This window comes from Zalophus californianus, chromosome 11 (assembly GCF_009762305.2).
Source record: "Zalophus californianus isolate mZalCal1 chromosome 11, mZalCal1.pri.v2, whole genome shotgun sequence".
Lineage (NCBI taxonomy): Eukaryota > Metazoa > Chordata > Mammalia > Carnivora > Otariidae > Zalophus > Zalophus californianus.
This window is the reverse complement of record NC_045605.1, coordinates 15,375,134-15,508,823: the sequence shown is the minus strand read 5'-3', so window position 1 is coordinate 15,508,823 and position 133,690 is coordinate 15,375,134. Positions and strand designations below refer to the sequence as shown.

Genomic DNA, 133,690 nt, shown 5'->3' with positions numbered 1-133,690 from the left:
ACAGACTTATCCACTCACCTCTTCTCTCCTAACTTGGGTCTCTTTGCCTCGGGGCTCCAAGCCTCAACAACAAGTACACCCTGGTCCCCAAAGCCTCCGCCTCCCACCCTGCCCTCTCCCTGCCCTAAAGCCCCCACTGGAGGGTTTCTCTGGGCCACCTACCTGTAGTTGCCTCCATAGTTGGACCAGCGACCCGGCGCTCAGGGTAGGGACAAGGTTCATCAAAACCAGCTGACCCTCCCACCTAGCCCGCCACGTCCCGCCTCCTTAAAGACACTGCCTTAGAAGTCATGGGGTAATGGTTAACGGGAGGACAGTCTTATCCTCTGGGGAAGTACGCGTGTTCCTCCTGCCCCCATTCCTGGGCCCCGGAGTTCCTCCGGAGACTCCGCTGCTGTCCGGGCTTCTGCTCTGGGCAGACAAAGGCAGATCGCCCGCTGGTCCCTGTAATTCCAAGCCTGGGATAAGTATGTTGGAAAAGATGATAGGAGTCCTATGGCCCAGCATGGCCTCCGCCCACCCCTCAGGATCTTATTCATGCCCCCCCCCACCTCGGCCCTCACTGCCTCTGAACCCAGTGCCCGAGAACCACCTGCAACAGAAAGTGGTCAATAGTTTACCAGAATGACCAAAAACAGTACCCTTTCTTATTTGAAAGCACCAGGCAAGGAGGAGGCCACAGTAGGTGAAGACATAGCTTTTAATGGAAGCAGGGCAGTGCACATGGCCCTCAGAGCCACCGAGCCCAGGTACGGTGGTGAGGAAGGGGACGTGAGGGGGAGGAGAAGGCACCGAAGCGAGAGGAAAGTGGCTGCGGGCATCCTCAGTGTCCTCTGGAGAGCAGCAAGGCAGAAGGCGCAGGCCCGCGGACACAGCCGGATGGCGCACCTTTGGCAAAGGCGACTTAAGAAGTGCGCCCCCTGGTGGCACAATCAGAAGCTCCCGAGAGGAGAGAGGCCAGGTTGGTGGCGCCGCAGGGCAAGTGGCCACCAAAATGCCACCTGAAGGAGTCTTTCTCAGTCTTCCTCGCAGAACGGAGAGGAGGCCTGCTTCATGACCCTGGAAATTCCAGACTTGGGAGCCATGGATGGACATGGGACACCTGAGAACCCATTCCTTTACCTCCAGCCCCAGAGGGATCTTTCTGGAAGCAGTAGTGCAAACCAGGAGGCCACAGAGGGAAGGATCGTGGGGCCAGGGGTCACACAGCTAGGTGGCTGCTGCCCCTGCTTCAGCTTCCCGGGCCTCCCAGTTGCTCCAGGAGGGCCCTGACCTCACCCTCCACTCGCAGCAGCTGGGCCTTGCGCCAGGGGTTAAGGGTGGCCCCTCGGCTGTCTTCCAGATCACGAAGCAGAAGGTCAAGGTGGCGTCGGACGCGGCCCCGATCCCAGCTGTTGAGGTTCCGCTGGACTTCACTAAGGATCACCGACCAGTACTCGGACACCGCTGTCCCCTCCGTCAGCGACACCACAACCCGAGCACCCCCTTTAGCAGTGCCGCCCAAGTCCCGCAGGGCCTGGCGGCCCTCTGAGCTCAGCTCATTGAAGTAGAGGCTAGGAGGAGAGAGAAGAGAAGAGGCCACTCAGCAGAGCTCTGAGAGAGAGGGCAGAGGGTGCTGGCCGGAGAGGGGAATTCTCGTAACTCATCCCCCGGCTACGCAATGTGATGGGGCAAGCGTCTGCAGTGAGCCAGAGACGGAGGGTGGGGGTCAACAGGAGGCAGCGATGACACCTGAATTCAGCAGGACCAGGGACAGTAAGAACGGGGCCACCAGGACCCTAAGAGAAACACGGTAGTAGGGGACCCAGGCAGGGTAAGGGCCAATCACAGAGGGATGGGTTGATTCAGAAGCCGGTCCACGAAGATCCTCAAGAAGGCAAGGATAGAGGACAGGCCCTACGGCAGGAAAAAAAGTGGTGGAGACAGAGAGGGAGAGCCGGAGGGCTGGGAACAGCTTCTGGCCAGGATGGGACAGTGGGCCCAGGGGCCAGACTTACTGCAGCAGCTCCAGGGAAGGGTGGTCCCGGGCAGCTTGGGCCAGGGCCAGGGCCGCCGTGTCGCCAGCACCATTGTAGGCCACATTCAGCTCCTGCAGCTGTTGATTACGGTCCAGCTGGGCAGCCAGCAGCTGCAGGCCCTCGTCCCCGAGGCCCGTGTGCAGCAGGGACAGATGCGTCAGTGAGCTGTTTCCCACCAGCCCCTCCACCAGCAGGGCCACACCAGCCGCCGTCAGCGGGTTGTTGGACAGCCTACAGCCACAAACACCCCGAGGCTATGAGGGACTGTGGCAGGTGCCCCTGCAGTAGGCGTCAGGACTTGGACCCAAAGGACACACAGCCTGGGGTGAAGGCGAGCCCATAAAGAAATGCGGGCCGGGAGAAGAGGAGGAAGAAGCAGGGTGCAACCTGTGCACTGCAGGGGAGGGAGAGCAGGGTGGGAGCCGGCTTGTCCTCCTCCCTTGACTCCCCTCTCTTCATCGTTACGATTTCTCCTCTTCCTGCTTTTCTTACCTCCCCCCCCAGATGCCCCTGCCCCGGGGCCCTCCCCCCTCCTCATTCACCTCCCCTTCCTCCAACCAGGCTTCTGGGTTCCTAGTAAATCGGTCAGCACTTTGGAAGCATCTACTGAGCGCCCAGCATTAGGGTCATCCTTGCGAGGCCACAGGGAACATCCTGGGAGGGCATCCTTGGCACTGTTACCAGGCAACCGGCCTGGGTATTATCCCCCCTCCCCCACCACGCTGGTTTTAGCCACTCGAGAGGCTTTCTGAGCACCTATTCCTGGTGGCATCGTTCCTTTACGCTGCTGCTTGTATTGGACCTGGGGAGAGCGGGGCAGGCTGGGGTCTAGGCTCCCACCCCCTTTACCAGAGTATAGGTGGGCCAGCGCCAGGTGTGAGCTCACCCTTGACTTCAGCCTGCCACCAGGATGGCCAGAACCTCCCTCCAGGCCCCCCTGACCGAAACACTCACCGCAGGGTGGTCATCTGGCACTGGTCATGCAGCAGCAGGTCCCGGAGGACCCTGCAGGCTTCGGGGCCCAGGCTGTTGAGTTGCAAGCTGGAACAGCAGGTGGCCGGAGGGAAGGGGAAAAGCAAGGCAGGAGCTCAGCATGGAGCCTGTCCACCCACGGTGCCCTCCCTCCCATTGCTCATCACCTCCACACACACCAGACTTCTTCATCCCATCCCCTGCTCCCTCCTCCCCACCTTTGGTCTCCCTAGCACCTTCTCTTCCCGCCCCTTCACCCCCAACCCTTTCCAGTCTTCAGGCCCGTTGCCTGAAGACGGGTCCTCACCCCAGCTTCCGGGCACGCAGGAAGACAGGCATGAGTGTGTGCAGCCCAGCAGGGTCCAGCTGACATGAGGCCAAGTTCACCTCGTCCAGGGCATGCCTTCCGCTGCCCAGGACGGCCGCCACCACTGTGCCCTTGAGGGGCGTCATGCGCACACCCGCCAGGTTGAGCTGGCGCAGGGAGCTGAGCACCTCGGCGGAGAAGTGCTGATTCTGGAACTCGTAGTGGAAGAAGAGGTGGTCAAGGAGCTCGGACGGGGGCAGTACCTGCCGGCCCAGCTTGCCCAGCTTCTTCTTGATGGCCTGGGCGTTCTCCAGGGCATCCAGGGTCTTGATGGGGCAGCCTAGCTGAGCCAGCACGGCCCGGTTGTGCGAAGAGAGGAGTCCCCCCATGAACATGGGGAAGAGCTCAAAGACCTCATCCTCGGGAGGCTCGTCCGGGTGCCGCCGCGGGCCCTCCACGCCCAGGATACTGGCACCCATCTGGTCCAGGACGTCGTCATTGTAGTAATCCTCCTCTCGGAACATCTCCAGCACCATGGCCCGGGCCACCGCCTCGCGGCTCTTACCCACCATGCGCCCAAACACTCGCGGCACCACCTGGGAGAACGCACAGGGAAGGTGCTGCAGCCTCGCATGTGGCCGCTTAGCTTTTGAAACTCAGCCAAAGGCGCACTCTGCCTGCCCGCTCCGGCCTCGCCGTCCATCCCAAACCCGCAGCACCCTTTGATCATACTACTCCCCCCGCCACAGCACCTGCCATGGCTCCCCAGTGCGCATGTGGAATAGAAAATGTGTCATGATTTGGCCCCAATTTGACCTTTCCAGACTCACCTCTCGACACTTGTGCCATACACACGGGCCCTTAGGAAATTCTTTTTCCCAAACACCCCTTACATTTGCAAGCCCAGTGGTGGGAAGGAATTAGCATCTGCTGTGCATTTTGTTTGGTACCAGGCTAGGGGCCACGAAGACATCCCCATCCTCCACAACACGGGGGTCATCCCAGCAACGAGGACTGACGTCGCTCCTGTTCCTTCGAGGCCCTGCAGGATCTGGCCCCTGCTAGCCGTGCGGCCTCCAACTACAGACCTCTCACACTCACGCACTCTGCTTCTGTGCTTTTGCTTCATTATTAGGATTTTTTTTTTTTACAGTACCCCAGTTCTCTTCCTTCAAAGCTGTAGTCTCTTCCTGGGGTGCTGCCCCCCTTCCCCAGTTCCTCTCCTGGCTGATCCTTCAGGGATCAGATTAAATGTCCTTCCTGCAGAGAGGTTTTCCCTATTCACTCCCCCCAAACCAGCTCCCCCACTTACATACTTTCAAAGCACCTGGAACTTCGCTTTCTAGGCACTTACCACAACTTTAAATTACATGGTTATGGTGACCTGTTTGTGTTCTTACTGGAGGGCCAGAAAGGGCAGAAACCGGGGTTCTGTTCATTTGTTCTTCCTCAGAATCTAACACAGTGCCTGGCACACAGCAGGTGCTCAAATATTTGTTGGAGAAATTAATGTTTGGGTGGATTTGGGACATCGGCACCCAGCCTCGTGTTGTGGCCGAAAGGCAAGAAGGAGCCCAGACCTCTGGCAAGGAGTTACGAGGCTATTTTGTGGCAGCTTCTCTAATGACTGGTTTTGTTTTTTTCACTTTTTTATAGGTGAGGTTCCTGCCATGGAGTTTCAAGTGCTTCTCTCTCAACAGTCACCTGGTGACCAAGATGAGGAAATGTCACCCAGGGAAGCTGAGTCAACAGGCTGAAGAAACAGATGGGACTAGTCCTCTGCTAGGCAAGCTCCCTCCCAGGGGGCTCAGAGTTGTGGTGCTAACCATAGGGTGAACCCTGTCAGGAGACCACAGCCTCTCACTGTAATCCAGAGCAGGCAAGCCCATCCTCAAAGAGGTGGGCTGGCCTCAGCAATGGCCATTACCCCCCTGTCTGAGGCAATGGTGGGAGAAGGGGCAGGCTGCCTCAGCCTGTTTTTCATGTTTAACAAACATTTAAATAGAACTTACTATGTGCCAGGTCCTGAGGATGAATACGTTTAATCCTCATATTAGGCCCATGATAGAGACTGTATTATCCTCATTTAACAGATAAGGACTTGGAGGCACAGAGAGGTTAAGTAATTTGTCCAAGATCACACAGCTAGTAAGTGGCAGCACCTGGATTTGAACCCACGTAGCTGGATTACTGAATCCCTGTTCCTAACCCCTATTCTTTGCTGCCTACACGAAGGAAAACCTGTTAAAATTTTGCCAGCACTGACCGGGGCTCTGCCTCCTCAAGACGAGTTACCAAAACATTCCTAGAGAGGACCAGGGTTCCCTACCTAGCAAGGCACCGAAGCTTAAGAGAAATATTCATAATACATCAATAAAGTTTGGCAGAGAGAGCACAGTGTTCGGAATCACACAACCTGGACTCATCCCAGCTCTTCCAATATATGAGCGACCTTGGGTGAATTACTTAGCCCCTGTGAGCCTCAGTTTCTTTATCTAAAAAAGAATCATAATAATATTTCATTTACGAGGCACCTGATAGACATCACCAGAGGGTGGATCCTTCCTCCCCTCAAAAACCTAGCACATCCGCCCTGCTCATCACACAGTCCTCAGGCCTGTAATTGGAATTCTGGAGCAGGCCTGCACTATCCTAAGTCAATTACCAATGCCATTTATCCTCCTGGTATAAATGAATAAAACGGCATCTGCTTGATAAACTTGTCTCTGTTGATTTCGTTAGGATGAGTCATCATTCCCAGAGTCTAACCACCTCTGGGGGAACAGAGACAGTGGAGTTTCTGGGCCCGCAAAGCAGAGGACAGACCCTGGACTGTAGCGACTCCCGCCTCCCACCAACAAAGACAAGGAGATGCAAAACGACAATCGTCATTAGGGTCACAGGACTGTGATTAAAGGACCTGTGCCCTTCCATCCCCCTCCCAGTCTTCAAGGCTTGTGCAGCCTGTGGTTTCTCTCTCCCCCTCCCTTGTGTCTCGATCCCATGGAAAGCCAGACTGCCCAAACCTGAAACCAGAGTCAAGAAGAGGATTCATGGCTATGCGGGAAGTAGCAGTTGCCTCCCGGGAGAGGAGCAAGTGGTGAGGGGGGGGGGGTTTGTGCTGAGAGCCTAGGGTGCTGGGGCTGTTACCTTGAGCAGGTTGAAGAGCAGAGGCAGGGCTCGCAGGGGCAGAAGCTTGGCCACGATGCCCAGGACCACACTGACGTCCTCCCCGACTCGGCCCACGAGCTCGGCCACCTCCTTGCCCACCCGCTGCAGGGTCGTCTTATGCAAACCCAGCACGATGTAGAGGGCGGCCAGGTACTCCTGCATGGCAGGCACAGTGAACACAAAGGTGCCCCGGTGCCCTGGTTCCACGCACGGGGCCAGGAAAAACCGCAGGGCATCCCGGCGGAAAACATGCAGCAGCTGGAACTCTTCTTCCGTCTTGAGGCCAGCTTCCAGGCAGCCGCGGACGTCCTCTTCGGAGAAGTAGGTCTTGCGGGAGGACACCCCCTCGTAGGCCAACTTGCCCATGGTTCGGGCTGCATAGGCCATGAGGGACAACTTGGAGGGGTCGGTGCTGTCCAGCATCTCCCCACTGAAGTTGAGGCGCAGGAAGCTGGTGTAAATGCTCGTGAGGGTCTGCCCGGGTGGCGTGGGGGCATGCAGGAAGTGCAAGGTGGCACACACAAGCCAGCAGTAGGAGGGCAGGAAGCAGGCGGCGGCGATCTGGTGGTGCCCCTCCAGGTTGCGGGAGAGCATCTGCACCAGGCTGTCACGCTGAGCTGGCGTGGCTGAGATACCCGCACCCCCGGCTCCGTTCCCGCAGTCCGGCTGGTTGAGGCGAAGCTGGAAATAGAGCTTCTGCAGGTTGGTATCGGAAAAGCCACAGATCTCGCCATAGCGGCCCACGTACTTGCTGGGGATTCGGCCGACGGCAGAGGGCCGGGTAGTCACCAGAATGCTGGCCTGGGGAGCACATGGTTGAGGGTTAAGAAGGACCTTCGCGTCCTGATTGCCTCACTCCCCAGAGAGCCCCTGAAGACTGAGCGTCCGAGGATGAGCACCATAATTCTAACTATGCCCGAGCCCCGGCTGCGACCCAGGGCCCTGCGCCAGGTGCTTCCTGGGCAGGATCTCATTTGATCGGGATAGCTCTAGGAGAGAAGGAAACAGAGCTTGGGCAAAGTGAGGGACTCGCTCAAAGACACACACCCGGGACGTGGAGGGGCAGGTCTGAATAGCGGAGAGCCTGTGCTCCCACCCCAATAAACACGTGGGCTGGGGACACCAGCGTCCTTAGGGGACGAGTTAGGGGCAGCAGCGGCGGGGCGGGAGGCCGCTCACCTCGGGCAGCATGTACTTGCGCAGCAGGTTGACAATGATGGCAGCTGGTGCCTCTGGCTCCTCGGGGTCACTGCAAAGCCCTGTTCCCGCTAACCGGAAGTCGAGGTTGAGCTGCTCCAAGCCGTGGAACACAAAGAGCAGGCGGGACCCAGCAGCAGCCATCAGAGGCAGGATCTCCTTCAGGGACGTGTAGCGCTGAGCCACAAGCTGGCGCAAGGAGGCTGGGGCAGAGCCCAGGGAGGACAGGTCCTCGCAGGAGAAGGGGATGAGCAGCTCGAAGGCTGGCAACCGCCCATAACACCAGTCCAGGACCATCTTGCGCACAAGCGTGCTCTTCCCCGTGCCCACCGTCCCGTACAGCACGACTGTCTGCACCCGGCGCCCACAGGCATCTGGGTCAAAGAGCTGAGACAGGGCCAGTGGGGGGAGCCTGGCCAGGGGTTGCTGGTGCTCCAGGGCCAGCTGCGCCGATGGGCGAAGCAGCTCATCCGGGGTGCTCTCGCGGATCACAGGGTCTACGTGGACTGTGTCCAGTGCAAAAGTCGGGCCGAACTGGCGCTCTTCTCTGGGCAACCGGCTGAACCACTCGGCCAGATTCCGGCGGTGACACTGGACAGCTTCTGGATGGGAAGGCAAGGGGAATGGGTCAAGGAAAGGGGCTGCAAGATGCAGAAGCTTAGGGCTGGCCAGGGCGGTGGTAGGGTCAGGCCACAGAGCAAGATGCAGCACCAGGACACAGAGACCCAGGACCGTGCTATGTATATAGGACTCTCTCAGACAACAGATTGTCCAAAAAGTTTGGAACCCCCATGGCGGAAAGGGGCGAGCCATGAGACAAGTGCAGCCAAGACTGGGTTGAATGGCTTTGTGGGTGTCTGTGCACAATCTCCACTTGCTGTTAGAGCCGGTTTGCTGAGGGAAGGGATGATGTATCCCTCCCAGTGCTTTGTATATGGTAAGTGCGGTGAGTGTGCACAGCAAACGTGTTGCAGGAAGGGAGACATGGACAGGTGGACAATGGGCGATGGGGGTAGGGTTTGCCCACTGATGGATGATGGCGGTGGATCCTCTACACCTCCTCCTTCCTGCCTGCTTCTCCCTCCAGACCCAACTCCCCACCTCCCACTCCCCCACCACTGGGATCCCAGCCAGCCCCTGCCCCGCCAGGCCGACTGAGCAGTCAGTCCCTTTACCCGATGCAGAGATGCCCTGGAACAACTTTCCATGGCTTCTTGATGGAGGACCACTGCCCGCTGAGCTTCCACGGTGACGTACAAAGGCCCTGAGAGCAAGGATGAGCTGGGGCTTGGCTCCTGGGCTCAGCCTCTGGACAGGCTCAGAGCCCAGGCCTGTCTGAATTGCTGGACTTCTAGCTCTCTGAGATCTAGGCCTGACCCCGGACACCCAAGTCGAGAGCCTTGTCTGACTCTCACACCCTTCCCAGGGACTGAGGTCTCGCCCCCTGGAACTCAGGCTGGCCACTGCCAGGCTCCACCCACTTCCCCCACAGATCCTCCCCCTCTGGCTGCCCTCTTCACCTGTCCTGTAGATAAAGTAAACCAACTTCGTCTGAGGCCTGGTAGCTGACTCTGTACCCTCCTCACTCCCAGAAAACCAACGTCACCCGGGGGGGGGGGGGTAGGCGGTCAAGCCCTCTCCAAGTCCTGACCCTTCCCAGGTTACTCTGCTGTGCCCAGATGTGTTCTAAGGCATGACCCCGAGGCCTCACCTAGAGAGCCCAATGGGAAGCTTCCCTTTAAGGGGCCAACTCCAGTGGATCAGGAAGGGGATTCGTTCATCTACAGAGAGAAAGGTGAAGAAAGAAATAACATCCAGATCCCATCCCCATTTCCCCACCAACACACAGACTTCGTGTCTACATCAAATCCCCCAGTATTTGTTCTCATCGCATCACGTACTGCTCTTTGTGGCAGCTACTATGCACTTTTATATCTCATTGTGTGATTATTTGATTAACATTCATTTCTGCCCCACCCCCCTCCATGAGAGCAGGGATCACATCTGTTTTTGTTTATAATCACATACTTAGAACTTAGCACAAGGTCTGGTACATAGCACACAATAAATATTTGTTGAATGCAAAATGAGATCAGACGAGTGATCCTAGACTTCATGTAGCTACAGGGACCCTTGAAGATCATCTAGCTTGACTCCCTTCGTTTAGGATGGGAAAAAGGGAACCTCAGGGAGGTGAGGTGACTTGCCCAAGGCCAACAGCACATGAATCACAGAGCCAGAGCTAGAACACCTGGTGTCTGGATCCCTGCTCTCTTGGAGACACCATCTGGACTCTGAAGAGGAGAGGTAGAGACAGAAACCCCTGCTTCCAGCTCACCTGCTGACTGGAGCGCTCCTCCCAGGCCAGAGCCCCAAGAGGCCCTGGGCAAATGGCGGCCCCACCTCATGGTAGGGAAGAAGGTGAGAGCCCAGGGCACTTAGTACACCACCTTCTATCCTGTTCCCCTGCAAGAAGACCTGTGTAAAGGGACCACACACACACACACACACACACACACACACACACACACACACACCCCATCCCACCCCTACCTCCCTGTGCAGGCTACAGAAAGGCCTTCCTCCTTGGGGAGCATCAGCCCTTCCTTAATGTCAGCAGTGCCAACGCCCTGGCTGGCCTTCGGATTGACTCCTTCTCCTATATCCCGCACTCGACAGATGCCATGTTATCTCCTACCCCCTCCGCCTCTCCCCCTGAGCCTCCATGGCTGCCTTTCTCCGGGGTCCCAGCCCTAGTGCACTGCTGCTCTATTTAGGTGTCCTTTTTTTGCTTGGCTGCCAGCAAGCCCAGACAAGTCCTGTGTTCATTTTCAATGGCTTTTCTGAAAGTATATTTTCAAGGAACAATTATCCACTCTCCTCTGTTTCCCCCCCCAGCTATCAGGTCCTGTTAGCTGAGTTTTAATGATTTTATCATCTTATCTTCTCTGTGACTTTTATGTCAGCTGCCTCTGAGGTTGGCATAAATAATAAATAAGCAAAAGAATGACCTTCCTATGACATTCCCATATGGCCACCTTGCCTGTGCTTTAAGCTTCACCCATATGCTCCTTACCCCCCTCCCCTTTTAGTTACTTTACTGCCGATCCTCCCAATCACACATTTATACCAGGAGCCTGACCTCCTGGTCTTCAGATCTTCTCCCCTCCATCATACAGTTGAAACAGTCCTACTGATTCCTTCTCCCAGGGCTTTGCCAGCCTGGTCCTACCCCATGGTCCCTATGCCCCTCCTGTGCTACCTCAGACCCTCTTTGTGGGCTTCTGGCGACCCTCCTTCTCCTTTCCAGCCAATGAGTTCAGTCTCACCCCACCCCATTCCAACCCCTCATCCCAGCCACCAATCACCTCCCTAAAATCCTAGGTTACCTGTAGGGTCCAAAACCCTGGCCCGCCCACACAAGCTATTTTTTGGAGTTTGCCCCCAACCTGTACCTCATTTGCCAGGCTCCCCAAATTCATGCCCACACTCTCCTGACTTTGTTCATACACTTTCTTGGGCTCGGAATGGTCTTACTCCCCTATCAGAATGCTACACAATCTTTTAGGACCCTGCTCAAAGGCCCCCTCTTCCGGGAAGTCTCTCCTGATGCCCCTTACATGGAGCGTGCTGCTGTTTGGCACGTGGCTCCTTAAGGGGAGGACAGGCTCTGGGAAGATCGGCTGCCCTGAGCCCACGCGCCAAGCACGGTCAACCAGTGGAGGGGCTGGGGCTCGGAGCAGAGGTCCCAGGGGCTGGAGAAGGGTGAAGAGAGGGCCCTGGGAAGCTGAGGAAGCTCAGGAAAACCAGTTCAGTGGGATCAAACCGGCTCCAGGGCCACTGCCTCAAGATGGGACCCGCGGAGCCGGTGGGGTGGTGGTGAGGGTAATTTCCAAAGATCACCCCAGCTCTGCGGGCCAGAGAGGAAAGGAGGGGGCGCCGCAGGAAGGGTGCAGGGGCTGTGCTCCCACGGGTCCAGAGCTCCCCACCCCCGCCCCCGACACACACGCACGAACTGGGTCCCAAACAGCTCTCCCCGTTCCGGTTGGCTTCGGAGCCCAAGGGGGTTGGCGGCCGGCATGCCCACCGCTCAGCGCACCCGCTCGGTCCTCCGGGTCGGGGGACGAACTCCCCGCAGCACGCGCGCCCCGAACAGCGGTCCGGTCGGGGGCGAGGGGCGCCGGAGCCGGTTGGGCCTTCACCCGCGGCTGCCGGCGTCTCTCGCTTCCTCCCAGAGGCCCCGGCTCGGCGCGTCTCGCCCGCCCCGCCTGCCTGCGCGGAGCCCGGCCCCCCCCCTGGCAGCCGGCCCCGGCGGCGAGCAGCGGGGAGGACGGCCCGGGCGCTGGCGGCCCGCGGAGGAAGGGGACGGCGACCGGAGCCGGGATCCGCGGCGAGCAGGTCCGGGGCGGGGACTTCCAGGGCGGTTCCCCCCCCGCCCCCTCCCCCGAGTCGCGCCCGCCCTCGGTGGCCGCGGCCCTGCATCCTCTCCGGCCCCGCCGCGCCGAGCGCCCTCTGCAGGTGGCCGCGCGCCAGTGCCAGCCGGTCACCTCCCCTCCCGGGCGGGGCTCGCTGTTCGGCCCACTGTGCAGACCGGGCGTGGGGGGATGTGGCGCCCGGGGATGACCTCACTTGCGTGGGATGACCTAATGAGGAGGTGGCAGGGCGGGAACCAGAAGTCCGGGGACTGGGTCTTCCTACCTCGCCCCTCGGTCGCTCCTGAAGCACCTACCCGTCCCCAGGGCATTCTTCCCACTGTGCCTCTTCACCTGCTCAGCCTACCTCCTGGCAGAGATCTGAGTCAAGGCCTTGTTGGGTCCTCCCTCTGTACCTGGCGCTCTTCAGACCCCAGACCTCTGTGTGTCTTCTGGTCACTCTGACCAAGAAAGGAGCAAGAATGAGGGCTGAGAGACAGCTCCCACGCCAACCTGCTCTTCTTGTCTAGCACCCTGTCCTGGCCTAGCCCTGGGGCTTCCTGGTCCCCAAAGTCCTCATCCTCAGCCCCCTGCTTCCACACAGGGCACACCCAGGGCTCACGTCACCCATGGAACAGCCACCCACCGCCCACAGCCAGGGCACACCCCACATGCAAATGTAGGTGTGCAGTGTGCACTGAACAGAGGTGTGCAATGGGGAAGCCATAGAGAGGCACCTCGGGGCAGGGCTGGGAAGAGGGCTTTGTGATCTCTACTCTCCATCCAGACTGAAGACAGAGTTGATATTTCATTTATACTTGACTGCGTGTTCATTCACTGAGTTCGTACTGAGCAGCCAGAACAAGGCAGGCAGGGACCAGACCGTAGCTTCCCTCCAGGTAGCCCGGGTGATGGTCCTTCAGAGGCTGACGGAAGCCTTTGGAAAGGTTGGGAGAGGAAGTTACTGACTCTGGCAGAGGAGGGGACATTGAATTGGATCTTAAACAAGTCTGGCAAGGGGGCGCCTGGGTGGCTCATTCCGTTAAGTGTCTACCTTCAGCTCAGGTCACGATCCCAGTACTGGGATCGAGTCCTGCGATGGGCTCCCTGCTCCTTGGGGAATCTGCTTCTCTGCCTGCCCCTCCCCCACTCTCAATCTCTCTCTCTCTCTCTCTCTCTCTCTCTCTCTCTCTCTCTCCAATAATAAATAAAATCTTTAGGGGCACCTGGGTGGCTCAGTTGGTTAAGCGTCTGCCTTCGGCTCAGGTCATGATCCCAGGGTCTGGGATTGAGCCCCGCGTCGGGCTCCCTGCTCAGCGGGGAGTCTGCTTCTCCCTCTCCCTCTGCTGCTCCCCCTGCTTGTGCTCTCTCTCTGACAAATAAATACATAAAATATTTTTTAATTAAAGAAATAAAATCTTAAAAAAATAAGTCTGGGAAAGGAAGGGCATTTCCAGACAATAGGGAAAATGGCACATTCTCATTTTTTTTTACTTATTTTTAAGATTTTTTAAATTTATTTGACAGAGAGTCAGAGAGCACAAGCAGAGGAAATGGCAGAGGGAGAGGGAGAAGCAGCCTCTGCACTGAGCAGGGAGCCCGATGCAGGACTCGATCCCAGGACCCTGGGATCATGACCTGAGCCGAAGGCAGATGCCCAACCATCTGAGCCACCCAGGCGCCTGGCATGTTCTCATTTTAAGAGACACTCCAAAAGGGGAGTAGAATGGGGTGAGGGGAGGGGAGGTAGAACACCAGTGCGAATGGGGTCTCCAGGGGTAACATTTCAGACCTGGGGGTCTTCTAGTTTCATTCCGCTTCCCTAGCCACACGAGGCAGACAGGCGTCCGGCTGCAGTTACTGGACATGGCTCAGAGCAAGCTGTTCCCCTCCCTGCCCCCAGTGACTATGACAGCCATGGAGACTTTATTAATAACATATAATTTGGCCTCTTGCAAACAGAAGTACCATGAGTCACGCTGTGGGCATGTGCTCTGTCCTCTGACCTCAAGATGGGGTGTCTGGTCCCCTAGACCCATAGCATGGAGAATGGCCTGAAGCATCCCTGTCCTCCAGCCCCTGGCACAGGCCCTGACGCAGAAGGTGGCTGCATGGAAGGAAGCGATCTCTGAGTCCGGGAAGGGCTGGCACTCAGGGAGAGGGGGCCCATTTCAAAGCATGCCGGGCCGGGCCGAGGGCATTTGTGCCACACCTCCAAGGGCCGATGGGACCAGTGGGAGAAATCGCAGGTGGCTCACATGGCGGGAGCACAGTATCTGGAGAGCTTGCCCACGGCACTTTTCCAAGCCTTGGTTTTCTTCTCTGTGAGAGGAGGAAATGATAATACTCATCCTAGCAGCCTCATGGGGTTATTGTCAGAATCCAAAGAGCTTTCTTTGCAAATACGTGAGCCACTCTACAGATGTTCTCTGTGCCTGAATGGCCCTTGCTGGCTCCAGAATGGCCGTTTGTCTCCTTTTGCTCCCAGGGGCACTTATAGAAGTGTGAATTTATAAATGTTTTACTCTTTTAGGGGTATTCACATTTTGAAAGAGAAAGTAAAGAGGAAGAATCTTAAGAAAGACGACTTAGGGCGCCTGGGTGGCTCAGTCATGAAGCATCTGCCTTCGGCTCGGGTCATGATCCCAGGGTCCTGGAATCGAGCCCCGTATTGGACTCCCTGCTCGGCAGGAAGCTTGCTTCTCCCTCTCCCGCTCTCCTGTCGGTGTTCCCTCTCTCACTGTGTCTTTCTCTGTCAAATAAATAAAATCTTAAAAGAAAAAAAAAGACTACTTAATGGTGGGATTTTGTGTCCATGGACTTTCAGAAGCTATCTGCTGGCATCACTGCAGAGAAAGGGTGGCTCCCGGAATGCCCTCTAAAAGCTAGCTAGAGTTCCAGAAGCTACGACTCTGACTTCTTCCCACTACCACCCTGAAGCCCCCATGAGAAAGTCCATCTCCAGGCAAGCACCCCAGCAGTGATAGGTGGGACCCTCATCTAGCCTGGGGCACTTAGCGCTGCAGGCAGCACTAGTAGGGTGGATGCCGGTCCCCCCCTTCAGTCCCCAAGCTTCAGGATCAGGAAGAAAGAGGGTGAGACAATGTGCTGTTTCTTGGGTCATCTTGCCGCCAGCCTTCAAGGGCTTCCGGACAACTGCCTACTCCAAACCGCAGGCAACCAACCTATTTGCCGTCCCGGTGGCCGATGGCTCAGCCCTGCTAAGTATGACCTGGGGGCAAGAGAAGAGAGGAAGAAAAAGAAAAAGCTGGGGTAAGCTCAGTGAGGTCCCTGCCATTCTCATCCGAGAGCTTCAGCTCCAGGATCTTTCCTGCTTCTCACTGCCCTTCCTGACCACTGACTACACCTGCCACCACGGGCACAACCAGGGCGCGGTGAATTCTGAAGAGAGAGACATGTATCACACGGCAAGAACATACCCATGTGAACATTGGACAGCCACATGCGAAAGAATGAAACTGGACCATTTCCTTACACCACACACGAAAATAAACTCAAAATGGATGAAAGACCTAATTGTGAGACAGGAATCCATCAAAATCCTAGAGGAGAACACAGGCAGCAAACTCTTTGGCCTCAGCCGCAGCAACTTCTTGCTAGACACGTCTCTAAAGGCAAGGGAAACAAAAGTAAAAATGAACTAGTGGGACTTTATCAAGATAAAAAGCTTTTGCACAGCAAAGGAAACAGTTGACAAAACCAAAAGACAACTGACAGAATGGGAGAAGATATTTGCAAATGACATTACCAGATAAAGGGCTAGTATCCAAAATCTATCAAGAACTTATCAAACTCAACACCCAACGAACAAATAATCCAATCAAGAAATGGGCAGAAGACATGAACAGACATTTCTGCAAAGAAGACATCCAAATGGCCAACAGACACATGATAGAGCGCTCAACATTACTCGGCATCAGGGAAATACATATCAAAGACACAATGAGATACCGCCTCACACCCGTCAGAATGGCTAAAATGAACAAGTCAGGAAACGACAGGTGTCGGCGAGGATGCGGAGAAAGGGGAACCCTCCTACACTGTTGGTGGGAATGCAAGCTGGTGCAACCACTCTGGAAAACAGTATGGAGGTTCCTCCCTGCCACAAACGCTCTAAAGCTCACAGGTTTCTCTCAAGTGCTCTGAAGACCCATCACAGACCACGGAACCAGGAGCCACAGCCAGACACATTCACTCACTGCATACTGTATAAATATAGGTTTTATTAATAACGGGTGAAGTCCCACAAATACAACTGGCATCTCTGGACAATGGCGAGAATCCGTGGCAGGGTAAGAGAAGGAAGAGTGGTGTGTGCACAGGAATAAGCAGGGGGGAGAGCCCTGGGGGAAGGGGAAATCGGAAGTGGCGTGAGCCTGGACCTACCACAAAAGCCAGACAAGCTCTGTGTCTGTCGCTCTGGTGCCCAGAGGTATCGGCAGATGGGAAGGTGGGAAGGGTGTGGACAGACCCAGACAGGAGTTTGAATGAGCAGCAAGCGGCTGGGGAAGGGGCAGGGGAGTGAGAATGCCAACTTGACGCACAAAAGAGGGGCCCCAGGGTTGGCAGTGGCCAAGGCCAACTTAAGCCCATGCTTGTGCTCCTGTTGGCTCCTGAGCTCTGGGGAGCTAGTGCCCTGTGCCACCCCTGGCTTGGAGGGGAAAGAAGACTCGGGGGTCGACACCTGCAGATCCCGGGTCCCGGGACACCCTGGGCAGCACCAGCCTCATCCGTGCAGTCAAAGTGGCATCCCCAGAGGAGGTGGGCACTACCCTTCCCACGGCACCTACCACGCCACCATCACTCCTCCTCGGAGCCACGGGGGACAGCGTGTGTGTGCCGGGGCTGAGGTTGCCTGTTCACATGGATGTGCCTGTAACTCTGGGGAGGGGAGGGAGTGTTGCAGGACTGGGCAGGAGAAGCAAGAAAGGAGGCTTGATCTTCTCCTACTCACGCCCCAGAATAAAGTGCATTCTCCAGTTCCAGTGGCAGGTGGGAGAGAGACACAGACATTATTGCAGAGGTGCCACCAGACCCTCCCCCCACCAAAGGGGACAGGGAAGGAGCCGGGGAAGGGGACGGGGCATCCCAGGGCCCCAGGCCTCTCCAATCCCCAGGATTGGGAGGGATGACCCAGACAGAAAACCCAGCTTCTGTTCCAGCAGATTGTCCAAATCAGCCAGGTCTGGGGGTGGGGAGAAGGTGAGGAGGAGGAAGAGACTTCCAGAGCCTTCCCTGCTCCGTTCCATTGTCCAAATGGGACTTCCAGGGAACCCCACCAGGGCCCAGCCCTGGAACCTGAACCTTAGAACAGCCCAGTTTACAAACACTTGTGTGGTGGGGACCCCCAGAGGGGGCCACTTTGGTCAGTTGTAAATGGGGGCCTGGAGAACCTGGGGCTCCCAGGCAGACAACAGAGGAGGGTGCTGAGGGCAGGAAGGAGGGTGGCAGCCTCCTAGTGGTCTTTGCATGCAGATGTTGGAGAGAGTAGGGAGGAAGCTACAAACTGCAATCAACTGGGGAAGACTCCTGGGCATGGCGGGGAGGGCTGGAGCCCCTGTGGCCACAGCCACGGCCACGGCTGGGAGCGCAGTCCGGCAGCCAACCTGTGGAGGAGCTGAGAGAGGGGTGGCGGCACCAGCAACCAGTGCCAAAGTCTACAAGGTTAAAACAGTCCCAGAGGGCTGGGGCTGGGGGCTTCCGCTGCGGGGGCTGGGGCGCAGGCCAGGGCACAGCTCTATCTCTCCGACTTCACTCGGTAACGGAGTACAAGGTATGCCAGCAGCCGCAAGGCCAGGAAGAAGATGCCCAAGACAAGGAAGTCCAGGTAGAGCTTGGCATCCTCCACATCCAGCGCTCGGAGGATACTCTGCGGATTCTGGAAAGGGCAGTGTTCCTCCAAGCAGGTCAGATCTCCTCGATCCATGCCATAGATGGTCAGAATCACACCCTCAAAGCCATACCTGTGCACACGGGGACATGAGAGCGGGATACAGAGCATAGGGTCACTGTTCCCTGGGCAAACTGCCAGGGCCCAGCGGCAACTCTCTCCTCCTTGGGGCCTGCGCTCCTGCAGCGCCACTGACCTGACATAGGAGAGGTAGGAGCTCCATTGCAGGTAAGTGGGGATGGTCTTGAAGCTGACAAAGAAACCGGAGAACAAGAGCACAGGGATGGCGGTAACTGGGCCCACGAAGGTGGCCACCTGGAGGGGAGGGGAGGGGACCGGACCATCACAAGAGTGACCGGGACGGACCCGGGACCCGGGTGGCCAGCGGTTTCCCACAGATCCGTTCCACTCCTGATGTCAGCTCCTGCTTCCTCCCACCAGACCCCCTCCCCTCTCCGGATCCCCAGGGGGCCAGCCCTCCCACCTGGAGGGAATTGGAGGCAGCTCCAATCAGCAGCCCCAAAGACTGGGCCACCAAGGCCGTGGCAGTGGCCAGGGCGGAGAAGAGCAGGAAGCGGCTGGTTTCGGCTGGCTGGCCTGTCATCCAGTACATGATGCTGCAGTACACAACCGGGCACACCACCTGGGGAGCGGGCACAGGCCTGAGCAGGGGGCATCGGCCGGGACCACGGCGGCTAAGACCCTCCACGCCACCTGGGCAGGAGCCCCTAGAACAGCTCTTCCTAGAGCGTCCGTGCTGAGTCCTGCCACCCCCACGCTCGGTGTGTGCTGTCCCCCCAGGCGGACACATGTCCCCTTGCTTCCTCCAGTGTTGTCATTCCCATTGGGCCCCTTCCGACCAGTTCAGGCATGGTGACGTCTCCATATCTGGGCTCCTAAACCGGACCGGCTTAGTCTCTATATTGTTGATTAATTCACTCTACGTGTGAACACGTGTCATCCCCCTCTGAGCTATCAAGTCCTGGGGGCCGGCGTCCAAGCCTAGCGTGAACAGTCGTGTCGGCTGTTCCCTGTACCAGCTGCCCACTCAAGAGGCCACCAGGTACCGAGATCCAACTGTGCTCCTCTGCACCGTGTGTGGTGCAGCATCCGCCCTGAGGAAGAGGCAGGTTTTTCTCATTTGCACACCAGCTGCCCTACAGATTACTGGTGGCCCCGGAACTTGGAACGGGGCGCAGGGGGCGGTTAGTGCAATAAAACCAACCCAAACCGGCTAACACTTACTGGGCACTTTGGCACGTGCCAAGCACTAGCCTAAGTCCTTTATGTGTATTAACTGACTTCTCACAAACCCTCCCGAGCTGGATACTTCCATCGTCCCACTTGATAGATGGGGACGTGGAAGCAGCGAGAGACAGGCGGCCTGCCCGTGTCTCGGCGCTAACAAGCAGCAGTGAGACTTCAGTGCCCGCGCTAGCTACCCTCCACTGCGGCGGCTAAGATTCCCGGAGTCATTCGTAAATGTTTTCATCACTGTCCGTCATCGGTCGTTCCCACAAGAACATCGGTGCCACGAGGTCAGGATCACATCTGTCCTACCCCTTGCCGGATCCCCGTGCCCGGCCCAGAGCCTGGTGCACGGTAGGTACTCCCCACCGATTTGCCAAGTGAGGAGAAGGAAAAGAGCGGACGGCAGGTGACGGGGTGGAAGGGGGCTAGCAAGCAAGAATGGGAGAAGCCAGACAGGAGGGAGGAAGAGGTTTACCTGAAAGGGCACATCAGCCATGGTCTTGGCCAGGTAGTATGCTTTGAGGCTATACCAGTAGTTGAGATGCTCTCTCATGAAGACCGCCATCTCTAAGGGGACTGAGGACACACGCGGGTGAGGCACAGCTGTCTGACCCCCTCGCCCCGACCGTGTGCCCCGCCACCCCCCCAACCCCGCCCAGGGCGGCACCGCTCACAGGTGAGCACAGTTGGCATAAGGGCGGCAAACATGAGGAACAGCATGGAGAAGAAGAGGCAGCCGGTGTTGTTGAAGACCTTGCTGGCATCGTTCCCGATGTGCAGGTAAAGGAGACCAATGAGCACGCCGATGACCACGTGGGACATAAACCGCAGGTGGGTCAGGACCTGAGTGAGGAGAGGGGAAGGGCCACAGGGCCAGGGATGGGCAGGCCACACTGGGGTAGGAACTCAGAGCTGCCCTCAAGGACACATAGACCCATGGGTGCCTTGGGAGACTGCTGGCTGGCGGCGGGGGGGGGGGGGGCATTCCCGTCCCAGCTGCAGAGATCCTATGCCCCCCAAGAGCCAGGCCTGTACCAGCCTCCTCTCCCCCAACTTGATGCCTCACCGTGTCCCTGAGGATGGATAAGAAGGTCCTCTTGAAGAGGATGCAGAACTGTGTGAGGGTGCTGGTGGCAAAGGTGTGGCTTTCAATGGGATCCACTTCCTGGGGAGAGGACACTGGGTCAGGCGAGCCTACCCCACCCACCCACTGCACACCCAGCTCAGTGATGGGAAAAGCTTCCAGTCCTTCCCGAGGGCAGGGGTCCTCCAGGCCCTTCCATACTGATGGGAAACTCTCCACCACTGAGGTGTGTGCCTGGAAGCTGGCCTCAGAGTCATGCATCGGAGCGAGATCCGGAGCGAGACACAAGGAGCAAGTAAAAACTTGAGAGGGGGGGAAAGGGCAAGGAAGCCGAGGGCACTCTGGGGGCTGAGTAGACCAGTTACTCCTCTTCTCATCTTTACTCCATCAGGAAACATTTACCCGAAGGGCCCAGTACCTTTGTACCACCAGTGCCCACAATGGTATTAAACAAGGATCATGAGGGCGGCAGCAAACGCAACTAGTGGCCCTCCTGGTTTTTGAAGCTGGCATCCAGCTTGTCAGTTCAGATGAAGGAATGAACACTAGAGGTCACAACGCCCCCAGGCACGGCTCGGCCAACCAAGGGACCTGTAGGAATGCAACCCCTCTAGCTTACAAGTGGGCTCATCAGCACTACCCTAAAGACATAATCACCAGATGGACCCAGTGAAATCTCGAACATAAGGAATAAGGATATTTTTCAGGTTCCAAGTCTCTTGAGATGGAAAAGACCTCCAGGGACCAGAAGAAACAGCACCAGAGCACCTGCTCGTGTGACCTCAGATGTCTCCGGTCAACAACAACCACCTTCTCAAGAGATCCCTGCCCCAGATTTTGGCCTTAAAAGCCCTCACCTGTGAGCCGCTGGGGAGTTTGGGACTTCTGAGCCTTAGCTCCCCATTCTCCCGAGTGGCCTTGCACCAGCAACTGGCCTATGTTCCCTCACTGCGCAAGCCCACCGTCTGTTTGCACTGACTTGCTGCATGAGCTCTCCTTCAGCTCGGTGAGGTTTCCAAGGGTCACAGGATCTCATTTAGGGAAGAGAACCAGCACCGAAGGAACACCAGCAGTACCGGCTACAGTGCAAAGAGATTTATGCGATGAGCTAGTTAGTCCTCCCAACAACCCTGGAGCTCAGGGTCATCACCTCCGGGCTGGAGATGACAGCAAGACACATGGGCCACGAGGCAAGAGACACAGCACCAGGTTTGCTTACCAGGTGGCCCGTGCCGGCACTGAGGACAACACACTACAGATGCTTAGTAAGAATTTGCTGAACACATAAATGAACAGAGGTCGAGCAACGTGCCCAAGGTCACACAGCTGTTCATAGTAGGTCTAGTCCAAGTTCTTGAGTTCTTCCTAGTCCCTAATGGTTGTGATGCCTCTGGGGGACAGCTCCTTTGGCAGGACCATCGTCCAGGGTCCCTTCTGCCCTCCCCCACTTTTCCCTCTCTGCCCTCTCCAACCCTACTCACCTGAGGGCAAGGGGGGCAGGGGGTGGGGACCTCGTTCTTCTCAGGGCTGCTCTTCTTCTCGGCCATGACACAGAGCCCATTCTGCACAGCCCTGAACAGCATGGGGTTCAGGTCTCCATACTCTCCAGAGGCCACTTCGATGACTGGGAGACACGGACGGGAGTGTTTGGCTAAGATCCCTCCTCGGTTCCTGAGGGCAAGCCAGCCCCTCCATGGGTGTGCAGGGAAGGCAGGGGAGAGTGAGACCTCCCCAGGGAGGCCCAGGTGCATGACCTGATCCCCCGGATTTGGCCCAGCACCACAGCCCAGGCCCCCCCCCACTCACTGAAGTCAGCCGGGTTGTGGTAGGTGGGGCAGTGTAAGCCAAGCCCCTTCAGGTAGGGGATCAGGTTGGTGACCACGCCCTTGAAGATGCACTGACCCTGGCTCAGGATGTAGAGCTGAGGCAGAAAGGAAGGGTGAGGAGAACACAACCGTGGACTAGGCGGACCCCACTAGCACCTCTCCTGATGCCCTTCCCTCTCCCCACCGCAGGCCAGTCCCCTGGGAGGCCCAGAGCCACTCACCTTGTCAAACATCTCAAAGAGCTTGGCGCTGGGCTGGTGGATGGTGCAGATGATCGTACGGCCCCCCTGGGCCAGGGACTTCATGAGGGACACCACTTGGAAACATGAGGCGCTGTCCAGCCCACTGTCCAGAGAAAGGCCACGGGGGTGGGGTGGGGTGAGGTGGGCAGAGCCAAGAGAAGGGAGTGCTTGGGGTGGGGCAGCTGCTACGACAGGGATGGAGCTGGCATCCCCAGAAGGGAGTCCCTTTGGCCACCCCGATAGCCTGTCCTTACTAGATGATGCAGGCCTTTGGAGGGACCAAGAAGCCCAGAGCGCCATTCAGTTTAACAAGCAAATATGGAGCGAGCACCTGCTGAATGGCCGGCGCTGGGATTACCATGACAGATGACTAAGACATAGGCTCTGGTCTGGAGGGAGAGAGAGAGAGGCGCACAGATCACTGGAGGTGACGTAGAACATGCTGTAGAAACACAGGGTGACAACGAGGGGGAGGCTTCAGGTCTGCCGCACAGGGGCTGGCGGGTGGTCAGAGAAGTTTCCTGAGTGCGTGTGGAAGAAGGAGCGGAGCCAGCTGAAGGTGGAAGGGCAGGCGTGGCGGTGAAGGGCAGCCCGGACAGAAGACACAACATGTGCAAAGCTTAGAGGCATGAAACACTTGGCTGGCCCAGGGAATTATAAGCAATTCGGTGTTATTAGAGCATAAAATACAAGACAGCATGAAGCAAGATGTGAGACTGGAGAATGAAGCAAGATGTGAGACTGGAGAAGTAGGTTCAGACCGGGACCTCGCAAGTCCGCTGACTTTCTTCCGAGGGGTAACGGGAATCGCTGTGTGTTTTTCAGCGGGGGAGTGAGGATTGCCTGACTTGTGTTTTAGAGAGCTCTCCCTGGCTGCAGTTTGGAGGGAGGATTGGCTGGTAGAGACTGAAGACGAGGGGGTAGGAGCCTGTGGCAGAAATACAGGCAAGAGCTGATGAGGTCCAGAACTTAAGCACGGGATGTGGGTGGGGCGCATCTGAGAGACAGAGAAAGGAGGTAGACTCAGCAGGACTTGGGGACTGACTGGTGGTGGGGAAGAGAAGGAGAGGGAGGCATCCGTCAAGCAGGACATAGGATTTCTGCCTGCGTGAGGGGTGGGGCTGCTACAGCACCAGGATTGGCAGGAATGGATGAGAAGGAGGCCCTTATCTGGGCCCCAGGAGGTTGCTGCGCAGGGACTCTGGTCTCCAGCAGTGGAGCTGATACGGCCTCCTGCCCTGGCTCAGGGCCGAGGGGAGGGGGCATCCTGGTGGGAGAGGAGGGGGAGAACTACCTGGTGGGCTCGTCAAAGAACATGACGGGCGGGTTGTTGACCAGCTCCAGGGCGATGGCCAGGCGCTTCCTCTGCCCACCGGAGAGCAGAGCTGTCCTCGTGTGGGAGCAGGACATCAGGCCCAGTGCCGTCAGGATCTCCGTCACCTGGCCCAGCCCCCCCCCCCACCCACCCCAGGTCAGCTTCAGAATCTCCGCTCCTCCCCAGCCCCCCACACCCCGATCTAAAGACGCATTCCCCTAAGTCCACTTGGCCTCCAGCGTCCCAGCTTTGGCATCCGGTCTCCCACCCCCCAACTCAGGGCTCTAGAACTCTGAAGCACAGAAAGGGCAGCTCTCCTGTTCTTGCCCCGTTCTCTTCCCCACTCACCAGTTCCTTCTTCACCTCTTGCTTCTCACTCAGCTTCAGGTTAGCAGAGACCTGAGGCCCAGAGAGTAGGCAGGTCAGATATATGTGGGAGGAGGGCCCTGCCTTGACCCCCTAGCCACCGAGGAGGTTGGGGAGGGCAGATAGAAGTGGGGGCTGGGCGAGGGAGCGGCCAGCCAGCCCTCACCATCATGGCTTCCAACACGGTGAGGTGTGGCAGCAGCATGTCATCCTGCATGATGTAACAGGACATCTTGCGGAAGGTCCTCAGCTCCCTCGGCCTCCCGTTGACCAGGATCTGCCCCTTCATTCCGGACTCCCTGCAGGCCCATTGGTTGCGGATGGGGGTCAAGGCCACTTCAGAATACCTTCTGTGCTCCCCAGGGGATCCTTCTTCCCGGCTCCTGCCCCCATTTCACCCCAGCCTCGTCCTCACCTGTACCCTGCCAAGATGTTCATGAACGTGGACTTGCCGGCCCCGGAGGGGCCCATGATGCCAATCAGCTCCCGGCGGCAGAATTTACCTGACAGGCACTTGAGGAGGGTCTTATAACCTGCAGCGAGGGAGGGAGGAACTTGTGATCAGGGTTACAGTGAACAGAGGCGCCCGAAACTCTGAGGAGCCGCCCTGGCTATTAGTGAACGAGGCAGTTCCCTACTGAGGGGGGATTGATGAGACTGGAGAAACACCTTCCGAGGGGCAATGATATTCACACCCTCTCTGCCTGTTCCCCTAGAAGGGCCAGGTCCTCGCAGCAAAGTACCAGAGGTAAGCACACTCTCCTGTAGGCCATAAGAAGACCTCCACCCCTCATGGACGGGCAAGGAGAGGGGGTCAAGTTTATAGACGACCCTGCTCCCCCGCTATAAACACAGTAGTCACTCTCGCTCCCTCCAGGAAGACTTTGCCAACCGTCAGCCTGAGTGAGCTGGTTAAATGTCCTCTGTGTTCGCACAGCACTTTGCGTATGCTAGCATGTTTGTTGTTGGATGTGCTCGGCCCCCTCCCCTGTCCCCCAGCCTCTTAGTCTGTGAGCTGCCTGGGGGCAGAGCCCGTGTCCTGCTCATCTATGTGACCTCAGCGGACTGGCATGCACTAGGTGCTCACGACACGTTCTAGGAGCATGTGTTCTCAGAACTCTTGCCTCATTCTGAAAAGGCCTTCTTTGTGCTCGCTTGGCCCACGAGGCTCGTCTCTGTAGCCCCTACCACGGCTCGGTAAAAATCTCATGATTCATTCACTCCCTGGGAGGCAGCATATGCATTAAGAGCATTGATTTGGAGTCCGGTGGATCGAGGTTCAAATTCTGGCTCCACACTTACCAGCTGTGGGACCTCAGGCAAGTTGCTTAACCTCTCTGAGCTCCAGGTCCCTCATCTGTAAAATGAGGATGATAGGACCTATCTCATAGGGTTGTTATAAAGATGCAATGAGATAATAATATGTGTAAAGCATATGACACAGTGCTTGGCACATAGAGTACATTTAAAAAGTGACATTTTATTATTAATTCTATTTGACAAACACTTATTGATGTCTACTACATTCCAAGCTCTGTACCAGACACTGGACAAAAAAATGAAGAAGACACATTTCCTGCATTCATGAAAGTCATAGTCTAGGTTAAAAAGATGGAAAACATCTGTGGATCCGAGGAGAAATAAAATAAGGGTTATAACAGAAGCACAAATAATGTACAATGAGAATGCAGAAAATGGAACTGAGGAGGGTGGAGGGGCAAGGGAAAAATCAGGAATGGCTTCGTGGAAGAAGTGGCATTTGAGCAAAGTCTTGAAGGATGAGCCGCGTTCAAAAATGGAGAGGAAAGTCGGAGGCTCTCCAGTCCTTGGGAGGAAGAACTCTGCTACCTGAGAGCATATATACAACACAAGCCAGGAAGCAGAGGTCAGAGACTACACGGAGTCACCTGGGGAAACAAGGGGGCAGAGAGGAAGGAGGGAGCCCACGAGGCAAGACTTGCCTGCTCTGCTTACAGACCTGCCCCCCTGAGGCAGAAACACCAAGGCTCTACTGGAGATCTGGGGGGCTACCACTCTCCGCCACCCCACCCCACCCCCCCAGAGCTCAATTCCCTTTCCCCTCTACCTCCTTAGCAGAGACAGTGAGGGGATGTGACCTTTCACCCTCCCTCCACCACACCCAGCTGTCCCTCTGGACACATCCGTTCAGAAGGAGGCTCAGCTGCTGTCCACTGTGGGGTCCCCGTCGCACCAACTGCCCGGATAGTGCTTTAGAGTTTACAAACACATTACTTCCATTGCTGCTATGGCAACATGGATGAGCCACCTGGGGCCCAGGGACATCCAGCGACTCACCCAAGGTCACACAGCAAGTTCTTTCCTGGGAGAGGGGAAGCCATAGGTTCCATCCCTCGGCCTCAGGGATTATCACCATCAATCAGAAAGACATGTGGTCGTGTACTCCCCCAAACACCCTCCAGAGCCACTCACAGGAAATGATTTCTTTTGCAGGGGAGGAAACAGGCGATGATGAACCTTCCCCTCATTTAATCCGAGCCAAGCACCAGACTGAACACTGATGCCTAATACAAATATCATCTTACACTTGCCTCTCAACAAGCATTTTCACAGATAACGTCTCGGCTGAGCTTCATAACACGCCTGTGCGGGTACAATTCTTATCGTCCCTGTTTACAGATGGAGAAAGTGAGTCCAAGAGAGGATAAGCAGATGGCCCAAGGTCATCCAGCGGACAGGTGGCTTTGAACTCCTGCTGTTCCCCAGCTGCTCATCACGGGAGGGGCCGGCCAGCCCTTCCAGATAAAAACACATCAGAGTTCTGGTCCTGCCTCTGTCAGTAACTCTCTCGCAATTTTGTCAAGTCACTTAATCTTTGAGGACCTCCGTCTCCTCATCTATAAAATCAGGACAGTAATAGCTCCTCCCAAGGCATAATAGGGTTATTGTAAATATTCAGTGAGATATTGAATAGTAATTAATGGGAAAGTGTTTTGAAAAACAAGAAACATCATATATAATTAGGGGACATGGGTGGCAAGTCCTTACCTGGGCAAGGCAGACACCACCCTCCACATCCCTCGCTCTTCCTCTCTGCCTACCTCTACTGGCTTTCTGTCCTCCAGACAAAGGGAGAGGGACTCCAGTGAAAAGACAAGTCAAGAGAGGAGGACAGAGGGCAAAGAAAGGGGCAAAGGACAGAAGAGACAGCAAAATGGACAGTAGAGAGCAGGGGGCTGGCAAGGTCAAAGGAGGAAGCACCTGGTCAGGGGTGCCAGTCTGGCTGGTGGGTTGAAGCAACCGGTCCATCTAGCTACATTTCTTTCTTATCTTCATGTCTCCTTAAAACTGAGGAAAAACAGGGGCGCCTGGGTGGCTCAGTCCGTTAAGTGGCTGCCTTCGGCTCAGGTCATGATCCCAGGGTCCTGGGATCGAGCCCCACATCGGGCTCCCTGCTCAGTGGGGAGCCTGCTTCTCCCTCTCCCTCTGCCTGCCTCTCTGCCTACTTGTGCTCTCTCTCTCTCTCTCTCTCTCTCTCTCTCTGTGTGTGTGTCAAATAAATAAATAAAATCTTAAAAAAAAAAAAACTGAGGAAAAACAGGGCGATAGGAATAACGGCCACCTCCTCATTTGCCCAGAGCTGATCTCAGGGCCCAGAGGCTGCTCGGGGACAGGGCACCCAGCAGGGGACCCAGAGGCCTCAGTTTCCATTGGCTCAGGCCCTGGGACCTTTTGGTCACTCTTGAGAGCAAGGGTGGGGAATGAAGAGACCCCTCATGCTCAGCCCTGCTCGGAAGCACCCCAAACTTACTTCTTGAATCTCAGAGAACAATGTCCCAGCTCCACCCCTGACCCACACCCAGCTCTGGAAAAAAACAAAAAACAAAACAAAACAACAAACCCTCAGCCTCTCTCTCCCCAGCTCAAGCTGCCCAGGGCAGGCGGGGCAAGGACTCCAGGGGCTTCTCAGAGCCCCAGACCTGACCCACCTGTGCAGATGAGCGAAAAGACGAGGAGATGTGAATGCCAGACCAGGGAATTAAGAAGGAAAGAACAATACACAGAGAACTGGCAACCCTGACTTCTGGTCCCAGCTCTGCCACTTATTAGCTGTGTGGCACTGGTCACAGGGAAGTGACTCAACTCAACTTCCCTGGACCTCAGTGGCCTTATTAGTAACATGGGATGTCACCTATCTTGCTAAACCTTCACCCTCCCTGCCTCAGGGGACTTCAGCAAGAATGAAGTAACATTACAGGAATGAGAAAATCTTTTAAAATCAGCAGTGTTCTGGGCGCCTGGGTGGCTCAGTCGTTAAGCGTCTGCCTTCGGCTCAGGTCATGATCTCAGGGTCCTGGGATCGAGTCCCACATCGGGCTCCTTGCTCTGCAGGAAGCCTGCTTCTCCCTCTCCCACTCCCCCTGCTTGTGTTCCTGCTCTCGCTGTCTCTCTCTCTGTCAAATAAATAAATAAAATCTTTAAAAAAAAATAAAACTTAAAAAAAAAATAAAAATAAAATCAGCAGTGTTCTGTAGGTACAAGGATGTTGCTAACCACTGAGGAGGGCTGCCACACAGCCCAGAACTTTCTCATACCAGGCCTCAAAGGCAGGAATTCTACCTAAAATAAAGGCAAACTCCTCCAGGACTACCTAAGGACCAGAGGTTCTAGTGTCATCTTCGAGGAGGAAAGCTTCAATAGCCAGTTGAACCTAGTGTCCCACCAGGCTCACAGTTGCGTGGGGAGCACAGACCTGGCATGTCAGCTGTGTGCATAGTCGGTGGTGGGTTGAGATTTCAGTGCTCCCACAGAGCCCCCTGGGGCGGAACTTGGTGAACAGGGGATACCCAGACCTCCTGCTCTCTAAGAGGCAACTCCTGGGGGCTCCACAGCTCCCCAACAGGCTGCTCCCTTACCCCGTTTGCGCCAGCAGGGCCCCTCCCGCACGGAATAGGACAGCTCCACGAACTCGATGTCCACCGCTGAGCGCTTGGGTAGGTGGGAGAAGCGTTGGGCTTCGGTGATGTGGTTCTCCACCTTCTTCAGGTGCGTGGTCAGCATCGGGGGCTCCGCCCCGTCCTCCAGCGCCACGGCCATGGCCACGGCCCCGGGTCCTAGTCCACAGCCCACGGCCTCCAGCGCCTTCTCCGCCATCGCGCCACCGGCCTGCAGGAAAAGGGCCTGCTCAGTTTGGGGCAGACCCCCAAGCCCTGGCTCAAAGCTCCCTCCCTTGCTTTCTGATGCTCCCCCACCCCCACTCCCCGCCTCCTTCTCAGGGCAGATCGGCTACTGGGAGCACCCCACTTGCCACCGCCAGAGCATCTGCCCTCTCCTGCCCCCCCCCCCCCCACCACCACTCTCCGCGTAGCTACCCTCGGTCTCGACCTCTCCTCGGTCCAGGCAGCCCCAGCTCCAGCCTGGCCCCAGCCTGGCCCCAGCCCGGCCCCTGGAAGCCCTCACCCGCTCCCCCCCTCCCCGCGGCGGCTCTAATCTCCTTACCCTGCAGGCCAGCAGCCCCTGGGGACTGGAGAGTTGTGGGGGGGGCGGGGAGGAGGGCAGGGGCGGCCGGCCGCGGCTGCCCGCTAGGAGGTCAGGGTAGCCGGCTGCGCGCAGGGCGGACCGGGGGGCAGGCGGAGGAAGAGGAGGCTCTGGGCCTCCCGCTGCAACCCCCTCCTCATCCCCGGGCGCGTCCCCTGGCCGGCCCCTCCCGCCGGCGCCCCTGCGCCCGCGCGTCCAAGACTCTCCCCAAAGGCGGGCGCACCACCGGGACTCAAGACCACCGCTCCCCCACCCCGCCGCCGCCAACTAGCCCCCCCCCGTGGCGGGCTCCCCCCCTTCCCTATCTCCTGCATGCCTAGTCACCTTGACGCGCCCCCGGGCGGGTGCGGACCGAGAAGCTTAGTGCTGCCGCGCGGACTGGGGATGGAGACTCCGGGCCCTCCTTACCTGCCTCCGGCTGCGGCACCCGCGGCCCGGCTCCCGGTCCCGGCGGCGCGGGCCGGGGCGGGGCCGGGGCGGGGCGGGCGACCGGGGTGGGCCCGGGCCGCAGGTCCGCGGAGAGATGACAACGATGGGGAGGGGCGATGGGGGCGCGCCCCGACTCGGCTGCGCACAGCCGGGTCCCAGAGCCCGGTGCCGGGCGCTGTGTCCTCCCGAGCCCGCCGGGCGACTGCGCTCTCCTCCCAGCTCCTGCTCGCGGGTCCCGCTGTTCTTAAAGGGCCCGCGCCGCCCCGCAGCCGGCGGGGGGCGAGCACAGAGAAAGGGACAGCAGTGCGGGCGACGCGGGGCCAGAGCGGGCGCAGGCGTGGACCCAGGACCTGGGGGGTTGGCGGCGAAGGGCCGACTTGAAGACCGTGAGGACAGGAGAGCTGAAGTCGCTCAGAGGGGACAGGTCCCTGGATTACAGACTAGACGGTGGTGGTGTGCGTATAGGGGGTGGGGGTGGGCATTGGGGTGCAGATGCCATCCCCCTCAAGGGATTGTGAAGCTATCAGACTGTCTGCACCACTCCCCCATCAGTTTCCCTCAGTTCCTGGCCTTTGAGCTCAGGCTTCCTCCAGGGATTTCCCAAACTAGATAAAAAGGCTTTGAAAGCTGGAGTCTTGGGAGAGCCTCCTCCCCTTTCCCCACCCCATTCCCCACCTTCCCTAACTAGTTAAGAAGGGAAGGCGGGTGGACGCTTTGGGAGAGCTTGCAAGCAGCTCCGAGGTGATGGCCGTACTTAGAACTCAGCCTGCTCCGACTACGGTCCTTACTCTCCCAGGCAAATTCAGACCCCTAGGACAGGCACACGCCTGATGCTGGAGGCACAGACGTGCCAGGGCATGCACGGGGCTCACAGACTCTGCCTCGGGCATCTTCTAGTACACATGTCATTCTCTCCCTCAGCCCACAAGTCTTCAAACGCAGGTCCCCAGGACCCTCTGGGGCTTTCCCCTGCTTTGCTCCTTTCTCATGCTCCTCTCGCCCCCCCGCCCCGCCGGCCCCGGCCCCGGCCCCAGTCTTCTAGGGGTAAGTAGGTTAGCCAGTTGAGACACGTGGCCTGAGCTTTTAAGTTCCCACCTGTCACAGAGCAAAGACAGATGGGAGGGGAGGCTGCTGGTGCGGCTGCCACCTCCTTACTGCAGCAGTTGAGAGGTTACTAGCAGTCAAACCTCTCCCCTGCTCATCAGCCCCTCCTCCAGCCTCTCCACCGCCTGGAGGCTGGCGGCCCCTGCAGGACATCTCCAGGCTCCGCCCTGCAACAGGAAGGTTTAGTGGATTTAGGATCCAGCCCTCCCTACCTTCCCCTCATCCCATGCCTACACCACCACCATTCCTCAGGACCAAAGTTCTCACTCTCCAAGATGGGCCCTCTGTTCTCCAAGTTAAGCTCCAATGCTCCCATAGAGACCCCCCCCTCCCCAACGGTTGCATTTACTGAGCAATCATTATGGACCTGGCATTGCCTGATTTAATTCTCACCATGCCCTCATGAGGCAAGCATTACAACCTCTCTTTAGAAATAAAGAAACAGAGGCATAAGGAACTTGGTTAAGCAATGTGCCCAAGAGTACACGTCTAGTCTGCAGCAGAGCAGGGCTTGAACCCTGAAGTCTTTGCTTTTACCCATCCTGCTCTGGGGGCTCTCAGAGCCCTATTTCCAAATGGACTATCTCTTTCCATTTACTGGACAGGGACTTCCATTCCTCCAAGATAACCACCACATCTTAATGACACTCCTCGCCTTTCCCTGGCATTCAACTTGCCAAGTCTCGGGAAATTTTCCTCCCCTTTCTTAGGAACACCGTGTCCCCTTTTCCTCCGGACAGGCTTCCCCAGCTTCAGAGTCCAACATTTCCAAGTCTTTGATTGGCTTTCCACACCGTGGGATTCACACCCTATGCCCCAGAGCAGTGGTCCTCAGTCTTGGCTGTGATGAGCATCACTTGGGGGAGTTTCAAAAGACGCCTAGATAATATTCCAAACCAGTTAATCCTGATATCTAAGGTGGGACTCAGGTGTTAGTGTTTTTAAAAGCTCCCCAGCTGATCCCGCTGGGTAGGAAGTCAAGATCCACTACCCTACTTGAACCTTCCATTCCCTAGGGTGGAACACCTGCCATGTACCCATGAAAGTCCTCATTCTCCTTTAGAATAGGCCTTCCCATTCTCTAAGACACCCCCTCCCCATTTTGTGAGAACACCTTCCATGTTCCGAATCTGGAGTCGGAGATCTGCATTCTGACCTTGATGCTTTTACTCATTCTGTGCTCTTAAGCAAATTTCTCCACCTCTCTGAGCCTCATCCATGAAAGAGACATGATAAAAATCTTGCAGATCGGCCTTGAAAAGTTCTTAGGAGGTTCAAGGGTCCAAGAGCTTAGTGCTTATTCTCAAGAATAGATCATACATCCGTACTCTCCAGGCCAGACTTACGATGCTTCATTGTATTTCCTCTAGAAGCATCTCCCATTTCCTTGGCAAAGAAGGGGAAACTACATTTATTGAATGCCTACCATGTGCTAGGTATCTGACATAGAGATATGATCTCTGAGAAAAGAGCTAGGCCTGTATCTTTTTCCCCTGAATTCCTAGAACTTGGACCCAGAAAATACACTCAATAACTCAAAAGCTACCCGCTGACTGGATAGTCTAACCAGTCCTTATGACAACTCTGTAAGGACAATATTAGCCTCCCATGTTTCAGGTAAGGAAACTGATGCTCGGAAATGCTAGGTACAGGGACGCCTGGGTGGCTCAGTCGGTTAATCGCCTGCCTTCAGCCCGGGTCATGATCCCAGGGTCCTGGGATCAAGTCCCACATCGGGCTCCTTGCTCAGCAGGGAGCCTGCTTCTCCCTCTCTCTCCCTCTGCTTGTGCTGTCTCTGTCAAATAAATAAAATCTTAAAAAAAAAAAAAGAAAGAAATGTTAAGTACAAGTATGAGTTCACACAGCTAATGTAATGACTCCAGAGAACCAAATCCAAGACTTAGTGATTCAAAACCATGTCATTATCTACTATGTCAACCTTCCTCATTCTCTAATATTTCCCCTTCCCCTTTTCTAAAGCAGATCCATCTCTACTGCTATGAACAGACCTCTTCTCGTTCTCGGGTATAAAACGTTTCCAACCTTCTAGAGGTCCACTACGACAGACCCTCCCCATTCCCGGGGATACTCCCACCACATATCCCCCAGGTTGGACCTTTGATTCCCTAGAACACACACACCTCTAATTCCTAGAAGAGATCCCATAACTCAAGAGTGGTGGTTCTCAAACTTCAGCACAAGTCAGAATCATCTGGAGGGCTTGTTGAAACAAATTGTTAGCTCTACTCTCAGTTTCTGATTCAGTATCTGGGGTGGGGTCAGAGAATTTGCATCTCTAATAAGTCCCTAGGTGATGCTGATGCTGTTAGTCTGGGGACCACACTTTGAGAACCATTGCTCAAGAGAACCCTCATCCCTCAGTCTAGACCTCACCATCCCCAGTACCACCCCCCATATCTCCTACCATGGACTTTCTTTCCTTCAGATGGGCCCTCTCTCTTTTCCGCAAATAGTCCTCCTCAATTCCCTGAGATTGATCTTTTCCTTTCTCTAGGACCTCCTCGATTCCCACCCCAGCACACCGCCCCCCCAAAACAGAGACTCCACCCTGGGCAGGCTCCCTAGACCCAGACAGGTAAGGGTTGATGATAATTGGCTTCCAAGGAGCAAGGCAGAAGCAGAAAATTCCTGTCTCAGCTTAAGTGCCAGGACTTAATCTAGCAGACAGGCTGCTCTGGGCAGGAATTTATGGGAGAAGCAGTCGGTAAGGAGGTTTGTGGACCTATGGGAAAAGGAAGGCAGCGGTGTCCTGTGGGAGCTGGGAAGGAACTGGACTGGGCTGGAACCACCTCAGTTCTGCTTCCAACACCCCAGACCCCTCATCCACGGTCCCTCCCTTGCCCACAGCGCCAGTCTCTCATCTTTGGAAAGAATGATTTTAAAGTGTATCTGTCAACAGACCCTCTGCTGGCCACTGGGGGAAACACAGCCCAGGACTGGGAACGATGGGTCCGTAACGAGGGAGGCTACTGGAGCCCCCCCACCCCCAGCCCAAGTCCGGGCAGTGAAGGGGTACCTACTAGGCGGGGCCCCTGCTGTTGCTTTCTAAAAGATCTTTATTATTTTAAAATTATAAAAATACAACATATATAACAAAACCAAGCAACATTGAAGTACGTTTTTAAAATGTAATATGTACCTCTCTATGTAGTGCCATTTCCTTCTGCTCTGAAGAAAATGAGGGGAACTGCAAAGCTGCAAAATGCCAAGGTTCTCTACCCAAGAGTCTCTGTCTCTTTTTCCTTCAGATCCCTCACACTTACCCCCTCCCAGTCTCAGCTGGGCGTCTTCCTTCCTCTAGAACTTGAACTGCCCCCACGCCCCTTGGCTGTGTCCTTTGCGTGGAACCAGCCTCAGAGCAGGTGTGTGCCCAGTGTTTCTCTGGGGCCCGTTCCCCTCGTGCGAGCTGGCCCACTCCACTGCGGCGGGGGCAGAAAGGCCTCTGCGGGTAGATGTTTCCCTTAGACTCTTCCACAACAGTGACTTGTCTTCATGCCGCAGCCGACTTCTTTTTGACATACTATGGACTCTGAATAGCTCTATTTAAAATGTCCCCTTTCTGGGACTCCTGGGTGGCTCAGTCAGTCAGGTGACACACTCTTGATTTCAGCTCAGGTCGTGATCTCAGGGTCGTGGGATTAAGCCTGGTGTTGGGTTCCAGGCTGAGCGAGGAGCCTGCTTGGGATTCTCCCTCTTCCTCTCCCTCAAAAAAATGTCCTCTTTCTGACCACAAGCTTTCCCTTCTGCTTTTTTTTTTTTAAGATTTTATTTATTTATTTGAGAGAGAGAGAGCACAAGCAGGGGGAGCGGCAGGCAGAGGGAGACGCAGACTCCCCGCCGAGCAGGGAGCCCGATGCGGGACTCCATCCCAGGACTCCAGGATCATGACCTGAGCCGAAGGCAGTAGCTCAACCAACTGAGCCACCCAGGCACCCCATCCCTTCAGCTTTCTAATCTTCAAAAGCCTTATTGGAATTCCAGTGCTTTGTTTTTTGGGGGGGCTTTTTTGTTTTGTTTTTAAGTAAGCTCTGTGTCTACCGTGGGGCTTGAACTCATGACCCCAGCTCCAACTGAGCCAGCCAGACGCCCTGGAACCTCCAGTGCTTTGATTCTAACCACCACTTTCTAGTCTCCCAGGGCCTCCCTGTCCAATCTTCTCTAGCTGCTTTAATTACCCTGCTCCTTGCCCGATGCAATCCACGTCCTGGCTGGGGGTCAACCCCGAGGTCTGTCTTCTGTGTTTGCTCCGGGCCGCCAGTGTCTGCTACAAAAAATTGTCTGGTTGTAGTGAAGTTGCCGCTGTCTGATCTTGGCCTTCACCCTCAGCTGTGTCATCAGGTGATCTATCCCACTCCTATATCGATTAATGGCAATTCTAAAATTTGACAATTCTTATAAATCTCAAAACCGTAATTCCTACTTTCTCAAGGAAATAGAGACAACCAGACGCGAAGGCCCTCTCACCCTTCCCATCCATCCCTCCTTCCCTCTACTCAAAAGGAAGGGGTGTCTTCCATTCCGTTCCCCAGTGCCATCTACTTGTCCTCTATATTCCTTGCCCACTCAAGACTTTCAAGCTATTTAGCATAGAATGAAAAGTTTTCCCCACCAACCTTCCCTCTCAGCCTCAGCTCCTGCTGTTGAACGTGAAATGGGTATGCTCCTTATTCCCAAAGTGCACTGTGGGATTCCTGGTCTTCAGCAAAACTCATTCATCTACCATTCATTAGGTCATAATCTTACAGAAGTGACCTGATTGCCCATGACCATTCCTCCCTCTCCTCATCTCGGGGAATCATTTCTCTTCTATACGCACTCAGGTCTTCTGTACTCTTGACTCAGAGGGTGGACTTGCCCCAGTTAAGAGAAAAGCAGCATTAGCTTCCACCCTCCCGGGCCACCTGCCTTCTCTCCTGACCTACCCCACCCCCACCCCCAGCCCCGCTCCTTAAGAGTAAGAGAGGTTGTCACCTTAATCTTCAGGCGCCATGTCTGACTCATGGGCTGACTCTGGATGAAACCCTAAGGCGATCAAATTAGTATTGTCACCCTCCTCCCTCCAAAGTTCTGCTCTCACCCACCCCTGTCCCTGATTACCCTTCCACAGGCTTCTGGCTGCTTTGACCCAATAAGCCCTGCTGTTGGGTCCAGTGCTTTCCAGGCCAGGCCTGCTGAGCCCAGAATCCCCTCCTCCTGGAGAACTGGACTCACACGGTAGCAGGCCAGAATCTCTTCTGCTGTCCCCATGATCCAGAGCATGGTGTGGGCATGGCTAAGACTAGTAGGGGAGAGGGCGTCGGCTTGATCCTTAAGGCACTGCTCGGTGGAGGAAAGGACAGCGTAGGCAATGCTGGGTTACACGAGGGGCAGCCCGAGCCACTGCTTAGAACACATGCAAAACAACGGCACCAAAAAAAAAGGGGGGGGGAGAAAAACATTGAGACCAGAATTTGATCATTAATATATATACAGCTGACCCTTGAACAACACGAGTTTGAACTGTGTGGGTCCAACTATAAGTGGATTTTTTTTCAATAAATACAGAACTGTAAATATATTTTTCCTTATGATTTTTTTTAAGATTTTATTTATTTATTTGAGAGAGAGAGAACGAGAGATAGAGAGCATGAGAGGGAAGAGGGTCAGAGGGAGAAGCAGACTCCCTGCTGAGCAGGGAGCCCGATGTGGGACTCGATCCCGGGACTCCAGGATCATGACCCGAGCCGAAGGCAGTCGCTTAACCAACTGAGCCACCCAGGTGCCCCTCCTTATGATTTTCTTAAAACATTTTTTAAATATATTATTTAGAGAGAAAGAAACAAAGAGTGCACAAGCAGGGGGAGGGACAGAGGGAGAGGGAGAAGCAGACTCCCCGCTGAACGGGGACCCCGATGTGGGGCTCAATCCCAGGACCTGGAGATCATGACCTGAGCTGAAGGCAGACGCTTAACCATCTGAGCCACTCAGGCGTCCCAAAACATTTTTTTTGCTAGCTTATTTTATTGTAGAAATATACGGTATATAATACATATGACATACAAAACATGTGTTGATCAACCGCTTCTGTTCTCGGTGAGGCTTCCGGTCATCTGGTCTTGGTTAGGAGAAAGTTCTCTAGTGACTTGCTTTTGGGGTCTGTCTTTGGCCCTGTTCTATTCAACTTTTTAACCCACCTCTTGGGGATGGGTGTCAATCAAGTCTAACAAGAAAAACTTAGTAAGGACAAATATGAGGACCTGCTGTTAAGTCCAAGGTAACAGTTTCGTATGTCTGAAGTGAAGGGATGTGGTTTGGGCAATAACAAAATATGTAAAGACAGGGGTTCTAGAGGGCAGTGGCTTCACAATAAATTGAGAGCAGGGTGTAACCACCAAAACACACGCCCAGAGGAGGCTGGGGGGAGAAGACCCCAAATTACATGACACAAGGAGTTACAGAAGAAACTGAAGGTCCTTAGCTCAAAGAAGCCCCAGTTGTCTTCAACTAGCGGAAGGCGTGCTGGGGGAAGCGGATTACACTTGTTTAGTGGAGGACAGGGTGTGGGCAGCAAAATCAGTACAGGATCCTGCAGAAGGGAGACTAGAAACCCAGTAGCTTTGCCGGTGCTGATTTTTCATCCACGTTTCCGCTCTCCTCCACACTGCCATTCCTTGAAGGTGCTCCTCGTAGAGGCAATGGGAACATCCACACAGACATATAGCCTTAAAGCCCTCAGTATTCGGGCTCCCTGCTCGGCAGGGAGTCTGCTTCTCCCTCTGACCCTCCCCCCTCTCATGTGCTCTCTCTATCTCATTCTCTCAAATAAACAAAATCTTTAAAAAAAAAAAAAGCCCTCATTATTTCCTGCCTGAATTCTTGCAGCAGCCCCCTAACTTCTCTGCTTGCCGTCTCTCACTCTTCCAAATATATATCCCCCATCGCTAGCAGAATCACCATCCCAAAACCTGACACGGTCCTGGGCGGCCTGGCCTGCCTTCCTGGTGTCGTCTCTCCCCACAGCCCTCTGTGCTGCAGACCACAAAGTACTCCTTCAGCTTCACACCCCTTGTTTCCTCTACGTGGAGTAACTTGTCCACACCTTTGTACATGGTAGCTCTAATCACTTCCTCAATGACGCCTTTCCTGATCCCTCGCCCAACTAGTACTGCCTCCTAGTTAACGAAACCTGCTTGACTTCAATCACTCCACTTCTTTAGATCTTTCCTTGCCTCTGTACCACATGTCTCTTCAGGGCAAGTCCTGGGTTTTATTCTTTTTTGTATCTTTATTTATTTATTTTTAAGATTTTATTTATTTGACAGAGAGAGAGAGACAGCGAGAAAGGGAACACAAGCAGAGGGAATGGGAGAGGGAGAAGCAGGCTTCCTGCTGAGCAGGGAGCCTGATGTGGGGCTTGATCGCAGGACCCTGGGATCATGAGCTGAGCTGAAGGCAGACGCTTAACCATCTGAGCCACCCAGGCGCTGCCACAATGCCTGGACTATATAGGAGGAACTCAGTAAATGGCTGATGGAATTAACGAGATTTTTCTTTCCTAAATTCTTCCTGCAATGGGCATAGAGTTTTTGTGAAGAGAATTAAATTTGTGGGCAGCTTTCTGTCCAGCTAGGGCCCCTGAGAGTATTTCCTTGACCTCTCTGGAGTGGAAGCAACCCTAAGAATGGACACAGGGTGTAGAGAAGTGGCTAGATAGCCCAAAAACTGGTTCTTATTTCGGAGGGTTTCAACCTCGTTGAGAATCTAGTGAAAAACAGACCCTTTCCCCAGGAAAATGTATATTCAGACACACAATTTTCTAACTTGGTTCCTAAACCTAGAGTACCTGCCATTCCCCAGGCCTCCACCTCTACCGCCCCGCCCCCCGCCGAGGCTTCCTTCCTGGTCCCACAGGTAAAGAATCCCTCCGCCAGAGGAACTGGGTATCTAACCAGGACTCAGAGCGGATGGCTATAGTGGCCAGGTGCTCTCCCTTCCTGAGAGGCCCATGTGTGCATTCTAGAGCGCTACTTCTGCCCACTCACAGGACCTCCATGGAGACAGTAGATGCTCTGAGAAGAAATGAAGAAGTTTCACCAAGGAGGTGGGGGGAGGGGAACAAGAGGAAAGTTAAAAACAAAAACGAACCTCAGTCACTAGAAGGAGAAGCCTAGCTATTCAGCTCCTCTTCTGGGCAGCTGCATCTCCTATCTAGTTAACAGCCACCAGACATAAGGAAGAAGAAATGAGTAACAGCCCAAGTGTTTCTTTTATTACCAAAACAACTGTTCCACACTCAGTGCCTCCACTCCCATCCCTGAGGATAACCAGGAAAGTCCTTGGGGTTGTAGGAGCCCTTCGGAGGGAAAGAACTGCCTGGTTCACGCTGCCTTGGCTGGTTGTGAGGAAAAGGCCCTCGTAGGGACCAGTTACACGGCATCCTTGGACCTAAGGACCCCTAAAGATGGGAATGGGTGCGAGCTGACAGAGGATTTTAGTCACCGTTTCAGCGTGACTAGAGGGTTATGGGTAAGGCTGATACTAGCCCCTCTACAAGAACATACACAACCAGGGCATCCCCCTCAAGGAATCCAAACTCCTCAGGATCCCCACCAAACGTAGTATGGCAGAAAAGGGAAGGCTTCAGAGCCTGCTGCATGATGCAAGCCGGGTCCAGAGTGTACCGCATTGCTCTTGGCACCACTCTTAAAGGCCTCCATTGGCAGGGGCTGCCCACGAGGGGCACAGCCACCAGCCTGGCTCAAACCCGGGGGCCTGGGGTTGAAATGGTCAGGCTCCGCAGCCTTCACACCATCCGGACTTCGGGCTCCTCGGCTATTCCCTGAAGCTTTTCCATGATGTCCCCTGAGGGGGGCTCAGCGGCTGGCGGGGGCTCTCCTGGGGCTTCGGACAACACATAGTAGACGATCTCTTGCTCGCCTTGGGCGTTGGTCTGATTCACCACATGGATGACAGGGCTGGGAGTGTCCTGAGAGGCTGAGAGGCCTGTCCCCTCGCTGCTCCCACCCTCCTCTTCCTCTTCAGCCTCCTGCTGGGGTCCTGGCTCCCCTGGCACTGCTTCGAGAAGGATGCCCTGCAGGCTGCTCTCACTCAGTGCTGCTCCCAGGCCCGATCCCTCCTGTGGCTGCCGTAGCAGCTGCTGCGTGAGCTCCACGCTCTCGTAGCGAACCAGCTGCAGCCGCATGTAGCCATCTTCGTGCTCCTTGTACCTGGGGAGGCGGGGGCGCATAGGGCAGAAACCACACGCGGGGCGGGGGGGGGGGGGGGGCGCGTCCTGGACAGCGGCAAGGTGAGGGGCAGACGCGAGGGCCCTGGGATGTTAAGTGATAGGAGCTGGAGACCAAAAAGGGCTTCATGAGAATATGTAGAAGACAAGAGGGAAGGAGCATTACTCAAGATGGAAAATCGTATGTAGAAACTTGAGAGGGAGGGAGGGAGAGGGGGTGGGAAAAGAAATGATCTGTGTTGGAAGGTGGGAGTGTCACAGGATTTATGAGATGGTCAGAACCCTTAGGCTCCAGTTCTGGTTCTCGCTGCAGGGCTTTGGCACCACATTCAAAAATTTAAAAAATCATCTCTGCTCCACCACTTTGTTCCTCGAGCCTGAATGGAGATGGTGGATGATCATCAAATTCAAAAAAAATTTTTTTAAGATTTTATTTTTTATTTGAGAGAGAGAGCGAGTGAGCGTGCACATGCACAAGTGGGAAGAAGGGCAAAGGGAGAGAAGGGGCAGAGGGGCAGAGGGAGAAGCAGACTCCCTGCTGAGCAGGGAGCCCGATGCGGGGCTCGATCCCAGGACCCTAGGATTATAACCTGAGCTGAAGGCAGACGCTTAATGACTGAGCCACCCAGGCACCCCAAATTCGAGGTTTTTAACTTGTTGAAAAGATATGCGGGGGGAAGGTCTGTGAATCTAGAGGGCAGGGTTGAGAGACATACCGAAAACGGGGGTGCCCTGAGGGCCACTTGAACTGGTGCTTCTCACGAAGATGCACAGTGAGGTTGTTGCCCCTCGTGAAGCATTTGTCGCACACGTGACACTTGTACCTTGGCTCTGAGTCTCCCTGATGGGGAGGGGAGGGAGAGTGAGGCCAGCGCTTCATCCTGGGCTCCCCACACCTCTGCCAGCCCTCTCCCACCGACGGCCCCACTCACTTCATGCACTTTTCGGTAATGGGACTTGATGGAGCAGAGGGATCGCGCACTGAAGCTGCAGTTCTCAAAATCACACCTGTAGGCTGGCTCCTTGCTGTGGGTATCCAGGTGCTTCCGCAGGTCAATCAGATTCTTGCAGCTGCAGGGAGAGGTCAGGAGAGGCTGGAGGGCATGGGGGACACGGGACTGTGAGTTCTCGGCCTTCCAGCCCCTGGCTCCCCCTACCTGTAGTCACAACAGTCACATTTGAAGGGCCGGTCCTCACTGTGGCGAAAGCGCATGTGGTTGCGAAGGGAAGATGGCAGCGGGCAGGTCATATCACACAGAGGACACTTATAGTGGTTCACTGAGAGGAGCAGAGGGGGGGGGCTGTGATCTGAAGCCGGGCGGAAACCCGGAGGGAGGGCCAGGAGCTTGGGGGCTCTGGCTACTCACCGTGGTTACGCATATGGTCCCGCAGGAGCCGCTCCGTGGCAAATCTCTTGGAACAGTGAGAGCACTGGAAGCGCTGCTCTGGGGTGGGGCAGGCAGAAGACAGGGTGGGCTGCGGGGGGCGGGGCAGGGAGGCACAGAGAGGAGAGCAAGCCCAGGAGAGGGGAACCACCAAGAAAGGGGGAGTTTAAGAACTAGGGATGGACACAGTACCACTGAATGAGCCTGGGACTTGGGAGTCAAGAACCTGAATTAGAATCCCTGCTTGACCCCAAACTAGCTGTGCACCTCACTAGTGATTTAACCTGAGACTCAGCTTCGTCATCTGCAAAAAGGGGGACAAGAAGCACACCTCATGGGGCTGTGAGGATTCACTGGACAAAGAGACAGGACACACAATAAGCACTGAATAACAACATCTGATGATTCTCAGGCAGCCAAGGCTGTGGCAGGTGACTGAGCCCTAAGGACAGATGTAGCCAAGTTGCAGAGGCCTTCACTGTCCCCCTCTCCCAGGAACATGCCCCTAACCCCCACCGCCCCACGCAGGACAGCCTGCACCCACTCCCCTTCCTCTCTGATTGCTTACGATCCAACGAGGTCTGGCGACGGATGTGATCTAAGAACTTGGTGTTGTTGGCAAACATGCCCCCACAGGTGGGGCAGGCCACCACCTTCTCCTGAGTGTGGCTGCGGAGGTGCTCTCGAAGTTTCCGGCAGTCCTTGAAGGTGCAGGTACAGCCTGGGAAGGAAGGCCCAGTCACGCTCCAGCCACGGACCCCCAGAGCAGGCTCTGGTGCCAAGTCTCCAGCTGGCAGCCACCCTTACACCATGGGACTGGGCCCATACCTAGCTGCCTTAGGCCCTCAGCAACCCCAGGCGTTCTTTAAAGGCCAGATGTTAAGGAGCAGCCCTACCTTTCCAGCCACACAGCACGACATGGTTGTCCTTGCCGACTGCCTGGTATTCACAGCACAGGCTGTGCGCTTCCACGTGCCGATAGAACCACTCGGGATTGTCGAAGGAACTCTGTGCCAGGAGCAACTTGCGGTAAGGACTGAGGATGGGTAGAGGGCCTTTGACCCCTACGTGTCCAAGGGGGCTCCTTGGCTGTCTCCCAAATTAAGTTGGCGGGGACATAAAAGTTTGAGCAAGGGAGCTACCCAAAAATGAGATGCTAGTAGGAACCTGGCATACATAGGGCATCCCTGAAAGGGTCAAGGCATCGTGAGCTAAGATCCCCAACTTCCTTCCGCCCCTATTCCCAGCACTGCCCGCTGACCTCACAGTGCTCCCACAGACACAGGAAGTGATCGGGGATGTCAGGGATGATGTTGCGACTCTGGAAGTCCAGGATGCAGGGGCTGAGGTTGGCCTGGCTCTGCAGAGCCTGCAGCCCCCACTGCTTCAGCTTGGTGTGGTAGCAGTGGAAGTAGACATGGCGGATGAGGTCAGCCGAACTGTCCATAGAACAAAAGCCACACTCCTGCCACAAGCAGGAGAATTCTTCCTCTGCATAAAGGGGTTTAGAGGTAAGAGTCTGACACTTTGCAAAGCTCAGCTCTCCTACCTACAGCACTTAGCAGCGGGAGAGGAGGCTGGACTCTGACCCAATTAGCAGCAGTTCATTTGGCAAATACCAGCAATTTAACCACCACCAATCGTGCCAGGCACTGGGGATATAACAAGTAAAAAGAGTCGCAGTCCTTACCCTCACAGCAGCTTTCAGTCATGGAGAAAAAACATTAATCAAATAACCACACGTATAAATATAAAACTGCAGCCAGTCACAAGGTCCATGGGGGGGGGGGGGCAGGGGTCTGGGATACTATAACATCGTCAGAGAGAGGTCATTTGATGTGGACAGGGATGACTTGGAAATGTCCCCATGTTGAGATGTGATGGGCGAATATCTGTAAACTAGAGGGAGAAGTGTGGTCGAGGCAGCAGGAAGGGTGTGTGCGAGGCCCAGTGCAAAATCTCCCAGAAGGCAAGTGTAGCTGGCAGGCGCTAGTCGCTCCGGGTTTCTGCCGCTGCCTCCCACTCCTTCCTTCAGACCAGTCCTTTCTTTCCCCATATCCTGCCCAAGACCTGTCCACTCTGGGAAAGCCACTGACTGCTGCAGTCCACTGCCTAGCTCTCGAGCAGCTCTCTCCAAGCACATTTTCAATTCTTTATAGGGGTTTACTTGTTTTAGAAAGTACGTACTTTAAAACATATAAGGAGTGGGCACCTGAGTGGCTCAGCTGGTTGAGTACCCAACTCTTGATCTTGGCTCAAGTCTTGATCTCACAGCCGTGAGTTCAAGCACCATGCTGGGCAAGGAGCCTATTTTAAAACACACACACAGGGCGCCTGGGTGGCTCAGTCGGTTAAGAGACTGCCTTTGGCTCAGGTCATTATCCTGGAGTCCAGGGATCAAGTCCCACATCGGGCTCCCTGCTCAGCGGGGAGTCTGCTTCTCCCTCTGACCCTCTTCCCTCTCGTGCTCTCTGTCTCTCATTCTCTTTCTCAAATAAATAAATAAAATCTTTAAAATAATAAAATAAAAAAAAACACACACACACCCTAATTTCTCTTTCATACATATATTATTTGACTTCTGAAACTACTACTTATAGTTCATAGTCACTAGACTTAAAACAGAATTTGAGGTAGGGGAAAGAGAGCTGCCTCTGTATTTTCTATAGAACAGAATTCTTTAAACTGTGTTGTGACCTATTAGTAACTGGAGAAATCAATTTAGAGGACTGCAAACCAATTTATTTTTTTTTTAAGATTTTATTTATTTATTTGACAGAGAGAGAGAGAGCGCACAAGTACGCAGAGTTACAGGCAGAGGGGGAGGGAGAAGCAGGCTCCCCACTGAGCAGGGAGCCCGATGTGGGGGCTCGATCCCAGGACCCTGGGATCACGACCTGAGCCGAAGGTAGACGCTTAACCAACTGAGCCACCCAGGCGCCCCACAAACCAATTTTTTTTTAAAGGAGGCTCCATGCCTAATGTGGGGCTTGAACTCATGACTCAGATCAAGAGTCACTCCACCGACCCAGCCAGCCAGGCGTCCCTCCCCATTTTTTTTTTAAATAAAAAAGAACAAGATAGAACACTTCAGAGAGCATTTAATAAAGGCAAGGATTATTTCAAGTATTTTTTAACTTTTGTGTATGGGGTTGGGATATGAAATGTATTCCTAACTGGTAGTTGCAGTAAAGAAAACATCAAGAAGCATTACCAGAGAATCAGAAAAGCAGGCTGTGGACAGCTTGTACAATATGATCCTTTAAAAAAAAAATAAAACCATCCTTATGTATGTATATATGCAGAAAGACATCAAAAGAATGTTCACTAAAGTACTGTCAGTAATTGCCTTTTGATGGCAGATTCGTTCCGCTTACCCTGTTGAATCCGTTTTCTATAAGGCGTCCGTCTACCATGTTTTTATAAGCAAAAACGGCCTAAGCAGGAAAGTCCGGGTTTCCGCCTTCCTTGAGCTCTTTCCCCTTCACGCCCTGCCCCCTTACCAAGCGGGTCCTCCTCCTCCTCCTCTTCCTCCCCGGAACCATGCAGGTGCTGCTGCAGGTGCTGAGTGACGTGCTCGCAGAACTCCTCCATGGCCGAGCACACAAAGGAGCAGGACCCCCACTCACACTGAAGCCCCAGGTTCTCCTTTCGGGGAACTTTCCCCGGGGGCGGCATGGCCTTCACCCTAGAGGAGAAAGAAATCCACAGCTGCAAGGATTCTACCAAGTGCCACTGGGGGTGAACGACTGCCCAGCCTGCCAAGCACCAGGAGGCCTTTCTCCCATGACCCGTGAGAAACAGCTACTCCAGCTCAGGTCCTCAAACCCCTGGAAGCTGTCTGGTCTTCCTGCGAAGGGAAAACACACACTAACATTACTGAGTGTGTGCCCGGCACTGAGCTAAGAACTTGAACAGCCGATTTCTCACGAAGCTTCAGAGCAACAAGCCGAGAAGGAATTAATTATTCTGATAGAATGCAGAACAGTGTGCACAGGTTCAAAGAGATGGCTCTGGACAAGGAACAGACTTCAGATCCAGACTCCTGTGTCTACCACCTACTTTAGCTATGTGACCGTAGCCAGGGAACTTCACCCTTCTAATCCTGAACATCCTCAGCTTCGAAACGGGCATAACAAAACATTGTTTTTAATTTCACACTTACTGTAGGTCAAGCACCATATTAAGCACATTACATGATGTCACTGAATTACCAACACCACCCAATGAGGGAAGTACTATTTTTAACTTCATTTACAGATAAGAACTTCAGGTTCGGAGAGGTCAACTGGTTTGCTCAAGGCCAGACTAGTGGTGTGGCAGGGTTAGGTCAGGCTGACTCCAAAGTCCGTATTCTTTCTAACCCACACGGCTTGCGGATGAGCCCAGAAGCAACTTACCTCTTACTGCATCCCATCCTAAGTCCCCGCCAGAATTTTAAACCACCATACAATCTGCCTTTGTCCAACCTACCCAGTGGTTACTCACGACTCCCCTAACATCCTCTGGACTAAAATGTCCAGGTGACCTTGAACAACAGACATTTGAAGTGGGCAGATCCATTCATATGCAGAGTTTTGCAATACTTTTGAATACATTGGAAAACTTCTTGGAGGTTTGCAACAATTTGAAAAAATTTGCAGACAAGCTGTGCAGTCTAGACATATCTAAAGAATTAAGAAAAAGTCAGGTATGTCACGAATACATAAATACTAGTCTATTTTAGAATACTAGTCTATTTTATTATTTACTATTTGTTATCTATTATTTATTATTTACTATCATAAAAAATATACACAAATCTATCATAAAAAGGTATAATTTATCGGGGCACCTGGCTGGCTTGTGGCGCATGTAACTCTTGATCTCGGGGTCATGAGTTCGAGCCCCACACTGGGTGCAGTACTTAAAAAACAATAAATAAGAAGAAGTTAAAATTTATCATTACACACACTTACAGACTGTATATTATCTTTTCATTTTCGATGCCTAGTGTTAGTAATACGTGTAACATCTGCAGTGTTTTGTTTCATATAAGACAATATTGGTGTAGGTACTGACAGATGATTCACCTTATAAAGAGCTCACATAAACTTACAGCATCGATAAATACAGTCCAGTACTATAAGTGTATTTTCTCTTCCTTATGATTTCCTTAATAACATTTTCTTTCCTCTAGCTCACTTTATTGTAAGAATATAGTACACAGTACATATAACATACAAAACATGTTGATCAACTGTTTATGTTAATGGTAAGGCTTCCGGTCAACAGTAGGGCTATTAAGAGTTAAGTTTTCAGGGAGTCAAAAGTTACACTTTGGAGCCTCCTGGCTGGTTCAGTTGGTGGAGCATGCAATCTTTTTTTTTTTTGAAGATTTTATTTATTTATTTGCCAGAGAGAGAGAGAGAGAGAGAGAGAGAGAGAGGGAAAGTACAAGCAGGGGGAGTGGCAGGCAGAGGGAGAAGGAGGCCCCTTGCTAAGCAAGGAGCCCAATGTGGGACTCGATCCCAGGATCCTGAGATCATGACCTGAGCTGAAGGCAGATGCTTAACCATCTGAGCCACCCAGGCGCCCCTGGAGCATGCAATCTTGATCTCAGGGTTGTAGGTTCTAGCCCCCATGTTGGGTGTAGAGATTACTTAAAAATAAAATCTTTTAAAAAGCAAGCAAACAAAAAAACAAAAACAGGGGCACTTGGGTGACTCAGTTCAGCTCAGGTCATGATCCCAGGGTCCTGGGATGGAGCCCCACGTTGGGCTATCTGCTCAGCAGGGAGCCTGCTTCTCCCTCTGCCTGCCGCTCCCCCTGCTTGTGCACTCTCACTCTCTGTCAAATATGTAAAATCTTTAAAACAAAACAAAAACAAAAAAAAAAAAGTTACACGTGGATTTTTGACTGCACGAGGGTTGGCACCCCCACCCCCCGTGTTGTTCCAGGGTCAAATACAGATTCCATTTAAACATAAGAAGCCGTATCTACCCAGTTGATATTGTACCTTGGGTACTTACAGTTCTAAGCATGCTTAGGCCTATAATAAATATCTGTTGAAGAAAGCTGAGTAAGAAACTGCAGGTTCTCCACCTTTAATATGCATACAAACGCAAAGTTCTCCAGCCCCTTCTCTAGAGTTTCTGATTCAGGACGCCCAGGGTTAAGCCTAGAAATCTGTCCTTTTATCTCAGCACCCCAGTTCTGACACAGGCAGTTCCAAGAGCAGAGTTTGTAGAACAATCAAAGAACAGTTTCCCTCATTAAATTAGAGTGACAGAGGACAACACTGAAAGCAAAAGTTCGGGGACAAGAGAGAACACTAACAGGGGCCTTGACTCTGCCCCTTGAGTGTCCTGGATGATGCCCCCCAGTTGCTGATGCCCCTACCGTGGTAGGCCCTGGGAGGGAGCAGGGCACTGGTCTACCTGAAAGAGGTGGGAGCTCTGAAAAATACCACATACCAAGAGGGGGGAAAAAAACAGAGAAAATACAAAATACATGAAACCCTTCATGCCCATAAGTACAAGAACCTACCGTACCTGCTTATCAGAGAAACCCTTTTTTAATCCACAGATTCTGCCTCCCCTCTGAGAAGAAGCCAGTGACCTCTGACACTCTGAGGTGCACATGGGGCTGCTGGGCTGCTCTAGACTCACAGTGAACCCTATTAGGAAAAAAATGTTGACTATTTTTATGATGTTGGGGTAGGAAAAGTAGGGAAAGCCTTCCTAAGTCAGACATAACATCCGAAACCTCCTCTCTCGCCTGCCTACAGGATCAGGTCCACTTGGAACTGCACGCAAGGCTCTTCTCCAACCGGCCTCAACGTACTTCTCCAGAAACGGAGTAAGGAAACTACCACGACTGAGGCCCTACCATGAGTCCGCCCTGTGGCGAGCCCTCTCCCAGACTTCATTTCATCTGATGTAAGAGCATCCTGACTCTAAGCCAAAGACCATGCTCTTCCTTGTCCACACCGTGCTGCCGCTCTGGCTTCCTCTCCCTTCCGTTCATTCCTCTTCCTCTCTGACTCAGTCATCTTGGTCCCTATACACATTACATTCTCCTGAAACTCTCTGCCTGAGAAACTTCTACCTACCCTCAAGCCCAGTGTCCCTTCCTTGGTGAGTCCTTTCCCAATTCATCCAGGTACAGCTGGAGACTCCACCTGCTGTCCCCGGAGCACTGTGTACAGCTTTGTTAGTGCTGTTACGACGGAATGGAACGTCTGTCTCCCTCAGACTAGAAGCTTCTGAGGGCAGACCATCGCCCCTGCCCTTCCCATTCCCAGCATTAGCACAGAGCTCTGTACGCTTCAGACAATCAATGTCAGGATCTGATCACATTCCAGGAAGCCTTCCTACATTACCTGCCCCTCAGATTACTCTGGCCTCTCGGTTCTATGGCTGGCCTAGCTAATACCAGAAAATCTCAACCCTATTTGTATGTTGCCCACGGTCATTTGATGTGTTCTATTCTCATTCACCCAACTGGACAATATTAGCTGCTTCTGAGCAGGAACCATACCACGCCCATCTGTGTCCATATACTGTGTACAGCACAGTGCTGAGCACAAATACTCTAAACATATACCTGTTGTTGGACTGGATAAGGCCCAGGAGGTGGGCTATCTAGGTATCTAGATATCTAGAATGACTTGAAACTTAGGTAAAGCTCCCTGAATCCCTCTTTCGCTGTCCCCCAGAGTTCTTTACTTTCTCTCCCTGCGCCCTGCTTGTCTCTACCCTGGGGAGCTGTGGGACAGTGACTATCTGGTCACCACTCCTCTTTCTGCAGGCAAGGAATACAGTGAGGCACCTTGTATACTAGAGAGGGCATTGGACCAGCTGTCAGAAAACCTGGGTTCAAGTTTCCTGTCTCAATTATTTTACTCTGCCTAGAATAATATAACATTCATTAAGTATCTACAGTAGGCAAAACACTGTTCTAAGTGTCCTCTATGTATAAAAAACTCATTAATACAACAACCCACCTACTGAGGTGTTATTATCCCACTTCACAAATGAGGTAATGGGCCCTGATAGGTTAAGTAATTTACCTAAGGCCACAGAGCTAGGGAGTGATGGAGACAGAATACAAAGCCAGGGAGTTTGGCTCCGTTTTCCTCCTACACCTGCCATCTTCTCTCTCCTTGTCTGATTCCTTCCTCCCTATAGGCCTCCTATCTGTATACACAATACCCCAAACATGTTTCAGTAAGTAGTTATTCTGTCAGCTTCCTCCAATAAACTGTGAGCTCCTACAAGCCTGGCCTGTGTCCTGTTCAGTTCTAAATTCAGGACCAGCACATCCTCATACGGTCTCTTTTAAAATGTTTAAGTGAACCTGTAACTTATTACTTTACTCTTCGAATAAATAACCTCGCTTCTCTGAACCTGTTTTTTTGAATGTAAAATGGGATATTAATATCACAACTAGTGATGGATTCAACAAACCTGGTTAGAAAGCGCCCCCATTTACTAGCTGTGTGCCCTCCCACAAGTTACTTCCGCCTCAGTTTCCCATGAAGCAGGGGAATCATTAAGCCTGTCTCACTGAATTGACTTATGGACTAAACTAAATAATGGATATTGAAACGCTTACCGTTAACACCCTGCCAGAACTCAACAAGTGTTAGCTATCTGGATCCTTGCTTCTGAGGGTGAGACGCTCTAAGCATAATTCTACAAGACGTTCAACAAAGGGACAACCAGAGGAATTCCTAATACTTCTTTTCATCTGGAATCACAGTAAGAATCAATCAGCAAATACTTAAGAGTATATATTTTAACGCAAGGCACCAAATTAACCAGAACGCTATTCAAGAAAAGGAAGAACCTATGTCCTGAACCTCCTAAGGACTCACAATTTGACCGAAGAGATGACAATGACGTGTGACGACAACCGCCAAAACAAAGCGCCAATGAGGGAAGTCAGGACCGAAAGAAATCCCAGTGCATAGGCGAAGCGGGGAAGACTTGCCCTACGTGGCGGGGCCCGGGCCCCTGAAACACCGGTAGAATTCGAAGAGAAGGAGACCGTCCCGGCAGGTAAAACCTCTCCCTCGCAGCCCCGCAGGCTTCCCGGAGTCCTTCTCCCACTAAGGCATGGCGGTGACCATGTCTCAGCAGCAGCGAAGCCCCAGACGAGAAAGCAAGGAGGTTCGAGTCGGGGTTAGGGGCCGGGGGCACTGCAGGCGCCAGGCAAACCGACGTGGCCGAGCTGCCAGAGGAAGCCTCGCCGAGGTGACTAAAGAAGAGCCTGGCCCCGGCAGCCTGCTCAGAGCGCACCCCGACGCTCCCCCTACCAAGCCCGGAGCACAGCTTACCGTCCCTCGGCTGCCGGCTCTCTGCAACTCTTCCCACCTCGGACCATCTCCGGAAGGGCGCTTGAGCGACGGCCAGCGAGAGCCAATTGCCGCTCTCGGATCCCTCTAACAGCCAATGGCCGCTGCGACTGACGGAGGCCGTGCGCGACCAAAATACGGAAGGGGCGGGAGTGAGGACCGGCGGGCTGGGGGGAAGGTAGCGTCGCTGGCGCCGCGGGGTTCCAGGCGAGGCGCGGACTGGGATCCCAAGGCCCCGAGTTCCCTCAACTGCGCAGGCTCCGCGCTCGGCACCTACTGGGCCTGCGCGGGGCTCGAGCTCAGCGCCTAGTGGGGTCTCTCCTTCCGCGCGCGGCTTACTGCGTTAGCTGCCGGCGAGCTCAGGGAGGAGGAGCGGGAGGCGGTGGCAGCTGCGCTCAAGGATGCGTGCGCGGAGCTGTCAGCCCCTCCCGACCCGAACTCGATCCTACCTCTATCCGTCACCCTCTTACTCTGATTTCTTAAATATCGGTATTCCTGTGCCATCTTCTCTTTCCCCCCACCACCTCTCCTCTGCCGAGGCTCAGTGAACAGCCATGTTATCCATCCCCTCCTTTAAAGTCGGAAAGCCGGTAGTCCTTCCTGATTCCTCCCTCATCCGTTACCTACGATCCTCCGCCAAGCCCTGTGAATTTTACCTCCTTAAACACCGGAGCTCTCAAATTCACCCCCCATCCTTCGCCGCCTCCTCGCTAGTCTATTAACGACGCCCAGCCCGATGTCTACACTATCTGGTTCCCTTGTATGCACTCTTGCTTCCCTCCAAGACATTGCTCACGGAGATCTGATTAAACCACCACCCCGGTTTCAACGCGTCAACGCCTTCTGTTGCCTCGAGGCAAAAACCTCAAACCATACTGAGGCTTTCTAGACCCTTCAACATCTGAGTCCTGTATATTTCAACCGTGTCTTTAGTCCTTCCTGCCCTCATTTTCTGCTCTCCAGCACAGAGTTTCTTGCAGTTTCTCCACCACACCTAGCCACCTTTTAACCTTTCCTGCCTTGTACTTGCTGTTTCCTCTGCCTGGTGCCATCTTCCCCCTTCTCCCCCTCTGACATGTATTTGATTGACTCCTACTCGTTCTTCTGGTCTCAGTGAAGATGCTTCTTTTCCCAATAAGTCTTCCAGTAAGGCAGGGCAGGGATTGTATGTGCTCTTCACCTTCATGACTCCATCACTTAGCCTAGCAGCTGAAACATTAAGGGTTCAAGAGGTATTTGTTAAATAATGTACCTTAGTAAAGTTCACTGGGCTTGAGATTTATTTTGTTACATTTTTCTGTATTTTCTAACCTAAAATAAGTCTATATGATTCATATAATCAGAAAACACATTAAATGTTCAATATAAATAAAAGACACTTAAAAATAACAAAGTCAGAGTAAAATCGGAAATTTGTGCATAAAAAAATTTGTGCATGAAGTTTGTTACTAACAGTGGATTATAGCATTGTCCCTATTTTAAAATAGAGTTTTTAAAATATAATTCAGAAGTAACAAAAATATACTTTATCAACTTCATTCCTTCAAAAGCACAGATAGTAATACACAAAATGCCAGCCTTCTTTTAATTCAGACTTACACCGCTGAAGATGGTTCTTAGCTTTAATTTAGCAATTTCATGAGGAAAAATTTCATTCACAGAGCTATGTAGACTCAAAACAATTTTTACAGGGCAAAAGTTTCAGGATAGCTCTGGGATCCACACATCTCCAAAACTTGAGACCACATCTTGCTGTCTAGCTTATCTACTTCCATCTCAGTCTGCTTCTCTTGAAAACAAGCTACAATTTTGGTTGGATAATTCAGACACACCCTGAGATTTGTTCTTTGAAAGCTGCCACAAAGACTTAAAGCATAATTCATACTCATGAAAAGCTGTGGCTCTCCTCTGAAAGTGTAAAATGGATAAAGTTGATCAAATAATCTTTTGTATTTCTTATACATTCATTAAAAAAAAAAAAACCACCACCTGTATTTGAAATGTGATCCAGTTTTTTACCATAAACTATGTGATTCCATTGAGCTCTGGGCAGCTCAGCACTAGAAGCTGAGTACAACTTCCAGTTACCATCCACTCAATCCACAGATCCAGTGGGAATCTGAACACTTGCCCTCCCATCAACAAAAGTTTATTGTAAAATTTCGAGATCAGCGTGTTTGGCTATCTTGGCCTCTTGGTAAATAAGCTGCTCCTCTGTGAGCTATTAAGAGTTGCCCTTCGTAGATCAAGGGAAACAGCCTGGTAAATCTCTTGAGTTTTCATGACCTAGAGTTGAGCATATCACTATACAAATTAACCAAATATCCATACTCTGCCACGTACTAAATATCCTATATTCGGGGGCACCTGGGTGGCTCAGTTGGTTAAGTGTCTGCCTTCGGCTCAGGGCAAGTCCCAGGATTGAGCCCCACATTGGGCTCCCTGCTCAGCGGGGAGTCTGCTTCTCCCTCTGCCCCTCACCCTACTGGTGCGCTCTCTCTCAAATAAATAAATAAAAATAAAAATCCTATATTCTGTGACTAGTATGGACAGGACATGCTAAACATCGACAGTTCCATGCTGCCTACCCAAAGGCATGTGCCCCAAACCCCCTGTGATGTAAGTTAGTCAGAATGGCGAGGCTGGACGTGACCTGAATGATTATCTAAGCCACTCTCCATTTTAGGGATGAGGAAGTAGAGATCCAGAAAAGAGAAGTGGTGTGCCCCAAGGTCACTTGGTGTGTCTGTGGCACACTCAGGCTTTCTGTCCCTGGTCCAGGGCTGACATCCTGCTGCAACTTACCTGGTTCAAATCCTGGGTCAGGTCCCACAGAACATGAACCAGGGTGTAGATTTTGCTAGTATCCGTAACTCCCTGAAACTTGCCCACACTTAGGAATGAAAGACTTTTCAGTATGTTGAAACCCTTTTAAAACTTCCCCCTCCCAATCTGTCTCAGAATTCTGAGGCAACAGTTAGCACTTATTCAGCACTGACCATATGCCAGCAGAATTGTAAGCACTCTATGCATTTACTTCTCAGCCACAACCAAGGGACAGCTACTATCACAGTTCCCATTTTACAGATGAAAAAACTGAGACACTCTGTGGTAACGTAACTTGCCCAGGGTCACACAGGTAATTAGAGGAGCTGAGACTCAAATCTAGGCCATCTAGATCCAGAATCCATGCTTAGGATTCTATTATATCCTGGAAGGAGCAGCTTATTCAAGAAAGGGGAATGAAGATGGCTTTTTTCTCTGATTGACGTTTTTTGCTATGACTTCACCCTTCAAAGTCTCGTTCTCCCATTCTCTCTCTACTTGTCCCTTCTTCCCTGCAGGAACTTCTCAGCAGACCCCATATGTGTGTCGTTTACCCTACCTCACTATCTGGTCCCCTGTCTCTGACCACCCCCCAATGCCCCAGCCTTGCTGCTCACTCACCTTTCAAAGGATAACCATTTGTCCAGTTTGTAAACTCCAATTTGACTTTAATTTAATAAATTAAATTCCAAGCCATCACACAGCAATGGACATCATCATCTCCCAACACACAGAGGTATAGCCCTGCTCTTGCTCCATCATCATCACAGTCTTTAATAAAGCCCCTGAAAGCCATTTCTCTGGGGAAGGCTTCCATCCAGCTCCTGACTCCCTCCTTCTGACAGAGCCACTGCTCACGGAGAAGGCATCAAGTACAAAAACAGTAATAAAGGGGAGGGAGGGATGAGGAGCAGGAGGGGAGGCAGGGAGGTGGGGAGTACCTGCCCCCCATCCAGGGCACCGGCTCGGGCTTTCTGTGAGCTGCCAATGTCCCCAGAGGCAGACACTGGTGCTGGTTGGAGTGGGGACCTGAGGGAGACATGGGAGTCCTGTCCCAAAGGGAATTAATTGCCTACCCTCCTGGGACAGGAAAGAAGGGTCACCTGGGAGAGATGCCCTCTCTCATCTGTTCACTGAGGGTCCTGGACCACACATATAAATAGAAAAGAGAATAAATAGGGGAGGAAGGACCAGCTGAGGAGCTGAGCACCCTGGGACTCCTCTGAGGGGCCAATGTCAACAGCAGGCAACCGGTTCTGAGAAATGCCCACACGTGCCAGGACAGAGCCCTCCTCTACTCCCAGCCACCCACTCCCTCTTCTGTGTCCTCAGCAACGGGTGCCCGCCCCTCTCATGCTTCCCGTTGCAAGTAGCCTTCCAACCGGCCCCACAGCCCAGGGTGGACAGGGCTTCCTGGAACCCAGAGGGCTTCCCTGGCCCAGGCTGTTGGGAATCCAGGAAGGGGAACGGAAGAGGATGTGGGGGGTGGGCTGAGAGGACTCCTGCCCTCTCCTAGCTCAGGAGGTGGGAAGGGCCCTCAGAGCTGGGGGCTGGGATTGCCATTGGCCTTGGGTTTGGATTTGAAGGAAAAGCGCTTGATAAGGCGGCGAGAAAAGCTGCCAGCCTTCTTTCGGACACTGGGTGTGGCCGCCGTGTTGGAGAGGTCATCGTGTGATTGGCTCAGACCAGCTTCCTTCTGTCGAGGCCTCCGGCGGAAGATAAGCTTCGTGCCACTGCGCAGGAAACTCACTGTGGGGGGAGAGGGGAGGCTGAGGCAGAGAGAGGGGCAGGGCAGACATGGGGTGAGGTGGGGAGCAGAGAAAGGACCAAGCGAGGAGGGGTCAAAGATACAGAACAGAACCAGTTCCTTTGTCTAAAAGCCAGGCTTCCTTAGAAAAGAAAGTAGAGAAAAAACATGCCTTTTATCTTTCCTGAGGAAAAACTGGCGGTGCTCATGGGATTGTGTGCACCCCCTGACTGCCGCTGAGCAGCAACGTCACGGGGTTGCTGCTCTGCGAGGCCAGACTGACAACTGGGCCTCTTTACTACAGAAAGACAAAGGCTGAGTAGAGGGGATTCCTAAGAGCCCCTAAAATCATGGAACGACAAGGTGGGTGGGCACTGACTCGTCGACCAAATTCCAGGATGTGAGCCGGAAGCAGGGCAGCTAGAAAACCTCAAGGAGGTAAATTCAGGACCAACATAATGAGAAAAGTGCTTACACAGCAGGCTTTGGACTTAGGAATCTCATTATACCAAGAAGTGATGCAGACTTAAGTCACAGTTAAATACATTTGTGGTTGATAGACTCATTGGCAGAGGGATAAAGATGTGTGGGGGTGAGCCCCTCATCTTTAAAAGTTAGAAAAGCACCACGACTATCCATGGGCCAGCCATGTCACTGCTAGAAGGACACTCCGAGAGTTGACCCAGGGTAGGATTTCTTATACTCATAAGGAAGAGAGTACAGAATGGAAGGGGGATAAAGAAAAAAAAAAAACAACACAACAATAGGAAAGAAGATATATGCTTAGACCCAGGAAGGAAGAAAAGTGGAAGTTAAGGGAAATACTCTGGCATTCCTCCCTGTCACTGGCATCTGTCAGATCCAGGCCAGGACCCTAGGCAGTAAGTTCCCCTTCTCCACTCTGTCTTGGCTGAAACAGGCTGGGAACTCTGGGGATCCCTCAGCGGAGGAAGGGGAAGGCAAACTGGGTTGAGAATCCCATTCCCTTAAGTGTCCAGTAAGACCCAGGTCCTGATACTGGGCATAAAAGAAGGGGAGGGGGTGCTGCCAATATCTCCCCACCTTTGTGATCCTTGAGGCTGCGGGTCTCCAGCGCACCAGTAGACCCTGTTTCCGACTCAACATCATCCACAGATGGCCTCTCAGAAATGTCCGAACGTGTTGTCTCATCTGCTTCCTGGGCGCTGGTGGGGCTGGAGAGGGCATCGAGGGGTCCTGGGGACATGGCTGGTGGGTCTGAGGGTGGTGAGGAGGGACCTCCACTGGTTCCTGCATCATCCTGCATTGAGGCATCCAGGGATGCCGCATAGCCCAGAGATAGTGCCAACTCGTCCTGAGCAATGGGCACCTGGTAGGAGGAACACATTTTAATGGGCAGGAGTGACCCATCAGGGCTTTCTCCCTATCCCAGCTCCTCTCCTCAGAGCCACGTTACCTTGGAAACGCCAGAGATGATAAGAGTGCTACGCTTGGTGGGTGTCTTTTTGGCTGCCCGCCCGCTGGGCTCAGTGAGCTGACGAATCGCTGTCTCTGCTACAGGGTCCAAGCCGTTGGAAAGGTGGCTCTCCCCTGCTGGGGGGTACAGACGATGGATAACCTGACTCTTCCCCGGCTCCTGGGTCCCACGCAAAATGGTTTTTTGACTCTGGGGTCCCCGTGCCCACCGACACTCACACTTCCCGGTCCCCCACTCACGGCTGCTGCTGTGGGAAGCACTGCTGGGGCCACTGCTCTCACTCAGCACAGTTGTCGTCTTCTCGGTCACCTCCACCTTGGACGGGGAGCGGGAGGGGGAGTCTGGTGGGTGGGGGAGGGTCAGTGAGCTGGGAGGTGCCTTAAAGTGGCCCCCACCCCCTACTGTCTTTACTGAGAGGCAGGCTTTGGCTGACTCAGAGGGCAGGGGTGACTAAGGGACAGTCAATCACACGGGTGATTAATAAGATGCCAGGGGGGCAAAAAGACACCACAGGACACCAATGCGAGTGCGGGGAAGTGCCAGGGGGCCCACCCAGGGCGTGGGGAGAAGCCCTGAAGATGCTGAGAGTGCCCAGAGATGGCACAAGGGTCCCCTGGGGGCAGAGAGAACCCCGTGGGACCCCCCCCAGAGATGGGAGGAATGTCATGGAGGGCCCCCAGGAGTGAGAGAAGTATCACAGAGGTCACTGGGTTTGTTGGTGGATCCCAAAGGTGCTAGAAGGTTGAGGGTAGAGGGAGGGACAAGTAGGCAGTTGGGGCCGCAGAAAGGGCCAGCAGGAGACCTGTGAAAAGTCAGTGGGGAACGCGGGAGGTGGAAGGGCGAGAAGCCAGCAGGAGGGCCCAGAAGACCCAGGATCCCCAGGATCCCAGCGGGAGAGGAACGGTGGGGAAGAGGAGGGATGTAAGGGGAAGCCTGAGAGAGATGATTAGCTAGTTGTGGCTGGAAAACAGGAGGAGCTAGAATTAGGGCTTCCCTTGCCCTTCCCTTGCCCTTCCCTGTCCCACACGGGTCTGCAGGCAGGGGCCCCTGGCTCGGACTGGGCTCCCTTCTCTTTACCTAGTTTCCCTTCTACACGGGGCCGGGACTGGACGGTGGTGACTGTGGTCACAATGGTGCCATCAGGCATGATGGTCCGGTCTAGCTCGATCTTCTTGGTGGGTGTGATGCTGGGGCGTGGAGTGGAGGGAGTGGGAGTGCCCAGGTTCCGGGGGGAGCCCTCCTCATACTGAAGCTGCCGAGGGGGAGGAAGAGCAAAGAGGCGGGGCCTCAAAGACTGCCCTTCCCCAGCGTCCTCCCATCTTCCCCCTAGGCTCGGCTTCTCACCTCTACTGCCATGGTGGCCGCCGGTCCCAGGGCTTTCCCCGGCCCAGGGGCGAGTGGGCATAGCTGTCTTCGGGAGAGAGGTCTGGAAGGGGGCCCCACAGACAGTGTGATCTGGCCCAAGAGTTCAGCTGGGGAAAGGGACAGCATTGTGAGCTGGGCCCACGACCAGGCCCCACTTAGCACCCACCCAGAGGTGCTCCTTCCTGCCCGATACTCACCGTCTCCACAGCTGTTGCTCCTCAGTACTTTGAGGCTCAGCTCCCGGCTCTGGGGGCCCAGATCCCTGTGGCCAGGAGGAGGTGGGGCAGGGAGGGGGAAGATTAGCAAACCGCACCCACCCTCAAACTGACCACAGTCCAGAGGCAAAGAGAGATGTCCATAAATAAAATGGAACGAGGGCTCCGATCAGATTAACTCCTGCCGCCCAAATACTCTCTTTTCCTGGGGCACCTGGCCGGCTCAGCTGGAAGAGCAGGTGACTCCTGACGTCAGGGTCATGAGTTGGAGCCCCACGGTGGGTGTAGAGATTATTTAAATAAATAAGACTTTAAAAAATTAAACAAACAAACAAACACTGTCTCTTCCCAAGAGAATGGGATAGGGCTCCGCTCGGGATGCTGGGCATGGATCCTCCTCAGTCTTGCCCTCCCTGTCTCTCTCTCTCTCTGTCAAACAACCCCTTTTCCTTTGCTCAAGCTGTTTCCTCTGCCAAAAACATTTTTCTGTCACAGTCTGTTGAAATCCTATTCTTGCTGTAAGGGGTGGTTTAAACACCACCTCCTCCATGAAGCCTACTCCGATCTTTATTTCCCCATGGGAATTAATCTCCCCCACCTAAGCATGCCCACGGCACCTTGTGTAAATCTTGACTGGAGCCCTTATCCCATCTTCTTTATGTACCTCTGTCTCTGCCTGGAGCCTGCAATCAACTCAGGAGTGGGGGTGTATCTTGGTCATGTTTGTATCCCCAGGACCTAGGCCAGGGCCTGGCATACAATCAGGGCTCACATAAGCGTTTACTAAGAGTAGAACTGATTCATGCCAGGGCTATGCTGGAAGGGTTTGATCCTCAGTCTGCCCATGAGAGCAGGGGTGGGGATGGAGGAGTCACTCCTTACAGGGCCAGGTCCTCAGTCCACTCCACGTCGGGACCAGCGCTCATGGGCTTGGTCCACTTCTGTTGCACCGGGTTGTCGAGCTCAGCTACACAGCACAGTTCCCCAGTGCCTGGGAGGAACCAGAAATTAGACGATGCTCAGATCAAAGATGGGAAGCCACTGAGGAATAATGAAGCCACACCCTTAGCAGAGGGCAGGGAGCGCCTGCACCCATAGCCTTGGCAGTCCCCCAGCTGCTTCTGGCTCTCACCTTCCAACTCACTTCCCAGGTGAGACGCTCGAAGCTGCCGGAGGAATAACCGGGTAGGTCTGGAGATGGCTGGCTGTGCCTGGGGCACCACGGGTGGCTTCTCACTGGGTACCTAAGAGCAGAAGGAGGTAAAAAGAACAGGAATCCCAACGTAGCACACTGGGGACGCTCCGCTTACAAACTATTTGCTTTGAGGGCCTACTTACCGGGCCTCCAGGCGCAGAGCAAGCCCTGAGGTTGACCATCATGGCCGGCTGGGTGCTGACAATGGTGTCCTCAATCAATTCTTCAATGGTGGAGAGCTCCACTTGCTCCTCGCCTCTCTGCACAGCAGAGGAGAACAAAGAGGTGGGGCCCTCAGCTCTGCATTGCCTCCCTGCTCTGCCTCTTCCTCCCCGCCCTGCCCCCTTACCTCCCTGGCCTGCAGCTTGGGAAGCACCGTCAGGCTGAGGTCTGGGCGATCAGTAAAGGCCCAGGACACGAGCAGGCCCTCGCCAGGGATCTCCTCCAGGCTGACTTCCAACTGCGGGGGATGGACAGAGGGACTAGGTGGACTTGCCTCATGCCTCCAACGACTCCCTATTCCCCAGGACCCTCCCTTCCCCAATTCTGTCCCAGATAGGAAGCCAACTGCAAGGCTGAGGCCTTGAACTGCCCCCTGCCCACCTCGGTTCCCCACATCCCCCTCCACCTGTGTTGGTGGCAGTGTCAGAGTGACGTGGTAGGTCTCCATGGAGACGGCAGCGGGGGACTGCTGGGTCACAGAGACTGGGAACATCACCTCCTCAGCAGAGAGCTGGCAACGCAGCACCTGAGACCGGCGAGGCACAGAGGCAAGGAGGGTCAGGCGCGGAGGACGGGGGCTCAGCGCTGCTTTGCTCTGCCATAGGAAGACCCCTCCCCACTCTCTTTTCCTTGAGACTTCACGTCTTTGGGGTCACAAGCCCACAGAAGAATTAAATAAAAGCCAAAGACTCCTCTCTCCAGAAAAATGCAGATATACACACGTGTGCTACATTTGACATGTCACTTGAATGCGACTCTCAGCCCTCCTGAAGCCAGTCCTTGGACCCTGAAGGCATTCAGAGACTCCAGGTCAAGAGCCCTCAGACTAAAAGGAACTCTTGGGATCAGCCCGCCTCAGGCCCTGTGGAAGGCAGCGCCCATCAAACCCTTACCATGGTGCGGTCCGATTGGTCTACGCAGGTCACATGACCAATGCTGGCTCTGGGTGGGACTTGGGGCACCTCCTCAAAGGTGATTTGGATGGAACTCTGAGGGAGTAATGTGGACACAGGATCAGGTCTCTGGAGCTGCCCCCCACAGGGCTGGCCTGCTCAGTTGCTGGCTGGGCCCTGGCACTGCAGAGGCCTCAGCTGCAGGCTGGCTTCTGGCCCCTCCTTGGCTCAGGGCTTTAGGACAGGAAGTGTTCCCCTAGAACCACACCCCTCTGGGTGAGCAGCGAGCGCCACACGCCCAGATGCCCAGGGCCTGCAGTTGCTAGATCACCTCAAAGATCAGATCACCTTGAGCGGAAGACCCTAGATTTCTCCTGGAATTACCAGGAGCCTCCCTCTTCTCCCCTCACCTTCCTCTTCATCCCCCAACTTACCCCCGAAGAAAGGCGTGAATAGAAAAAAAATAATAAAGGTGTTGGTTGGTACATACATATAACTGGGGAGAGAGCGACATGGCTGAGCTAAGGGTAAAAGCAGCAGGGCCACTTATTCAAGACAAGAGCTGAAGAAATGAGGCTAAGGCTTCTTCCAGATAAATAGGATGCGAGAATCAAGGGTATGACCCTATTCATATTGTTGGGGTTGAAGACTAGCTCAGCATGGCCTTGGGGAACTTTCCCAGAGGGACTGGGAAGAAAAGCAAGCTCAGAGGGCTCAAGGGTCCAGGGGCCTAGCTAATTCCTCAAGGCAGATAGCAGGGTGGTATTAGGCAGCAGAAAGCTGCTTAGCTTAGGTCTTGAAAGAGCTTCCTAATTCTTACACAGCAGTGAAAACACCCTACTGAAGCCCCATTCAGAGAGCAGGATGGGAAGAAGAATTGGGGAGGGAGCACAAATTGAGCTGGCAGCCCTTCCTTGGGTCTTGGGATGAGAGGAAATAAATTCACAGGGCTCGTGTGCCTGGCAAACCAGGGAATACCAACTTCTCTGCTCCTGTCATTGGCTTGTTTGAAGGCCAGGCCCAGGGAGATAGGGAGATGGGGAGATGGATGCTTGGAACCCCAATCTCCCCACCCCTTGCAAGGGAGGCCAATGTCCAGCTGAGTCAGCTGTCCCAAGGAGTTGCTCCTGACCTAGGGACAAGGTACAGGAAGAACTGGGTGGAGGGATGAGTTCAAGGTGTAGACTAACAGATGTCATCTGGCTTTCGGCTGGCTAGCTGGACAGAGGAGACTGAGCAACTTCTTGTGTGGACACTTCCGCTTCCAGGCATCTGGGGAGCGAGTAAAGTCCTAGTGGGAGCTAGAGCTGGAGAACCCTCTGGGCAGGGAGCTGATAGGCAGTGAGGGCGAAGAGAGATCGCTGGGCCAGGATGGTAGAGGGCCCCATGACAAGGAGGCCTCTACCTCCCACCCCACCTCAGTCTTATGACCATGCTTCCTGCCCTACTTCCTGGGAGACCAGATGCCCATGGTGCAATGGGAGGAAGTAGGCTGGGCTGGTTTGTGACTGACCCTCAAGGGGCAGCTCCAGGCTCATCTACTGAGAAGGGCATGGACTATTAATCTGCTCTCCACCTTAACAACTTTTCCACAATATATATGCTGCAGGTCAGCAAAAAGAAGGATGTGTTAGTCTGTATCAGTGAAATTACTAAGGGCTTGGGGGTGGTGGTGGTAATTCAGGCTCCTTGGGGATCTATCTGCCTGGTCAAACCAGGGATATGGGGCATGAAATGTTAACTGGGTGAGGTGGCATGAGGACCAGGCAAATTCCTTCTGCAGGTGCACCTGTTTCCCTTCTATCCCCGTTCCTCCAACACAACCTGCACCCAGGCTACATGTTAGTGCCCTCAGGCCCAGGGATTAGCGTTGCTATGAGAACAGCAACTTGTGCTTGGGTTTGGAGCCAGAGAATACCTCCACCACAGAATAGAGAATTTGGGACACAGCTAGATTTCTACAACCTCCAGCCCCACCTGCATCCTTTTCTCTAATCCCGGAGGAGAAGAGAAGCCATAGCCATAGGGTTCTCCAGTTGATCCCCACCCCCATCCGGCCCTCCAGGCATAAGGAAAGGTTGAGTGAGGGGACCACTTAGGTGCTCCTGTCCAACTCACCCCGTCCCTGCAGGCCTGCTCGTTCAGCGCTCGCACCCAAGCCCGTTGCCAGTTCTCTCGGAAAGACTTGAAGGCGAAGAGCGACGCCAGGAGGCCCCGGACGCCTGGCTCCTCGGGGACGCCGGCCCGGGTCGGCCGCAGCCGCAGCAGCGAGCGCCACACGCCCAGCTCCCGCGGGAAGCCCGCGGGCTCGGCAGCTAAGGCGGGTCCCGGCCCCCGGCCCCCGCGGGCCCGCGCCTGCCACAAGCCCCGGGCATACTGTAGCAGCCAGCCAAACACCGTGAGCAGCGAGGCGGCGAAGAGGATCAGCAGGGCCGCCCAGCCCACGTCCTGCTGCCCCCAGCCCGGATCCATGCTCCGCGCGGGCTCCGGTCCGGGACCCGGCTCGGGTTCAGCCGCTGCCCCGGGGGAGCATGGCCCGGGCGGGCCGCGGGGCGGGGGCGGGCTCCCCCGGGGCTGGGCGCGCGGGCTCGGGGGCTCTGCGGGGCTGGGTGTCCGGAACTAGCGGGTGCCACAGATCGACAAGAGGAGTCCTCGGGGGTCGCGACGCCGGGGTCGCTCTCTGCGCGGTCCGGTTCCCTCCTTGGTTAGTCCGGCAGTCCGACCTGGGTTAGTCTCCGGCCAGCGTCCGACTCCTCCCACGGCGCGGGCCCTGCCGGACCCGGGCGGGGACTCGTCTGCAGAGACGTGCGGGCTCGCGGACCGGCACCGGCTCCGGAAGGGCTGCGTGCGCAAAGCTGACACTGACAACACGGCCGGCGCCCCGCCCCCACCCGCCCTTAAAGGAGCCGCACCCGCGCTGGGCGGAGCTTGGCGAGCCCGGGGCTCGAGGAGCTTAGAAGAGGGAGGGAGGACGACACAGAGGGGAGGAGGTTCCGGGGTTGAAAATAGGCGGGATCTTTGACCACCCCGCCCCATACTGAAATTGGGATACACCCCTTCCCCTGAGCTCACAGCAAGAGTAACTTCAATCGCTCGAGATACCGCCTCTGATTTCCCCTGCGCAGCTTAGATTTCTATAGTTTGGACGCATGTGGGGTGAAGAAGGACCCGAACCCCGTGGATAGCATCGCCCCCTTCTCCCAACACCCCCAGGCTCAGCACCTTCTTTGGTTCCCATTTCTTGGCCTAAGCTAGGCCCTGGGTGAGTAGGTGCAGAGCATCCGTCCTAGATAGAAGTGCCTGACAGAGGTCCTGGAGACACCGATCAGAAAGAACCTGAACCTGGTAGAGTCTGAGAATAAAACATGGAATATTAAGCCCTGTCCACCACCACCACCTCCCTTCCACTAGGAGCTAGGATTCAGGAACACCCTATTAACCTCCTTGCTCCTGTGGGTTTGTTCTGGAGATATTTCCCAAGCCTGGGGCTGCTTCTGTTTTTAAAAATAATATATTTCCATAGTAACAGCTCCTGCCTGTGGAGCACGTGTAGAAGAGGCGGTAATGAGAAGGGAGCTGGCGGTGTAGCAGTGGGCTATCAATAGATTCAGCCAAATTATGTGATGCCATCCAAATATGTGATATCCCAACAAGCACACACAAAATGATGCTATAGATACACTCTGGCCTCAGGATCCATCCCTTTTCCTCGATTTGAGGGAGTAGATTCCATCTCTATAGGACAGGGGCTTGTCATTTTCTTCTGAAGGGAGGGGGAGGGAACTCTTGCATCAGGATTCAAAGGAACCCCCATTCCCCAAGAGACACTTCTTCTCCAGCTACATATGGCAAAGTGTTCAGCACCCAGATAGGTAACAGGGAAGGTATTAATCTCTCTCCCAATCCAGTCAGTAGTCCAAGGAATGAGTACCTGGGAATAAACAATGTCTTCTAAAGTGTGGGGCTGCAGAGCTAGGCAGGATCTGGCAGGTCAGCAACAGAGTGCCTGAACCAGAGGAGGTGGTGGGGTAGCCTGGGATGCTAGGAATTCACTGTAAGGAATGATGGGGAGATCGTTGGTGATGGACTAGCCTTGGTATAGCCCTGCCAAGCATCATCACTGGACGCCAAAAATCATGAAAGATTCCTAGCATTTATTTTTTAGTTTATTAATTTTTTTTTTTTTAGTAATCTGTACACTCAACAAGCACGAGCAGGGGGTGGAGAAGGGGGAGGGGGACAGGGAGCGAGCCCGCTGAGTAGGGAGCCCAACATGGGGCTTGATCCTAGGACCCCAAGATCATGACCTGAGCGGAAGTCAGACGTTTAACTGACCGAGCCACCCAGGCGCCCTGATAGGGTTCCCACTCTTAAGCAGCTTCCTGGTGAGTGGAAAAGCCAACATAAACAGCCAGCTAGACTGTAAGATAGAATGACATAAGTGCTAGAGATCTAAGTAACAAGTGGAAGGAAGAGCAATAGGACTAACACGGGAGACTTGTGTGAGAATGAACTGTGAAGCTCAAACTCATAACCCCGGGATCAAGAGTTGTATGCTCTTCTGACTGAGCCAGCCAGGCGCCCCTAGAATGTGGGTTTTTAATCATAAGGGGAGGAAAAGACATGCAATGAAGGGATGAAAGAACTCAGGGCCAGACCCCAGGAGGAAACTGTCACTGGGCAAAGCGGCTCGAGCTACAGAAGCAGATTATGTAAGAAGTTGTCTGGGTGCAAAGTTACACTATGCAGACTCTCCTCCCCAGGAACCCTTCTTCAGGAACCCTCCAACCTCCCAGGGATCTCAGCTCTCTGAGTTCTCGGACTTACTTCCTCAACTCCTCCGCGAAGCACTCGGTCCTGGGCAGCCAGACACTGCTTCACAGTTCAGTCTCACACGAGTCTCCCATGTTAGTCCTGCTACTCTTCCTTCCACTTGTTACTTAGCTCTGTAGCACTTATGTCATTCTGTCTTACAGTCTAGCTGGCTGTTTATGTTGGCTTTTCCCACTCACCAGGAAGCTGCTTAAGAGCGGGAACCCTAACAGGGCGCCTGGGTGGCTCGGTCAGTTAAACGTCTGACTTCCGCTCAGGTCATGATCTTGGGGTCCTAGGATCAAGCCCCATGTTGGGCTCCCTACTCAGCGGGCTCGCTCCCTGTCCCCCTCCCCCTTCTCCACCCCCTGCTCATGCTCTCTCTCTCTCTCTCTTTCTCTCTCTCGGGCACCTGGGTGGCTCAGTTTGTTGGGTGTCTGCCTTCGGCTCAGGTCATGGTCCCAGGACCCTGGGATCTAGCCCGCATTAGGCTCCCTGCTCAGCGGGGAGCCTGCTTCTCCCTCTCCCTCTGCCTGTCACTCCCCCTGCTTGTGCTCACGTGTGCGCTCTCTCTCAAATAAATAAATAAAATCTTTTAAAAATATATATAAAATCTTTAAAAAAAAAAGAGTGGGAACCCTCTCGGGGGCACCTGGGTGGCTCAGTCTAAGTCTTGGTTTTGGCTCAGGTAATGATCTCAGGGTTGGGGGATTGAACCCCCTGTCAGGCTCTATGCTCAGTGTGGAGTCTGCTTGGGATTCTCTCCCTCTCCGTCTGCCCCTCCCCCCAGAATAAAATAAATAAATAAAATATTTTAATAAAAGAGCGGGGACCCTGTCACACTCATCTATTTCCTCATATTCAACCAAGGTGCTTTAATATGCTAAAGCAGACGCTCTGAGGGGAAAAAGTGCATTTATATCACTTTGTCCCCACAGTACTTAAGAATTTCCCACGAACATAGTAGGGATTAGTAAATTCTTGTAATTTTAAGAAGTCTAACAAGATATTCCACTATGCATGCCAACACTAGGAATTTCTATATTGTTTGCATCTTTTGAAAGCTCATGTTATCTCAGTGGAATGGGAGATCTTGGGGCATGCTTTCAGCTAAGAACTTTTTTTTTTTTAAGATTTTACTTATTTATTTGGGGCACCTGGGTGGCTCAGTCAGTGAAGGGTCTGCCTTTGACTCAGGTCGTGATCCCAGGGTCCTTGGATGGAGCCTCGTGGCGGGCAAGCCAGGCTCCCTGCTCAGCAGGGAGCTTGCTTCTCCCTCTCCCTCTGTCCCTTCCCCTGCTTGTGCTCTCTCTCTCTCAAATAAATAAATAGAATCTTAAAAAAAAAGATTTTATTTATTTGACAGAGAGAGAGGGAACACAAGCGGGAGGGGGTGGGGGGAGGGAGAAGCAGGCCCCCCCCTGCTGAGCAGGGAGCCTGATGTGGGGCTTGATCCCAGGACCCTGGGACCATGACCCCAGCCAAAGGCAGACTCTTAATGACTGAGCCCCCCATGTACCCCTCAGCTAACAACTTTTGATACACTGATAGGGGAGAGGCAGAAAGAAAAGGAAAAAGTAACTTAACTGCCTGGAAAGAGACACAGATAGGGTCCTGCAAGTTTCGTTGCCCCAGACTATCCAAAGCTGTCTCATGGACTTCTTAGGCACTGTAAAACATTTTGGGGACAGGCTTTGACAGGCAATCCAACTTAACAATAGATTGGCTTTGCTCACTGGGAGGCACTCAGGGCCTCCTAGTAGGAGACACGCATCTCAGATATTGTCTACCCAGCCCAAGAAACCAGCAGAAGCCACTGACAACTCACCGGATCTGTGAGTTCTAGAACCAGCTTTAGCATTCAGGCAAATGTTTTGAATTTTTACCAGGAAAGGCACAAAATTTCAAGCGTGGCCAAGTCCTGTGTTTGTTTCTCCTAATTAGTCTGATCATCACCTGGGCATTTACCATCATGGGAACAAAAATATTGTAATGCCAGTACCCCAGTAATCATGTTCTGATGGTAACATGCATATTGGATGAGGAATCCCTAGTGTCTTGTCTTTGAACAAGTCCCCTCCCAACCCTGTTCCAGTGGGGGTTGTACGGGGGGTGGGGGGTGGCTAATGATCTGTGGAGAAGAGTCAGAGGTTCCCAATGACAGGTTGGGAAGGATAATAAAGAAGGAAATAGATACACTGTCCCTCCAACCTCCAGGGAGTCTCAGCCTGCTCCTGATCAACAAGATAACTGAATGCTGCCTCCTCTGAGGCTCCCACAAGCTCCTCCTTTCCACCTGCTCCTGGAGTCTCACTTCCCCTACTTGGGAGGCCCTTCCACTCTTGCCACCTACTGAAATCTTTGGAGATGCTACTCACCTCCCCTGATCACAACTAATTGCTCTTTCCATGTGCTCCTATTGCCATTTGTCCCTCTTTAAGACCCAGACTTACTGTGTGGGATGATACCTTGTATACAGATATCTCTGTGTCAGCCCCATGGGAATACCCTGTGGAGTAGAAAACACTTGCTTCTAGAGAGTTTCCAAGTCTGAGGCACAAATGCATGTACGCATGCGCGCGCGCACCCACCCCCCCCCCCTCCCCCGGGCAAAAACGATACCAGTGGGATAATAAGTACTGAAAATCTGGTGGAATACTATCAAGTATGTTACTGGGATTACTTTATGTATATTAAGTATATTTCATACATATTTGGGTTTTGTTGCTAATTAGAGCTGCTTTCAAGTAGAAGGGACATTTCACACCTGGTTTTGAGAGACAGGAGAGACCATCTTTGGCCTGAAAAGAGTCAACCTGACCCTGACTCCTGGAACATGCCATTTTCGAGAGTGGACAAAGTGAGGAGATACTTGAGTTGTCTCTGTAGTCCCTGGTGGTGGTTTCCTCTCTGTGGAACGTAAATCATTTTCTACTGAGAGCCGGCTGGTGAATGAAAGGGAATGAAGCTGGTGAACTGTTATTTGCAAGGACACAGGTGCCAAGCCAAAGGCACTATAACCAGAGGAAGAAGCCTGACTGCGAGTTTCTCAGGCCCACAGAAGCCACGTGCGGGGCTGAGTCTTCTGCTTCCTTAGCTCTTTCCAGCGGTTTGGGAGCTTGGCACAATGGAGGACCAAGGAAAGTCAAGTCCCACGTTAAATCCAAGACGGGAGGGCACTCCCTGCGCCTTCAGCGGTGAAGTGCCCCGCTGGGTTGCCCGGCAACTACTGCTACTGCGGGGGCAGAAGGCGGTGCGATGATGAAGGCAAAGTACCTGAATCAAGGACAAGAAAACATGGAGTGGGAGGAGTGGGAGGGACTTTTCAAGTGCCTAGGCTTTAGAATTTACAGCAGCTTCCGAACTGTAGCTGCGTTCCCGGGAACTAAGCTGCGTTTATCTCGACTTCCGACTAGGTTGGCAACAGGTTTTCTTCCCGCAGCGGGGGAGCGGCTCCTCATCCTCATCCCTCCTGCCCTCCCCGTTGCCTCCAGGAACCATCTTCCCGGCTCCAGGGGCTCCCCAGAGGAAACGCGGGGTACTGGCCCTTTAAACGAGACCGGCTGCGGCCCGCGGACCTAAAACTGACGTGGAACCAAGAGTGAGCGGCGTCAGACACGTGGGACAAGGAGGTGTTCATCTTGGAACCGGGCAAGGCGTTTTTCCGCTTTGGGCTTTACATCTTTAATACGGCGTTAGGAAAGTATCCGCTTTTGTTTGTCTGTCTTTAATTGTTTTGCCACTACCCTCGTGGTGAAAACTCTCAAATAAAGGACGCAGTTTAAAGGAACATTTGTGTCCCCCGCTCTACGTGCCTGTATTAAAAATGGCCGCCGCCGCCTTCCACGACGCTGGTTGCTCTGCGAACAAGATCCGGGAGGAAACCAGTGGGTATGCAAGTGCAGTGGGGGCAGCGCCGAGGTTGCGCTGTTAGAGGCTCGCGGGAGTCCGGAGGACGGCTCAAGTCAGAGTTGTTGGGTTTCGCTCAGGCTGTTGTGGGAAGACCCAGCCTGTGGGGAGCGGCAACTCCTCCCTGCTGGGGGCCCAGGGCTTCTGCCCATTTTGTCCATTAGCTGAGGAGGTGGCCGAGCGGGGCCCCTGGCTGGTCATCATGTGGGCCTTCCCGGAGTTGCCAATGCCGCTGCTGGTGAACTTGATCGGCTCGCTGCTGGGATTTGTGGCCACGGTCACCCTCATCCCCGCCTTCCGTGGCCACTTCATCGCCGCGCACCTCTGTGGCCAGGACCTCAACAAAACCGGCCGGCAGCAAATGTGAGCGGTGGCACCCGGGTCCCGGGTGGGACGCAAGGGCAGAGGAAGGGGCCGGCAGGACAAGGGCGGGAACTGGGGTGCCTGACCCGGCGGAGAAGGAGCCCTAACTCCGCAGACAGCTCCGGGCTCTGGGAGATGAAGGGCAGCACTGGCTAACATTGGGAAGGGATGTTGTGGTTGAGGGGACCCTCAGGTGCATCGGGGACTCCAGCACTGGGGCCCTTCCCCACCCCACCCCCTTTCCCCATTAGATGGCTGTAGTGCCTGCTCTAGTGAGTGACCACGCCCCCTTTCCTCTCCCTCCGCCCCCTCCCTTTGCTGCTGGGCCACAGCCCAGAGTCCCAGGGAGTGATCAGCGGTGCTGTTTTCCTTATCATCCTCTTCTGCTTCATCCCTTTCCCTTTCCTGAACTGCTTTATGGAGGAACGGTGTAAAGCCTTCCCGCACCATGAAGTAAGTGGGTGAGTGGGGGAGGTTGCTTGTGGCCGGGGTCTGGGAGCTACCTGAGAGAGTTCGGGTTATTTGGGTTTGGGTGGAGGGGCTGAGAATCCAGCGAAAAGACAGGTATTTTTGAAAGGTGAGGTGGACGTAGGCTTGAGCTGTGACCTGCCCGAGCCTCCCCCAGTTTGTGGCCCTGATAGGTGCGCTCCTTGCCATCTGCTGCATGATTTTCCTGGGCTTTGCGGACGATGTACTGAATCTGCGCTGGCGCCATAAGCTGCTGCTGCCTACAGCTGCCTCACTACCTCTTCTCATGGTCTATTTCACCAACTTTGGCAACACGACCATTGTGGTGCCCAAGCCTTTCCGGCCGATTCTTGGCCTGCATCTGGACTTGGGTGAGTAGCCCTGCCACCACGGTCCCTGTGGCCCCTACTTCAGGGCACCCTTACCCTGGGAGATATCTAGCAGAGCATCATTCCTGGTGCTCCAGATTCTCCTCCAAGTGTCCCTGACTTGTCCCTGTGTCTTCTCAGATTCTTTCTGTTGGTCCTTCGTCTGATCCTCTGTCCCCACCACTTTTCTCAACAGAATATCCTTGAGTCCTCATTTCAATGGTACACACTTTTTACTGTCTTCTTCCCCCAGGGATCCTGTACTATGTCTACATGGGGCTGCTGGCAGTGTTCTGTACCAATGCCATCAATATCCTAGCAGGAATTAATGGCCTAGAGGCTGGCCAGTCACTGGTCATTGCTGCTTCCATCATCGTCTTTAATCTGGTGGAGCTGGAAGGTAGGTGGGATTAAGAGGAGGGAGAGAAGAGAAGTCTGAGTGTTAAGGAAGTTGCCTGATACCTGGCTTTGGGGAGTTTGGGGGGGAAAAAAAGCGATATATTAAGATTTATTAAATGTAAGAAAGAAAAATAGCAAGCCCTGTCATTTTTAGCTGGATTGGCACTAATAGGTAGGCCATGGTCTTCTATGGAACAGAAACAATTTCACAGAACTTCCAAGTCAGACAGGGTCACTCTATGACCACTATAGAGTAAAACCAATCCGGGTAGAACCGCATTTTGTGCATCCCTCAAAAATGACTAAGGTCTCCCTCTTCTGGCTGACGTGAGCAATTGCTGCTTCCTTCTGATAACTCAGTTCCTCCTACTTTTTAGATGAAACTAAGATGCTCAGTCACAGAATTACTTCGACTGACTGCACCCAGTCTAGGGCAAAACTCCACCTCCTTGCTTTCTCCCCAGAACTACTTAAAACGAATCCTATAACACATCCTCCTAATATTCCCTTACTAAGGCATCTCATGGTTGCCTATGATGTGTGGTCTCCAGTGTCTCCCTTGTTACAAGTCAGTAAACCCAGCTTTGACTGCTTGTGTGTTTCTGGTGGTCTTTGGCTGATAAGCATTGATATCAGTGTTTATTAAAACTAACCACTTTAGTGAGCATTATCTCATTTAAACTTTGTAACGTGGCAGGGGTTCTCGTGAACTGTATTTTATAGTTGAGGAAACTGAGGGCTAGAGAATTTAAATGTGTCATGATTGAGGTCACACAGGAAGTAAATCTGGTATTTAAACCTAGGTCTGACTGATCTAAACCAAATTGAAGACAGTAACTCATTTAGGAAGGGTTCGTGAATGAGGTGGAATATTAGGAATTGCCTGGGTGACACAAAAAGGGTGGTGAGTTCTTGAATGTGACTTGGAAGAGGTGGGGAGTACAGCTTGGGACAGAACTTAGAGACAAAAATAGGACCCAGGTATGCAAGGGAAGCACCTATCAACTTTTCCTTTTTTCTTTTTCCCTTGCTTCCAAAGGTGATTATCGGGATGATCATGTCTTTTCCCTCTACTTCATGATACCCTTTTTTTTCACCACCTTGGGATTGCTCTACCATAACTGGTAAGTGGGCCTGTGGCTAGGGGGATAACTATGTGATCGTAGAATGAGTATGGTCCTGGTCATGACCCAACTCCTGGAGAGGCTTAAACCTGTGCACACCTATGTTGAGTGTTTTCTGGGTCTCCAGTTGGTAATATTCTTCAATTGCTTTCTGCCCAGTCGCAGTTAGGGACGAGTGCTGTGGAGCCCCCAGGAAGAGATGAATGCAGGGCCTTGGGTCCTAGACAGTTGCTAGAAGAGCCAGAGTCTCCTCTGGGCCAGAACTAGAGTCAGGGCTAGCCTAGGGCCCAGGAAGTGTAATGTAAGAGAAAAGATGGATAGTGCCTCCTGCCACTGGCTCAGATCCTCTCCCCCACACAGGTACCCGTCACGGGTGTTTGTGGGAGATACCTTCTGTTACTTTGCTGGCATGACCTTTGCCGTGGTGGGCATCTTGGGACACTTCAGCAAGACCATGCTACTCTTCTTCATGCCCCAGGTGTTCAACTTCCTCTACTCACTGCCTCAGCTCCTGCATATCATACCCTGCCCTCGCCACCGTATTCCCAGGTAGCCACTTTTGGGGCTTGAAAGGGACATCGCAGCTTTTTCACTTGGGATGCGTAAAGCCAGCCTTATACATCTGCTGTGCAAAGGGTGTGGGCCCAAAGAAGGGCTCTTTCCACATGGTTAGCCCTTACAAATTTCAGAGCACATTCACCTACATAATCTAATCAGCTCTGATCACACAGTAGTAAGCAGAGCCAGAAATAGATCTTAGGTTGTTTGATGCCATGTTCAGTGCTCTTTCTATTAATTGACCGCAGTGAAGAGAGTTCTTGGAGTAGTGGCCCCGTCACATAAAGCTCTCTTCCCCCTGCAGACTCAATACCAAGACAGGCAAACTGGAGATGAGCTATTCCAAGTTCAAGACCAAGAACCTCTCTTTCTTGGGCACATTTATTCTAAAGGTAACAGGGTAACAAGGAGGTAAGGCTCTAGGCCATCACTGGGAATTCAGGGACCGGGGATCCTGGGCCTGCATCAGATCCAAGGGGAGTTTGGAAGCATGAAGCAGATCCCCATTGCTGCAGCAGATTTGAAGTTCTCTCCACCTCTGGCCCCTCCAGGTAGCAGAGAGTCTCCAGCTAGTGACGGTGCGCCAGAGTGAGCATGAGGATGGTACCTTCACGGAGTGTAACAACATGACCCTCATCAACTTGCTCCTTAAGGTCGTCGGGCCCATGCATGAGAGAAACCTGACTCTGCTCCTGCTGCTGCTCCAGGTGTGGTCGGGGAAGGGCTCTACATACAGCTCCCTGTCTGCCTTTCTCCATGATTCTGACTCTAGTGTGTTTCTCCTCACAGATCCTTGGCAGTGCTGTCACCTTCTCCATTCGGTACCAGCTTGTCCGGCTCTTCTACGATGTCTGAGTCCCCTGGTCCTTGCCCTTTACTGCACAGTCTGCAGGGTTCCTGACTCAGGCCGACCTCTTTCCTGACTGGGAATGCCTCCTGGCCCAGGCCTCTCCCACCTCTTATTCTCCCCCAGATTTTGTACTTAGTGATTCCATTCCGCTGTGATTATTGACACCCTGGGCCTGTCTTGCCCTCTACTGACTGTTGATTGGACTTTGCCTGTGGCTTCCTTCAACTTGCCACTCTCCCTCTCCGTCCCGTCTCGTCTTTGCAGCCTCCTGAGGTGGGATACTGCTGCTTTTATGCAGTTATCCATGACTCGGACTCTCGAGGAATATGTTGGGCCTGGGGATAGAGCCCTTGCTGGGGATAGGGACACAGGCTCGAAAATCACTTGATATTTGACTATAAATTAAGTATTCTAATTAGTAAGAGCAGACTGGGGGGCCAGGTGCTCCCGGTGGTGACAATAAAGTGTTGTCTTTTTCTTATTGTTGTTCCTGTAGGTATATCTCCTATATGGGCATCTTAGGGTAGATTGGGAGGGTTGGTGGAGGCACCTCCTCCAAGAGGATGCCTATGCCTCTGCCCCCTCCTTTTTCTTTCAGTACAGCAGGCTCCTTGTAGCAAGAAGTGAACAGAAAGAACTGCGACCAGACAGAACATGTTGAATAAATACTGAAATCCTCATACTTCGGTGGCAGGGAGGGTCATAAGATTGGAGATACCTTTGTCGTGTGGGACAGAATTTGGGGGGGGGAATCCCATTTCTTCCCCTTTTCACTTTCCCTTTGCAGGATGGGAGGAGGGAGAAAGGCGAAGAGAGTGACCATACCTGGAAAGGGAGGCAGTGGCGCTGACCCCTTTCCTTTAAAAATCCTAAGCCCTCGCAGATTTCCCAGAGGCTCTAGACGTGGCTCAGACTCCACCCCCTTTGTCTTCCGGTTCTGGTCTCCCCCTGTAGCGTTTAAATCTGGCGCCCTTCACATGGATTGGCTACCTCGGGGAGTGGGTGGCTGGCTGCGTGCTACCGCTCCTCCTCGCCTTTTTCCCCGGGCAAAAGGTTTTCAAATTGGACCAATCGGCGGGCGCGCTCCCTCGGCCGTGGCGCGTCACGGAAGGGTTAACTGCAACCAACCGGAGGCGGGTATTCGAGAAAAGAGCCAATCAGGAGGGCGCGGAGGTGTGCCCTGGGGGCTTATAAGGGCGGCCCCTGGGCGCGCGCGGCAGCAGTTGGACTGCGGCGGGCAGCTCTCTTTTACCCCCCTTCGAGGCGTCCCTCTTCACTGCTCTTCTACCTCGCGCAGTATGTCGGGCCGCGGCAAGACCGGCGGCAAGGCCCGCGCCAAGGCCAAATCGCGCTCGTCGCGCGCCGGCCTCCAGTTCCCAGTGGGCCGCGTGCACCGGCTGCTGCGGAAAGGCCACTACGCCGAGCGGGTGGGCGCCGGCGCGCCGGTGTACCTGGCGGCGGTGCTCGAGTACCTCACCGCGGAGATCCTGGAGCTGGCGGGCAACGCGGCCCGCGACAACAAGAAGACGCGGATCATCCCCCGCCACCTGCAGCTGGCCATCCGCAACGACGAAGAGCTCAACAAGCTGCTGGGCGGCGTGACGATCGCCCAGGGAGGCGTCCTGCCCAACATCCAGGCCGTGTTACTGCCCAAGAAGACCAGCGCCACCGTGGGGCCGAAGGCGCCCGCGGGCGGCAAGAAGGCCACCCAGGCCTCTCAGGAGTACTGAGGGGCGCCCGCGCCGCAGCCGGCCCCCCATGCCATCACAAAGGCCCTTTTAAGGGCCACCACCGCCCTCACGGAAAGAGCTGAGCCACGTCGGGCTCGGGGCGGGCGGCCGCGGCGCTCGGCTCCCCCCCTCCCGCGTCGCCGCCGCCGCCGCCGCCCCTCCCCCGCGCGGGCTCGCCGGCCCTCGCTCCCGCTGCCGCCCGGCCGGGGGCCGGCCCCGCTCGCCTGGCGCAGAGGCCCGGGCGCCGCGGCGCCCGTGACTCAGCCGCCCGGGCCCCGGAACCGCGGATGGGCGGCGGGGAGGCCGCGGCGCCTCCTGGAAGAGCTGCTCGCCGCTCTGACGCAGGGCTGAGGTGCGCGCCGGGGCCGGGGTTCCGGCTTGGTGCTCGGGCCGAGACTCTCCAGACGCGGTGCGGGAAGAACGGATCACCGTTCGCCCCGGCGCCGCCCCCCCCCCCCCACTTCCCGCGGGTCCCGCCGTCTGCACCCGCGGGCCGGACGCTTCTGCGGGGACCGCCGCCCGGGCCGCGGCGGGGGAGGGGCCGGGCCCCGGCCTTGCGGGCCGTGGGGACCGCAGGAGGTGTGCGCGCTCCCGCGGTGACCGCAGCCGGGCCCTCGGGCCCCGCCGCTCGCCCCACTTCCTTCCGGCGACTACTCCGCGGGCCACGCACCTCCCTCCGTACCAGCACCGGCCCGTTCGTCCCTGTCTGCACTGAGCCTCCGATTGCTTCGGAACTGGAATTTTGCAGCTACAACCCATCCAAGACTAGTACCTTACGTATTGGGGAGTTTCAGATGGACTAATTTTGTTTATTAAAGGATTGTTTTTTTTAAAAAAACGCAGTGTCTGTTGTCATTCTATAACAGTTGTAGCACTGACTTTGTAGACTCCTATCCTGAGGTGGGGGGGGTCGGCGGGGGGGGCGGGGGAACTCTGATACATGGCCCACCTATCGAATACCCATACGGGTTAGCTGGAGAGGGATTAAGTCCTAGGTTTCTCCGATCACCGCTCTTCGCTGGGAGACCGTTTGTTGTTTGAAATGAGAACTGCTGTGGCAGGAACAAAGAACATTCCAGGAGAACTTTGCACAGAGGTCCCAGCCTCTGAAGTAAAGAGTACAGGCTTTGTGTCTGTCCTTATCTTTCCTGCAACCTCACCAAAAACAAAGTCACCTTCAGAGCTGGTTTATTAGTTGAGTTGGTTACATTCAAAGGCCGTGGCTTGAACTTTTTCTCTAAAGAGATGAAACCCCCACCTACTGCAGAGGCAAGGCACTCCCCACAGCCCCAAAGTGAGGTAAGTAAGTCTCTGACCTTGCAGTTCAATCCCTGGGGTAATCACTCACCAGGTAGCAGTGAGGATAGGGCACTGAGGGCTGGGAGGTAGGCACTGGACAATAGGACCCAGGCACCTGCGCCCCACAGACCAGTTAGTGGGCATCGTTAAGCTGCCGTGCAACATCCAGTATGTTCTTGGCTCCTTTGTTCAGCAACAAACTGGCCAAGCTGATGCCCAGGTTCTCAGCAGCCAGCTGGGCTTCTCGTGGAATGTTCCGGGCAGTGATCCCCACCAGCTGTGGATCATCCTCAGGGCCATCTTCATGCTAGGTGAGGGAAGGAGGTGGGATCTGGTGAGCACGAAAGAGGAGGTAACAGGCAGGTTTGTTTCTCACCCTCTCCCTCACTCTCCAGCTTTGGCACCTGGGCAGTGACACGGATGGTGGCCTGCATGGTCTCTTGCATGCTATCTGAGCCGTCTAGACTCCAGACTCCTCCAGTCAGGTACAGCTGGCAAAGAAAACGGGTTACCTCAGCATATTCTGAGAGCACTGCTTGGAAACCCGGGCTCTTTTTGCGGGCAACTCAAGATGCACAGGAACATGTCACGGTGCTCCCTTACCTGCCTTCCCACCCAACCTCCCCTGCTTACTTGCCCATCCTTCATGGCTGTATGCACTGCCACGGGCACACTGCAGCCTCCTTCCTGCAATGAGAAGTTCTCCCTGTGAACTACGGACTCAACACCACCGTGTGGCCAGAGCCCTCAGAGATACAGACACCTCTGAAGACAACGGAAACAGGCAGGGGCCCAGACCTGGGTCCTGTCCAAACATTTAAGAATGAGTTACCTCTCAATAAGAGCCTTAATATGAGAAATCTCCTGTCAACTATTCCCAACTCCTCAAGTCCCCACCCCTCCACAGGTGGAACATGGACCCTACCAGGTGCCTCAGGAAGGCTCGCTCGGCAATGCAGCGAAGCAGAGTCTCCGGATCATGCAACACACCCACCAGATCCAGCATGTCCTGGTCGTTGGCTCGGACTTCCACGCCCAGGGCCCCCTGATGGAAAAACAGCCTAAGACATCAGGCCTAATCTTTCCGCAACCACTGGAGGTGAGGACGGGAACCAGCCCACCTCCTCCTGCTCCCCAGGAAGGATCCCTTTTAGCCCAGAAGCCTCCCAAGGCCTGCCCTTCCTTAGAAATGTTTATGCCGGAAGAAGTAGATGCAGAAGGTTATGAGACCGGCTTTTTGGTTGAGAACAAAAGAAAGGGCACATCAACACATGGCTTCCCTGGTCAAACATACCTGACCCACAGCATACATGCATTCCTCTGGGTGTAGGATCTGCAGGGGCAGAACAGACAGTCAGAAGGGTGAAGATGAGGGTGCCCAAAAGCAGACAGTAGTGAGAGGGGGCTTCCCTATCACACAGAAAGCCTAGGTAGGCAAAAGTGGGAGTCTGGCCTTTGATCCCCTATCTTCTCAGCCTGGGACCCATGTCCAGCTTATACCGTTAGAGGCAGGATGTTCGGAAAGAGAATACAGGCAGGAGAAGGAGGAAGGTTAACTGGGGACAAACAGGGACAGCCCCTACCTGCCCCACCCGGTGCTGCCAACCCATGCGCTGCAGGCCAGCGGCGGCCAGGATGATGGCGCTGAACTCCTGCAGTTCATCCAGCTTCCGCAGCCGCGTGTTGAGGTTTCCCCGCTGTGCAGGGTTGCTAAGGACCACAAGCACTGGGCAGTCTGGAACCTCACACTGCTCCCCCTGCCTGAGTCTTTCCGTATCTAACAGCTCCCCTCTGGTCTTCTGCTTACTGATTACAGCTAACATTAACTTAATTACTCACACTTGATGGCTATACACCAGACACTGATTGAAAGTGCTTTACAGGGACGCCCAGGTGGCTCAGGCGACTAAGCGTCTGCCTTCGGCTCAGGTGATGATCCCAGGGCCCTGGGATGGAGCCCCGCATCGGGATCCCTGCTCGGTGGGAAGCCTGCTTCTCTCTCTGCCTGCCGCTCCCCCTGCCGTGCTCTCTCTTTCTTTCTCTCTCTCTGGCAAATAAATAAAATCCTTAAAAATATAAAATAAAATAAAAATAAAGAAAAATAAAGTGCTTTACATACTCCTATTTAATTTTCACAACCCAGTGAGGTAGGTCTTCTAATTATTTCCATTTTACAGATGAGGAAGATGATACAGAGAAGTTAACTAACTTGCCCAAGGTTACCACACCTCTGAGAAGCATTCCCTGACCCCCCAAGTCTGTGCTTCTAGATGTTCTAGCTAGAAGCTTCCAGAGAATTCCCTACTTTGTGCACGGGAGTGCTAACACATACTATTTTGGAAAATTAGCTTTACAAAACATTTGATATGTTTAGAGTATCAAAATAGAATATGAAATAAAAATGGAAGCACCCTCCACCTCCCCCCCTTCCCAAGTAATCACTGTTTAGTATCACTCTGTATTATCAATGCTCATTTGTTTCCAGAACAAAAATGTAAAACTCTATAAGCAAGGACAACGTTGGTCTTGCTCACCATTATCCCTAGTGCCAGGCACTGGCCTGGGGCTAAGAAAATATGAAAGGATTATGAATGGTTGGATGGATGGGTGGATGGATGAATAGGGCAGACACTGGAGGACAGACATTCCATTGGCCTGTGTCCACTTCCTCTGGAAGCTCGTTTTGCTCTCGTGACTCCCTGGACCCTCTGGACCCCGCCTTCCTCCTTGGCCACTGCCCCCTCCCTCCTCGGAAAGGATACAATGCTCTTGAACTCCAGGTGTGGGAACTTTCTCTGCAGCTGGGCTGCTCTCCGCAGGGAGCTGGTTCCCACCACACTGCTCAGAGAGAGGGTTTAAAATGAGATTTAGGGGCGCCTGGGTGGCTCAGTTGGTTAAGCAACTGCCTTCGGCTCAGGTCATGATCCTGGAGTCCCAGGATCGAGTCCCACATCTGCTTCTCCCTCTGACCCTCTTCCCTCTCGTGCTCTCTGCCTCTCATTCTCTCTCTCTCTCTCAAATAAATAAATAAATAAATCTTTAAAAAAAAAATTAAAAAAAAAAATGAGATTTAACCCGAGATTTCCTCCTCTCCCTCTCAGCCCTCCACCTTCTGTGCATGTCCCACCAGGATGCCTATCCAGGCCCCACTCACCTCTTCTCTGGCAAGGTTTCTAGGGTTTTCCCAACAAATTTTGGGTGAAAGACAACAGCATCATAGGGGTTCTCCCGCCTGGAAACAGAGGGAAAGTTAAAGAATGAGGAAGAGATCTCAGTGCAGGTCACTTCCAGGCTCTCTCCATAACCAACAAACTGGCATGTTCTCAGTTCCCTAGAGGCAGAGGGCAGAGTCCCAAAGGGAAAAGCAGAGGTTAACAGGATGCCTCCGCCTGCCCATGCCCAACTTGCACGGTTCTTACTTGCAGATGGCTCCAATGGTGAAGCCAGGAGGAAGCACAGTGGGCAGGTCCTTCAGGGAGTGAACAACCAGGTCCACTCTAGAGAGACAGAAGAGGGAGGCAAGGAGAAGGAATCCCAGCAGCAGGCCCCCACCCCTCCTCCACCTATGCCTGCCTCTACTTCAGTGGTCTGCTAGGAAGCGGGCCTGTCCAGGACCTCAGGACCCTGAGCCCTGCACCCTCCCTTCCCCCAGCCAATCCCGCCTTCCAGGCAGCCAGATCGCTCAGAACCAGGACACTCTCCTTTTCTGAGGCCTGAGAAACCCACATATGAGCCTCCCTCTAGCCTACCCAAAGGTTGAAGCCCCACAGTCTAGCTGATATCCAGGTCTGATGTGCACAGGGGTCCTAGCAAGAGATGAGTAAGAACTGTCTTTCACTTACTCATTCTTCTCCAGGGCATGTTCCAGCTCCTTGGTAAACAGGCTCTTCTCTCCAATCTGCCAGTCAAGAAAGAGCCTCAGAAGGATGCCTGGGTGGCTCAGTCAGTTAAGCAGCTGCCTTCGGCTCAGGTAATGATCCTAGGGTCCTGGGATCGAGCCCCATGTTGGGCTCTCTGCTCAGGGAATCTGCTTCTCCCTCTCCCTCTGCCGCTCCCACCCACCATGCTCCCTCCCTCCCCCCTGCTTCAAATAAATAAATAAAATCTTTAAAAATAAAGAATAAGGGGCGCTTGGGTGGCTCAGTTGGTTAAGTGTCTGCCTTCCGCTCAGGCCATGATCCTCGGGTCCTGGGATCGAGCCCTGGGATCGAGCCCTGCATTGGGCTCTGTGCTGAGCGGGGAACCTGCTTCTCCCTCTGCCTTTCCTGTGTGTGCTCTCTCTCTCTTGCACTCTCTGTCTCTGTCTCTCAAATAAATAAATTCTTTAAAAATAACAATAAAAAAATAAAAATAAAAAAGAGCCCCAGAGTGAATCTCTTGGGGGGAGGAGAGAGGAGGGAGGGAAAAGGATGGGGGGGGAATATGTTACCTTAGAGAGCGCAGTATCAAGAATCTTGTCCCCTGTGGTGGACATAGCAACTGAGGAGAGAATCAATCAGGTGCTCATCGAGCAGCATTTCCTGAGCCCCTCCTGAGCCCAGCACTGTGCTAAGACTTCTGGTGGATACAGAGGCACATATACCCCAATCCCTGCCCTCTGGGAATGTAATGAGCTAGCAGGAAGACTAGACACACCAATAAAAAGACCCAAAGCAGAAGATGTTAAATGCCAGGCTGGCCCAGCGAGTCAGAGCTGTTAGTATTCAGAGGAGGAAATGGCCCTCCAAACTGGGGACAGCCAAGAATTCTCAGAGGCGGGGCGCCTGCATGGCTCAGTGCATTAAGGTCTGCCTTCAGCTCAGGTCATGATCCTGGGGTCATGATCCCCTGCTCTGCGGGTGGGCCTGCTTCTCCCTCTCCCTCTGCCTGCCGCTCCCCCTGCTTGTGCTCTCTGTCTCACGTCAAATAAATAAATAAAATCTTAAAAAAAAAAAAAAAATTCTCAGAGGCAATGGGATGAAGCTTGGAGCCTAGGGAAAGCCAGAAATGCTGTGTTTGCCCCTCCGGGTGGGGAAGAGCTTCTTCCCATTAGCTTCCTTTCCTGTCCAGAAAACTCACCAATTTCGAATTGCAGACCTGGGTAGAAGGCTTTCAGCACTGCCACCACACTGTCTGTCTGTATGCGAGCCAGCTGGGGGCAAACATTCCGATTAGTGCTATCCTTCCCTGGCACTGCCCTGAGCTCACACCCTCGGAGGGTTAGGGACCTACTGAAGGAACTGGAATTCAGAGAGGGGTTTGAATGCCCACCTAGGAAGGAGAGGGGTCTGGTCTGGGAGCCCTCTCCACCCCAACAGCTTGCCCAGACTCTCTCTCCACAGAATGCAATATGCCATTCTTCATGGGATTTAACACCCAGCCATCCCATTTACCTTCCATTTCTGAGGTCCTGGGAACTAACCCTCTGGGCCCCCCAACTTGTGATACCGTGAGCACAGAACTCTTCCCACAAACTTCCTCTGCCCGGTAACTGTACTCACCTGGCTCTTTCGGGTACCCACACGAATCACTCTCATATTTGGGCCGTTTTCTTCCTGCAGAAAAGAAATCCCCAAGTCACAGTCCCCTCTGTTCCTCGTGTTCCTCAACACCTTGTCCAAGAACCAGAATCAGTGGCTTGGAAGAAAAGAACCTCAGCCCCTGGCCTGCGGCCTGCTGAGCCTTGATGTGGGGAAATCCTCCAAGACTGGTCCCTTTACCTTCCTCAATACGTTCTGCCCTCCTCACAGATCCAGAGAAACAGAGACCTGAGGGAAGCGCTCGCAGGACCCGTGTTGCTCTTGCTTTAATAACTGGATGCTGAGCCCTGAGGCCCATCCTGGCTAAGGCTGGGGGAGTGCTGCACAGAGCCGGGTGGGTAAAGAGATAAGGCCCATCAGCCTGGCTACAGGGAGGGTGGGTCCCGCAGCAGACAGGGGCAGGGCAGCTGGGGCCATAAGAGAACAGGCGCTGAGTCACCAAGGACAAGTTCAGGATCCACAATACAGCAGGCACTGGTGTGTTGTCACCTGGCTGCCAACGCTACCCCATAGATACCACACCATGGATCCCTAACCCGGCGGGAATATATATAAAGGACCGCGGTCAACAGATCCTACATAGAGTCCTGCCCAGCCTCTTGGCAAGCTGACCTTTAGCACAGCATCTCATCAGTATCTGTTCATCTATAAAATGAAGAGGTTGGGACTCCAGTATTTTCTGCCTCAGATGTTCTCCGAGACTTAAAAGGCTAAGCTGCCTAACATCCATTCCCCTAGAGTGCCGCCTCTGGTCTCACCAACCAGAAATATCGGAACGTCGTTGACCAAGCTAGGAACTCAAAGGGACAAACCTCTTCCTCCTGCCAGGGCACGCTGGACAAAAGTGTTCAGTGCCACGCAGGGAGAAATGCGTTCCTCAGTCTGAGGTCCTATCTCTTTCTAGATCAGAGAGTAGCCACCGTACATTATGTCAACTTTCCCCATTCTGAGATCTTCATCCCATGGAGTTGTTTTGCAGGCAAGCCTCTGGGTCCTCTGTTGTTGGAGGATGTGACAGCTGGCTGCTCCTGGACCCTAGTCTACTGCATTGCTATCAGTTCTCCCATAAATAAACCCTAGGGACCCTGAGCAAATTAGGCCAGGCCTAAAATGCTAAACATGGCCACTAAAATTCTGGGCACTGGGAGCCCACAGAAAGGAATCTAAGGTCCCAGAAACTGCTAGGTTCACACAATCCCTTAATTGCATCGATTCTGCACAGCATATTTTATTCCATTAAAAAATATTTACTGAACATGTACATGCTGGAACTATTGCTTTTAATCTTCATGAAAACCCTATCAGGTAGACGGGGCAGGTATCTCCGGGACCATGTTACAGAAGCGACTAAGAAGTGAAATGACTTGCCCAGAATCACACAGCTAATAATGGGAAAAGAGCTGGAGCCAGAATCCAGATTTTCCTACTCCTAGTCCAGTGCTCAAGAATGTCTGTAATGGCAAAAAATCCCTCTCCTCCCCAGCAGGCTGAACTTCGGAGATCAGCAGCTGCCCCATCTCTTTCTTATCTCGCGCTGGCAGTGGCCTCCACTGGCTGTAATTTGCATCTACACAAGCCCAGAGCTCGGGCGGCCAGCTAGGGACCAGACTCAAGGGTGGCGCCCCACCCACCATAGTAATCCAAAGGTGTGTCTCAGTTGGGGACCTTGAGAGTAGGCTGGGGCTCGGTGACCGCTAAAAGGGAAAAAGGGGAGAAGGCGCACTTTCAAGATGTTTGTGTGCAGTTGGAGGATTTGGGGGTTCGCTCTCTCAGGATCCAAAGTGGGACATATTCCCAAGGTGGCCGAATCCCGCCTCGGCCCTGTCTCGTGTGAAAGGATCCCGGCAATAGCACCTTGTCTGGTGGAGACGAACTTTCCTGGGCTGGGTCATTAAATCTAGGGCCGTGGGTGCCAAGGCACGGCGGACCCCCACCCAGATCCCCGCAGGGATGGGGGTTCCGTTCCAGACAATCCCTCCACTCTTAAGCCCGCCCCCATCACTCACACAGTTCCCCTGTCCTTCCTAAGGGCAACCGAGCTACTGCCGCTTTGAAAACTGTTTTGACCAAAAAAAAAAAAAAAAAAAAACGACGGATAGTCGCTCCGACCAATAGACGACGGAGGGTGGCAACCTGGAGCCAATCGTTGAGCCGCCACTCCGGAACGCCGAAGTTGCGAGAGTCCCCGGCTCAGTACTCACCGCCGTCGCGGCCCCGTTGCCGTTGCCAGACATGGCTGTGCTCGGGAGATAGGTCCGGGGGCTGCCGCCGAGGTCCCCCGGGGAGCCGGGGGAGCCGGAGGGCCCGGCCAGCGGGTGCACGCGGGTCCGAGCTCCTCCTGCAGCCGCAGACTCAGGGCTCTGCGTCACTTCCGGCACCCGCCCTCGGGGAGGACCACCCTCGGGGCGGGAATTGGAACGTTGCGACAGAGACCTTACCCTTCTGTTCCCGCCCCTATTCCCCCGGGCTGGTGGGGACGCTGGGTTCCCGTCCTCCCCAGTCTTCCTGGCTTGAGACCCGGGGCTTACTGTTCATTTATTTTACATACACCTCGTTTTGAAGCAAGAATAATGATGGTGAGTGACTAAGATTTGCTCCCCAGATTCACCCACAGAGCAAACTCTGCAGTCCCCCGACCACCACCCAAAAGGCTAGTCAAGCCAGTTAGCCCTGCCCAAGCGGAAAAGAGTATCAACCCTAAAATGCTGCGTTGGAAGTAAAGCGTCCTTGAGCCACGTCCACGCTCCTTCGGCTGGATTCCACACCTCCACATAAGATGATACTCCAGAAAGTTGGCAACCCAGACTTGTACAGCTTTTTCCCCTTAGCTGTGGCACAATTAGTGCAACTTAGGTGGAGCTTCCCTGGCTCCGTTAAAACAGCTCCGCTACAACCCTGAAGTAGGCAACATTCCTACTTTTTAATCGACGAAACTGGTTCAGAGATCAAAGGTCATGCCTAAAGACAAATAACTGAAGTGTGAGTCCCAACAATTATGTTAGTGGAAACAAGTGTGTCAGGAAAAGTGCTTTATCCACTAACAGTATTAATAACCATGTATTGAGCACCCACGTGCTAACCACTATCAAAAGAACTAGACACCCGGGGCGCCTGGGTGGCTCAGTCGTTAAGCATCTGCCTTCGTCTCAGGTCATGATCCCAGGGTCCTGGGATGGAGCCCCGCATCAGGCTCCCTGCTGGGCGGGAAGCCTGCTTCTCCCTCTCCCTCTCCCTCTCCCACTCCCACTGCTTGTGTTCCCTCTCTCGCATCAGGCTCCCCGCTGGGCGGGAAGCCTGCTTCTCCCTCTCCCTCTCCCGCTCCCACTGCTTGTGTTCCCTCTCTCGCTGTGTCTGTCAAATAAATAAAATCTTAAAAAAAAAACAAAAACCTAGATACCTGTTTGCTCCTTCAGCCTTCGTACAACAGCTGTACAAGGAAGGTGTTCTCATTCCTGACGTACAGATGAAGAAACAGGCTCAGAGGAGGTAAGAGATCCCCTAATCAAACTAGGATTCAAACTCGGGTCACCTGACCCAAAGTCTGTATTTTTAGCCATGATAAATATAGTGGACTCTGCCTTTCCTAAATACTACCTAAGCACAATGTCCAAGTTACTTTCTTGGGCTAAGCAACCCCATAGGAGCAATTTTCCTTTTTAAAAAATTTTTTAAGTAGGCTCCATGCTGGGCTTGGAGCACAATGCAGGGTTTGGCCTCATAACCCTGAGATCGAGATCTGAGCTGAAACCAAGAGTCGGATGCTTAACCAACTGAGCCACTCAGGTGCCCCAGAGCAATTTTCTGACAGGCAGTGTAACCCAAATAATAGGCAGACACCTGGCAACACAAACTTCAGCTTGCAACTCTGAAGAGGTAAACATAATGTTTCAGTGAAGGCCCCTTTATCCTGTTTATCATCCGATACTAAATCCAGCAAGACACCAATCTACCATTGTGCAGGCCTAAACCCTAGGATCCCCACCAGTCTGCCTTCTGCTTGAATATGCTGTTCCAACAAGAGCCATAGAGACCAGCCAGACTGCAGAGCAGACGCTGTTTTGGGGGCCTTGATCCAGGCTGCTCTTGGAGCAGAAAAGCATTAGGCCTTTCGCAGAGGTTCTTTGGTAAATCAAAATCTACTAGGTGCCACAGGCCCCATTACTGGAATGAGGTCCTGTCAACATGGTCTTCAAGGAACTGTGTAGGAAAGGAAGTGGAGTTCTTCCAGGGCAGAGGAAAAGTACATTTTGCACAGCTAAGAATCACCATGAAGTCCCCAGAATAAACCCTTCAACTCCCAAACTATTATATCCTTTTATTTATAGACTCTGGGAGCAAGGACCCAAGCACGGCCTGGTGCTCTTGGATAGAGAATAAAGCAGCTATTGTTCATACTCAGAGGTTGCTGAGGTGCCCTCCCCCGCTGGTCTGGAATGATCCACACTGCTCAAAAAGTGAAGAGGAGGAATGGCGGCCTGGCCAAAGGAGGAGGGAGAAAAAGAAAGTCCCCTTTACTCCTGAGGGCTATGGCATCAGATCAGGGTGGAGTCCTGGGCACTGTGTGTCTGCCCTGCCTGCGTCCCCTGGGTCTCCACTGCCGCACCGCCCTCCCCACAAGCTGCTTAAGTGCCCCTCCTGGAGTGCATGAGCAGGTCCCGCTGCAGCCCGGCCTCCAGGCTTGTAGTTAGCCGGGCTGCGGGAGGGTCGGTCAGCAGAGTCAATTTGTTGAAAACACCTCGGCCAAAGTAGTCCGCAATCACAGAGAAGCTATCGCTGGAGCACTTGAGCTGCAGGGAAAGAGGAGAGAAGAATCAGAACTGCAGGTCTCCTATCCTCAGTGAGGAGGGAAGAAAACCAGCTAATGGTCCCGTGAGGCTCGGTGAGTGGGACGGTTATCCACGCACTCATGCCCACCTGGTGCTGGAACTGATCGTGCAGATCGCGTTTCTGTTCCTGGGCCCGGATCATATCCATGACCTTCCGGTTTTCAGGGAGGCAGGTGGGGCAGTCGGCATCACTTTCTGAGTAACTCTCAAAACAGTGTTGGTGGAAGGAGTGGCCGCAGAGGAAGTGGACTGAGGGCAACTCCAAGGCACTGTTACAGATGCTGCACTTGGTCTTCTGGAAGATCTTGGGACTGCAGGCAAGGGAGACCAGAAAGGAGTGGCAAAGAGTGTGGGCAGAGCCGAGAGCCGGGTGCAGAGTGAAGGCGGCTGGAGTCGAGGAGGAGAGAGAGGTCCCTGGAAGGGACTGCAAGGCCCTGCCCTTGTCACCAACAGGGAGTCAAACGAGGACACCCGCCTTGGGCCTGCAGTCTCAGCACACACTCCCTGCCAAGGCCAACTAACGCTTCCAGTTTTCACAACTACCACTAAACTGTCCTTCATATCTCCTTTTTTTTTTACTTGAAGTACAGCTGACATGGGTCATGTTAGTTTCAGGTGTACAACCCCCGACTGACGAGTCCGTGTCCTGGTGTGCCGAGTGTGGCTACCGCCTGTCATCAGAGTGCTGTTACCAACCACTGACCGTGCTCCCTGTGCTGTGCCTTCCATCCCCGAGACTCAGTCATCCCAGAACTGGGAGCTTATGCTGGTCTTTCAGGTCTTTACTCAGATGTGACCTTTCCAGTGAGGCCTTTCCTGGCCGCCTTATACGTGAGAACATAACACACGCTCTGCACCCTACTCCCCTTCCTGAACTCATTTTCTCCTTAGACCCTATCACCATCTAACATAATATTTTGCTTATTCAATGTGTTTCTAACTCTGCGTTGTAAGTTCCACACAGCAGGACTTTTTGTCTGTGTTGTTAAGAACAGTGCTTGAGACACAAAAGAGGCTCAGTAAATATTTGTGGGATGAAGAAACTGTTCTTCTCTAATAAATATTTTATAGAGTTAAGGGCAGATTAAAACTTAAAAGTAGATTAATATATAGTATAAATACTTCTAAATTATCCACTTCCTGTATCTTCTAAAGCGGTTTTTTACTTCTGAATGGCTTCCAACCACAACTTAGATGTGTGTTTAGGAAAAGTAAAAGATAAGATTCCTACAGAAAGAAAAGTACCTGCCACAAGATAACACTCTCCAAAGCCCAATAAATCATGATCTACGGAATATACCGTTCTCTGATCTTTAAGAATGAAATATCTGAACACGCTCCACCTAACCCTCTACGAAAAGTATTTAGTGACACCCGGTGAAGAACAAGGTCATCCCCTGGAGCTCTGTACGTATCCAGTTGCCACGTACCTCGCCTTGAGCTCCTGGATCTCCTGGCGGATGCGGGTGGTCTCCTCTCGGTACCTCCGCACCTGGAGCTCGTCCTGTGCGATCTGCTGGCTCTGTTTCTGCAGTTTTTGGACCAGGTAATCCCGGATGACAGACAGGGTGGCTGTGGAGTTGTGGGCCAGCGTCTGCACCACTGATTGGGTCGAGAAGGAAACGAGACAATGAAGCAAGGGACACCCCCTGGAGGGAATGGCAGAGCCCCTGCCCCAGAGCTGCCGGCCGCCCGCACACCCCCCACCCCCGCTACCCCACCCTCTCAAGTACCCAGGAGGGGCGGCATGAGGTTCTTGTTCTCAATGTGCTTGAGCACAGCTGCCACGTACTCCTTGCAGTCCTCCTCCTTCCGGGCGAAGTAGCTGAGCGCCTGCTCCCACAGGGACGGCTCCTGCTCCCCGTGGCGCTCGCACACAGCCACCACCTGCCGGTACTGTTCGTGCTGCATGTGGTAGTGCATGATCTGCTGGAACCTGGGGCCGGGGCACGGCACACCTCAGCGGCCGCCCCCGGAAAGCCAGGTCCTTCCCCCTTCCCAGAAGACCCCCCCCATCTTACAGCTTCCCCTGTTCGTAGAGGTAAAGGACCCCATCCTGGAAGTCGTGCATCTGGCAGAGGACCAGGGCCTTGTCAAAGACGTCGCAAAAGCGGCCGCTCTTCAGTAGGGAGATGGCCTCTGCGTGAAGCTTCTCTTTGACCTAGGGAAGGAGGAAAGAGCTGCTGGCCAGAAGAGCAAAATCACAGGGTCTCCGGGACAAGGCAAATCAACTGCCTCTTCAACCGCCTCTTCACAGGGGACCACTTAGCTCCCAGGGGTGAGGTGTTACCGACCTAAAGAAGGTGGCAAAAAAAGCAACCACAGAAGGTGAAAGAATGATCTTTTCCCCAGCATCTCCCCCAGCTTTGCCAGGCCTCACCTGTGGATCCTTCTCGTGGGCCCAGTTCTGCAGCCGCAGCTCCAGGAGTGTGTCATAGATGCCCTGTGGTGAGTCTGGCTGGACTTCACTCATGTGTTCCAGGAAAGCTTTCAACTCTCGAGGGTTGTTGGCAAAGATGGGGATGAACTCCTCCGAGTTGGCCTGGGATGGTGAGGGAGGAGGGAGGAGGAATGGGCGTGGTACCCTTGAGGCCCCTGAGGTGATCCCCACTGTCCAAAAGCCATTCTCCCTGAGGTCTCACCCTGCAGCCCGGAGTCTCCCGATCGCCTCGGCCTTCGAGGCTAGGCCGATAGTCTGTACAGAGTCCCTTCAGCAACTGGGTCGTCTGCTCTGGTATATGGTGCATGAGGATCTTGCCATAGCGTTTCATGTTGCTCTCTGCCTGCTCGAAAGGCAGCTTGCCGATATACCGTAGGGCTTCCTGATAATTCTGTGGAGAAGTAAAGGGCAGAGGAAGCGTGTGCTCCAGCCTCACCCACCAGGAGGCACTCTCATCATTCCGAGAATGTCCTAGAAAAAGAAGAGGTCTCTCACTTACCTTGATGTCCTCTAGCTGGATCTTTAAGTACCACTCGTGATGTGCATGGTTCTCAGCCAAGTAGAGGGCATGGGAGTAGTAGCCAGCCTGCCGGAGGACCTTGATGGCCGTCTCCACATCGAAGTGGACTTCACTCTCACTCTTTGTCTGCCAGGGAGACATTAAACAAAATCATTCACAGAAATAGGGTTGGGGAAGGGAGAGGAAACATGCATCTGATTCTAAGACCAGATTCTTCTTGTTTTTTGGTTTTTAAAGTAAGCTCTAGGCCTAATGTGGGGCTTGAGCTCCCAACCCGGAGATCAAGAGTCACACGCCCTACTGACTGAGCCACCCAGGTGCCCCACCCCCAGATTTTTTTTTTTTTAAATGTTCTTAATTCTTTTTTTTTTTTTTAAGATTTTATTTATTTATTTGACAGATAGAGAGGCACAGTGAGAGAGGGAACACAAGCAGGGGGAGTGGGAGAGGGAGAAGCAGAGTTCCCGCTGAGCAGGGAGCCCAATGCGGGGCTCGACTCCAGGACCCTGGGACCATGACCTGAGCCGAAGGCAGACGCCCAACGACTGAGCCACCCAGGTGCCCCCCCACCCACAGATTCTTAAGATAACAATAAAGCCGATGCCAGGATGGTGGAGACCAAAAATAAATAAATAAATAAAATAAAGTAAATAAACTTCATGGTTTTAGAACATGACGTCCTGCTGCTTCTCAGAAAGTCTCTAAGAGCTAAAGTCTTCCTCTGCCCCTACTATTTCAGGGACTCCTTGGGGACCCAGGGCCCTCCCAATGTTAATTCCCTGAGCTTAGACACTATGGGAAGTTCAAGCATCATAAAACAAGAGAGGAGATGGGAGAGAACTAGGAGGAAAGGCTGTTCCTCTTCCCAGTTTATAGACCAGAGGGTCCTGGTCCCCAAATAAGATCAGCTCCTTCCCCTCCCTGCATCTGCTGAGGGGCAAGCCCTGATGGAGCCACCTCATGCTTGGTGGGACCCTTGCAGAATCTCCCACTAACACCACCCTGCACCTTGATGAACTCCTCTAGCTTCGAGCTGTCCTTGAGCTTGGTATAGCAGTTGAGCAGCAGGGTGGTGTGGTCAGCATTGGCCAGGGACTGCCGGTGCAGGGTCTGCAGGTAGGCGGTCAGGTTGTGGATGCGCTGGGCATCAAGAAACTTGCGGATCACATAGGATGGCTCCAACTTTCCAATGGTTCTGGAGAGACACGTGCATCAAATAGTATGTGGGTCAGTGTACTTCTCAAACTTTTACGTGCATAGAAATCACTTGCAGATCTTCTTAAAATGTAAATTCTGTGTCAGTAGGCCTGTATTTCTAATAAAGACCCAGACGATATCAATGCTATTGAACTGCAGACCTTGTGAGAAGCAAGGCTCCAGAGCACTGATCCTTTTTTTTTAAAGATTTTTTATTTATTTATTTGACAGAGAGAGACACAGTGAAAGAGGGAACACAAACAGGGGTAGTGGGGGAGGGAGAAGCAGGCTTCCCGTTGAGCAGGAAGCCCGATGTGGGGCTCAATCCCAGGACCCCGGGATCATGACCTGAGCAGAAGGCAGATGCTTAACAACTAAGCCACCCAGGTGCCCCGAGAGCACTGATTCTTAAACTTGGCTGAAAACAGGAATTCTAGGGAGGTAGGGAAAGGAGCTAGACAGGTTCCCACAACTCCTTACTAGGGCAGGAAATTCCAAGAATTAGTACCAAGGAAAGAAACTGTGGAAGCCAAGAGATGAATACCCTTTTCTTTTAAAAGAATCAGATCAAAACGAATTTTTTTTTTTTAAACTAAGCTATATGCCCAACATGGGGCTTGAACTCACGACCCTGAGATCAAGAGTCAAATGCTGTACCAACTGAGCCAGCTGGCTGCCCCCAAAATGAATATTAACAAAGGCCAGGCTGAAATTTAAAACAAAAGGTACTCATCGGCTCAACTGTATCTTGGTCATGTAATATTTAACCCTTTGCAATTAAGTATACTGTCTTCTCACTCAGGCCATTACAGCTCCTGCAGAAAGAAAGGGTGGTTCCTGGTGGAGTCTGCTCCCCTCACCGAAGCCCAGGTGTTAGCCTATCTGGCTGCATGCAGAGCTATATCTGAAAGCGCCCCAAGACTGACCGGATATACTGCTGAACAGCCCCATCGTGGTTGCCCTTGCTGTAGAGATGGTCCCCATACTGCATGAAGATCTGGGCCAACCCATCACTGTCCAGGTGCTGGCTCTTGGCCAGGTTAATGGCCATCTCAAATAGGTTCTTCTTAAACAGCATCTGGAAGAGGAAAAATTAGAAAATTGGTAGAAGCCATTCAGAGAAGACACCTTCCCAGAATGCACCTACGACACACAAGCCACACAGTCCTGGAATTCTGATCTGCCTAGATCCCAGACTGGGTAAGACCTCTCAGATACCCCCAAGACCAACATCGCCTTACCTCACAAGGCTCTTGGCAGACAGAGCGGACCCTGAGAGTGGACTCAGGCTCCTAGCCATTATCTTCCTCTAAGACCTCATCCCAGACCATTTACCTTGTAATTCTACCCTAAGGGATCTGGGTAAGGCTGTGCCCCAAAGGGAAGGAAACACCCTGGCCAAAGTGACTTGGGGAGCCTATTCCTACAGCTGTGTCTGGGTGCCTATGGCCAGCTCTGGGAACCTGGTGGCCTTGCCTCCAGTTTGGTCTGTGTGTCCTTCTCCTGCAGTGCGTGGACCCGCCCATCCCGCGTCAGCACGTACAGGGAGCCCCACTCAGCAAGCACATCCACTACATCCTCAAAGATGGCGCTATAGGCTATGAACTTGTTGCACAGGTCATAGATGTTGAGAATCTGCTTGTCGGAGCTCTGGGAGTCCCTACTGGTAAACTCTGACCTGTGTGGAAAAGAAAAAGCACCAGATATTTGTACCACCTCTGTCTCAGCAACCCCTTATATCACAACTTTGGTGTGCACACTCCGCCCCGAACAAACCACCCTTTGGCCCCTCTAGCAGCATATTCCGTAAGTGTGACATTGCACTGGCAGTTAAAGGAAGAGATCTTACCCTTCAGGATCCTATGATTAACGTAAGCGATAGATTAAAAAATTAAGAACGTCCAAACGCTCATTCGTTTAACGTAATTAGCACCTGGTAAAAATAAGACGCTGCGCTTAGTGCTGAGCTAAAACGAACTAACACTGACAGGGATCACTTCCCTCACGCAGAAGACCCTGCCGCCCCTTTTAGGTGGCTCAGAATAAAGGTACTGTGTCCTGCCCTCTCAGCCCTTTCCAACTTCTCTACTACTCATTTCCTTTTTCCTCCACCCAATTTATTTTGACAGAAGAATAAAAAAACCAAAAAGCAGTCCCCAAAAGCGGTGCACCAGGTCTGCTTAGCGAACGTCTGTAGCAAAAATACATTTTTCAGTAAAAACGTTACAAGTGAATCTAGGTGTGAGCATAATCTACATAAAACCGCAGTAGGAGATTGACATGATCCAGGTATTAGGATTTTAAAATCATGTGAATTCTGGGGAACAAGGACAGCCCTACTCCCTTTCCCTTCTCCCTGGAGTCCTTACTTGGGAGAAACCTTCCGGTCACGGGACACAATGACAAGGTAGCCTCTAAACCAGTGAGCGATGAGTTTATGGCCCTCAAAGGCAAAGCAGGGCCCACGTTCATCAGGCTGGTACAAATAGACACATTCATCTCCGGCCACTATGAACTGCAGGTCCTGTGAAGGGTCGCTTAGGGCTGAGCAGTGCAGGCCACAGCCATGGGTGTCCAACTCCACACGAGGGTAGTCCTTTCCAGAAACGATATAGGACTGCGAGAAGAAAGGGGTTAACAGACTCCCTTTCAGGAGAGGGCATCTAAGCCTTCCCAAAGGTATTCCCATCTCCATACTGGCTCTCTTGCTTTTTAACTTATAGCACCCTAAAACTTTCCCTGGCTGCTTGCTTTGTCCATTAACCATCACCCATCTATTAAATATATAAACTAGGCAGTGTGGCCCCAGGGTGGCTCAGTCAGTTGAGCATCTGCCTTCGGCTCAGGTCATGATCCTGGGGTCCTGGGATCGAGCCCCATGTTGGGCTTCCTGCTCTGTGGAGACCCTGCTTCTCCCTCTCCCTCAGCCCCTTCCACCCCACTCATGCTCCATGCGTACACACATGCACTCTCCCTCTCTCAAATAAATAAATAAAATCTTTAAAAATACATACACATATATATAAGCAGAGACCACATTTTCTTCCTCTGTGTGTCCTATCACTACCTACTAACGGAATCCTGCCACCATGAGAAATAAAATAAGCTTGAACTATTTTACCAAAAGACTATTCCTGAGAGAAGGCTGTTAGAAATAACAAGAGCACCAGGAACCAGCAAAGTAAAGCAACTTGTCCAATGTCACTTAACAAGCTAGGAAAAAAATTCAGGTCTTTAACTATAAGCCCTAGTTCTTTTCCTAATTCTGACTCTTCCTCATCTCTTAAGTGAAGAAATAAAATATTTCAGGGCAAATGACTCAAGGCTACATGATGAAAAACTTAAGAATCCTACCTCTCTTGTCAGTTCCTTACCCTAGGCCCCTGAGCAATGGAGAACCCTTTCCTGCCTGCCCTTAACTCGTACCTGAACGTTCTCAGTTGTCACAACAAACAAATGAGTGGTCTTTCCCGCCTGGCGAAAGGCCAGGCCAGTTACAGGGTAGTTTCCCTTGTGCAGAATCTGGGTCTTGCTATGCCGGTCCCGGGTGATGTCTCCTTTGTTCAATGTAACACTACCATCTGTGAAACCTGTAGGAGAGCAGGAAACAGCACTTCATTGAGGCTGAAAAGATCAAGAAGCGCAGAAGGGGAAAAAGACCATGTGAGGTACTTGTTGGAAGTGACAAGCTTTCTTCTCATACCCAACTTTTCCAAGGCTTAACATAAAAATCAGTACTCACGGACTTTTTCAAAGAATGAAACTCAATGCTTTCCCACTCCAAACTTTAATATCTCAAATGCCTGATTTCAGTACAAAGTGATCTCATTAAAACAATAAAGATAAGCTGCAGAAGCAACTCTGAAAAAAAAATCTATAAAGAATCATGGAGTGTTAGCTTTGCCTTCTGCTTACCGATGGCCATAAAGTTGAGATTTTCGTGGACAGTCAAACAAGACACAACAGTCGGCTCTGTTCCTGGGATGGCAGGGAAGATTCGGGTGCAGAGTGGATTGCCACCATCTCTCTTCTCCAGGTTCCAGATCTTTACCTGTGAACAGACCTCAGATGTGTGAGGGGCGCCTGGGTGGCTCAGTCGTTAAGCATCTGCCTTCGGTTCAGGTCATGATCCCAGGGTCCTGGAATCGAGCCCCGCATCGCGCTCCCTGCTCCGTGGGGAGCCTGCTTCTCTCTCTCCCATTGCCCCTGCTTGTGTTCCCTCTCTTGCTGTGTCTCTGTCAAATAAATAAATAAAATCTTAAGAAAAAAAAAAAAGACGTGTGAATGCTAGTCCCCTCCAACAACTGTTCCTAGTCTTCTGGTCCTTTCCCACTTCCTTTCCAGGACTCACCAGGGGGTTGATGCCTTCTTCATCTTCACCAACAGATGCCAAAATATTGTGCTGCTTCAGTTGGTACAGGTGTGTCACCCGCAGTTTGTAGGCTTGGAAGCCTGTCAGCTGTAGGGAGCGAGGCAAGAACCAGATTTGGCCTTCCATATGTGCAGAATAGTCAAGGAGCCTCCTTTGCAAGGAGAGATACTTATATTTAGATCAGAACCCAGATAACTACTAACATACATTTAGCTCTTTAAAACTTTCGAGGATTTTTCCCACATATCATCTCCGGAAAATCCCCATCTTTAAAAGAGTGAAAAAGAAGGCCAGAGTTTAGTAGCAACACTATGAAGAACAAAGCAGCAAACTCCTGGTCTATCTCCTTGCCCACAATTTGGGCAGGGGAGATAATGACACCTTACACATTCATCTTGTAAAGCCTACTTGCATCCATTGTTTTGATTGATCTTAAAAATAACCTTGCCAAGTTGATATTTCATACCCCTTTCACAGATAAGTAAATTGAAGACCAGAGAGGTTAAATGACTTGCCCAGGATTGCTGAGTTGGCAACAAGTTAGAGAATGGACTTCCTTCTTTCTTCCCTCAAGCCACAGAAGGAGCACGGGGCGCCCATCTAAAGTAAAGTGGCACGCAACACGAACCCCTCTGCCCGACAGATGCCATCCCAGCTGGATCTCTTCAGGGATCCGGGGAGGGAACAGACAGCTCCAGAGGAAGGATATCTCCAAAGACTAAGCTCCCTCGGCCCGAGTCGCAGACAGTGATGCCGGGAGGGAGGCAAAGGAACTTGGAAACAGCGGGTCCTGAGGCAGGTGCAGCCGTGGGAGCAGCCCCATCATTGCCTAGCGGCTCCTTCACCAGCTCCTTGTCGAAGAAAACGAAGCGCCGCCACTGCAGGTAGGCCGCCATTTTGGCCGAAGGTCTCCGCCTCTGGGAGAGAGGTCATGTGAAAGGAGCGCACGGATCACGTGACAGGACAGCTTCCTGGAGCCTGACTGCACATGCGCCCTGAAGTCCGGGTGACAGCTTCCTCAGGGCGTTGGGCGTGGCCTCGTGAGGTAGGATTCCCAGCCCATCAACTCGGGTTGCCAATTTGCTGGCTCTGTACGTGAACTGCCTGAAATGCTCCTGAGTGCTGGACCCTTCACCTCTTTGAGCATCAGTTTCCTTCCTTATTAAATGCATGGGCAATGAGGGATCAAGATGAGGAATATCAGGGCGCCTGGGTGGCTCAGTGGGTTAAGCATCCGACTGTTGATTTCTGCCCAGATCTTGATCTCAGGGTCGTGGAACAGAGCCCCACCTGGGGCTCTGGGCTCAGCGCAGTCTGCTTGAGATTCTCTCTCCCTCTTCTGCCCCTCCCCCTGCATGCTCTTTCAAATAAATAAAATCTAACAACAACAACAAAAAAGATGAGGAATGTCCTGCGCCTTCTGAATTGTACCCCACTGTGCTTAAGAATATTACGTCCTGAGCGCCCAGGGCTGTTTTGAGGCATAAATGAATGAAGGTGTATGAAACTGGCTTTTCAGCTGTAGGAGCGGAGAAATAAAATTATAAGTTTGTGTTTGCCACGGGATACAGATTGCGAACCACAGTCAGTGTCTTAATTCGTTTTTTGTGTCCCTCTTCAGAGTGTGTGGCATGAAGTAGACACATAGAATATGTTTCTTAAGGAAGCTAGGAAATAACTCTTGGTGCGGGAACTCTCAAGAACGTGGGCTTTCTTTCCCTTTCTATAGTGGGAGGCTATGGGACATAAGCCGAACACAGGGAGAATGCATGGAAGGAGCAGCTCTGAGAGCTAAGTGATTTAACAAGTGGCAAGTGTCTAAGATATTCCATGGCCACCCACCATTTCCATCTCTGGCTAAACCAACTGTTCACATGGAAAACTGTAGGTGTACAGTTTGGTGTCACAAGGAGCTGTGTACAGGAGTGACAATCAATTTGAGAGAATATGGACATGTGAAAAAGTGACCATGTGGTTCGCATTTGTGGGGTTTGTTTTGCACCCCTCTCCCCCACAGCTTTTTATTTCCAGGATATTTTACTCTTTTTTCCCATCAGCTGGAGTTCCCAGAGAGCGGGAGCTGTGCTTTGTTGACCAGGAACCAGGCCTAACAGAGTTGGTAGATATTCCATGTTTGGTTGAAGGAATGAATGTGGATGATTTTCCTCTTACCCCCTCCTCTCCTCAATACGGTTGACAGAAAAGATAGTGCCCATTTGCTAAAGAGATAAGTGAGAGGAAGAAACTGTCTAGTCACCACCAGGCACATAGATTTTCTGACTTCCAGCTAAGGTTCTCTTTCCTGTCACAGTTTCAGGATCTGAACCATGGACAGAAGCACAAACGGGGAGTAGATTGGACCCTCTTTCATCTGCTGAGTATATTTTGTACCATTCGTTAAAATTTTTGGATAGTGTGTGTATATCATTTGTTAATACTATGAATAAAATACATTAAAAGAAGCAATGTGGGGGGTGCCTGGCTGGCTCAGTCGGTAGAGCATGTGACTCTTTTTTTTTTAAGATTGTATTTATTTATTTGAGAGAGAGAATGAGATAGAGCATGAGAGGGGGGAGGGTCAGACAGAGAAGCAGACTCCCTGCTGAGCAGGGAGCCCGATGTGGGACTCCATCCCGGCACTCCAGGATCATGATCTGAGCGGAAGGCAGTCGCTTAACCAACTGAGCCACCCAGGCACCCGAGCATGTGACTCTTGATCTTGGGGTCATCAGTTCAAGCCCGACGTTGGGCACAGAGCTTACATTAAAAAAAAAAAAAAAAAAAAGGCAGCAATATGAGGAGAGGGGGTGAAGGATGGGTGAAACAGGTAAAAGGGATTGTCTTTTTTTTTTTAGGATTTTATTTTTATTTAGAGAGAGCATGCAAGCAGGGGGAGGAGCAGAGGGAGAGGGAGAGAGAAAGAGTCCCAAGAAGACTCCGGGCTGAGCGCGGATCCCCAGGTGGGGCTCCATCCCGAGATCGTAACCTGAGCCAAAATTAAGAGCCGGACACTCAACGGACTGAGCCACCCAAGTGCCCCAGGTAAAGGGGATTAAAAGGTATTTATACAATAAATAAGACAGGGATGTAATGTACAACATAGGGAATATAGTCAATAGTATTGTAAAAACTTTGTATGGCAACAGATGTTTACCTAGATTTACATGGTGACCATTTTGTAATGTATATAAATATCAAAGTGATAGGTTGTACACTTGAAACTAACACAATGTTGTATATCATTTCTCAGTAAAATAAGGAAGTAAGGTGAAAGCAGAGATGTGAACAGCAGAGTGGCATCTTTGTTGTTGACTTGGTTGCTCCCCCTACTGTCCAATGGCAGAGGCCCAGAGTGTTCCTATGATATCTGAACCTGGTAAGGCCTGTGTCCATTTGGTCTTCTTATTGATGAGGGTACAAAGGCAGGGATTAGCGACCCACTGTACCTCTTCAGACTTACTGCCTTCCTTCCTTTCCTCCTTTTGACAAACATGTATGGAGTACTCACTATTCCTGCAATTGTACTAAATATGAACAAGACATGATTCTTGCCCTTTAGGGAGCTCAACCACCACCATGGGGGACAGACATAGAAAGGATTGACAGGGGCGCCTGCGTGGCTCAGTCGGTTAAGCGTCTGCCTTCGGCTCAGGTCGTGATCCTGGGGTCCTGGGATCGAGCCCTGAGTTGAGTCAGCCTCCCTGCTTGGCGGGGAGCCTGCTTCCCCCTCTCCCTCCACCTGCTGCTCCTTCTGCTTGTGCTCGCTCACACGCTCTCTGTCAAATAAATAAAATTTATTTATTTTATTCTCAGAGGGAGAAGCAGACTCCCCGCTGAGCAGGGAGCCCGATGCGGGACTCGATCCTGGGACTCCAGAATCATGACCTGAGCCGAAGGCAGTCGCTTAACCAACTGAGCTACCCAGGCGCCCAAATAAAATCTAAAAAAAAAAAAAGTACTGTCAGCAACTAGTCCTTAATTTTATATAACGAATTATACCTAAAAGAGTGCTTTCACTTTTTATGGACTTTTCATAGCAACCGTTTGCGGAAGTATCATTATCTCTGGTGAGAAATGGAGTCTCCAAGAGGTTCAAGTGACTCTCCCTGGGCAAGCACATCAAAGTTCTTCAGTTCCCTAATCTTTAATTAGATGCTTTTCTGAAGTGTGAAGCTGGGCTATAATTGTCAGAACATACACCAGGATTTGTCTTTTTGTTATACTTGTCTGAATCCAGGAACTTCAGTATAGTGAGGAAGATAAGCAGGCAAACTGCAGAGAAAATGATGTACTAATTTAGTTATGGTTCTGCATATGGAGAACTGGAGTTCTGAAGGGCCTAAAGATAAAGAAGCAATTCAAGTTCTTTAGCTTGGAATTAAAGAGATCACAATTCAGAATCAAGGATTGCCTAGCCATGGCCTCTTTTCCCTTTCAGCAAACTGCTGTCCATGACGTACAGAACAGTCATATCCACTGGAGCAAAACAGGAACACTTCTTATTCTGGCTGCAAGCTTTTATTTTCTATCAGTTTGTTCTGTTTTTTTTTCTCATCTGGCTCTTGGGGTAGAAGCCAATTTCCAGACTACTGAAAGGTCTGGGTTTTTTCTCTTAGCCCCTAAAAGGGCTAGCAGAAGTTTCCACTTTAGCAACAGGAAGGTCAATCTAAAATAAACTCAGGACACCTGGGTGGCTCAGTTGGTTGGCCGTCTGCCTTCGGCTTGGGTCATGATCCTGGGGTCCTGGGATCGAGTCCCACATGGGGCTCTCCGCTCTTTGAGGAGTCTGCTTCTCCCTCTGCCTGCCACTCCCCCTGCTTGTGCTCTTTCTCCCGCCCCCTTTCTAACAAATGAATAAAGAAAATAAGCTCAGAGGTCTCCCCTACAGGAGAGCCCAACTTCCAAAGCTACGGCGAAACAGGAGGAAGCAATTAGCTGATTATTGATTGTGAAAATCTGGCCCACAAACGAGAAAGGAAATTCCCCATGAACTTGGCAAAGCACTTAACCAAGGTTTTAACACTGCAGTAGTGCCCATTTTTAGGTTGTATTTCTCCCCACTAAGAACAAAAACAAGTAGTTAACTAATGTGTATTTGGCGTATTAGGACGTCCCAAGCATTGTGCTAAACACTTACCCTCCTCTACATTAACCCTATAAGGCATGTACCAGCATGTCGCTTTTAATGCTGTAGAAATGGAGGCTCAGGAAAGCTAAACAACTTGCCTAGTGTCACACAGGTAGGAATTGGTGTTTATAGGCAAATCCAGGTCTGTCCAACTCTAAAGCCCCATATTCTGGGTGCTCGATTTAATTTTTTTTTAGAAGTCAATTCCATAAATTTCATAATTCTGAGTGACATTCTATGCGGTCATGAAATCACAGAATTCAAGAACACTAAATGGCTTGCTTTCTCTTGACACATGATCATCCCCATCTCAGTGCAAACTGTGAAATGTTCCCAATCCTTTGCCTCCTCATCCTCCCCCTCATCCTATTCAAATTCATAATGCCAGGACTGTAGAAACGCATCAGTATTCTTATTAGTGTCTAAAGATACAGAGGCTGTCACTCACTGCTGTTGGGAGCACATATGATAAATCTTTCTGGAGGGCAACTTGGCAGAATGTATCAAATGCCTAAAGAGAAATTTAAGCCTGCATAACCACTTCTGGGAATTTATCTTAAATAGATTATAAGGGGTCGATCTGCATAAAGATTTGTCAATAAAAGTGTCTATTGCAATTTTATAATAGCAGAAAAAAAGGAACAACCTAATTGTCAAATAGTAATCTTGGTAAATACATTCTTGTAGTTCTTCATGCTGCAATTCTATAAAGATAGCCACTGAAAATTCTGTAGGGAAAAAATGACATAGGAAAATGTTCTCAATAAATGAAAAAGTCACAGGGCGCCTGGGTGGCTCAGTTGGTTAAGCGACTGCCTTTGGCTCAGGTCATGATCCTGGAGTCCCGGGATCGAGTCCCACATCGGGCTCCCTGCTGAGCAGGGAGTCTGCTTCTCCCTCTGACCCTCTTCCCTCTCGTGCTCTCTATTTCTCATTCTCTCTCTCTCTCTCAAATAAATAAATAAAATCTTTAAAAAAAATGAAAAAGCCACAAAATATTATCCCCATTAAAGTTTATAGTGTGTGTGGATATACAACATAATGCTAAAAGTGTTTAATTTAGAAAATTCAATCATGGGTGGTTTTTATTTTATTCTTTGTATGTCCTATGTTCTTCCAGTTCTCTTCAGTAACCATATTTTTGTAATTCTAAAACCACTGGTGAAGAAGTAGAAAAAAACTCACCTGGTGCAGCTTCTCCTGCTAAAAGTGAGTTTTCCCCTGCTTAAGTTTTCCAGCAAAATCAAACCCTCTAGTCTTTTTTTCTTCTTTTTTGAGAGAGAGAGAGAAAGAGAGAGCACCAGTGCGCAGGGTAGGGGGTGGTAGGGGTAGGGGTAGGAGAGGGGCACAGAGGGAGAGAGAGAATCTTAAACAGGCTCCATGCTCAGTGTGGAACCTGATGCAGGGCTTGATCTCACGACCCTGAGGTCATGACCTGAACCGAAATTAAGAATCGGACGCTTAACCAACTGTGCCACCCAGGCACCCCAAATCCTCTAGTCTTTTGCGCACACATACAAAATATTTTTAAAATTTTTACTGAAGTATAACATATATATGGAAAAGCGTACATACTGCAGCCTATTAAATTCTCACAAAGCCATTGCAACCAGCATTGCAGAGAACGGCCAGCACCCCAAGAAACCTGTTATGCCCTCTTCTCAACACTACCACCCCACAAACTAAGCACCATCTCTACTTCTATCACCATAGCTTAGTTTTGCCTGGTTTTAAACTTTGTATCTAAAGTGAAATCATAATGTACTCTTCGGCTTCTGACTTCTTTCACTCAATATTATCTTTGTGGGATTCATTTAAGCTGCAGAATGTAATAGACCATTTCTTTTCATTGCCGTATGGAATTATATTCAGTGAATCCACCACAATTTATTCACTCATCCAACTATTGATGGGTATTTGGGTGATAGTCAGTTTGGGGCCGTTATGAATGAAGCTGCTACAAACAGTCTCTTGGTGAATATATGTGATACATTTGTTACTTGTAAACCTAAGATGGGGGTTGCTGGGTGACAACAAATTTTTAAAATTCTCCTGAACCAGGATATTTGCCCTGATCCACATTGCCCTCAGCACATGACATACTTGCATGGTTTATAACGTATGCATATGCCTTCGCTAATGTGTTCGTTTTACTCTTCTGTCAGTTTGGCACATGTCCTGCAAGATGGCAACTTGTGGGTTTCTGCTCAGTGGCGGGGAAGGGATGTAGTCCTTAAATGTTACTAACAAGTTATTCTGAACAAGAACTAGTGAATTCAGCTGCCTTGGTCAATCTAAAACAGGTGATTTACCTTAAAATGTTCCCATTGTTTTACAACATGTTCTTGTGAAACACTATTCTCCTCTCTGGTCAGAGAACAAAACAGGTGACTCCCCAGAGCACTTGCACCTGCTGCACCTCCCAAGGGCACAGATACTGCTCCCACCAAGGATATCCTGGGGATGGGAGCTCAGGAGCAGGGCACACTGACCTTCTTCCTGTCCCAATTTGCAGCCACTCAACAGGTTTTTAGTAAGTGCTTTGAAATCATAAATGTATTTGTTTGCCAATAAACTGTGACTTTTCCAAAAGCAAAGACACACCTAGTGCAGTGCTTATATATGACAGAGGCCCAATAAATGTTAAAGATGCATAATCTGAAATGGATGGAAAGAGGGGCACCTGGGTGGCTCAGTTCGTTAAGCGTCTGCCTTCAGCTCAGGTCATGATCCCGGAGTCCCAAGATCAAGTCCCATATTGGGCTCTGCTTCTCCCTCTGCCCTTCACCCTGCTTGTGCTCGCTCTCACTCTCTCAAATAAATAAAATCTTTAAAAATAAATAAAATTTTTAAAAAGAAAGAAATGGATGGAAATAATCTAACTTTCCAGATAACTACCCAAAAGTAGAGTCAGTCATACAGAAACAAAATCTCTCTCAGTGGAAGTGAAATGACAACGTATATGTCCATCACTGCAGCTAACCAACCCCCATGCTATGGAATGTTCTATAGCAGTAAACACTGAGGTGAATCTTTACACACCGATATGGAAAATGCTCCATCATTTGTTCTTCGTTACAAAAAAAGAAAAAAGCAAGTTGCAATCTAATTATATAACATTTATCATTTACAAAAAAGCAAAAGTTACATATTTCAAGATACATATATAAGTAAATGCACAGGAAGGGGCCTGGAAGGTTACACACCACACTGATAACAGCAGATAGCTCCAGAGATGAGGTTGAGGATGGTATCAAAGGGATTTATTTCTCCTTGTTTCTACCAAGGTCTCCCTATGAAGACTGAACAATCCACAAATTGAAGAAAAATCAACTTCTCCCTGCTACTGCCAGTAGGTTTCTCTTCTAAACATAGACACCTGACTACTCTGTCTCCCTAAGCATCATGAAAAATGTAGGTAAAGTACAGATAAGAGTTCCTTAAACAAGCTCTGGCAGTTACCGCCGGGGCCTTCAAGGGAGACTTCTGTGAAGGGTGGCCTGTAGATGATTTCGGGAGTGAGGAAACAGGAGACCCATTTCCCATATTTAAGAAATGTGAACTCATGTCAATAAAACGGGGGGGGGGGCACTTTCCAAGGACTGCGCACACTTTACGGGGCTGTAAAAATACAAAAAGGGAGGGAGGAGCGCCAAATACCCGTCGGAGATACTTTAATTCGGATAGAAGCAGGAAAAGATAAGGGAAGATACATAAGAGTTGATGGAATGAAAACACGAGGTGGTGCATTTATGCTCAATTACAGCCTCACAAATAAAATTAATCTTTTGTGTACAGCGCTTTGCATTTTGGAATATTCCGTCTCATAAAAATGGAGCTTAGAGTAAGGAGTCCAGGCCAAATTCTGCCACTGAAACAAGTGTTATCTCCGTCCCATTAGCGAACATCTCTTTTGGTGGCTTTAGTGTCATCGGTGAAACGGGGCGGGGTGGACTAAGCCTGGAACGCAGCCATTCTGATTTCTATCCAAAGCCTAGGGCAGTTCAGTACCAACCAGCAAGCGAGCGCCTCTTCCGCGTGGCTGCGGAGGGGATGCGGATCATTCCCACTCCTCGGCCGGGGCTCCCCAGGTGACCGGAGAAAGGGGGCCAAGTGCGGGACTGTCCGTGCGCCCACTCGCACCGGCCTCGAGTCACTTCCGACCCCGACCGTCGGGCATCCAGCGCCGAGGCCGGAAAGGTCCGGGACTGCACCGGGGCGGGCGCCGGGCCCGGTGACGTGGTCCAATCCCCGGCCGGAGACGGCCGTTTTCCCCCAACTGGCAGACTGGCCCCTCGCCTGCCTCGGGAGCCGGAGCCGGCGACGGAGGAGGGGGCGGGCCTAGGACGTGGCCCAATGGGAGCGCGCGCCGGGGCGGCGGGGGCGGGGCCGGGCGCGCGGCGCAGGGCCGGGCGGCGGAGGCTCCAATGAGCGCGCGCCGCGTCCGGGGCCGGCTGGTGCGCGAGACGCCGACGAGAGATTGGTGGCTAATGTAACAGTTTGCAAACCGAGGGGAGTTGTGAAGGGCGCGGGCTTGGGGGCGCGCTGCCGTCCTCGTGGGTACGTCCGCCGCCGCGTTTGTCCCAGAGCTGGGGCCCGCAGGAGCGCAGGCAAGCGGTGGCGGGGGGGTGGGGATGGCGATGGGAGCCGGCCACCCCTCCTCGAGGAGGCAACGTGCTAGCTCCGGGGGCGGGTCGGGAGCGGGAGTGAGGGCCGCACGGACGCCGGTGAGCTTGGCCCCGCAGCTCAGTCCCTGGGGCGCCCCCGCGTCTTAGGGGTGGGCCGGGCCGCGTTTCCGGGAGTGGGAGCAGCCGCCTTCGCCAGGTGAGGCTTAGGTGAACTCGGCGGGGGGGGGGGGGGGGGACTCGGTGCCCGCCCGGCGAAGAATCTTAGCGTTCCTGGCACGGCGTCTGTGTAGGCAGCGGGGCGGGCCGGGGGTTGGGATGGAGAACGGAGGGCGGGCGGGACACCCCGAAGGGATACAGAGGAGGAGACGGGCCCTTCTAACATCCCAGCCTCGTCCAACGTCACCGCCTCTCAGTTCCCGTCCAGGCCCGGCCTGGCTTTCCCCCGCCAGCGGAGGAGCTCCAGGTGTAGGGAGGTAGTTGAGCCCTGGGCGGGGATTCCTGGCTTCAGCCCAGCTGTCTGACAGCAGGGGCAGTGCTAGGGTGCGCCGGTTATAGCCTATGCAGTAGACGGAAGGCTCTGGTCTTCTTTCTCCTGTCCTGGTACCTTCCCTGTTTAGGGACGTGTTGGATGGAGCCCAGGACCCTTTGTGTGATTAGAGTGCCGGGTACTTAATCAGGAGGGAGAGCTGGAGATGTAGGCTCCTCTGCCCTCGGTGACAGTGGAGTATAAATCTTAAAGCTTCTCCGTTCTGGGATGAGGTTCTGTCTTCTTCACTCAGGGCATCCGGTTACAAGTGTTGTTTTTCTCCTCCCTCAGAGGCACAATGGCAGCCACCATCAGGAGGCAGAGGCCAAGGAGGCTAGCCTGTTGGGTCGTGATGGCTGTGCTCTTGGCAGACCTGTTGGCACTGAGTGGTGTGTACCCCAGAAGCAGGCTCAGCAGAAGAATAAATGAGTGAATGATGAATGATTCATGGTGGGAGGGGAGGCTTTTGGCTGGAAGCCTCTGGACTGGAGTTGCTGAACCCAGGCCTTTATCTTTTCACTTTCTTACCTTCTCTGTGGGGAGTGCTGTGCTTTGGTTAGAGGGGACTCAAGAATGTGGGGGAAGAGGGGCTAATTGACAAATGTATTTCCTTTTCAGACACACTGGCTGTGATGTCTGTGGACCTGGGCAGCGAGTCCATGAAGGTGGCCATTGTCAAACCTGGAGTGCCCATGGAAATTGTCTTGAACAAGTGAGGGTGACCCCAGTGTCAGGGGTGGGGAAAGAGGGGAGTCTGTGCTCCAAGCCAGTGTGGATTCTTCCTAGGGCCCACAACAGTCCGGTGTCTGAGGGATTGTATTTGGGGTGTTGAGGCTCCTGAGTCCACACCCTGCTATAGGCACCTGGGCCCTACGTCTCTTCTCTTCAGGGAATCGCGGAGGAAAACCCCAGTGACTGTGACCCTGAAAGAAAATGAGAGGTTCTTTGGAGACAGTGCAGCAAGCATGGTGAGCTAGTAGCCCACCCCCTTCTTAGAGTGGTGGGCAGAGGGGAGGAGATGACAGACCCCAGAGCCTGAACTTCTGATGTGAGAGGTAGGTGATGGTGGACTTGAGAACTTAACACCCTACTCCTTATTTATCTCCTCTCAGGCCATCAAGAACCCGAAGGCGACGCTGCGTTATTTCCAGCACCTCCTGGGGAAGCAGGAGGGAAACCCCCACGTGGCCCTTTACAGAGCTCGTTTTCCAGAGCATGAGCTAGGCTTCGACCCACAGAGGCAGACTGTGCACTTCCAGATCAGCCCGTGAGTGCTGTGCTGGGGACGGCGGGCTCAGCAAGCCCGATGGGCTCCTGTAGTGCTCACAGCTGTCCTTGCCTCTCACTACCCCCCATCCTCCAGGCAGCTACAGTTCTCACCTGAGGAGGTACTTGGCATGGTTCTCAATTACTCCCGTTCCCTGGCTGAGGATTTTGCAGGTGAGTAGCTAAGGTGGGGTCAGTGGTGGCCAGGTTCCTTAGGGTCTCATGGGGGGGGGGGGCAGTTTTTGCCTCCCAGGGAACCTTTGGCAATATTTGAAGATATCTTTGCTTTGGTTATGTGGGGAGCTGCTCCTGACATCTGGGCCGGGGATGCTGCCGAACATCCTACAATGGGCAGGACAGCCCCACACGGCAAAGGGTTATTTGGCCCAAAATGTCAATAGTGCCAAGACTAGGAAAGTGTCATCTGAGGCACGGAGCTGGTGGGAGCCCCGTTCTGTTGTCCTCTGTAGAGCAGCCCATCAAGGACGCAGTGATCACGGTGCCAGCCTTCTTCAATCAGGCTGAGCGCCGAGCTGTGCTGCAGGCCGCTCGCATGGCTGGCCTCAAAGTGCTACAGCTCATCAACGACAACACCGCCACGGCCCTCAGCTATGGTGTCTTCCGCCGGAAGGATATCAACAGCACTGCCCAGGTGAGCCAGGGAGGAACTTCTGAGCAGACTGGCAGGGTGGCTTGTTGGGCATCTTGTTTGCATGGCTAGCCCTCGACAAAATGCAGCAAGAGAATGCCCCTCTCAGCCGCTGTTGGAGCTTTTCAGCCTTAAGTGGAGAGTTGGTACAGCACCTGGAGTTAGAGGAGGTTCCTGTGACCGTTGTCTTGGTGTCTCTACAGAACGTCATGTTCTACGACATGGGCTCTGGCAGCACTGTGTGCACCATCGTGACCTACCAGACAGTGAAGACCAAGGAGGCGGGGATGCAGCCGCAGCTGCAGATCCGGGGCGTGGGGTAAGTCAGTGCTGGAAGGAGGGCTGCTTGCTGAGACACCCTCGGGTCAGGGCTTTCTTCTCCGAGGGGCAGCTGCCTCATTTTTCTGCACGAATGCTCTTCTGAAGCATCGGTCATCGTGGGGTACCTGTTGCAAGACTCAGGGGAAGATGGAGAGGGAGGATGACAGTTTGGGAAGATTGAAAGGGAACTTCCTGAGCTGCTTCTAAGGAAACCCGTGAGGCTGTAGACCACGTGCAGTCATTTCGTTGTTCTTGTCGTTTTCCGCATGCTTATCGATGACGTGGTCTTCTCAAACCTGTTCATTTCTGGCCTGCTCTCCCACCAGCACTTGAGTCCAGGCTACCATCATCTCTGACCTGCAGGGTTACAAAAGAAGGTCTCCCTGCCTCCAGTGTGGCCTCCCTCGGTTCTTTCTCCACATTGCAGCTAGAGGGTTCTTTTCAGAATGCTAACCTGATTATCTGTTTCTTTAAAAACCCTCAGTGGGGGGCGCCTGGGTGGCTCAGTTGGTTAAAGCGACTGCCTTCGGCTCAGGTCATGATCCTGGAGTCCCGGGATCGAGTCCCACATTGGGCTCCCTGCTCAGCAGGGAGTCTGCTTTTTCCTCTGACCCTTTTCCCTCTCGTGCTATCTCTCATTCTCTCTCTCAAATAAATAAAATCTTAAAAAAAAATTAAAAAAAAGTAAAAACCCTCAGTGGTTCCAAACCTTTTATATTAGCCTGTGAAAGCCCTGACCCCTCCCACTTGTCTCTACCCAGAGTCCCTTGCTCTTTGCGCTCCAGCCACACCTGCCCTCCTTGGGAACTTACTCTGCCGGCTCCCACCTCGGGTGCTTACGTATACTGTTTCCCCTCTCTAGATTTGTTTTCCCTGCTCTTCGCCTCGTTACCTCCACTCATCCTTCAGATTGCAGCTCAATTATCACGTCTCCACAGAACCTTCCCTGACCGTCGAGAAATAGGCGACCCTTCCCTTTTATGTCTCCTGATGCTGTTGCTTGTCCGTCCCTCATAACTCACAGGGTGGTACATGTTTCATGTCCATGTGTTGGTTCGATGCTAGATTCTAAACTCCTTGATAGCAGGGACCCCATCTTTTTTCTCTTAATTGCATCCCGAGATAAGCACGAAGTTGACGCCCAGTAGATACAGTGGATCGGAGGGGTAGGTAAACTGTCACTGAGGTGTCAGCCACGTACGTGGGACAAGAGTCAAGTTCCTGGGTCAATGAAGGGACCCTGTGTGTTCCTCACACTTTTCTTTGTCACCTTTTCCTGAAAAGATTTGACCGCACCCTGGGGGGCCTGGAGATGGAGCTCCGGCTGCGTGAGCACCTGGCAAAGCTTTTCAATGAACAGCGTAAGGGCCAGAGAGCAAAGGATGTGCGGGAGAACCCCCGTGCCATGGCCAAACTGCTGCGGGAGGCGAATCGACTCAAGACCGTCCTGAGTGCCAACGCTGATCACATGGCACAGGTGCCCGCTCGTGGCTGCTTGAGGGAAAATATTCCCCATCCGGAGGGGAGAGGACCCCAGCCTCCCGAGCTAGGCCACGGGTGTGCGGTGTGGCCCATCCCTTCCTTGGTCTCTTGCCCTTCTCCCAAAGTCCTGGTCCCTCGGTTTCTGGCCTGCCCGGCCAGAGGAGGATCTGGGTGGGAACTCTGACGTGCCTCGTCCTCCCCCAGATCGAGGGCCTGATGGACGATGTGGACTTCAAGGCAAAAGTGACCCGAGTGGAGTTTGAAGAGCTGTGTGCAGATTTATTTGAGCGAGTACCTGGGCCTGTACAGCAGGCCCTCCAGAGTGCCGAGATGAATTTGGTGAGGGGAGAGTCAGGCGTGGGCCTGGGGTGGGGAGGCGGGTGGCAGAGAGAGTGACTGGGTGGCGGGCAGGAGGGGGCAGGAGTGTTAAGGGACGAGTTGGCGCTGAGGAGGGGGGCTAACTCCAAGCTGTTCTGTGTCCCATTCTTTCTCTGCAGGATGAGATTGAGCAGGTGATCCTGGTCGGTGGGGCCACCCGGGTCCCTAAAGTTCAGGAGGTGCTGCTGAAGGCTGTGGGCAAGTGAGTGTGGGTGTTGAGGCACTGGGGCCAGGGCTCTGGGGCTGGGCAGCTGCAGGGCTGAGGAGAGGGCGGCCAGGCTGGGTGCTCCAGAGTTGACGTGCTAAAGCGTGGGACTCCCACAGGGAGGAACTAGGGAAGAACATCAACGCCGACGAAGCAGCCGCCATGGGGGCTGTGTACCAGGCAGCCGCGCTCAGCAAAGCCTTCAAGGTGAAGCCGTTTGTAGTCCGAGATGCGGTCATCTACCCCATCCTGGTGAGTAGGCCCATCTGATCAGGCGACACGCTCCCTTTACCTCACTGAGCATGCTCCCTCTGTCTGCTCTAGCCTGCCCCCTTGTTTTCTGGCAGCTGATGTTCTCCATGTACCCTTACCCCAGAACGTGCTCTGGCTCTCCAGCGTGCCTCCTCTCTGCCTGCTGTGTAGGTGGAGTTCACGAGGGAGGTGGAGGAGGAGCCCGGGGTTCGCAGCCTGAAGCACAATAAGCGTGTGCTCTTCTCCCGAATGGGGCCCTACCCTCAACGCAAAGTCATCACCTTTAACCGCTACAACCACGACTTCAATTTCCACATCAACTATGGTGACCTGGGCTTCCTGGGGCCTGAGGATCTTAGGTGAGAAGGGGGATCGGGATGGGAGGGAGGATCTGGGGCCACAGGGCTGACAGGCAGCAGGCTGTGTGGTCAGGGTTGGGGTGAACATCTTGCGGGGGCGGGGGTGGTGATATTTCATGACGGGAGGCTATGTAGTCTAGAGCTGCATGCAGGCTGGGTGACCACCCTGGAATGGCTCTCTCCTCCCCAACCAGGGTCTTTGGCTCCCAGAATTTGACCACGGTGAAGCTAAAAGGTGTGGGTGAGAGCTTCAAGAAGTATCCTGACCACGAGTCCAAGGGCATCAAGGCTCACTTCAACCTGGATGAGAGCGGCGTGCTCAGCCTCATCAGGGTGAGAGCAGAAGGAGGCACAGGGCGAGGGCCTAGGCCCCACCAGCCTTTCCAGAGTGGTTCCTCCACATGGTATTAGAACACGAGAAACGAGAAGGGCTTGGGAGATGGAAAAGCCTCGGGTCTAAACACAGCTAACCAGGGATCTGCTGTGGTCTTAGGGCCTTGGAGTGCTTATAGGTATCATAAAATTTAGGACCCGTAGGATGGCTAAGTAAGTCGTTCTCAAAGAATAGTTCTGGGGGTTAATACCTTTTAAAACACACTGGGAAATAATGGCCCGTTCTGTTGTCGAGGAAAGAAGTGCAGGGTTTGGGGGAAAGGAGCTAGGACTCTGTACTCAGAGGGCTCATGATCAAAAGGGGTGGAGGTAACTTGACTCAGGAGCCCGTAGAAGGCGGCAGATGAGGGAATAGGCCAGCACCGCCGCGAGTCACGTGGAAGCACCTAAGTAGATGCCCACGATGGCAGGAGGTTTGTCGGGGGAAGGTGGGTTAGCATGTGTGTGCCTTCAGCTTGAATCCGTTTTCAGGTGGAGTCTGTATTTGAGACCCTGGTGGCGGACAGCCCGGAAGAGGAATCTACCCTGACCAGTAAGATGAGTGTGCGCGGCGCGTGCATGTGTGTGAGGGAGGAGGTACTTGTATGCGTTTTGGGGAGGCGGGCAGGCCTTGCCTTTGGGTTAGAAGATGGCGTCACTGCTGTGGCCCTTTTGAGTTTTGGGGCTTTCTTCCTCCCAGAACTCGGCAACACCATCTCTAGCCTGTTTGGAGGTGGCGCGACAGTAGACACTAAAGAGAACGGTACGGACGCCGTCCAGGTGAGGCCAGCATGGAGCCAGGGGAACTTGGAGGGTGGGGTATGGGCCCAGGGAGTGGCGGCGGACGCAGGGATTGGGGTGCACATTCCAGCTGCCTGGGATTGGCTAGATCACCCCTTCCCGAGCCCCCCAGTGGACCATAGCCCACTCTGGACTCCAGGCTGCCCCTGTGCTCGAGCTCCGGGGCACATTCCCCTCCTCTCCAGGCTTGTCCTTCGCCCGACGAGACTGCCGAAGGCTGTGCAGCCCACCACCCGTTGCTGGGCAGTGCGTCTGCCCCCACGCCGTGCTGGCGGCGGCAAGCCCCTTCACGGCAGCGCCTGGGGGACTTGGCCTTGCTGAGCCGGGTTAGCCTTAGGCTCAGCTAGTGACTGTTTTCTGTGGGGGGTGTCTGTGATTGTTTCCCAGGAGGAAGAGGAAAGCCCTGCTGAGGGGAGCAAGGATGAGCCTGGGGAGCAAGCGGAGCTCAAGGAGGAGGCCGAGGCCCCAGTGGAGGACACTTCTCAGCCCCCACCCACCGAGCCGAAGGAGGATGCAGCCTCTGAGGAAGAAAAGGCTGCAGAGAAAGAAAACGAGGAAAAGTCTGAGGCCCAGGTTAGCTGCAGGCAGAATAAGGCCAGGGTGGCCCCGGGGGCTGAGGGAATAGATGCCTGCCTTGTTTCTTGTCCCCGAGAGCCCCGCCTGTGGAGAACAGAAGGGACTAAGCTTTTCCTGACATGCTCGTCTCTTTCTCCACTAGAAGCCAAGTGAGAAAAAGGAAGCAGGGTCTGAGGGTGTTCCTCCAACCCCAGAGGAAGAAAAGAAGAAGAAGCCTGCCCGGAAGCAGAGAATGGTAGAGGAGATTGGGGTGGAGTTGGTGGTTCTGGACCTGCCTGACTTACCTGAGGATGAGCTGGCCCGCTCGGCGCAAAAGTGAGTGGGGCCTCTGCGTGTGCGTGTGTGTGTAGGGTGGGCAGGGTATGGAACGGCACCCCTGGGAGGGAGAACTGTCTCCCTCCAAGGTCAGCAGACTCTCTCCTTCATGCTTGATTCTATTTTGTCCCACAGACTTCAAGACTTGACGCTCCGAGACTTAGAGAAGCAGGAACGGGAAAAGGCTGCCAACAGCTTGGAAGCTTTTATCTTTGAGACCCAGGTTGGTAGGCTGGGAGGCACCCCTGCCCTGGGACCTGTGTCTGAGGAGGGTCTGGCTCTGTGAGCCTTGCCCTCAGGGGCTCGGTGCATGCTTGGGCCTGTGTGCACCTCCCTAGGACAAACTGTACCAGCCCGAGTACCAGGATGTGTCCACCGAGGAGCAGCGTGAGGAGATCTCTGGGAAGCTCAGCGCGGCCTCCACCTGGCTGGAGGACGAGGGCTTTGGGGCCACCACAGTGGTAAGCGGCCTCCCAGGACACGGCGGGTGGGATGGGAGCCCTCGCTCTCCTCTCCCAGGGTCAGAGAAGGTGAGGAGAGCTGGGGTGTGAGGCGTGAGCGGGATGCAGGGCTGGCTCCAGGGCCGGCCTCTCCTCCCTTCAACCCCTCTGCCCACTCCCACCCTGCATCCGTCAGATGCTGAAGGAGAAGCTGACTGAGCTGAGGAAGCTGTGCCACGGGTTGTTTTTTCGGGTGGAAGAGCGCAAGAAGTGGCCTGAACGGCTGTCTGCCCTTGATAATCTCCTCAACCATTCCAGCATGTTCCTCAAGTGAGCAGCCCCTTTGCTCTTCTTCCTGATTCAGTCCCTCCAAGCCTCAGGGTCTGTCAGCTTCCCGTGCCCCACGTGCACACCCCAGACCCCTCTTCCTCCTGGGCTCACTGTCTCCTTTCTGGCTTCCAGGGGTGCCCGGCTCATCCCAGAGATGGACCAGATCTTCACTGAGGTGGAGATGGCAACATTGGAGAAAGTCATCAACGAGACCTGGGTAATCCCTGTGTAAATACTCACGGGGATACTTAGCTGGCAAGGTGTCCACGCTAGGCAGCGTGGGAGATGTGGAGAGATGGGAGACTCAGCTGCCGCTGCCTCCTGGCCGCGCAGCTCATTGGAAAGGCAGAAGACGTTTATGTTTGCGGCCAGGTCTCATGAGCCCCAGACAGGGGTCGTGGCCATCCATGAGTTGTCAGACTGGGGCAGCAGTGGAGCCCATTCCCATGACGTTAGGGCAGCTGCTCCGGGGGGCTGGGGCTTGAGCTGCCCTCAAAGTGGGCCCGGTTCGGGGAGGTGAGAATGACTGGTCATAGGAAGCAGAAACTTCCCTTTGGGATGTGTGGGGAATGTCTTTGAATCGGAGCTCAAGAAGTGCAGAGACAAGGGAGTGATCAAGAGCTGCAGCTGTAGTTGGTCCCAGGTAATGGGGTATAAGCCCCAGGCGTGTAGCTTGGGACTCCTTTGTGCAAAGCCTCAAATGCCATTCTGAGGAGCCTGCCTTCCCTTGTGGGGCTGACAGCCAGGTGGAGTGGAGTGGTTTGCGGTCTGGGGCTGGTTGGGGTGTATTTCATCTGGGGCAGAGATACCTGCGCTTTCCAGGGCTAGCTCTGAGCCTGGCCTGGCCTCGCCCACAGGCCTGGAAGAATGTGACCGTGGCCGAGCAGGCCAAGCTTCCCGCCACAGAGAAGCCTGTGTTGCTCTCAAAAGACATCGAGGCCAAGATGATGGCCCTGGACCGTGAGGTGCAGTATCTGCTCAATAAGGCCAAGTTTACCAAGCCCCGGCCCCGGCCCAAGGACAAGAATGGGACCCGGGCAGAGCCTCCCCTCAATGCCAGTGACCAAGTGGAGAAGGTCATCCCTCCATCAGGTGAGGGCAGGGTGCCAGGCTCCGGGTGCTACTGGGCAGGAAGAAGGCCTCTCCTTCCGGCTCACTACATTTTACCCCTGGTTTACTTCCAGGCCAGACTGAAGATGCAAAGCCCATTTCAGAACCTGAGAAAGAGACTCGTGAGTTGGGGAAAGTGGTTGGTGCTATGGTTATTGCTTAACCTAGAGGTTGGCACCCTGGCAGGCACGGCCTGTTTCTGGAAGGTCCACAAGCTACAAATGGCCCTTATGTTTTTAGGTTATTGTACATGCGTATGCACACAAAGAGGCTGAGTGTGGCCCATAACTCCTAAAACATTGACTACCTGGCTTTTTGCAGAAACAGTTTGCCAACTCCTCCATTAGCCCCTTCCTCCCTTCTGTAGAGGCTAACCTCTTCCTTCTCAAAAGCAGGATCTGAGGCAGCAGATGCTGAGCCTCTGGAGCTGGGAGGTCCTGGAGCAGGTGAGCGTGGAGCTGGGGGTACCTGGGAAGCCTGGTTGGTAGGGTCCTGGTGGGAAGATCTGCACAGAATGGGGGCCAGTCACCTCCCATTTCACTGGCTCCATCCCTTCGCTCTTCCCCACCCCCAGCGGAACCAGAACAGAAGGAGCAACCAACAGGACAGAAGCCGACTTGGAAGAATGATGAACTATAACCCCCGCCCCAGTTCCCCATTCATCCCGCCCCCTTCTCCTACCTCCTCTATTTATTAAACATCGAGGGTCGGGGGAGGGGTTGCTCCTGCCCTCAGAGGCTTCGGTTCCTTTTCTCTCACCGCCATCGGAGGTGTGGAGGGAAAGGAAGGAACAGCTCACCAGTTCCTTCTGCAGTGGGTCTGTGCTAAAAACCGAAATTGTTCGACTTCCTAATCCCACCCCTGGTTCCCTACCCATCCAGGCCCTAATTTGGGAGAAATCACTATTGTGTCTTAATTCTTTGCCTGTGGGTAGGTGAGAGATTGGCCGTGAGGGTTTGATGGACCTGGCAGGGGGAGGGATGCCCTGGGATATTAGAGAGTCTCCAGTCTTCTCTGTCCGCTTTCCTGCCGCCCTCTTCCACCATGAAGTCCGCCCTACAGGGGCCAGTGTCTGCAGAGCCTTGGTTACCAGGTCTGGTTTCTGAGTGCATATCTCTGCTCTTTTCTCCTCCACGGTCTTGTGTTTCCCTGAAAGGCCCCATTCCCAGTGACTCCTCTTCCCATGGTTTCCTGGCCTTCCTGTGGCAGGTTAGGCGGCCGTCTGCCTCTTGCCCAAGCCCTTCCATCCGGGTGGGCTGCAGTAAATCTAGATCAATCCCCGCCTGCTTGTGCACCCCGCGGTGGCCAGAGTAGGCAGGGAGAAAGCAAAGAAGGGAATCCAGCCCCCCTGTGTGGGAGAGACGTGTGAAAACCCCGGAGCTCCCACTTGCGGATTCTCGGGCGCCGGAGAGCGTGTGGAGTGGCCGGCGTGGGATGCCAGCTTCCTGCAGGCATCGTCAGTGTGCATCTGCCCGGCAGCCTGTTCCTCCGTGTCCCTGTGACTCCTGGGCCCCTCCTCGTCTGCCTGCCCAGACAGAGCCTTTCCCTGGCCCCCTGGGCTGACCAAAATGTGCTTTCTACTGTGAGCCCCTATCCCAAGACCCTGGGAGAAGGCGAGGCCGGGGTGTGAATGTAAAAAGGCCACCTCTCCCTCTTAGCAGCAGGCCTTGTGGGGGACGGGAGGGAGTGGGGGCTGGCCTGCCTTTTTGCATTGCTCTAAGATGGGGGCTCTTGATGCACCGTGCCCCCGTTGGGGAGCCTGTCCTCCGGTATGGCGTCTGGAGCGGGAGCTGCAGCTGCCACCCAGCTCCCAGGGCAAGGGGGAACCTGGCTGTGTCTGTCTGTTGTCTTTTTGCTTTTTTTTTTTTTTTTTTTTTGCCACATTGGCAGAAATGAGACTGCAGGGTCCCGCCCCATCCTGTATGTTTGAGTTCTTTCACTAGTGGTTGAGGCTGGTTGGACAGGTTTGAGTCAAATTGTACTTTGGTCCATTGTTAATTGAGAAACTGTTTCAATAAAATATTCTTTTCTACAGTTTTTGTGCCGTGATTTTTTTTTTTTAAGATTGATTGATTTGACAGCGAGAGCAGGAACACAAGCAGGGGGAGTGGGAGAGGGAGAAGCAGGCTTCCCGCCGAGCAGGGAGCCCCATGTGGGACTCCATCCCAGGACCCTGGGATCATGACCTGAGCCGAAGGCAGACGCCCCTTGTGCCGTGATCTTTAAAAATGTTTCCTGAATATAGACAGTCCATGTTTATTATAGAAAATTGGTAAGACAGGAGTTTGAATCTTAAAATTACATACACTAGTACCACTACAATATTAACATTTTGGACTTGAGATTCATATGTGTAAGTTTTTTTTCACAAAAATAAAATTGTGGTTTTATTTTTCCACTGACATTATTTGGACCTCTATGTCCCAGACTTTTTTAGGTGACACTTTTTTTAAATTTTATTATTTGTCAGAGAGCATGAGCAGAGGAGGGGCGGAGGGAGAAGCGGGGTCCCCGCCGAGCAAGGAGCCCAATGCAGAACTCGATCCCGGGACTCCAGGATCATGACCTGAGCAGAAGGCAGATGCCCAACCGACTGAGCCACCCAGGTGTCCCAACAATCGCTTTTTAAGATGACAACCCCGTTTTGCAAATAAGAAATTGACAACTCATGGGGTGTGTGGTTGCCTCAGTCTCTTGATCTCAGGGTTATGAGTTCAAGCCCCACATTGGGTGTGGAGCCCACTTACTAACTAAAGAAATTGACAGTTGACAGTTCGTAAAGGTTTCAGTAATGGATCCAAGGAATCACAGGTGTTAAATCCCTCAGCTAGGTTTGAACTTAATTCTGATCTTTTAGCCCTCGCTGTTAACTGCTCTGATAGGAGAATGTGTTGCTAGAGATTCACCACTCAATTCACCAGCGCAATTAAATTTGGGTTGTTCATCAGTCTTGATGGAACCGTATTTTACAAAAGGAAGATCGCTCCAGTCATTAATCACATGTCTAAGAAATTAAATAAGTAATGACCATGATGATTATGTTTTTCTCTAAAGGCTGAACAGGTCATGGGGTGCCTGGGTGGCTCAGTCGTTGGGCGTCTGCCTTCAGCTCAGGTCATGATCCCAGGGTCCTGGGACCAAGCCCCGCATCGGGCTCCTTGCTCGGCGGGAAGCCTGCTTCTCCCTCTCCGACTCCCCCTGCTTGTGTTCCTTCTCTCACTGTGTCTCTTTCTGTCAAATAAATAAATAAAATCTTTAAAAGTAAATAAATAAAGGCTGAACAGGTCAGACAAGTTTTAAGCCTGGAAGTCTTTTTTTTTTTTTTTTTAATAGACTTTTTTAGAGCAGTTTTAGGTTCACAGCAAAATTGAACAGAAAGTACAGAGACTTCCCATATATCCTCTGGCTCCATACATGCACAGCCTCCCCTATTATCAACGTCCCTCATCAGAGTAGTACAGTTATAATAATCTATGACACTATAGTGATTATTGTCATCACTCAAAGTATAGTTGACATTAGGGTTCAGTCTCGACATTATACATTCTTTGGACAAATTTAAGATACATGTGCCCACCATTACAGGTCATACAGAGTAGTTCCAGTGCCCAAAATATCTTCCATGCTCTGTCTCTTCGTCCATCCCTCCCTGCCCCCTCTAACTCCTGGCAACCACAGATCTTTTTGCTGTCTCCATAGTTCTGCCTTTTCCAGAATGTCATATAGTTGGGAGTCACACAGCATGTAGCCTTTCAGACTGGCTACTTTTGCTTAGCAACATGCATTCACATTTCCTCCATGTCTTCATGGCTCGACAGTTCATTTCTTTGTTGCTCTGAATAATACCCCGTTTTCTGGATGTACCATGGTGTAGCCATTCACCTACTGAAAGACATCTTGTTTGCTTTTCCAGGTTCTGCCAATCATGAACAAAGCTGCTATAAATCTCTTGTGTCCAGGTTTTATGTTTTCAACTCATAGCGGTATGTAATTTTCCATGTATTTTTAAATTAACATCATAAGCATGTCATTAGTAATTCTTAAATATAAAAGTAGTGAGCTTTTAATAGACATTCTTTCTGAAGGATCAATTTTGAGTTCTCTAGTTTCCATCATCAGATGGGCATTATTAACAACTCTGTAATACACTGAATAGACATTCCATGGTTTTCTTAATCTTTCCTCTATTATTGCAACCCGCAGGGTGCTTCTGCTTTTCAGTATTACGAACAACAGTGACTACCTTTGGGCATAATGTTGTTTTCGTGATCTCGTAGGTTACGTTAGAAGGTAGGAATATTTAAGGCAGTGGTTCTCAATTGGGGCAATTTTGCCAGAGGACATTTGGCAATGTGTGGAGACATTCTGGGCTCTAAAAATTGGGAAGAGGGGAGGAGAGGTGTATCTAGTGGATAGATGTCAAGGATGCTGCTAAGCATCCTACCGTGCACAGAACAGCCCTCCCCACCACAAAGAATTACCTCGCCCAAAATGTCAATAGTGTTGATATGGAGAAACCCTAATCTAAATTCTCAAGTATTATCTTCTTTGAATTCTTTGCTATTATGTATGGGAAGCAGCATCGTTCGTTGATTAAAGACATGGGTTTTGGTGTCCAACAAATTAGGAACTAGGTAGTAACCTACTCCTAAGACAAATCATTTGGCTTTGATTTTTCTTTTTTTTTTCTCCTGAAGATTTTATTTATTTATTTGACAGAGAAAAAGAGAGAGAAAGAGAGAGAGAGAGCATGAGCAGGGAGGAGGAGCAAGTAGAGAGGGAGAAGCAGACTCCCACTGAGCGGGGACCCTGATGTGGGACTCGATCACAGGACCCTGGGATCATGACCTGAGCCGAAGGCAGATGCCCAACCAACTGAGGCACCCAGGCGCCCTGATTTTTCTTTTTAAAGCAAGATGAGACCCAGCCTCACATGGTTTCTAAAACCAATACAGTATTAGTACTTTAATTTTGCCAATCTGATAAAGTAAAAAGTGGCCTCAATTTTATTTTAGGATTGAGGTTGAACATCTTACTTAAGTGCTGCTTGTATTTTCTTTCTGTTAGCTATTGCTCCCTACCCCTTGTCCCTCTCACTCTCCCTCTGTGCTCCGCCCCCCTCTCAAATGAATGAATGAATGAATGAATGAGTGAATGAATATTTTTTTAAAAAAAGAATTGAAGGAAGAAATAGACAATTCCACAACAGTAGTTGAGATTTCAATACCTTACTTGGATTGATGGATAGAACTTCTAGAAGAATAAGAAAACAGAGTACTTAAACCTCACTATAAATCAATTAGACCTGAGAGACTTCACCCAATAATAGGACATTCTACCCAGCAACCACGGAACACTCATTCTTCTCTATTGTACATAGAATATTCTTCAGGATAGACTACATTTTAGCTCACAAAACAAGTCTTGATAAATTCTAAAAGACTGAAATCATACAAAGTATCTTCACTGATACAATGAAAGGAAGCTAGAAATCAATAACAGAAGGAAAACTGGAAAATTCACAGATATGTGGAAAGTAAGTGGTATGATCTTAAATGGATTGAAGAAGAAATCACAAGGGAGATTAGAAAATGCCTTGAGACAAATGAAAGTAACAAGGGAAACGGTAAAAAGATCAGTGGTTTCTAGGGGCTGGTGGGGAAGGAGAGATGAATAGGTGGAGGACAGGGTTTGCAGGGTAGTGAAACTGTCCTGTAGATTGTAATGGTGGGTACATGTTGTTATTTGTCCAAACCCCGAAAATGTACAACACCAAAAGTGAGCCCTAATGTAAACTGGAGACTTTGGATGATGATGATGTGTCAGTGCAGGTTTATCTATTGTACAAACTGTACCACTCTGATGTGGGATGTTGATGGTGGGGAAGGCTGTGGGGGTGGGGGCAGGAGATGTATAGGGACTCTCTGTACATTCCACTCAGTTTTGCTGTGAGCCTAAAATTGGTGTAATAAATAGTCTACACACACACACACACACACACACACACACACACACACACACACCGAAACCTCTGGGATTCACAGAAAGCAATGCACAGAGGGAAATTTATAGCAGTAAATGCCTACATATAAAAAGAATAAACACCTCAAATCAACAATCTAATTCCACCACTTAAAGAACTAGAAAAATAAAAGCAAACTAAACTCAACTGTAACAAAAAGAAATAAAAATTAGAGCAGAGGTAAACAAAACAGAAAATTACTAAAATCAGAAGTGAGAGAAGGGACATTACTCCCACTTTTACAAAAGCAAAAATGATTGTTAAGAGAATGCTACAAATAACTGTATGCCAACAAAGTGCATAATCTAGATAAAGTAGACAAATTTCTAGAAACACAGAAACTACCAAAAATGAAAAAATAGAAAATCAGATTACGCCTATAAGGAGTAAGGAGATTGAATCAATAACCAAAAAATCTCCAACACAGAAAACTCCAGGACCAGATGGCTTCACTGGTGAATCTTACCAAATGTTTAAAGACAATTTAATGGGGACCCGGGGTGGCTCAGGTGTTAAGCATCTGCCTTCAGCTCAGGTCTTGATCCCAGGCTCCTGGGATCGAGCTCCACATCAGGCTCCCTGCTCAGTGGGGAGCCTGCTTCTCCCTCTCCCTCTGCCCCTCCCCCTGCTTGTGCTCTCTCTCTCTCTGTCAAATGAATAAATAAAATCTTTAAAAAAAAAAAAGACAAATTAACACCAATCCTTCTCAAACTATTCACAAATTGAACAGGAGGGAATGCTTTCTAACTCATTTTATGAAGCAGACATTAGCATGATACCAAAGCACTACAGAAAAGAAAACCATAGATCAATATCCCTTATGAATAAAGAAGCAAAGTCTTTAAAAATATACTAGCAAACCAAATTAAGCAGCATATTAATCAGACTATATATCATGACCAAATGAGACTTATCCCAGGCATACAAGGGTGGTTTAATATGTGAAAATCAATCAGTGTAATATATCACCTTAATAGGATAAAGGGGAAAACACATGATCATCTTAACTGCTGCAAAAAAAAGCATCTGACAAAATCCATCACCCTTTCATGATAAAAAACACTCAAAAATCTAGGAGTAGAAAGGGATTTTTCTCAACATAATAAAGGCCATATATGAAAAACCCATAGTGAACATCATACTCAGTGATGAAAGCTTTTCCTCTAAGATCAGGAATAAGACAAGTATGTTTGTGTTCACCACTTCTATTTAACATAGTTCTAGAAGTCCTAGCCAAAGCAATTAAGTAAGAAAAAGAAATCAAAGCCATCCAAATTGGAAAGGAAGTAGTAAAACCATCTCTGTTTACAGATGACTTGATCTTCTATGTAGAAACTCTAAGGAAACCATAGAAAATCTGTTAGTTTTTTTTTTTTTTTTAAGATCTTATTTATGTGGGGCGCCTGGGTGGCTCAGTCAGTTAAGCGGCTGTCTTCGGCTCAGGTCATGATCTCAGGGTCCTGGGATCGAGCCCCACATCGGGCTCCCTGCTCCACAGGGAGCCTGCTTCTCCCTCTCCCACCCCGTTGCTTGTGTTCCCTTTCTCGCTGTCTCTCTGTCAAATAAATAAATAAAATCTTTTTTTAAAAAAAGATTTTATTTATTTGTCAGAGAGAGAGCACAAGCAGGGGGAGCAGCAGGCAGAGGGAGAAGCAGGCTCCCCACTGAGTAGGGAGCCTGATGTGGGGCTCAATCCCAGGACCCTGAGATCATGACCTGAGCTGAAGGCAGACGCTTACCCAGCTGAGCTACCCAGGCCTCCCAATCTGTCAGTATTATTAAACAAATTTGGCAAAGCTGCAAGATACAAAATCAATAATCAAAAATCAGTTGTATTTCTATACAATGACGATGATCAAACAAACAAAAAGAAATAAAATAATTCTTACAACAGCATCAAAAAGAGGGGCACCTGGCTGTCTCAGAAGAGCATGTGACTCTTGATCTTGGGGTTTTGAGTTTGAGCCCCATGTTGGGTATAGAGATTAGTAAAAAATAAAATAGCACCAAAAAGATTCTTAGGAAGAAATTTAACAAAGGAAACATAAGACTTATACACTAAAAAATACAAAGCATTTGCTGAAGGAAATTAAAGAAGAACTATATAAATGGAAAGACATCCATGGTCATGGATTGGAAGATTTAATATTGCTAAGATGACAATACTCCCCAGATCGATCGATCAATCGATCTATCTATCTATCTATCTATCTATCTATCTATCTATCTATCTATTTTAAAGATTTTTATTTATTTGAGAGAGAGTAAGAGTGAGACAGAGCACAGAAGGAGAAGCAGACTTGCTACTGAGCAGGAAGCCCGATGTGGGACTCGATCCCAGGACCTCAGGATCATGACCTGAGCCGAAGGCAGATGCTTAACCGACTGAGCCACCCAGGCACCCTATTTATTTATATATATTTTTAAGATTTTATTTATTCATTTGAGAGATAGAGACAGAGCACAAGAAGGAGAGGCAGAGGGAGAGGGAGTAGCAGGCTCCCCACCAAGCAGGGAGCCTGATGTGGGGTTCAATCCCAGAACCCCGGAATCACAACTCAAGCCAAAGGCAGACACTTAACCATCTGAGCTACCCAGGCATCCCACCCCAGATTGATTTAGAGATTCAATACAATATCTATCAAAATCTCAGTGAGTTTCTTTGCAGAAACTGATCATCTGATCCTAAAATTCATGTGGAAATTCAAGGGACCCCAACTAGCTAAAGCAATCTTGAAAAAGGAGAACAAAGTTGTAGGACCCACACTTCCAGTTTCAAAACTTAATACAAAGCTATGGTAGTCAAAACAGTGTAGTACTGGTATATGGATATACATATAGACTAATGGAATAGAATTGGGAGACCAGAAATAAGCCTTTACATATATACTCAATTGAATTTTGAGAAGTGTCAAGACAACGCAATAGGGACATAACAGCTCTTCAGCCAGTGGTGCTGGGAAACTGGATTTCCACATGCAAAAAAAATGAAATTGGAACCTTACCCTATGCCATATACAAAAACTAACTCAAAACAGATCAGGGGTGCCTGGTGGCTCGGTTGGTTGAGCATCCAACTCTTGATTTCAGCTCAGGTCTTGATCTCAGGGATGTGAGTTCAAGCCCTACTTAAAAAAAAAAAAATATATATATATATATATATATAAAGATTTATTATAAGGAAGTGGCTCACACAATTATGGAGGCTAGAGAGTTCAAAATCATTAAGGTGGACACCTGGGAGAGCCCATGGAGCAGTACCAGTCCAAAGGCAACATGATGGTGCTAATGAAGTCCGAAGGCAGTCTACTGGACAATTCCTTCTTTTTTTTTTTAAGATTTTATTTATTTATTTGACGGAGAGAGAGACACAGCAAGAGAGGGAACACAAGCAGGGGGAGTGGGAGAGGGAGAAGCAGGTTTCCCACAGAGCAGGGAGCCCGATGCGGGGCTCGATCCCAGGACCCTGGGATCATGACCTGAGCCGAAGGCAGATGTTTAACGACTGAGCCACCCAGGCACCCCTGGACAATTCCTTCTTGCTCAGGGAAGGTCAGTCTTTTTGTTCTCTTCAGGTCTTCAACTGATTGAATGAGGCCCACCCACAGAGGGCAAACTGCTCTACCCAAAATTCACTGATTTAAATGTTAATCTCATCCAAAGCACCCTCTAAGTTGACACATAAAATTAACCATCACAATTACATAATATAGTTTTTTGTTTTGGCTTTTGCTTTTTTTAGACAAAAGTAAATTTAATTATCTTCTGATTCTTTCCTCACTTGTGTCCGATCTGTTCTGACTTCCAGTTATTGTATTTTTCAGTTTAAGAGTATCCAACTGAGTATCTTTCACAGTTTCTAGGTCTCTGCTGGTCATCTGATTCCTTGGATATACTAATCACATTTATCTTAAAATCTGAGTTTGATAACTATTACCTAAATTCTCTCCAGGTATGTTTCCATTTGGTACTTTTTTCCTTTTTTTTTTTTAAGATTTTACTTATCTATTTGTCAGAGAGAGAGAGAGCACAAGCAGGGGGAGCGGTAGGCAGAGGGAGAAGCAGGCTCTGCACTGAGGAAGGAGCCTGATGCGGGGCTTGATCCCAGGACCTTGGGATCATGACCTGAGCTGAAGGCAGACACTTAACCAACTGAGCCACCCAGGCACCCCCCCCACCTATTTTTTTTTAATTCCATATGTAAGTAATATACTATATACGTCTTTCTCTGTCTTGACTATTTCACTCAGCATAATGCCCTCTCATTTCAAACATACTGTCACAAATGATAGGATTTCCTTCTTTTTTTATGGATGAGCAATATTCCATTGTATATACCTACTATAGATGAAGAATTTCAGCTATTTTTTACAATCAGTCTGCCACAGGGGTCAAGGTCCCAAAGAAGCAAGTTCAACATTTGGTGGTTGCATCACCACGGGATTTGCCAATTCGAAAGAAGCTGCTGAGAGAGAGGCTAAGTCCAGCTTTCGGAAGCCTCCTAGGACTGGGTGTGGTGGTGGTGGACAAAAATTAGACCTCAAAGCCCGCCAAGGAGAAGGCATCCTGAAAAACAGCCCAGGCATTAAGTTAGGACCCCCGAGGGACTGTACCCTAGAAATAAGGGTAAACATGAACTATATCACCCTTTACAAAGACTATACTGTCCAATCAAATCTGCTCAAATCTTGGTTGGACTAAGGCAGTAATTCTCAAAGTGCAATCTTTGGACCCCTGAGGACTTTTTTAGGGAGTCAGGGAGGACACAATTATCTTAATAATAATACTGAGATGTAATTTTTTTTTTTCACATCTGCCCTGATGGTGTAAAAGCAATGAAAGATTAAGCTGCAGACCCCTTGGAGCCAATCAAGGCAGTGGCGTCAAGCAGTATTAGTAATCATGGTTTTCTTCACCACCACACACTCAAAGTTAGAAAAAGAAAGGCAGGTTCACTTGAGACTGTCCTTGATAAAGCAGGGGAAACCGGGGCACCTGGGTGGCTCAGTCGTTAAGCATCTGCCTTCAGCTCAGGTCATGGTCCCAGGATCCTGGGATCGAGCCCTGCATCGGGCTCCCTGCTCCATGGAAAGCCTGCTTCTCCCTCTCCCACTCCCCCTTGCTTGTGTTCCCTCTCTCGTGGTGTCTCTCTCTGTCAAATAAATAAATAAAATCTTTAAAAAAAAAAAAGGTAAGGGGAAACCATTACTCTTATTAATTTCAACTCTTGAGTACACGTCTTTTGTAAGGTATTGAAGTACTTCTGAAAGTACAGTGGTTGCCCCGAGGAAACACATCTATGCAGTTGTTTGAGCTGCGAGCTGAATTAGCCTCTTTCATGGAACACCAGTTTTACTGGAAAAAATGCCTGAGAAACAAGCTATGGTTATTGGGACTCGGGTATTTGGCAGACATTTTCTCCAAAATGAACACAGTGATCCCATCACTTCAAGGAAAACAACAGACAGTATTTGTTGCCAAAAACAAAATTTGAGCTTGATGGCTTCCTACTCTTTTAACGCTTTTCCAATAAAACCAGTGGTGATATTACCAAATATCATTTTTGGGGGGTATTGTGTAATGAAATACATTAACATTGGGAAGATCTGCATAATTCAGTGAACAACCATTTCCAAATGACCAACACATGATGTTAAAAATATCATGCATGCGGGGGCGCCTGGGTGGCTCAGTTGGTTGAGCATCCGGCTCCTGATTCTGGCTCAGGTCATGATCTCGGGGTCATGAGATCAAGTACTGCATGGGGCTCTGTGCTGGGCGTGAAGCCTGCTTGGGATTGTCTCTCTCTCACCCTCTCCCTCTGCCCCTCCCCCTCACTGCACGCGCACACACTCTAAAAAAAAATCATGCATGTGTAAAATATCCATTTTTAGTGCAAGATAGACCAATAGATTTTAACTTATTAGAATATGAAAACCTCGTTGACTTAGTTTCAGATTCCACATTGCAGCCAATCTTTAAGAAACTACCACTTGTCCAGCTTAGTGTAGTATCAAAAAAGAATATTCCCAAATATCTGGAAAGGCTATAAAACTACTCCTTCCTTTCCAACTGCATAACTGTGCGCGGCTCTATGTTCATATGCTTCAACAAAAACATTAGAGGCAGCAGCTTGAATGCAGAAGCAGATGTGAGAATAAGTGGTCTTTTAAACCAGAAGTTAAAGTGATTTGCAAAAATGTAAAACAATCTCACTATTCTCATAAATTCTTTAAATATAACTATTTTTCATTAAAAATGTTATTTACATCGATATCCTAGTAGGTTTATTAGCATTGCTTTAAAATGTATTCATAAGTAAGTGCTTTTTAAATCTCTCAGTTTTGATAATGTGAAAAATATCCATAGATATGGGCGCCTGGGTGGCTCAGTCAGTTAAGCCTCTGCCTTCAGCTCAGGTCATGATCCCCAGGTCCTGGGATGAGCCCCATGGAGCTCCTTGCTCAGCAGGGAGCCTGCTTCTCCTTCTCCCTCTCCCTCTCCCTCTGCTTGCCGCTCCCCCTGCTGTGCTCTCTCTCTGTCAAATAAATAAAATCTTAAAAAATATATCCATAGATACAACCCACATAACTCTCTAGAATCCTCAATTTTTAAGACGGTAAAAAGAGCCTGAGAACACTGGATTAAGATGATCTTCCTCTACCCATCAGATGACATGATTTTATATAGAGAAAACCCTGAAGACTCCACCAAAAAAACCTGTTAGAACCGTTAAAGGAATCCAGTAGTGTTGCAGGATACAAAATCAGGGGCCCAAAAATCACTTGTGTTTTTATACACTAATGAGGGATTATCTCCAAAAGATTTTTTTTCCTGCAAAGAGCTATACTGTTTCCACTTGCTTTCCGGTTTGGTCGAGGTTTAAAAAGCTGCCTAGGGGCTGCAGGGAGAGGCTCAGGCAGAAGCCCCGACAGCAGGGGGTGCAGAGGGACCCCCTCGAAGGCCCGGGCCCCTGGGGGTTGCCCGTCCGCTGGAGGGTGAGCCCCTGGAAGCGAGGCTGCGCAGCCCAGCCCGCCGAGCTCAGGCAGGTGCGCCCCATCTTCCTACTGAGCTTCACCTGCTCCTCTAGGACGCCGTTCTCCAGCGGGTCCCAGCGTCTGCATGGGCACCGCCCGGGGCTTGCAGATCCAGAAGGGCCTGCTTCAGGTTCTTCTCTGGGGCGGGGCGGCTTCCACGGAGTTCAGGGGTTTGCCTGGTCAGTCCTGGGAGGCTTCTGTTTGTTCTGGAGGAGGGCTCGGCCAGGGTCTCGGTTTTGCACCCAAGGATCCCAGTGCCTTGGTGCTGGTCCTCGGCCCAGCCCCGCGGGGAAGTGCCCTCGCGGTCCAGAAACACACCCTCGCAGTGGAATTAGAAGCCCAGAGAGAGGGAGGGTTGGAGGCCCGAAGGTGCAGGCTGACCAGGCGGCTGGCCACGGCCTCCACGTGGGTGGAATCATTCTGGCAAATCTGGGAGCTCGTAGCTGGTGGGCAGGGGGGGTTAAGCTCGAAAGCTGGTGTTAGCTGGTCCCCGAGGCAGTGGGTGGTTGCGGGGATGGTTCTGAAGGTTTCAGGTGGAGGTTGATCAGAGGTTGGAAGAAACTGAAGCCTAGAGAGAGGTAGGGGAGGTCCACAGATGAAGGTGTCAAAGTAGGGACCCATAGATTACTAATTACAAAGAGATACACTTTACAGTATAGAAATCAGGTGGACACCATTTTAACTAAATGATCAAACTTACCACAAGCCTCCTGATGTGGTACATCATACTCTATACAGTACATCTGCCAAAAACTGCTTAACATGATCCTTATTGCAAACACAGCTGGACAATTCTATTTTGAGAGACATTCTGCAAAAAAACTGACCTACGCTTTTTTTTTTAAGATTTTATTTATTTGACAGAGAGAGATACAGCGAGAGAGGGAACACAAGCAGGGGGAGTGGGAGAGGGAGAAGCAGGCTTCCTGTCCAGCAGGTAGCCCAATGCAGGGCTGGATCCCAAGACACTGGGATCATAACCTGAGCAGAAGGCAGATGCTTAATGACTGAGCCAGCCAGGCGCCCTGACCTACACTCTTTTTTAAATTAAAAAAAAATGTTTTTAGACTCTTGAAAATTATTAAAGTCATGAAAGACTTTTTCCTTTTTCCTTTTTTTTTTTAATGGGAAACTGCTTTCTCCTTATTTAGGCTTTTAGGAAGAAAGTTAACTTTGGTTACGTATTAGTTTAAAAAAAATCAGTTTTATTTATTTATTTTTTTTTAAAGATTTTATTTATTTATTCATGAGAGACACAGAGAGAGAGAGAGTGAGAGAGAGGCAGAGGGAGAAGCAGGCTCCCAAGGAGCAGGGAGCCCGATGCGGGACTCGATCCCAGGACTCTGGGATCATGACCTGAGCCGAAGGCAGACGCCCAACCATCTGAGCCACCCAGGCGCCCCCCCCAAAAAAATCAGTTTTAAATAGGACCAAATGATCAGAGAAATAATTTCTTCTGTAAAATTTGGCCAAATTTTATCAAAAATATACAGTGTAATTCACATTACATAAAGATTGCTTGGGATCATAACATTCCAAATGTATGACAGTTGCAACTCCATCCTAACAGATGTCAAAGTGTTTGCTTTCATGTTGCTTTGGTCCAAAGACCAGTAGTACCTAATCTTTTATCGACATTAATTTAGATTGTTATTGACAGTAGAAATACCCATGATGAATAATACTACTACAAAGCATAATGACATGAACATGTTAATATCATGAACATATCACAGTATCAGATAAACTTTTTATAAGAGAAAAATATAAAGGAATAAAAAAAGATGAAACAGCTACCACAAACAAAAACATGTCTCCCCCATAACTGTGTCTGAAAGGGTAAAAAGATGGGATTAGAAGTTTGATGGGGCTGGGGTGCCTGGGTAGCTCAGCGGGTTAAGCCTCTGCCTTTGGCTCTGGACATGCTCCCTGCTCAGTGGGGAGTCCGCTTCTTCCTCTGCCACTGCCCCCCCACCCCTGCTTGTGCTCTTGCACTCACTCTCTCTCAAATAAATAAAATCTTTAAAAAAAGAAGTTTGATGGTGTTAACATGAAAAGAAATTGAGTATTGTATTTATTATTTTATACAACTCTTTGCAAAAATGGTTATAGTCATGCCCATAAAAGTGTAACCCATGGCATCTGAATGCAAACACTTTTTGTAATTATTTAAAAAACCCTATTTAAAAGACCCTTTTAAGTAATTATAGTGTAAAGGTCTATGCTCTATGAGCAGTCCTCCATTGTGTGTCATAACAATAAAGCTTACTTTTATTTATTTTTATTTTTATTTTTATTCCAGTATCGTTAACATAGTGTTATATTAGTTTCAGGTGTACAATAGAGTGGTTCAACAAGTCCATACGTTACTCAGGGCTCATCACGGTAATTGCACTCTTGATCCACTTCACCAAGTTCCCTGTCCCCCCACCTGCCTCTTCTCTGGCAGCCATCAGTTTGATCACTATAGTTAACAGTCTGTTTTTCCATTTGTCTCTTTTTAATTTGTTCATTTTGTTTCTTAAATTTCACACAAGAGTGGAATCACAAGGTATTTGTCTTTTTCTGACTTATATCACTTAGCATTATACTCTCTAGATCCATCCATGTTGTTGCAAATGGCAAGATTTCATTCTTTTTTATGGCTGAGCAACATTCCATTGCATATATACCACATCTTCTTTATCCATTCAACCATTGATGGACACTTGGGCTGTTTCCATAATTTGCTTATTGTAAGTAATGCATAACCATAGAGGTGCACATATCTTTTTGAATTAGTGTTTTCACATTCTTTGGGTAAGTACCCAATAGTGGAATTACTGGAACATATGGTAATTCTATTTTTATTGTTTTTATTTAAAAAAATTTTTCTAAAGATTTTTTTTATTTGACAGAGAGAGACACAGCGAGAGAGGGAACACAAGCAGGGGGAGTGGGAGAGGGAGAAGCAGGCTTCCTGCTGAGCAGGGAGCCCTATGCGGGGCTCGATCCCAGGACCCTGGGATCATGACCTGAGCCAAAGACAGACGCTTAATGACTGAGCCACCCAGTCGCCCCAGTAATTCTATTTTTAATTTTTTGAGGAACCTCCATACTGTGTTCCACAGTGGCTGTACCAGTTTGCATTCCCACCAACAGTGCACAAGTGTTCCTTTTTCTCCACATCCTTGCCAACACTTGTTTCTTATGTTTTTGATGTTAGCCATTCTGACAGGTGTGAAGTGATAACTCATTGTGGTTTTGATTTGCATTTCCTTGATGATGAGTGCTGTTGAGCATCTCTTCATGTGTCTGTTGGTCATCTGGATGTCTTCTTTGGAGAAATGTCTGTTCATGTCTTCCACCCATTTTTTAAATTAAAATTTTTAAAGTTTATTTATTTATTTTTAAGATTTTATTTATTTATTTTTGAGAGAGAGAGAGAGCACAAGCGGGGGAGAGAGGCAGAGGGAGAAGCAGACTCCCCGATGAGCAGGGAGCCTGACCCAGGGCTTGATCCCAGGACCTTGGGATCATGACCTGAGCCAAAGGCAGACATTTGACCGACTGAGCCACCCAGGCGCCCCTCTTTATTTATCCTCTTTATTTATTTTTGAGTAATCTCTATACCCAACATAGGGCTGGAACTCACAACCCCGAGATGAAGAGTCGCATGCTCCACCAACTGAGCCAGCCAGGTGCCCCTCTTCTGCCCATTTTCAAATTTGGTTATTTGTTTTTTGGTGTTGAGCTGTATAAGTTCTTTATATATTTTGGATGCTAATGCTGTATTGGAAATGTCATTTGCAAATATCTAGTCCCATTCAGTAGGTTGTCTTAGTTTTGTTGAGGGTCCTTCACTTCATCAGGGTGCTCAGTAGCTTGGAGTTCTTTAGCAGATTCTTTCTCTGTGAATCACCTTCTGAGTCATCTGGACTTTCAGGATCAGGTGAATCATCATCATCATCATCATCTCCAGCCACATCACCTTCTCCATCATGATCTCCTACCTCACTGAAACCAAGTCTACAATGTCCTCAATAGCTTCCTGATAATTTACTATCCATACTTTGCTGATATCGAGACTCCAGTTCTTCATTAATTTCTTTTCTTCTCCTGAATCGGCTCCTCCCAATTGGCTAGACCCAAGATCCTCATTTGGGAGGTTGAATGCTTTACTCCTGTGCAGATGGGAATCCCTGACATCATTCATCATTTCAGGTACCCAAACAGAAATGAGGGAAAACGCTGATCACACTCACGGTTCTCATCAGAATCCAATCAAGGATTGTAGGTTGAGAGTGGTTATCGTAATACTTTAGTGTTTCATAATCCTGTTTTAAAATCTTTCATGAGGCCTCCTGGAGTGACATTGCTTGGGCTCTTGCAGATTGCAGGCTTCTCCTCCCTTCCCTGACCACCTTCCCAATTTAAAACATCTTTACTGTCAACTTTGGAACACTTAAAATTCTTTTAGCAATTCTCCCGCGGTTTCTATGAAAGCAATTATCTAAATTTTCTTAATTCTTATCTAAATCTTCTATTGAGGCGTGCCTGGCCGATTCAGTCAGTGCAGCATGCGACTCTTGGTCTCTGGGTTGTGAGTTCAAGCCCCATGTTGGGTGTAGACATTATTTTAAAAATTACAATATTAGGGCGCCTGGGTGGCTCAGTCGTTAAGCGTCTGCCTTCGGCTCAGGTCATGATCCCAGGGTCCTGGGATCGAGTCCCACATCGGGCTCCCTGCTCAGCAGGAAGCCTACTTCTCCCTCTCCCACTCCCCCTGCTTGTGTTCCTGCTCTCGCTGTCTCTCTCTGTCAAATAAATAAATAAAATCTTTAAAAAAAATAAAAATAAAAATTACAATATTAAAAAAAAATCTGAGTCCTCACAACAAACCTATGAGATTTATAAGAAACTGGGGCTCATAGAAATTATTACCCAAGGTAACATTGTTAAAAATGTAGTGGGTCTGGGATTAGAATTTAAGGTTTATTTCTGGCCAGGTACTTTAAACACTCTATTTTATCTTTTATTATTATTATTATGTTATATTAATCACCATACATTACATCATTAGTTTTTTTTTTTTAATTTATTTGACAGAGAGAGAGAGAGCACAAGCAGGCAGAGCTGCAGGCAGAGGGAGAGGGAGAGGGAGAAACGGGCTTCCCGCGGAGCAGGGAGCACATGCGGGGGGGGGGGGGGGGCCACGATTCCAGGACGCTGGGATCATGACCTGAGGCGAAGGCAGAGGCTTAACCGCCTGAACCACCCAGGCGCCCCACATCATTAGTTTTTGATGTAGTGTTCCATGATTCATTGTTTGCTATAACACCCAGTGCTCCATGCAGAACGTGCCCTCCTTAATACCCATCACCAGGCTAACCCATCCCCCCACCCCCTCCCCTCTAGAACCCTGTTTGTTTTATCTTAACCCTGTTCACACCAGTTTGATTACAAGTTAAATGTTCATATTGTGCTTATGGGGACTGCCTTAATTTTTCTTTTTTTTTAAGATTTATTTATTTATTTGACAGAGAGACGCAGCGAGAGAGGGAACACAAGCAGGAGGTTGTGGGAGAAGAAGCAGGCCTCCCGCCAAGCAGGGAGCCCGACGCGGGGCTCGATTCCAAGACCCCGGGATCATCACCTGAGCCGAAGGCAGCCGCTTAACGACTGAGCCACCCAGGCGCTCCGGGACTGCCTTAATTTCTTACAGAAAAGACCGTGCCCTCTACAAGAGC

General features: G+C 51.8%; 10 protein-coding genes across 27 annotated transcripts in view; 3 read left to right on the top strand and 7 right to left on the bottom strand.

Moving 5' to 3' along the window:
* The window catches only part of PDZD3 (PDZ domain containing 3), a 4,554-nt gene extending 4,321 nt beyond the window's left edge, over positions 1–233 (bottom strand). For 2 of the 3 annotated variants that reach the window (XM_027580057.1, XM_027580058.1), the window contains exon 1: positions 163–233. In XM_027580057.1, the coding sequence (XP_027435858.1) occupies positions 163–178 (16 nt within the window). In that variant the 5' untranslated portion in view covers positions 179–233. Of the gene's footprint in view, positions 1–137 lie in introns of all 3 variants that reach the window. The other variant, XM_027580059.1, reaches the window with a different exon arrangement.
* A 454-nt stretch (positions 234–687) lies between these two features.
* On the bottom strand, positions 688–12,069 carry NLRX1 (NLR family member X1). Of its 2 annotated transcripts, none has more exons than XM_027580973.2 (10): positions 11,753–12,069; positions 10,004–10,131; positions 9,377–9,446; positions 8,841–8,929; positions 7,648–8,267; positions 6,448–7,269; positions 3,298–3,893; positions 2,973–3,059; positions 1,998–2,249; positions 688–1,553 (listed from the first exon to the last, which is right to left on the bottom strand). In XM_027580973.2, the coding sequence occupies exons 2-10, from the start codon at positions 10,071–10,073 to the stop codon at positions 1,232–1,234; spliced, it is 2,928 nt and encodes a 975-aa protein (XP_027436774.1). In that variant the 5' UTR covers positions 10,074–10,131; positions 11,753–12,069; the 3' UTR covers positions 688–1,231. The 2 variants fall into 2 exon arrangements, with proteins under 2 accessions (XP_027436774.1, XP_027436773.1); XM_027580972.2 differs by having other exon boundaries at positions 11,765–12,069.
* Positions 12,070–16,314: 4,245 nt separating this feature from the next.
* Positions 16,315–30,048, bottom strand: ABCG4 (ATP binding cassette subfamily G member 4). 3 transcript variants are annotated; one of them, XM_027579550.1, is made up of 15 exons: positions 29,998–30,048; positions 28,968–29,217; positions 24,488–24,605; positions 24,239–24,371; positions 24,055–24,105; positions 23,686–23,831; positions 22,371–22,494; positions 22,130–22,244; positions 21,805–21,947; positions 20,306–20,404; positions 19,914–20,082; positions 19,715–19,815; positions 18,473–18,631; positions 18,185–18,303; positions 16,315–18,061 (listed from the first exon to the last, which is right to left on the bottom strand). In XM_027579550.1, the coding sequence occupies exons 2-15, from the start codon at positions 29,203–29,205 to the stop codon at positions 17,836–17,838; spliced, it is 1,941 nt and encodes a 646-aa protein (XP_027435351.1). In that variant the 5' UTR covers positions 29,206–29,217; positions 29,998–30,048; the 3' UTR covers positions 16,315–17,835. The 3 variants fall into 3 exon arrangements, with proteins under 3 accessions (XP_027435351.1, XP_027435350.1, XP_027435352.1); XM_027579549.1 differs by having other exon boundaries at positions 29,914–30,028; XM_027579551.1 differs by lacking the exon at positions 29,998–30,048 and adding an exon at positions 29,551–29,639.
* A 9,321-nt stretch (positions 30,049–39,369) lies between these two features.
* LOC113915157 (histone H4 transcription factor) lies at positions 39,370–51,176 on the bottom strand. Of its 5 annotated transcripts, XM_035723059.1 has the most exons (13): positions 50,612–51,058; positions 50,350–50,484; positions 48,285–48,409; positions 46,586–46,656; positions 45,255–45,439; positions 43,013–43,242; positions 42,648–42,759; positions 42,320–42,472; positions 41,734–41,811; positions 41,524–41,644; positions 41,299–41,437; positions 41,083–41,207; positions 39,370–40,349 (listed from the first exon to the last, which is right to left on the bottom strand). In XM_035723059.1, the coding sequence occupies exons 3-13, from the start codon at positions 48,372–48,374 to the stop codon at positions 39,926–39,928; spliced, it is 1,728 nt and encodes a 575-aa protein (XP_035578952.1). In that variant the 5' UTR covers positions 48,375–48,409; positions 50,350–50,484; positions 50,612–51,058; the 3' UTR covers positions 39,370–39,925. The 5 variants fall into 5 exon arrangements, with proteins under 5 accessions (XP_035578952.1, XP_035578951.1, XP_035578953.1 ...); XM_035723058.1 differs by lacking the exons at positions 50,350–50,484; positions 50,612–51,058 and adding an exon at positions 51,074–51,095 and having other exon boundaries at positions 39,383–40,349; XM_035723060.1 differs by lacking the exons at positions 46,586–46,656; positions 48,285–48,409; positions 50,350–50,484; positions 50,612–51,058 and adding an exon at positions 51,074–51,176 and having other exon boundaries at positions 39,383–40,349.
* Positions 51,177–52,363: 1,187 nt separating this feature from the next.
* On the bottom strand, positions 52,364–65,941 carry C2CD2L (C2CD2 like). 4 transcript variants are annotated; one of them, XM_027581133.2, is made up of 16 exons: positions 65,838–65,941; positions 64,233–64,362; positions 63,129–63,851; positions 61,011–61,106; positions 60,524–60,643; positions 60,245–60,355; positions 60,039–60,155; positions 59,833–59,944; positions 59,583–59,691; positions 58,683–58,747; positions 58,465–58,592; positions 58,198–58,372; positions 57,360–57,461; positions 57,100–57,236; positions 56,727–57,012; positions 52,364–55,666 (listed from the first exon to the last, which is right to left on the bottom strand). In XM_027581133.2, exons 3-16 carry the CDS (start codon positions 63,480–63,482, stop codon positions 55,455–55,457), a joined length of 2,124 nt encoding a protein of 707 aa, XP_027436934.1. In that variant the 5' UTR covers positions 63,483–63,851; positions 64,233–64,362; positions 65,838–65,941; the 3' UTR covers positions 52,364–55,454. The 4 variants fall into 4 exon arrangements, with proteins under 4 accessions (XP_027436934.1, XP_027436938.1, XP_027436937.1 ...); XM_027581137.2 differs by having other exon boundaries at positions 57,100–57,233; XM_027581136.2 differs by lacking the exon at positions 64,233–64,362 and having other exon boundaries at positions 65,838–65,914.
* Positions 65,942–68,764: 2,823 nt separating this feature from the next.
* DPAGT1 (dolichyl-phosphate N-acetylglucosaminephosphotransferase 1) lies at positions 68,765–74,347 on the top strand. The gene is made up of 9 exons (XM_027579861.1): positions 68,765–70,094; positions 70,427–70,547; positions 70,720–70,933; positions 71,184–71,330; positions 72,369–72,453; positions 72,814–73,002; positions 73,316–73,403; positions 73,563–73,718; positions 73,801–74,347. The coding sequence occupies exons 1-9, from the start codon at positions 69,934–69,936 to the stop codon at positions 73,864–73,866; spliced, it is 1,227 nt and encodes a 408-aa protein (XP_027435662.1). The 5' UTR covers positions 68,765–69,933; the 3' UTR covers positions 73,867–74,347.
* A 278-nt stretch (positions 74,348–74,625) lies between these two features.
* On the top strand, positions 74,626–76,429 carry LOC113914543. The gene has a single exon (XM_027579864.2). The coding sequence runs from the start codon at positions 74,650–74,652 to the stop codon at positions 75,589–75,591; it is 942 nt and encodes a 313-aa protein (XP_027435665.1). The 5' UTR covers positions 74,626–74,649; the 3' UTR covers positions 75,592–76,429.
* Positions 76,430–76,762: 333 nt separating this feature from the next.
* HMBS (hydroxymethylbilane synthase) lies at positions 76,763–84,778 on the bottom strand. 2 transcript variants are annotated; one of them, XM_027579862.1, is made up of 14 exons: positions 84,611–84,778; positions 82,371–82,424; positions 81,949–82,021; positions 81,320–81,369; positions 80,733–80,788; positions 80,310–80,387; positions 80,045–80,122; positions 79,653–79,728; positions 78,474–78,587; positions 78,185–78,223; positions 77,816–77,935; positions 77,524–77,577; positions 77,295–77,381; positions 76,763–77,197 (listed from the first exon to the last, which is right to left on the bottom strand). In XM_027579862.1, the coding sequence occupies exons 1-14, from the start codon at positions 84,641–84,643 to the stop codon at positions 77,024–77,026; spliced, it is 1,086 nt and encodes a 361-aa protein (XP_027435663.1). In that variant the 5' UTR covers positions 84,644–84,778; the 3' UTR covers positions 76,763–77,023. The 2 variants fall into 2 exon arrangements, with proteins under 2 accessions (XP_027435663.1, XP_027435664.1); XM_027579863.1 differs by lacking the exon at positions 77,816–77,935.
* A 1,937-nt stretch (positions 84,779–86,715) lies between these two features.
* VPS11 (VPS11 core subunit of CORVET and HOPS complexes) lies at positions 86,716–96,680 on the bottom strand. Of its 3 annotated transcripts, none has more exons than XR_003517603.2 (16): positions 96,474–96,680; positions 95,744–95,892; positions 95,308–95,443; positions 94,819–94,982; positions 93,762–94,009; positions 92,869–93,070; positions 92,319–92,470; positions 91,204–91,390; positions 90,175–90,321; positions 89,878–90,066; positions 89,616–89,777; positions 89,257–89,396; positions 88,969–89,140; positions 88,666–88,837; positions 87,324–87,546; positions 86,716–87,196 (listed from the first exon to the last, which is right to left on the bottom strand). XR_003517603.2 is itself a non-coding variant. In XM_027580987.2 (16 exons), exons 1-16 carry the CDS (start codon positions 96,658–96,660, stop codon positions 87,032–87,034), a joined length of 2,826 nt encoding a protein of 941 aa, XP_027436788.1. In that variant the 5' UTR covers positions 96,661–96,680; the 3' UTR covers positions 86,716–87,031. The 3 variants fall into 3 exon arrangements, 2 of the variants coding, with proteins under 2 accessions (XP_027436788.1, XP_027436789.1); XM_027580987.2 differs by having other exon boundaries at positions 88,969–89,171; XM_027580988.2 differs by lacking the exons at positions 92,869–93,070; positions 93,762–94,009 and having other exon boundaries at positions 88,969–89,171.
* An 8,621-nt stretch (positions 96,681–105,301) lies between these two features.
* HYOU1 (hypoxia up-regulated 1) lies at positions 105,302–116,936 on the top strand. Of its 3 annotated transcripts, none has more exons than XM_027580491.1 (26): positions 105,302–105,452; positions 106,338–106,435; positions 106,665–106,758; positions 106,936–107,014; positions 107,159–107,313; positions 107,410–107,486; positions 107,783–107,964; positions 108,165–108,280; positions 109,567–109,759; positions 109,969–110,103; positions 110,262–110,344; positions 110,467–110,599; positions 110,771–110,958; positions 111,153–111,291; positions 111,823–111,883; positions 112,031–112,110; positions 112,519–112,704; positions 112,850–113,022; positions 113,158–113,245; positions 113,361–113,483; positions 113,659–113,792; positions 113,925–114,009; positions 114,650–114,884; positions 114,977–115,024; positions 115,298–115,348; positions 115,477–116,936. In XM_027580491.1, exons 2-26 carry the CDS (start codon positions 106,345–106,347, stop codon positions 115,539–115,541), a joined length of 2,994 nt encoding a protein of 997 aa, XP_027436292.1. In that variant the 5' UTR covers positions 105,302–105,452; positions 106,338–106,344; the 3' UTR covers positions 115,542–116,936. The 3 variants fall into 3 exon arrangements, with proteins under 3 accessions (XP_027436292.1, XP_027436291.1, XP_027436293.1); XM_027580490.2 differs by having other exon boundaries at positions 105,316–105,502; XM_027580492.1 differs by lacking the exon at positions 105,302–105,452 and adding an exon at positions 105,519–105,716.
* Positions 116,937–133,690: the final 16,754 nt, after the last annotated feature.

What these genes read in the sequence shown, in the direction of transcription:
- DPAGT1 (XM_027579861.1), top strand. Translation starts at nt 69,934, where the DNA reads ATGTGGGCCTTCCCGGAGTTGCCAATGCCGCTGCTGGTGAACTTGATC. An exon ending in CCTCGCCACCGTATTCCCAG is followed by an intron (nt 73,003 to 73,315) that starts GTAGCCACTTTT and finishes TTCCCCCTGCAG; the next exon opens with ACTCAATACCAAGACAGGCA. An exon ending in TGCTCCTGCTGCTGCTCCAG is followed by an intron (nt 73,719 to 73,800) that starts GTGTGGTCGGGG and finishes TTCTCCTCACAG; the next exon opens with ATCCTTGGCAGTGCTGTCAC.
- NLRX1 (XM_027580973.2), bottom strand. Translation starts at nt 10,073, where the DNA reads ATGAGGTGGGGCCGCCATTTGCCCAGGGCCTCTTGGGGCTCTGGCCTG. An exon ending in TGCTCTTCAACCTGCTCAAG is followed by an intron (nt 3,894 to 6,447) that starts GTAACAGCCCCA and finishes GCGTTCTCCCAG; the next exon opens with GTGGTGCCGCGAGTGTTTGG. An exon ending in CCTTCCCTGGAGCTGCTGCA is followed by an intron (nt 1,554 to 1,997) that starts GTAAGTCTGGCC and finishes CTCTCCTCCTAG; the next exon opens with CCTCTACTTCAATGAGCTGA.
- ABCG4 (XM_027579550.1), bottom strand. Translation starts at nt 29,205, where the DNA reads ATGGCGGAGAAGGCGCTGGAGGCCGTGGGCTGTGGACTAGGACCCGGG. An exon ending in TCTTTGAGATGTTTGACAAG is followed by an intron (nt 22,245 to 22,370) that starts GTGAGTGGCTCT and finishes TTTCTGCCTCAG; the next exon opens with CTCTACATCCTGAGCCAGGG. An exon ending in CTGCCTCCAATTCCCTCCAG is followed by an intron (nt 18,304 to 18,472) that starts GTGGGAGGGCTG and finishes CCTCCCCTCCAG; the next exon opens with GTGGCCACCTTCGTGGGCCC.
- LOC113915157 (XM_035723058.1), bottom strand. Translation starts at nt 48,374, where the DNA reads ATGTGCACCTCAGAGTGTCAGAGGTCACTGGCTTCTTCTCAGAGGGGA. An exon ending in CGTGCTGTGTGGCTGGAAAG is followed by an intron (nt 42,473 to 42,647) that starts GTAGGGCTGCTC and finishes CTTCCTTCCCAG; the next exon opens with GCTGTACCTGCACCTTCAAG. An exon ending in TCAGGGCACCCCCGTTTTCG is followed by an intron (nt 40,350 to 41,082) that starts GTATGTCTCTCA and finishes CCGCCTCCCCAG; the next exon opens with GTACAAGGAGCACGAAGATG.
- VPS11 (XM_027580987.2), bottom strand. Translation starts at nt 96,660, where the DNA reads ATGGCGGCCTACCTGCAGTGGCGGCGCTTCGTTTTCTTCGACAAGGAG. An exon ending in AGCTAGAGGAGTTCATCAAG is followed by an intron (nt 90,322 to 91,203) that starts GTGCAGGGTGGT and finishes TCTCCCTGGCAG; the next exon opens with ACAAAGAGTGAGAGTGAAGT. An exon ending in CCTCATGCCGCCCCTCCTGG is followed by an intron (nt 88,838 to 88,968) that starts GTACTTGAGAGG and finishes CGACCCAATCAG; the next exon opens with TGGTGCAGACGCTGGCCCAC.
- HMBS (XM_027579862.1), bottom strand. Translation starts at nt 84,643, where the DNA reads ATGTCTGGCAACGGCAACGGGGCCGCGACGGCG. An exon ending in AGGTCTGCAATTCGAAATTG is followed by an intron (nt 81,370 to 81,948) that starts GTGAGTTTTCTG and finishes TTCTCTCCTCAG; the next exon opens with TTGCTATGTCCACCACAGGG. An exon ending in CAGCCATGAAGGATGGGCAA is followed by an intron (nt 77,382 to 77,523) that starts GTAAGCAGGGGA and finishes TTTCTTTGCCAG; the next exon opens with CTGTACCTGACTGGAGGAGT.
- HYOU1 (XM_027580491.1), top strand. Translation starts at nt 106,345, where the DNA reads ATGGCAGCCACCATCAGGAGGCAGAGGCCAAGGAGGCTAGCCTGTTGG. An exon ending in CTGCAGATCCGGGGCGTGGG is followed by an intron (nt 108,281 to 109,566) that starts GTAAGTCAGTGC and finishes TTTCCTGAAAAG; the next exon opens with ATTTGACCGCACCCTGGGGG. An exon ending in CGGTCATCTACCCCATCCTG is followed by an intron (nt 110,600 to 110,770) that starts GTGAGTAGGCCC and finishes CCTGCTGTGTAG; the next exon opens with GTGGAGTTCACGAGGGAGGT.
- LOC113914543 (XM_027579864.2), top strand. Translation starts at nt 74,650, where the DNA reads ATGGGAGGAGGGAGAAAGGCGAAGAGAGTGACCATACCTGGAAAGGGA.
- C2CD2L (XM_027581133.2), bottom strand. Translation starts at nt 63,482, where the DNA reads ATGGATCCGGGCTGGGGGCAGCAGGACGTGGGCTGGGCGGCCCTGCTG. An exon ending in TGACACTGCCACCAACACAG is followed by an intron (nt 60,356 to 60,523) that starts GTGGAGGGGGAT and finishes CATCCCCCGCAG; the next exon opens with TTGGAAGTCAGCCTGGAGGA. An exon ending in GAGCAACAGCTGTGGAGACG is followed by an intron (nt 58,593 to 58,682) that starts GTGAGTATCGGG and finishes CCCTTTCCCCAG; the next exon opens with CTGAACTCTTGGGCCAGATC.